The sequence below is a fragment of the Sminthopsis crassicaudata genome, chromosome 3 (assembly GCF_048593235.1).
Source record: "Sminthopsis crassicaudata isolate SCR6 chromosome 3, ASM4859323v1, whole genome shotgun sequence".
Lineage (NCBI taxonomy): Eukaryota > Metazoa > Chordata > Mammalia > Dasyuromorphia > Dasyuridae > Sminthopsis > Sminthopsis crassicaudata.
This window is the reverse complement of record NC_133619.1, coordinates 172,927,699-173,071,877: the sequence shown is the minus strand read 5'-3', so window position 1 is coordinate 173,071,877 and position 144,179 is coordinate 172,927,699. Positions and strand designations below refer to the sequence as shown.

Below are 144,179 nucleotides of genomic sequence, written 5' to 3'. Positions count from 1 at the left end.
GGATACAATGATTACATATAATCAGGCTAGAAATAGCAAGGTATGACATAATTGAATGGCATTAACAATTTCTATTGACTATTGCTCTAATGTCAAAACCAATTACATGAGGAAAAAATGCAAGAACATAAACAAATATTTATCATAACCTTATGTTGACAACAATAAGTAATTTGTCCCAATGAGTTCATATCCAAGTAGATGTAATCAGTTTGTTTTTAAAATACCCAGTGCAAATACAATCATATACAGAATGTCTAATTCCACATAAGAGAATTCAAGAAGTTAGCAGTTAAACTTTTAGAAATAAATCCTACCGAAGTATGGATGGCATTCACAGAAACCCAGGCTAAGTTTGAATATTGCTCTTTTCCCAACCTTTTCAATTCAAAGGGGCTAGCTTCCTACAGCAGGGAAGCCCTGTTAAGATGGGTGGAGATTAGTTCAGTGGAGTTTATTAAGAGGCAGTAACCAGACCAACTCTATAGCTTTCATTCCCTTTAGGCATCCCTAAGAGAGAGAGAGAAATGCAACAACAACAAAAAAAAACTTATTTTGCCAGAGCTGTGCCATGACGTCTCAATGAGCAATGCTTGGCTTGAGCGTAGAGCTCCAGACAGCATCAATCAAGAAATTGAGCTGTCCCACCTTGCTGATAGAGTTTGTGTTACCTCATGAACAGGAAGACTGAAATAGAGGCGAGAGCAATATTGGAGTAGGTTTCTAGAGAGATGACAGTCAGTGGAGACAGCATCTTGATAAGAGATTCCCATAGCTTGGGATGGGAGAGGCATTCTGCTATTCTGAAATATAAGATCTTATCAAGTATTCTGATAAAGAGGCCTGAGGAGGTTTTGTAGAACTAAGAGGCAGGGAAACTGAGGCAGGACTGAGTCAGGATAATTAGGGAAACTGAGCCAGGACAATAATAAACAAACCAGACTAAAACTAGAAAACGCAAGGACTTGTGGCATGGACCAGTTTCTCCCCAATAACCCCAGAATTATTAGTATAGAACAGCACTCCTTATTCAGAGAGAGACACACGCCTCCCTGTTTGGATCTCTGCAGTTGGGGGGCATCTCAGCCAGAGATGGACAGTCTTTAGGTCTGTGGTCATTTGTGCATTTAACTCAGTGTCTGCTGTGTAGCAGTGCTCAGGCAGTCCTGCTGCCCTGAGAAGGCACCCCAAGTCAGGGGCTCTGAGAGAAAGAGACAAAAAATGGAGTTTGAGAGCTTCATTCTCTCTCTCACTCTAGGGAGGACAGATTTCTGAGTAAATTATGCAATTAGAACAAGAGACCATTAGAGTCCTGATATCAAAATGCTGAAATAATAAGGAATTGGGGTAACAGGAGTGGAGAAACAGATTAGAGAGACTGCCAATCCTAGGACAGGTGTCTGATTTTGGTTGTTTATTTAAAGAATAATCCCAAAGACTGAATAAGGGATTTCAAAGTTAAAACATAAGCCAGCCAATCATAGCCTAGTAAATTTAAGCAAAGAGAAAAATAGTTTCCAGTTCGTCCTGAACTAAAATAAGACATCAGTTTTTCCCAATTTCCTGACCAGCTGAAATCTCAGTTTCCTTCCCTCCCTGTTTACAGAAATGTTAAGATTATACCTAACAGACTAGTAAATTTCCTGAAACAGCAATAGTCAAACAGTTTTATGCAGCAATAACTAAACAGGTTTATACAGCAATAGTTAAACAGGTTTATACAGCAATAGTTAAACGTTTTTCTCATACAGAACAATAGTCAAACAGTTTTATGCAAGTCCCCAGTTTTAACGAGTCTTAAAAAAAACAGATCAATTAATTTGAAAGCCGGCTTATCTCACTCAGAACCTTCTCTGTGGAAGAGAAATCCCATGTGACCCCTCCCTACTCTGTTAGAAGAGGCAGAGGGAGGGAAAGGCAGCTAGCTACGAGGTACTTAATGCAGAGAATAGTGAGTCGAAGACCCTATCCTCACCCATCTTCTAGTGATTAGGGTGTGGGGGCATTTGGGGGGATTTAGAAGGTCAGACCTTAATTGGAGATAAGCAACTCCTGAAAGCAAGTTGGGGGTAGGTGATTAGAGAGAGAGAGAATCCAGGTGTTAATGTAGCCATTCTCTAAAAGGCAGCTTGAGGGAGAATCTATTATTCTTATTCTATATCTCTGGCTTCCTGGACTGAAGCCAGAGAAGTTCAGTCAAGAAAAAGACAGTTTAAGGAAACTGAGGCAGTAAAAAAAAGAACTGTTACACACCAGAACAGAGAAAGATTCTAGTGAGGCGCCAAATTGAAAGTAGTTAAGGAACATTTAAATAGTTTCAATTTCTTTTAATTCTCTTCCTGCTGCAGTCAGGATGAGGAAAAAATAAAAGAAACTATTCTCACTCTCCTAACAATTAATTTGCCTAGATTCAGAATTTTTTTTCCCAGACCAAATTACAAAGATGTCCTTTCTGAAGCTCTATCCTGGCCAAGACCAGAACTTAGAAAGTGCATCTTTTAATTGTCAACATATGAGGGGACATAGGGAGCACCCAATAGAGAGAAATAGAGAGTACACTAGGAGCTAAGGCTTGAACAGCTAGTTTAAATTCTGTCTAGGCTTTAGAAAGCATTTAAGTATGCCCTGAGGCTTAGAAAGAAAATGGGCAGTTTTAAAATCCTGCCTACAGAGCATGGTCTAATGCAGGAAACCGAGTCCCATTTTAAAAGGTATGGGACATGGACCCACATTTAACACCACATACTAAGATTAGATCAAAATGGGTCCAAGATTTAGGCATAAAGAACGAAATCATAAATAAATTGGGGGAACATGGGATGGTTTACCTCTCAGACTTGTGGAGGAGGAAGGAGTTTGTATCCAAGGGAGAACTAGAGACCATTATTGATCACAAAATAGAACATTTTGATTACACCAAATTAAAAAGTTTCTGCACAAACAAAACTAATGCAAACAAGATTAGAAGGGAAGTAACAAATTGGGAAAACATTTTTACACTTAAAGGTTCTGATAAAGGCCTCATCTCCAAAATATACAGAGAATTGACTTTAATTTATAAGAAATCAAGCCATTCTCCAATTGATAAATGGTCAAAGGATATGAACAGACAATTTTCAGATGATGAAATTGAAACTATTTCAGCTCATATGAAAGAGTGTTCCAAATCACTATTGATCAGAGAAATGCAAATTAAGACAACTCTGAGATATCATTACACACCTGTCAGATTGGCTAAGATGACAGGAACAAATAACGATGAATGTTGGAGGGGCTGTGGGAAAACTGGGACACTGATGCATTGCTGGTAGAGTTGTGAAAGAATCCAACCATTCTGGAGAGCAATCTGGAATTATGCCCAAAAAGTTATCAAAATGTGCATACCCTTTGACCCAGCCATACTACTACTGGGCTTATATCCCAAGGAAATACTAAAGAAGGGAAAGGGACCTGTATGTGCCAAAATGTTTGTGGCAGCCCTTTTCATAGTGGCTAGAAGCTGGAAGATGAATGGATGTCCATCAATTGGAGAATGGTTGGGTAAATTATGGTATATGAATGTTATGGAATATTATTGTTCTGTAAGAAATGACCAACAGGAGGAATACAGAGAGGCTTGGAGAGACTTACATCAACTGATGCTAAGTGAAACGAGCAGAACCAGAAGATCATTATACACTTCAACAATGATACTGTATGAGGATGTATTCTGATGGAAGTGGATATCTTCAACATAGAGAAGAGCTAATCCAATTCCAATTGATTAATGATGGACAGAATCAGCTACATCCAGAAAAGGAACACTGGGAAATGAGTGTAAACTGTTATTTTTACCTTCTGAATCCAATTCTTCCTGTGCAACAAGAAATTCGGTTCTACACACATATATTGTATCTAGAATATACTGTAATATATTTAACATGTATAAGACTGCCTGCCATCTGGGGGAGGGGGTTGGGGGAGGAAGGGAAAAAATCTGAACAGAAGTAAGTGCAAGGGATAATGTTATAAAAAATTACCCATGCATATGTACTGTCAATTGACTGTCTCCTCGTGGCTACAACCTGACCACTACAGTGGAGTGTGAGAGGGGCTCAAACACAGATATCTCCCCCAGAAGAGATCAAGGAGACTGCTGGTCTGGGACCCAAGAGGGTTGGCCATGTGGTGGGGGGAGGGGTGAAGAAGAGACACTTTCCCGAGTGTCTCCAGCCTGTGAGCAGGCTTTTCTGGCAAGATAAAGGGATTAGAAATGCCTTGGAAAAAGGTCTTTTGTCTCTAGAAGAAGCGGCCTATAGAGACAGAGTGAGACAAAAAGAGTAGTCTCCACGGGAGACTTTGCTCACACCCCAAACCTGGTCTGGGTGCCCTATGTTTTAGAGATAAGAGTGAGACGAGGGTAGAGACACAGATATTCTTCCCAGAAGCTGCTTGAAACTGCTAAGGACGAAAATTGGTTCTAAGAGTCCTGAAAAGGTTAAGGTTAGTTTTTGGGGTAAAAATTTTTGGGGTCCCCATAGGAAAGGGGGAACCCCATTTCTCGGTGCATAGATAATCCCATGAGGCACAGTGTCCCCTGTAAAATGAATTTACAGGCCCGAAAACCTAGATTGATAAATAAAAGGTTTATTGTAGGAATTTGAAAGTAAAGCTCAAGTAGAAAGATGCTAGAGCCAAAGGTGGCCACTGGGCAGGCAGGAACCCCTACATGGCTGGAAGGATACCATGTGTTGGCTGGGAGGGCTCCTACAATGAGGGAGTTCCGGCTCACCTCTCTTATACCCAAAAGATTGTGGACAGTTCCAAGTTTTGGCAGGCTTTTTAGTTAGCTCAGATCAGGTGAGGGCTGGGGGAAGCTGAGCTGATGGGGGCTGGGCCCGGATATTCAAAGGTACCTTTGACCAGGATTTGTGAATCAAGGTCAGCCATGGGTTGGGCAATTAGAAAGGAATCTTAAAGGGACCCCAACCCTCATCATAACCCCTAGAAGGTATATTGCCAAGGTAAGTGAATTAATCCACATTTAAAACTTCTCCATTTGTGATCATGATGGTTGCATGTATGGGTAGTATGGGGCTGTCTGGTGGAGAACCTCTATTTTCTTCGCCCAAATTTCTTAGGCCCAAATTAGCACAAACTGCAGAGAATTGATCAGTCCTTTACTGCATCTCAGCTTCAGAGACTGCACTGAGTGCACATTCATTGTCTGGTACACAATGAGCACTTAAGCACCATTTACTCTTTGAAAAGTGCAGACCAATGTAGTTCTAAAGCAATTTCCTTTAGAATGCTTTTCTTGTGTTGATGGAGTTATTGAAATTTATGTAGCTACTCCTACTGTTCCTAGTCTGGCTAGTCTTCTGTGCTGGTCAACATTGCCTTAATCATCATTCTGTTAGTAGAGGTCCTGCCAGGACTTTCCTATTACCTGCTAGTTTTACCATCCCCATCAAGTCTCATTTTCCTAAGATATGGCAATGAAGGAAGAGCTGAATTGAAAGGCTTATTCCCTTTTGTAAATATGTATCCCCAGGACTGTCTTGCTCTTATTATGACAAATTGGCTTTAAAAGCTATTCAATTCAAATTCCCAATGTTGATCCCAATGATCATCCCACTAACACATTTGTCTTAGTGTTTTAATAAACTCCTTTTAATTTTCTTTTCCTGAATTTTGCCTCTTTCCTTAGGGCAAAGGTCTAAACAAAGAATTTTCTTTAACAGAATATTAAAATTAAAAAAATTTGGAAAGAAAAGTTTTTAGTAACTGTATTCTGTTAAAAGAAAAATGGTGTTTAATGTTTTATTTTTTTTTTCTCTACCACATATAACTTCTTTAGCTTGCTTTGATTTTGATACATTTTTCTAGTGGATATATTTATTATCAAAGCCAAAACTAGGAGAAAATGGTTACCTCACCATAATTCTGAGCTACCACTCCTATGATCTCACAGCTCTCTTGCCTTCCTCTCTGCCTTGCCTTTTGACTAAGATTCACTAATCTTCCCCCACTACAACCATGAACCAATTAGACTGATGCCACATGAAACTCTTCAGATTAGCTCATTATCAGCTGCCACTAGCTTTCCCCACCCCCACCCCAATTTTGCCAGACCCATCCAGGTAAATTTAGTCCTGGCTCTGCATAATTTCTTTTCATCTTATGACTCTTAATTGAAATCTAATTTCCTAAGATACCACCATATTTTGATATCTTTTCTAGGCTTTCAGCCCCTTTCAAAGTTTCTTGCAGTCAAGAAAAATTGATATAATTCTTGCTTTCTTTTGCTGCTTTTGGATCATCCATCTTCCTCTTTCCATCACAACTTCCTTTTTTCCCTTGGAGTTCATTCATTGCATCCTGTTAAAATCTGTGTTGTTGTCACTTATGGACAGCTAGGTCAGTTTTCATCCTTTACAACAAGATTTTCAATCTTCTTTACCCTCTCTGGTTTTCCTGAACACCTTAGCTTCTCATTTTCTCAACTTCCACTATCATGACTTCTGTCTCCAGTATTATTTTAACCATATTTAGAATCATCACAATTTAGCCACCCTGCCCCCATGCCCTCTCCACCTTTCAAGGTCTTTCAATTATTTATGTTGTCAAAATCATTGGTTTACAGTTCTACTTATGATCCATAGTCTGAAAGTTGGACTGATGGTTGATTTGTGCCATGTGCTTTTCTCATCCATTTCAACTTCAGATAATTAAGCATACCTTGAAAGAACAGAAATCCTGAATTAGGAATCAGAATATCTGGATCTTAGTCCTTACCCTCCCATTTATTAGTCTTATGACCTTGCACAAATCACTAGCCCTAATGTGCTTCTTGATCATCAATCTTTCATCTCCAACTGATTCTTGAATATTTTGGACAGTGTGTCCTGTAAACATCTTAAACACTCACTCTGGTTCAAAATCGAGTTCTCATTTTTAGCTCCTTACCCCTCTAGATACAGTCTCTATTGCCAAATCCTGTTGATTATTCTACCTTTCCAACTATAATCCTTTCTCTCCTCTGATACTGTCCTCATCATCTCATACATGGGCAATTGAAATGGCTTTGTGTTTGGCCTTCATTCTTCAAGTCTCTTCACTCTTGGGTAGCTTCCACTCAGCTACTGTGATCTTCCTAAAATCCAGGTCTGTCCATGTCCCTCTTTCCACCTCCCCATTTCCCCCATAAAATATTTTACTTCTAGAATCAAATATAAAACTTCTTTTTGCCTTTAGCTGGCCTTTACAATTTTGTTAGACTTTAGTCCCATTCATGTATTGTCCTATCCAGTGGCTCAGGCCTTCTTATTGTTCCTCAAATAAGTTAGTTACCCAATTCATGATCAATATCATGACCTGAAAAAGGCTTCATTCTTAAATATACAGAGAATTGACTCAAATTTATAACAATTCAAATCATTCTCCAGTTGATAAATGGTCAAAGGATATGAATAGACAATTTTTAGATGAAGAAATTAAAACCATCATATGAAAAAATGCTCTAAATCATTATTGATTCGAGAAATATGAATTAAGATAATTCTGAGGTACTACCACACACCTCTCAGATTGGCTAAGATGACAGGAAAAGATAATGACAAATGTTGGAGGGGATGTGAGAAAACTGGGACACTGATACATTGTTGGTGGAATTGTGAACTGATTCAGAACTGGAAAGCTATTTGGAACTATGTCCAAAGGACTATCAAACTGTGTATTGATCCAGCAGTGTCTATTGGATCTGTATCCCAAAGAGATCATATAAAAGAGAAAAGGAGGGGCAGCTAAGTGATGTAGTGGATAGAGCACCAGCCTTGAAGTCAGGAGGACCTGAGTTCAAATCTATCCTCAGACACTTAACACTTCCTAGCTTTGTGACCCTGAGCAATCACTTAACTCCAATTACCTCAGCAGAGAAAGAGAGAGAGAGAGAGAGAGAGAGAGAGAGAGAGAGAGAGAGAGAGAGAGAGAGAGAGAGAGAGAGAAAAGGACCCACATGTGCAAAAAATGTTTGTTACAGCCCTTTTTGTAGTGGCAAGAAACTGGAAACTGGATGCCCATCAGTTGGAGAATGGGTGAATAAATTATGGTATGTGAAGTTATGGAATATTATTGTTCTATAAGAAACAATCAGTAGGATGATTTCCTTCCCCCTTTCCCTCTTTCCTTCCTTCCCCCCTTTCCTCCTTTCCTCCTTCCCTCTTTCCCTCCTTCTTCCCTTCCCTCTCTCTCTTCTCTCCCCCTTCCCTTTCTTCCTTCCCTCCCTTCCTCTCTCTCTTCCTTCCTTCTTTTTTCTCTTTCTCTTTTATAAATAGTATTTTTTGTTTCCAATTACATGTAAAGATAGTCTTCAGCATTTATTTTTAAATAAAATTTTGAGTTCCAATTTTTTTCCCTCCCTCCCCTGTCCCTTTCTCAAGATGGCAAGACAACTAATATAGATTATAAATGTGCAATAATGTAAAAGCATTTCCACATTATTTATGTTGTGAAAGAAGAAACAAAACAAAAGAGAAAAACCATAAACAAAAAGCAAAAGTGAAAATAGTGTGTTTCGATCTGTATTCAGAATTTATAGTTCTTTCTCTGGATGTGAATAGCATGAGTCCTGCAATTGTCTTGGGTCATTGTATTGTAAAAAGTATTAGGTCTATCGTTTTGGGCATAACACAATGTTTCTATTACAGTGTACAATGTTCTAGTTTTACTCATTTGACTCACGCATCAGTTCATGCAATTTTTTTCTAAAATCTGCCTACTCATCATTTCAGTGCATTTTTAATGGCTGTCTCCTCTGCTTGGAATTCCAAGTTTTTCTTCAAGTTTCAACTTAAATACTATCATCTGAAAGAAACTTTTGCTTATCTCATTTAATGGGGTAGTGCCTTTCTTCTGAGATTATTTCCAATTTTCCTTGTATGTATCTTGTTTTTATATAATTGTTTGCATAGGATCTATTCCTCATTAAATTGTAAACTCTCTGAGAACAGGAACTGTTTTTGCTTTCTTTGTATCCCCATTCCTTAGCATAGGTGCATAAGAATAGGGCTTAAAAAATACTTGTTGATTTGACCTTACTTGACTGAAGACAGATCTATAACTAACACTTTGTACCTTTAAAAAAAAAAATACTGGGGTAAGCTAAGTGGAAAATGTCCTCAAATAATTTTTTAAAGGGTACATTTAGTTGAAATACAAAGGAAGAGACCTTGGGGATACTAGAGTGGAGACCTTAATACAGTTTGTGAGAATGGGAAGCTCACCTAAGGTCAAGAGTTAAATCCATTATAAATTTTTAAATTTAAGTTACATTATTAACATTTCTTTATCAGTTTTTTAAGTCTAAACAATGAACACAGGAATAAATCAAGTTCTGATTTATAATGTTTGCTGATTTCTAAGGTTCCTTTAGGGTACAAATAGCTCTTGGTCACTTATTTTTCTTAATAGCAAATTGTACTTGCAACAGGAAATGTATCACAGTTGAGGACATGGAGGTTGTTTTAGGATTGGATAGTGGGGAAAATAATACCTCTTTCTGATTGCTGACAGGACTTTTAAAGGCTTTAGATTTTATAACAGGAATGAACAGTACCCATGGGAATGAATTTTTAGTAATGACTGTGTACCATCTGTGAAAAAATAAGTAACACAGCTCACTTTCTTTGGAGTATTCTCTTTCCTGAAGGTAAAATACACACATAGACACTCCCCTCAAACAATATAGTATTAGCAAAATCTAGGCTATGTAGAATTTATGGAAAATGTCTAGTTTTCTGGGTAGCTATGAGTTACCTTTTTTAAGTAACAAAAAGTTTTTGTTTGCTTATTTGTTTTAATCTTTGTTGATTGAGATTATCTCTAAAATGTCACACACCTTCCAGTTTTCTTTTAAAACTTTAAAATAAGTTTTTTATTGATGTCATGTTTTTCACAATATCATAGTTTCCCCATTATTCTTCCTTCTTCCTTGACGAAAACTATTCTATGTAACAAATAGTATTTTTTTTTTATTTTTTATTCATTTTTCCAAATTATCCCCTCCCTCCCTCTACTCCCTCCCCAACCCCCCCCCATGGCAGGTAATCCCATACATTTTACATGTGTTACAATATAACCTAGATACAATATATGTGTGTAAATACCATTTTCTTGTTGCACATTAATTATTAGCTTCCGAAGGTATAAGTAACCTGGGTAGATAGACAGTAGTGCTAACAATTTACATTCACTTCCCAGTGTTCCTTCTCTGGGTGTAGTTATTTCTGTCCGTCATTGATCAACTGGAAGTGAGTTGGCTCTTCTTTATGTTGAAGATTTCCACTTCCATCAGAATACATCTTCATACAGTATTGTTGTTGAAGTCTATAGTGATCTTCTGGTTCTGCTCATTTCACTCAGCATCAGTTGATGTAAGTCTCTCCAAGCCTCTCTGTATTCCTCCTGCTGGTCATTTCTTACAGAGCAATAATATTCCATAACCTTCATATACCACAATTTACCCAACCATTCTCCAACTGATGGACATCCATTCAACTTCCAGTTTCTAGCTACAACAAAAAGAGCTGCCACAAACATTTTGGCACATACAGGTCCCTTTCCACTCTTTAGTATTTCTTTGGGATATAATCCCAATAACAGCAATGCTGGGTCAAAGGGTATACACAGTTTGACAACTTTTTGGGCATAGTTCCAAATTGCTCTCCAGAATGGCTGGATTCTTTCACAACTCCCCCAACAATGTATCAGTGTCCGAGTTTTCCCACATCCCCTCCAACATTCATCATTATTTGTTCCTGTCATCTTAGCCAATCTGACAGGTGTGTAGTGGTATCTCAGAGTTGTCTTAATTTGCATTTCTCTGATCAGTAGTGATTTGGAACACTCTTTCATATGAGTGGAAATAGTTTCAATTTCATCATCTGAGAATTGTCTGTTCATATCCCTTGACCATTTATCAATTGGAGAATGGTTTGGTTTCCTATAAATCAGGGTCAGTTCTCTATATATTTTGGAAATGAGACCTTTGTCAGAACCTTTACTTTTAAAAACATTTTCCCAATTTGTTACTTCCCTTCTAATCTTGTTTGCATTAGTATTGTTTGTACAGAAACTTTTTAGTTTGATGTAATCAAACTCTTCTATTTTGTGATCAATAATGATCTCTATTTCTCCTCTGGTCATAAATTCCTTCCTCCTCCACAGGTCTGAGAGGTAGACTATTCTCTGTTCCTCTAATCTATTTATGATCTCATTCTTTATGCCTAAATCATGGACCCATTTTGATCTTATCTTGGTATATGGTGTTAAGTGTGGGTCCATATCTAATTTCTGCCATACTAATTTCCAGTTTTCCCAACAGTTTCTTCCAAATAATGAATTTTTGTCCCTAATGTTGTTATCTTTGGGTTTGTCAAAGATTAGATTGCTATAGATGTACCCTTTTTTGTCCTTTGTACCTAATCTGTTCCACTGATCAACTGGTCTATTTCTTAGCCAGTACCAAATGGTTTTGGTGACTGCTGCTATATAATATAGCTTTAGATCAGGTACACTTAGACCACCTTCCTATGACTTTTTTTTCATTAGTTCCCTTGCAATTCTCGACCTTTTTATTCTTCCATATGAATTTTGTTGTTATTTTTTCTAGGTCATTAAAATAGTTTCTTGGGAGTCTGATTGGTATAGCACTAAATAAATAGATTAGTTTGGGGAGACAAATAGTATTTTTTAACACAAAAAAGGAAAAGAAAAAAAATCAGAACAAGTGATCAAAACATTGAAAAAAGTCTGAAAAACACATGCAATGTACAACACCTATGGATCCCCTACTTTCACAAAGAGATAAATTGGAAGTGTCCACTCTTTCCTTTTCTTTTAAACCCTGCTTGTTTCTTTATAATTTTGTTACACTCCCTGACTTCTGAAAGAGATATTGAGAAACTAGAGTCCAGGGAGGGTCTTGCCCAAAAGCAGAACCATATATGACTCAAGGTCAAATAAAGAGAGTAGCCAAACTGAAAGGAAAAGTAATTACTGATGCTTGCAAAAAGCTTGTAGCTTAGAGCCTCAAGTTGTCCTCAGATGGTATACAGCCTTTGCTGGACTGCTCAGACAATCATCAGCCTTCTTTGGTATGGATTTTGTGGTAGCTAAGTGGTTCTGTGGATACAGAGCTAGACCTAGAGTCAGGAAGATTCATCTTTTCAAAATTTTCTCATCTGTAAAACGAGCTAGAGAAGGAAATAGTAAACCATTCCTGTATCTTTATCAAGAAAACCCCAAATGAGGTCATGAAGAATTGTACATGACTGAAAAAAGACTGAACAATAATAATGTATGTATAGCTTGTCCAGGAAAATTAGTCTCTAGTTGGGTTGCAACTTTAGAGGGTCATGATCAGCTAAAGAGTGCCTTATGAGCACAACAGGGATTGGTGTATTCAAACTAAGCACGATGGAAGCTTTTGAGTCAGGTTTTGTAAATTCAGTCCACTGCAAAATGGGGTTGCTTTGTTCTCTACGGTGTAATGTTCTTTTGATTCGGTTTCCTTGGAATCTCTGGGAGCAGCCTTCGTTTCAGTTCAGTAATCACCAAGAGAACAGCCAGGTGTTAAAGTCCAAATCCTTTATTATCTCTTTCAAAGTCTTGTCTCCTTCACTTGGGACCCAGTTAGCTTTCTTAGAGGCCCATCTCTCTCCTTGGTTCCGAGAGCTTGAGCTCCCGCCTGCTTTCTCTGCTCTCTGAATCTCTCTGAATGAATCCTAAGACTCCCAGCTTATATGCTCTACACTTAGTATGAACCAATCATTATATCACTAGGAAAACATTATTTGTTGTAGGATCAAATCAATCATACTTAACCATGCTAAACTAGATAACCATTGTCTTTATTAATTCCACTGACTTAGCACCTTGTAAGAATCCTTTGTTTCAAGTTCAGAGTTCTGGCCCATAACACTATGGTACCAAATTTATAATTTTTTGATTGCTCACAGTCCATTCATCTCACAGTAAAAAATTTTCATGAGTTGTGGCCAAAAAAAATTCATCAATTGGTGACATGACTTCTGGGGGTGAGATTCTCTGAATTTAGGTTGATCTTGTACTCCAAAATACTTCCAAAGTACTGCTTTGGAAGAACCAGTTAGATCTGCTTTTTCTATTTTTCCTATCTTGTTCCTTGCTTTTCACCGACAGTATATTTGTCTATGGCATCTCACTGGACTCTTATAATTTGCTTGAAAACTTGATAACTAAGCTTGGTAAATAGACTATAATTAAGGGCCTGAGACAATTGACTCCAGTATAGGAAGGTATACAAGCTAAGTTTTGTGGATTTTGCCCCATTTGCTTTGGCTGGGCGGAGACAGAGGCCAGGGGAAAGGTCAGTGATAATATTTGTCCCAAGGTATGTTGGCCCAACTGGTGCTCTGCTTTGTGTATGCTTACAATGGAGATCTTTCTTCTTTTATTACTTTCTGGTTCTTGGTGGTATTCTAGACAGAGGAAATTATTAGTAAGCCTAGTTCTTCATAGAAATCAGTCCATGAGCATTTATTAAGCATTTATTCACCATGTCCTAGCATTAGGGGGTACAAAAAATGAAAAATGAAAACATTCTCTATCTTCAAGGAATAATGAGATAATATATGTATATTTATATATGTAGTACACACACACCACATACATGAAATACATGAAAATCATTGATTAAGGGAATCACTATGAAAGGCTAAAAATCTGGAAATTAATGAATCAGGATTCTGTCTTTACATTTGTAAAGTATAACCATTTATTAGAATAAGTAGGAACCTAATTAAAAAAATTAATAATGGTGAAGCATTTAGTAATAGCTTGTTATGTAATAAGGCACTGTGCTAAACAGGAGAAATACAGATCTAAGCAAGTGAATCCGTGCCCTCAAGGAGCTTACAGTCTAAAAAAAATTTTTTTAATATCTTTATATTTCATTCCCCCCCCCCCCAGGCTGGGGTTAAGTGACTTGCCCAGGGTCACACAGCTAGAAAGTGTTAAGTGTCTGAGACCAGATTTGAACTCAGGTCCTCCTGAATTCAGGGCTGGTGCTTTATCCACTGCGCCACCTAGCTGCCCCAGATTTCATATTTTATAATAAAATTTAAATTTCTACCATATACTTCCCTTCTACCTCCCAAAGAGCTGTCCCTTATCAAATAATTTTTTTTAAAGGAAAAAGAGGAGAAAGAAGGTAATAATCAGCAAAACAAATTAATATATTGAAAAAATCTGACATATATACAATGTTTTACTTTAGCAAAGGTATGGGGAGAGATTTTTTCTTGTCTTTGAAGCCTACCTTGTTCTTTGTAATTTTAAAACATTTATTTTTTATTCTTTATTTTTTTTTTTTTTAAACTTCTGTGAAAAGGAAATGCATCAATTTCAAACCTACCTGGGAAATCCAAATGCACTATTTCAACCCTTGAGTACTTAGTCAATACAAATTAGTAGCCTAGACAGTGAAAGTATAAAAAAGGCTTATTGAATTTGCTCATTGTTCTTCTCTGTTAAATATTGTAAAGCAACAATGAAGTCAGGAGACCTGAGTTCAAATCTTGTCTCAGACACTTAACCCTTCCTAGCTATGTGACCCTGAGCAAGTCACTTAACTCCAATTGCCTCAGGAAAAAAAAAAAAAAAGAAAAAAGAAAGAAAAACAATGGAACTATATTTAAAATATTCTATTTGTTCAAATTTTAAGAATATTTATAGGAAAAGAAGTCTGACCCCTTAAAGATTAAAAGCAATGTCTACTCAGCAGAAAGGCATGTTATAAAAATAAGAGGGAAAATACAACATTTAGCAAAAAAAAATGGTATTCAGTGTTAATTTGACACTGATAGAGAAAAGAAAAGTCCAAAAGCAAGTAGTTGTCTTTGTCGGAGGGGAGGAGGAAAATCGACATGGAGACTATAAACCAAGTATGTAACATTTTAATTCCTTTTAAAGCAAAGTCAGATAATATACAGAATGACAGCAGTATACATTGAAAAAACCAACACCATCAACAACCACTGAAACAGAGTACTATATATAAGAAAAAAAAGGGAGACCTTATGTTTGCAGAGACATGTAGTCAATGTCAGTGCCTTGTGTGGTCCCTTTTCTACCCCCTCTTCTCCAAGAAGAAAGTTGAGGCTGGGGGCTACCACTTTTCTCTTCTCAGAGAGATGGGTTATCAATTTCGAAGTATATCTTTCTTCTCCCTTAAATACTATTTACTGAGGGGAATATGATTGGGTTCCATGTAACTTCTGATTGCTTTGTCATCCAGAAGAAGGGGGACCTTAAGCTCTATATCCAAGTCTTGATCCCTTTACCAACTAATACCTGTTCCATAATGAATACATATTGCAAATAATAAAGTAACTCACTAGAAAAACAGTAATTAGAGAAGTTTTGCAATAAACAGTATATACCAGATAATACAGAATGAAGGAGTTCTCCCAGTGGAAATGAAACAACTTACCTCAACTGAGAGTATTCTGGATCTCACCCAAGGGGAAACTCCCTTAAGTTTCTAAAGTAGCAAGCTGGGAATAGGGATATGATGGATACTCCAGTTCTTCTTGTGTCTTCCCAGTCTTTTTCCTTCACCAGCCTGAAGTAAGATTAGTCTCGTCCATCTTCTTTCTTGAAACTGAAGACCAGAAGAACCCAAAGTAACTTGATTCATAGCTTGATGAGTTTCAAAGGGAATTGGTTCTTGAAGAGTCCCAAAAAGAGACTGGTGAAGGCTGGAGCAACTCAACTCTCAAACTCTCACCAACTAAGCTCCTCCTTTCACATGGGGTAGGGCCTTCATCTCAAAAAGGAAAGAAAATTCCATTGCCAGTCCTTTGGGACAGGTGTTACATATCTCCCCTGAAGAAAATACTTTGCAGTCCCTTGAAAAGATCAGCCAGGGCATGTCTCAAACCTGTAAATATAAAATCCACACACCAGCACTTTAAAACAATTTTCCTGGTGTCCCTGGCAACCAAATGTTGGTTGAAACTGAAATATATGACAAATTTATTTCATCAGTATATGCAGTAAGCATGGCACTATTCAGAGCATTACCTGTAAGGAATCTGCTGCAATAACATGCTTAACTACGTAGAAAGAAGCACAAGCACATTGCAAAAGAACAGGTATATACAGAAATTTATACTTTAACATATTTAACATGTATTGGTCAACCTGCCATGGCGGGGGGGGGGGGGGGGGGGAGGAAGAGGGGAAAAATTAGAACAAAAGGTTTGGCCATTGTCAATGTTGTAAAATTACCCATGCATATATCTGGTAAATAAAAACTATTAAAAAAAAAAAAAAAGAATAAATGAGTGGCTTTTGAGCAAAAAAAACCCAAACAAACAGGTGTACACAGAAATCAATCTAAAGCAATAAACTTGGCTAACAAAGTAGAGCTAACAAGCTGAAACAATAACACTATCAATAGAGATTATATATGTATGTGTGTATAAGTCACACTGTGAATTGTAAGCAGTAGTATATATGCAAAATAATCAGACATTTTTATAGAATAAACATAATATAAAAAATAGGAAAATGAACCTAGCACAACAAGCATGCTCAAACACAATAATAATTTTCATGTGAATAGTCCTGATCCCAGTTAATCTTCTCCCTCATTTCCTCCACCCTGCTATTTGATGAAACAATCTAGTTTGCCTAGTCTCTCAAAGGTATGAGTTATCTTTCCATTGATCAGTTAACTTGTTCTTTAAGAGATGAAAACAGTTTTATCTTTTTCCTCCTTAGAGATAAGAATCTGCTAATAACTACTATTCATATCCAAGATTGAAAATCATTTATTGTCCAGCAGATAATCTAGGACATTTTGCATTGTTTTACTCAAGCTTTTTTGTTCAAAGTTTAATAATGAACACAATCCGTATCTTTTCATCCTTTTTGAGTACCACTACTATGGGTGATACATAAGAGCCAATGGATTTTGTGATGTCATTAACAAATTTTTCTTTAAGAAGGTTTCTGAGGTCTTTCATCATAGATGGAGGAATCCTCCTGGATTTTTCTTTGAATGGTTTGGAATCAGTAAGTTGAATTCTTTGAATTGCCCCTTGACAAAATGCTGAGGAATACCTAATTTGGACATGATCTAGATGAGATTCCAGCAAAGGAGACTGAAAAGGAGCAGTTTGAGAGGAGAACCAGGAGAGAATGGTATCCCAAAAACCTAAAGAGAAGACAGTATCAGGAAGAAGAGGGGGTGATCAACAGTGTCAAAGGTTGAAGAGAATTGACATTTAAGAGATCATTGGTGTCTTTGGAGAGAAGTTTCAGTGGAAGGATGAGATTGGAAAACAGATAGTAGGAGGATAAAAAGAGTGTGAGAAAAAAGTGGAAGTACCTATTATAGATGGCTTTATTGAGGACTTTAGCTACCAAGGCAGAAGAGATAAGGAATGATGGCAGTCAGCAAGCAAGAAGGATCATGAGACTTTGTTTGATGTGGGCATGTTCATACTAAGTAGGGAAGGAGCCAGTAAGCAGAGAAAGATTGAAAACAAGTAATAGAGCGATGTTGACAGCAGATGAAGGCAATTTATTGGAGGTGACGGGATGGAATATGAATTCACTTGTGCAGGTAAAAGATTAGCTTTGGTAAAAAGAAAATAAGGCTACTTCTTAATATGAGTCTGTGGCGACCGCATAGCACCCTGGGTACCTTAGAATCAGCTGGAGTCAGTCTTTATTCTTGGTCTTTAGCAGTAGAAGTGAAGAGAGTGGATGTGGGATCTCTGTTACCTCACCTTGTCATCTCCCTCGAAGAAGTGACCCTGGCTTGTCTCACTGCATCTCCTAGTCCCTCCCACAATTCTCTGTATACACCATACGACTGGGCTAGCATAGGATAGTGGGAAGGGCCATTTTCCAAGCATATTCTTATAGAGTATCATCCAATTGGTAATTAGCCTCAAGTGCTTGTTTGTCTGACCCCAGTGCATTGACTCAAAATTTTCAGCCCTTTACATCTCCCACTTTCTTTTGTTTTACAACACAGGTGGTTATGCCATTCCTGACTTCTCAGGGATGTGAGAACCCCAAAAAGGAGGTGATCATATCCTCCCTGACTTTTCATAAAGGGAGATGAAAAGCACCAAAGGGAAGTGGGGATTGCTAGTGGGTTTCTGGGCTGAAGGATCTTATTAGAAACATGTATGCACAAACCCATCAGCATGGGGGGTGTTACACAAGCACATAGCAATAACGCACAGGCTATTAGTAATGACTCCCCCACAACCAGTGCAGCCTGAATTTGGTGTAACAAACATGAATTGTACATGCAAGTACTGATATAATAAACAATATAAATCACCATGGTCTTGTAAAAGATTTCCAGAAGTCCTAGAAGGGGGATATGTAAACATCAGTCACACATACACCTCCTTCAGCAACCAAGAGATAGACCTAAAGCAATCTATTGTCCGTTGCTTCACATGTTAGGGAACCCAATGATCCCTGCAAGTTTTTGAAGTCCTGCAACAATCTTTTTATGTGTTAGGGAATCGAATGATTCTTGCAGATTTTGAAGTCCTACAACAGTCTTGTCATGTCTCAGAGAATCCAATGATTCCTGAGGATTTAGAAGTCCCACAACAGTCTTATCATGTCTCAGAGAATCCAATGATTCCTGAGGGTTCAGAAGTCCCACAACAGTCTTGTCATGTCTCAGAGAATCCAATGATTCCTGAGGGTTCAGAAGTCCCACAACAGTCTTATCATGTCTCAGAGAATCCAATGATTCCTGAGGGTTCAGAAGTCCCACAACAGTCTTGTCATGTCTCAGAGAATCCAATGATTCCTGAGGGTTCAGAAGTCCCACATCAGTCTTGTCATGTCTCAGAGAATCCAATGATTCCTGAGGGTTTAGAAGTCCCACAACAGTCTTGTCATGTCTCAGAGAATCCAATGATTCCTGAGGGTTCAGAAGTCCCACATCAGTCTTGTCATGTCTCAGAGAATCCAATGATTCCTGAGGGTTTAGAAGTCCCACAACAGTCTTGTCATGTCTCAGAGAATCCAATGATTCCTGAGGGTTTAGAAGTCCCACAACAGTCTTGTCATGTCTCAGAGAATCCAATGATTCCTGAGGGTTTAGAAGTCCCACAACAGTTTTGTCATGTCTCAGAGAATCCAATGATTTCTGAGGGTTTAGAAGTCCTACAACAATTTTTGATGTCCATGAATCAAACGCCATAACTGCCAGGCTCTTTCAGTGGTGGCCACACTCAGCAATGGAACCACCCAATGTTTCTTGGGTCTTCTCCTTTGTTTTAAGGGTCTGCTCCATCTCTCTCCAATGGACAAGGTGAATACAATTCATTGGCATCCATCTGATTCCTTTTCCATCTATGGAGATACAAGCAAATCCTCTCCCCTAAGCAGTTAACCTATCTGGTTCCTTCCATTCACCACTTTCTGGGTCTTTCCACATCACCTGGCAATTATCTAAAGATAATGGAGCTGCTCGCACTGGACACTGCCCTTCCAGTGGGTTATAGAACCTGTCTGCTGGAGCCAATGCATCTTTGTCAAAAATCAAGAAGTTAATAGTATAAAGGGCTAGATTTAGAAGTTCTCTAGGGTTACCTGTGGCTCCCCCTTTCTTTTGTTTTTGGAGGAGTGTCTTAATGTCTCTGTTTCTCCTCTCCATTATTGCCTGTGCTTGAGGATTAAAGGATATGACAGTGGTGTATAAAAACTTATACTGTGCACAAAAGTGTGCAAAATGTTTAGAAGCATATGTAGCTCCATTGTCTGTTTTTATTGCTTGTGGAACACCCATAATTGCAAATGCTTGTATAAGGAATTCAGTGACCACTTGGTCTGTCTCTTTCGCTGCTGGTATTGCAAAGTCAATCCTGAAAAAGTGTCTACCACAACATGGATAAAAGACAGACGACCAAAAGATTTATAATGGGTCACATCCATTTGCCAAATTTCATTAGGTCTCAACCCACAAGGGTTCTTTCCTGGAGGAATGAAAGAGCGTGTAAAGGAAGGCAAGCTGTACAGGCTTTTACTATGCTCCCAACTTCTTTTCTTGTTATTCCAAATTGTAAACGTAAAGCTTGAGCAGCTTGATGATATTTAAAATGAAATTCTTGGGCTTCCTGAAATAAAGGAGTATTGGCCAACATGGTTAGAAGGATATCTGCCTTTGAATTACCATCAAAAATAGGACCTGGAAGTCCACTATGAGAGTGGAATTCAAGCTATAAATCTTACCTGAATGCTTTCTCACTTACTCTTGAAGTTCCTTAAAGAGCTGATATATATTAGAGGCTACAATTTTTATTTGGGCTGTGGCAATTCTTTGTACCACACCTACTGAATAGGCCGAATCAGATATTATATTTATATCTCTTGTATAATAAGTAAGAGCTAGAATGATTGCATACAATTCATTCTGCTGAGTGGACTGAAAAGGAGTTAAGACTACTCTTTTTATAGTTAAGTCACAAGAATATACAGCACAAATATTATGTTTGGATGCATCTGTAAAGATAGTTGGTCCTTTAAGAGGAACTTTAGATACCTTTTCTTCAAGAATCCATTGCCAATTATGTAATTGTCTGGTTATCTTTAATGGAAACCCATGTGTAAAATTTGGAGCCATGGCTAATAAAATTTGCCACTCTGGGATGGTTTCACAGCATATATTAATTTGTACCTTGGTATAAAAGGTCATTATCTTGTCATATAAAAGGTCATATATCTTGTCAGGTCTTATCCCAGATAATTGTACTGCTTGCTTATGGCCTTTAATAAAATTCTAGCCACAAGCACTGGGTAAGGAGTAAAGCTTTGTTCTGGTTGTGCTGAGAGGTTCACCCACTCTATCACACTGTCTCCTTGATGAAGGTGCCTCTTGTGTAGCAAAAACTGATATTTCCAAGGTTTTTGAGTGACTCTTTCAACCACGTTGGGTAAAGCCAGTTCAACTTCTCTCAAAGCCTCTTGAGCTTCTTTTGTAAGCTGGCATGGTGAGGTTAAAGCACTGTCTCTCCTTAAAATGTCATATAGAGGTTGCAATTGATAGGTATTCAAGTCTAACACTGGATGCATCCATTGGATATCTCTTATCAATTTCTGAAAGTCATTTAAGGTGTTTAGCCTCTCTGTTCTTAAGGAAAGTTTTTGTACTGTAAGCACCTTAGGATATACTTCATATCCTAAATATTGAAAAGGAGCATGTCTTTGAATTTTTTCTGGCGCTATGTGCAATTTATAGTTCCTTAGTGTTTCCATGATCTTTTGTAGACATGCTTCTAACATTTGTTCCTCAGGTGCACATCCCAATATATCATCCATGTAATGTAATAACATTACTTTTGGAAATGCTTTTTTTTACTGGAGTAAAAGCAGCAGCAACATACATTTGACACATAGTAGGGCTGTTTTTCATTCCCTGTGGCAAAACTGTCCATTCATAGCATTTATAAGGCTCAGCTAAATTAATGCTGGGCACTGAAAAGGCAAATCTTTTCATATCCTCCTTATCTAGAGGGATAGAATAGAAATATAATATCTATAATCCAAAGAGGCCATTTTCTAGGCAATTGAGTAGGAGATGGAAGTCCAGGTTGAAGAGTTCCCATAGTTTCCATCTGTTCATTTACCTTTCTTAAATCAGTTAATATCCACCATTTTCCAGATTTCTTTCTTACAACAAATACTGGGGAATTCCAAGGACTTAGAGAAGGTTGTAAGTGTCCTTGGTCAAGTTGCTCCTGTACTATGTCTAATAAGACCTGAATTTTATCACTACCTAAGGGCCACTGTGCTATCCACACTGGTGTATCAGTTTTCTATTGGATGGAAATTGGTGAAAGCGTTGGCAGGCCTTCAATAGCAGCCCTGCCTAAAAAATCAAAGTACTCATTTTTAATCCTAATTGTTGTAAAATGTCTCTTCCCCACAGATTGATGGGGATTTTTTCAACTATAAAAGGAGTAAAAACTCCTGTTTCACCTTCAAAAGTCCATCTCAAAGGGGTAGCACTAACTTCAGCTGCTATTGATCCTCCTATGTCAGACATGTAGGTATCTGCCTTAATCTTTGGCCAGTGACTGGGCCAGTTGGCACCTCTAATGACTGTGCGATCTGCACCAGTGTCTACCAATCCTTCCAGTGGTATGTCATTCATATAGATAGTGAGCATAGGTCAGTCAGCTGTCACGGCTGATGTCCAATATATCCCTGGACTTTGTTGCTTAGAGTCAGAATCTGGGTGACTATCACCAGATTGCCTATTAGGAGTCTGTATCATTAAACCTGATGATACTACTTCTCCTGGTTGATAAGTCACACATTGTCTACCTGTATTAGTGACTGGGATATTATCTACACATTCCCCAGTTTCTCACATCAGTGTATGGATGGACACTGTTTTGTAAGTACTCTCAGGAGGTGAAATGGTCAAGCCTACTGTGCCTGGAGGCAAGGGATCCATAGGCTGGAGTATCTCATCCAGGAGAGTATCTCAGTTGTCCCAGCTGAAGTTGAACTCAGTTGTCCCAGCTGCATACAACTCTATCCTCCCTAATTGTAATCCCCTCCTTCAATCAAGTTGCTTCCTGCCTGATTGATTATATAATCTATTTCTCCTATCAGGTTGCTTCCTGGCTGATTGGTCATGCCTGGGTATTGGACTTTTAGGTACTCTCTGGGTGTAGCATCGGCTGCCATCATGCCCCAATTGTTTTTTGCCTTGGGCCCTGGGGCTGGGTTCCTCATCCCATTTCCCTGAATCAGTCTACATTCTGATACCCAATGGAAGCCCCTGTTGCATTTTGGACATGGGGGATTGGGTCTTGTTCTCCCACCCTGTTTTCTCACTCTGTCTCTATGCCAACATTGAGCTTTCAGATGCCCTACTTTACCCCATTGAAAGCATTGACAAGTCTCTCTGGAAATCCCTTGCCAAAAGGGACCCTGTCTTCGGGTCCTGGGAAGTCTGCATCACAGCCTGGCTATAAAAGGTATTTGTGCCCATTGTGGCACAGCGTCTTATGATCTCCTCTAAAGGAGCATACTTGCGTAGTCCTAGTATAATCCTACAAACCTCATTAGCATTTTCTTTAGCAAGTTGCCTTATCATAATGCCTGTTACTGTATTTTCACCATTAGTTCATATGACTGCTGTCTGCAAATGTCCCACAAAATCAGCAAATCATTTGGCCCTTGTGCAATTTTTGTGAAGGTCTCACCCATGTTGTTTTTAACGGGGGTAAAAGCCCATGCTTTGATAGCAGCAGCAGCAATTGGCTCATATGCTGCTATGGGATAATTAATCTGTACTGATATGTCTGTATAAGAACCTACATCTGTTAATTGGTCATAGATGATTTAACTCCACTATGACTATTTTCTTGGGCTTGTATCCTACAGAGCTCACTATATTCAGAAAGCCACAACAAGTTTTGTCCAGATTCCAAGCATGTCCTTGCTATAGATTTCCAGTTCCTAGGGGTTAAGACTTCATAAGCCAAATTCCGTAATAACTTCTTAACATAAGCTGATGTAGCCCCATAAAGGGTGCAAGCTTTTTCAGGTCTTTGAGACTTTCTAGATCAAAAGGAGTGTATCTTCTACTTTCTTGACCTGAAGAGTAAACTGTTAGATCATGGGATACATATTGATTTTCAAATCAGCTAAATCCTGGTCTTTTTCTGTGGCTTTAAGTAGTGCCTTTTGCAATCTAGTCATAGGAGGGAGTGATTGCTGGGGGGGAAGTGTTGGTGATATCACTGTTCCTCCTACTCCTCCTTCTCCCTCCATCCCTGAAGGTGAAGTTGATGGGGGCATGTTAAGAACCAGTTTAGGGGGGTTGAAGCTGCTTGGTCAGAGGGAGAATCACCAAGCCCTACTCCACGCCTTTCATCCTCACTTAATTCCACATGCCCTCTAGTGATATTGCTATTAATCCATTCATTGTCTTCCTCTTTTTCCTCACACTTCCTCATCTGGCTGTTCTGAAAATTTTTCTTTTTTCTATAACTTGAAGGATTCTTTAAGGCCAATTGTATTATGTTGTATATATAGAATGTTTCCTTGGAAATTGAATGAAGATCTTTATCATTGTAGTATTCACATAGTTCATCTCTTACTAGTTTCCAATTATCTGCCTCTATTTCTTCTTCCAATACATTAGGTGGTTTCTAACTTTCAATTGTAATTTATATATCAAATTATTTGTAAAATATCATATTTAGTAGTTATTGAATATTAATTACATGGAGTTTTGTAGTTCAAAGACTTCTACTTGTGTATTGGATAGCTTGTGCTGCACATCTTGTAGACATCTTTTTTTCCCCTTCCATTTATTTTTTTATGCTTCTCTTGAGTCTTGTATCTGAAGATCAAATTTCTGTTCAGCTCTAGTCTTTTCATCGGAAATAATTGAAAATCCTCTATTTCATTGAATGTCCATCTTTTCCCCTAAAAGATAAAGCTTAATTTTGCAGGGTAGTTGATTCTTGATTGTAGTCCAAGCTCCTTTGCATTCAAAAATATCATATTCCAGTCACTCCAAAGGGGATGGAATTTCCAAATGGAAATGTAGAAGCTGGTAGGTCCTGGTAGTCCTCATTGGGCTCCTTGATATTTGAATTCTTTCTGGTAGCTTGCAGTATTTTCTCCTTGATCTGTTAATTCTGGAATTTAACTACAGTATTCCTTGAAGTTTTCATTTTGGGTTCTCTTTTAGATGGTAATCAATGGATTCTTTTGATGACTATTTTGCCTTTTGGTTCTCGGATATTAAGGCAGTTCTCCTTGATGCTATCTCCTTGAAAGATGCTATCCAGGCTCTTTTTTCCCATCATGGCTTACAGGTAATCCAATAATTCTTAAATTGTCTCTCCTGGATCTACTTTCCAGATCAGTTGTTTTTCCAATAGGTATTTTATATTTTCTTCTATTTTTTCATATTCTTGACTTTTTTGATTGATTCTTGATGTCTCATTGAGTCATTCACTTCTATTTGTCCAGTTCTAATTTTTAGTGAATTATTTTCTTCTGTTAGCTTTTTTACCTCCTTTTGCATTTGGCCAATTGTACTTTTAAAGTGGTTATTTTGTTCAGTGGATTTTTTTTTCTATTTCATAAATTCTATTTTTTAAAAGGATTTGTTTTCTTTTTCCTTTTTACTAAATTTATTTTTAAAAATTTTTTCCTCAATTAATTTCTGTGCTTCCTTTTCCAAACTGTTGGCTTCCCCCCAAAAACTTGCATAATTCTCCTGCATAGCTTTCATTTCTTTTACCCATTTTTCTTCTCTCTTTTAAGATCCCTTTTGAACTCTTCCAAGAGAGCCTTTTGAGCTGAAAACCAGCTCTGAGTCCATTTGAAAGCATTTTGCCTTGTCTGTCCTCTTCTGGATTTGTGTTCTGATCTTCCCTGTCTTCATAGTAGCTTTCTATAGTCAGACCTCTTTGCTTTTTTTGCTCATTTTTAGAAGTTGAGTTCTACTTACAGGACATAGGGAGATTGTTCCAAGCTTCTTTTGCAAGGAGACCCCGAGAGGCTGGTGGTGCTGCAGATGATTTTCCACTGTACTGAATTGGCCTGGCCACGTCCCACTTGTAATGGGGAATCATAGACTCGTAATTTGCCTTCTGTAATGGAATGTCACACACCTGGCTGATCTATTAGCCTGAACCAGAGTTCAGAGTAATCAACGCTGCTCTATTTGGGCTGTTTCCTGCTAAATTTCTGCTTCTGGCCTTCACACATTCTGGACCTCATTGGGCCTTGGACATGCTTATTGGGTTGAGTTCCCCTTCACCCAGTTGAGGTAGACCTTTCCTGAAGTCTTTCCATATCTTAAGCTGGAAAATTAATATGTCTACTGTCTGCCATTTTCATCTTGTAAACTTCTTAAACCCAAAATATCTAAAACTAAACTTATTATAACATTAAATATGTTATATTATATTTACTTCCTGCCTAATTTATCCCTTTTCCTAACTTCCTTGTTACTATGGAAAAAATCAGCATTCTTCCAAGCACTTGGGTCCCCAATGAAGTCCCATTTATACTCCTCTCTCTCTCTATCAATTGCGGATCCTGCAATTTCTATCTTTATAATATCCAAGCCATGATTTAAATTATAGATATGGAGTAATAGAAAGCTAGTATATCTAGTTGTGTAATAAAAAGACATGACACTCCAAGTTAGAAAGCATGAGTGCTTTTTTTTTTTTTTTTTTTGAGATTAATAATAGAAAAGACTATGATGCCAATTTGGAATAAGGTTAATTGATCTAAAAGTTAACCTAAATATTTATAAAGTAATGATCTTGTTCAATTTAGCTATAGATCATGTTCAATTAAAATAATTATTTTAAAGCCCTCAGCAGAATGTATAATGAAAAAACCGTATTCCCTACTCATTTTGAGAAACATTTGACTGAAATTAAATTGCAGTAGATAGCTCTTACTGAAAGATGTCCTAAGTGTTTTGCTTCTCCTTCTCTTACCTGTTTCCATCACCTCTACCCATTTGTTCTGGACTAATACCACCACCTAGAGACTGATTTGGGAAATTATTTGAACCTCTTTTTCCTCAAAACGTCACCACTTATAAATAAATTAATTAGCAGTTTCTTACACATATATACATTTTAAAATTCTTTCTTCTTCTTTTAGACACTTACTTAGAAAAATTAATTTCCCTTTCATCATTCCAGGCATGAAACAAAGAAATTATGCATGACAGCTATTTGTTTATTTTGTCATTTCTTATTGCATTTATATATTGTAATTTCTTCAGCCATTTTCTAAATAATGAGCATCCTCTTTAGATAATATTTTTTAAAATTCAATTTTATTTTATTTTCAGGCAGGTTCCTCTTCTCCCCTTAGGTTTTAATTTTTGCTTTTTTTTTTCCTCCCTTTTAAGAATGAAGAAATCAAGAAATTTATTTTTCTTATGCCTATCTCCTCCTGAATATTAACTTCTCTCTCAACCATCTTGACTTGTTTCCATTTTAGATTCTTGCATTTCTTCAATCTTCCTTTGATTTTTCTTCCTTTTCTTTTTAAACAAGACCATTAAAGTGTTAAGTGTTTGAGGTCACTTTTGAAGCCATGTCCTCCTGACTCTAGGCAATGCTCTCTACCTATTTTGCCATCTAACTGCCCCCACAGGGACTGTTTATGATTAGAGGAAAGTTCATCTGATGTATTCTCCCCCCACACCTTTTCTATATTTGAATACTCTTCTTCTCATGCATCCCAGTTATGGGAAATCGCACATTATACTGTCCTCTTCTTTTCAACATGTTTTTCTTTAATTGTCCCTTCTTTTTACCCTCTTAAAATCCTCAGAATAAAATCACTCTGCCTCTCAAGTCTTTTGTTTTCCCTTTTTAACTAACTCAATATTCTTTGTAGATATTAAAGTTCTCAAAGGGACACTTATTTCTTGCCCACCCGTACCCATTAGAATGTTAGCACTACAGAACCATAGAACTGCTTTCAATTGCTCAAATAAATTTATTTTTCTAGGTTTCTCTTGATTCTTAAACTTTCATTTCAAAGTTCCTTTTCAGCTATGGTATTTTTGTCAGAAACATTTGAAAATTCTTTATTAAATTAAAGATTCCCCCCCTCCTTTTTTTTTTTTTTTTTTTTTTTTTTTGCCCTGTAGGATTACATATTCAGCCTTGTCAGAGAAATAATTCTTCCTTAGAAACCTAAGTCTTTTGTCTTTTGGACTAACTATTGTATTCCAAAATATTATCTCATTTATAGTATAAGCTGCAAGAGGTTGCATGATCCTGATCATGGTTCTTTGGTACTTGAATTGTTTATTTTTTGACTGCTTGCTGTATTTTTTCTTTGATGTGATTAATGACATTCCTGGGACTTTCTATTTCAGGGTTCCCTTCATAAAATGAATGGTGGGCACAGTAGGTTCTATCTTCTCTTTCTCCTTGGTAGGTTTATTTATATATATTTTTGAAATATAGAATCCCGGGGGATTTTTTTTTTTTAAACATGGTTTTTAGAGAATCTTATAATTCTTAAATTATTTCTCCCTAACATGTTTTCCAGGTCATTTTATATATTTGATATCTTACATTCTCTCTATTTTTTCAATCTTTTGATTTTGTTCTAATTATTTCTTGTTGTCTCATTGAGTCATTGCTTTGTTTGGTATATTCTAATTTTCATTTTTTGGATAAGGGCTTCCACTTTCTCTGATAAACTAGTTCTTTCCTCCATAGTTTTAATTTTTTTTAATCTGTCTTTTCTTTTAGCTATCCATAAGTCCTCATAGAAAATCCATTTTTTTCCTCCTTGCAGTTGAATTTCTGCTTGCAACTATTATGATTGTTAGCTCTCTCACTTGAGGGATCTATAGATTTTCAACAGTTTTTGTTACTTTGATACTTTTGGTTTACTTATCTTTTTAGCTTAGTTTCTGAACTGGGGATTTGTGCCCATGCCAGGTTTTGCTCCAGCTGCCCTTTTGGATGGGTTGAGGTTTCTCAGAGTCCCCTGGGCTCTTGCAATGACTGCTAACCTCTCAGGGATATATCTGGTTGTATCTCTGAAATTCAGAACACTGTATCTTTAGGGCCCTCTGTGGCATGTCCGGGCAAGACACTTGGCATTTTGGACACTGAGGCCTAGTTGTGACTTGAAACCACCTTGGAGCTTTAAAGCAGAGCTCTTATGCCGGTGCTGCCTCAGGACCAACCTCTGCAGAAGCATCTGGCCTTGCTGGGAAGGTAGGGCCTGTCTGCTTGTGCTTGTACCACTTAACACTGGGAGGCTTTTACAAAGGGATATTTACAAAACAAAAACAAGTGTACACACATTTCTTCCCACACCAGAAGGGAACACTTTCCCTTATATCGCCTCCCACTGGGTTGGTTGTCTCTAAACAGTCCAAGTTCATGACTAGACAGGTATCTGCCTGGGATGCATCACTCCCAAAGACCACTCCTTGTTCCTCAGGGCATAGATGTTGTGCTGGGTATAAAAGCTGGCCTGGATTCTGGTTTATCCTAAATTAGAAATTCCGGGACAGCTAGGTGGTGCAGCGGATAGAGCACCAGCCCTGAATTCAGGAGGACCCGAGTTCAAATCTGGTCTCAGACACTTAACACGTCCTAGCTGTGTGACTCTGGGCAAGTCATTTAACCCCAGCCTCAGGGAAAGAAAAATAAAAAAAGTTTTAGATTCCTTATATCTAGAATTGAGAAGAACAAGTAAATTCCAAGTGTGTGTATAAGGGTGTCAAATGGCTTCTGAAGGAAAAAGAAGGCCCCAGTGCACAGTCTCTCTCTGGACATTGTCACACTATTAACCATAGCTGGTGATGATGAGGTGAAGAAGCAGTCAAGATAGTCACATGTGGACAATTCGACACTCATACTGAACACAGACACAAATTGGAATCCTCCTCCTAACACGCAGCCAGGCAGCTAGAATCAGTTCCAACACGTGCAGGTACGTTCCAGGCCCTCCATCAGCACCATTTTCTCAGAAACAGCTCCCTAGCATTTGGAAGAGAGGCCATCTGAGCAGCCTCAGTGAGCACGGCTCTATCTATCACATGTCCATGATACTAATGAAGCTGTTCTCTTTGTTCTTATCAGGCCGGATTTGCCCAGAAAATTAATATGATCACAACTTAAACTCTAGAGTTAGGTGATAATCCCTAATGGAGGAACTTCCTACCTGAAGGGCCATAAGCAGCAGAAGTTACAATAGTGGTAGTGTAGCTGCAGATGAGCGGAACAAGTCAACCAGTGCAAAATAGTCTGAGAGGCGATATGGGAGGAGAGAGCAGGACTCACCTACAAGAAGACCTGGAGCCTCTGCCACACACACTGGCTTTGTGACTCCGGGCAAGCTGTTCTGGGTATACCCAGCAACTCTCTCAACTGTGGAGAAGATGCATTCCCCTCTGTGGACTCCTTTTACTTAGGAAATCACAGATTAGGTTAAACACACACACTCACAAAACAAAACAAAACAACAGCCACACAACAGAACTGAGAGGTCTGAGGATTATACTACTGTCTTTTTTTTTTTTTTTTTTTAATTAAAGCTTTTTATTTTTCAAAACATATGCATGGATAATTCTGCAACATTAACCTTGCAAAACCTTTTGTTCCAATTTTCCCTCCCTTCCCTCACGCCCCCCCCCCCCCCCCATGGCAAATAGTTCAATATGTTAAACATGGTAGAAATGTATGTTAAATACAATATATACGTATACATTTATACAATTATTTTGCTGCACAAGAAAAATCAAATCAGATCGAAAAAAAATGAGAAAGAAAATAAAATTCAAGCAAATATCAACAAAAAGAGTGAAAATGTTGTGATCCATACTCAGTTCCCACAGACATAATTGTGGGAGCAAATAGCTCTCTTCATCATAAGATCATTGGAACTGGCCTCAGTCACCTCATCATTAAAAAAAACCACGTCCATCAGAATTGATCATTGGATCATATTACTTTCTTAGCCACAAATGGCCAAAAGCTAGTGATGAAAAGGGTTATCTGAGCTCAGTAGATTGATTATAATTTTAAAAAGACATTGTGTGGTAAAATATTTTACTCTTCATTTGCAATGTTGGGCTGAGAGTAGCTTTCAGGTAGAATAAATCATATTTGATGAATAATTGCTCAGAAATGCTTGCTTTCATAGAATCATAAAATTTGAGAGTTGGAAGGGACATATAACATATATATATGTATATATGTATGGAAGGACCATATAACCTAAACCATACAGCAATGAAATCCTCACTATATTATATCCAGCAAGTGCTCATTGAAGACTTCTAAAGAGAGAGAATGCATGACCTCTCAAGGTAAACTGTTAAACTTTTGGACAGTTAAAACTTTTTTCCTGACATTGGGGCTAAATCTGTTCTTTCAACTTCCCCACATTAGTCTTGATTCTGCTTTCTGGGGCCCAAACAAAACAAGACTAACCACTTTTCCACACAGCTGCCCTTCCAGGATTTGGAAACAGTTACAATATTCCCTAAGTATTCTGTTTCCAGGATGAAACTCTCTTTTATTTAAAGCTATATTTAATTACAAAAATTTCTATATGGAATATTCTCCTAATTCTTTGGATTCAAATTCTCTGTAGTATTATATAACTTATTTTTTTTCATTGTATTTCTTTAATTTTTTTAAATTATCATATTTATTTTTATTTTCACTTTCACTTTCCCTCCAATTTAGAAGCAAGAAATTAAAACCTTTTAACCAATATGTATATCAAGCAAAACAACTACATTTCCAAGTCCAGAAATCCATACTTCATTTTGAATCTTGTATACAACTTCATTTATGAAAATTTAAATAAGATATATCTCCTTTCCTGAAACATTCAAACCATTAAACAATCTTAAAAAGGAACATTTTAGAGAAAAAGGGGAACCAAAACCTTTAGATGGTTTTCATATCCTTCGAAGAGAAGAGAATTTCTCAAATAACTTCGAAGACAAGTTTCTAGAGTGTAAAAGTACACATACAACATTATATTATCTCTCAAAGGACACATATAATATAGTCTGGTAATTTAATATTTTAAGAGTTTACTTAAAAGAATTTGAATGAAAGGAATTAAATGCTCTTCTTTCATGGCTGAGGTAAACTGAAGATAGAGGTCATGGGAGTTTGAGTTTGAGGAACTAGAAGAACAGGGTTTCAAGGGAACAGGGGCTGGGCTGACAGGTTCCCGTTTATTATTGATAAAAATCAGGAGAAAAAAAGTGATTGATTGGCTACAGAAGCCCATAAATTTGTAATTCAATATAATTGAAGAGAACAGGTTGATAAGGAAGTGCCAAAGTCCTTAATTTTATGTAGTTCACTAAACAAGACTAGGTAGGACTATATCAAAACTATGCTCAAGAAATATAGTGGGCAAAGCAATTTAAAAGTGAGGCAAAAATGATATCCTAAATTAGGAATTCTCTCTATGAAGTTAGTATTATATATGTTATTGCTAATATGTCATATACTGTTATTATACATGTGCAATTATTTATGTATAAATAATACACATTAGTATTAGTTTGTATGGCAAAGCTAATATTCATTTACTATATCATCCGCTGATATCATCACCTTGTTCAGATGCTTTTTGAAGCCATCTGCTGACTCAAGTCACTCTCCTTCCTCAATGAGTTCAATACTTGGTTAATTGTCATTTCTCAATATTCAAGTAGATAAATCTTTGACTGTCCTGTGGTCCATCTTAATTCCCATGACCTCTGTTTCCACTCAATCTCAGCCATCCATAAGAGTGGTTGCACTTGAAATTTCACCATCTATTTTATTTCTAAAATGTTGTCTAATTACAATCTTCTTCAATCTTTCCCACTTTACCTGCAGTATAACAAAGTGGACTGAAGTGTAAGGGAATTCAGCAAAGAAACAAGCAGGAGATACATTTATCTATCTTTCAGTCATAGAAATGCTATCTCTATAGGTAGGAAGAAATTTGGTTCTCATTGACCAGATTATCAGTCAGCAATGAATTGAGGCCTAGTCTTATTCACTTTAGTCTCAGGAGTTTTATGTGTGGGAGTTTCCTAAGGCAAATTGGGTGGGGGAATTTCCTGATGCAGATTCCAAAGCTAGAAGATTTAGGACTACTGATTTATTGTTAGGACAGAAGTCCCCCAAGTCAGGGAACCACAAAATCACATTATATCATTCCCCCACCCTCAAGTAGTCATCCCCAAATTCATTTGGTACAAAAGCATGGAGGTCTCATCTTCTGGAGCTGCTTCATGCTGATAAAGGGCATGACATAAGGCTCTGCCTAAGGTGGGTCCAGACTGAGGAGGGGAGGCAAGATGGCAGCAGTAGCATACAGGGGTGTCCTGGGTTTCAGAATCAGTTAGCCAGTGGTATTCAGATTGAATGAGTAGTTAGAAGTTCTTAGCTTGGAGCCTGGAAGAGATAAATCTCACAAGTAGGTTGAAAATGCAGGGTCCAAATATGATCAAAAAGGATAATTAAAAGTGGAGCTAGTAGGGACAATCACTGGGAACCCCACCCAGAGGAAGGCTGGGGGGGAGGGTAGAGAGATGAGGCTATCTTGAATGCCTCTCATCCAAACAGCTTTTCCTAGGATAAATACTAAAGAATGTTTTCCCCCAAATCCCAGCTTTTGTCTTCTTGAAGGGGTGAGCATAGGGCTTTATACACAGTGAAAGGAGCATTCAGATAACCTAGGATGCAAGCAACATGATTAAAAAGATGTTAAACATTGAATGTATTTTAGAGAGGAAGACATGTAGAGTGGAAATAATAATTAATCTTAATAGGTTTGATCTCCATTAGCAAAAACCTGAGCTTTCAGCTTACAAGGGAAGCTTTTACCCAATTAGTAAAGGTGACAAGAAAAACCAAAACTAGTTTGAAGCCCTTGATAGGGGGCATATGCGTAAAATCCATCTGCCAGGTCTTCCCTAAGTATGTACCCTTACTCCAAATAGGCTTTAGGATGGGGGCTTAGCAGCCCTTTCACAAACTGGGGATATCTGATAGATCTGTTTAATTATTTCTCTTAGCATGTCACCAGTGAAAACAGGCTTCACAAGGATTGGAGAGCATGGTTTTTCTTTCTTTCTTTTTTTTTATTAATTTTATAATTATAATTTTTTTGACAGTATATATGCATGACTAATTTTTTTTAATAACATTATCCCTTGTATTCATTTTTCCAAATTTTCTCCTCCCTCCCTCTACTCCCTCTCTTAGATGACAGGCAATCCCATACATTTTACATGTGTTACAGTATAATCTAGATACAACATATGTGTGTAAATCCAATTTTCTTGTTGCACATTAAGTATTGGATTCCGAAGGTATAAGTAACCTGGGTAGATAGACAGTAGTGCTAACAATTTACATTCACTTCCCAGTGTTCCTTCTCTGGGTGTAGTTATTTCTGTCCATCATTGATCAACTGGAAGTGAGTTGGATCTTTTTTAAGTTGAAGATATCCACTTCCATCAGAATACATCCTCATACAATATCATTGTTGAAGTGTATAGTGATCTTCTGGTTCTCTCATTTCACTCAGCAACAGTTGATTTAAGTCTCTCCAAGCCTCTCTATATTCCTCCTGCTGGTCATTTCTTACAGAGCAATAATATTCCATAACCTTCATATACCACAATTTACCCAACCATTCTCCAATTGATGGGCATCCATTCAACTTCCAGTTTCTAGCTACAACAAAAAGAGCTGCCACAAACATTTTGGCACATACAGGTCCCTTTCCACTCTTTAGTATTTCTTTGGGATATAAGCCCAGTGGTAACACTGCTGGGTCAAAGGGTATGCACAGTTTGACAACTTTTTGGGCATAGTTCCAAATTGCTCTCCAGAATGGCTGGATTCTTTCACAACTCCACCAACAATGTATCAGTGACCCAGTTTTCCCACATCCCCTCCAACATTCATCATTATTTGTTCCTGTCATCTTAGCCAATCTGACAGGTGTGTAGTGGTATCTCAGAGTTGTCTTAATTTGCATTTCTCTGATCAGTAGTGATTTGGAACACTCTTTCATATGAGTGGAAATAGTTTCAATTTCATCATCTGAGAATTGTCTGTTCATATCCCTTGACCATTTATCAATTGGAGAATGGTTTGGTTTCCTATAAATTAGGGTCAGTTCTCTAGATATTTTAGAAATGAGACCTTTGTCAGGACCTTTACTTTTAAAAATATTTTCCCAATTTGTTACTTCCCTTCTAATCTTGTTTGCATTAGTATTGTTTGTACAGAAACTTTTTAGTTTGATGTAATCAAAATCTTCTATTTTGTGATCAATAATGATCTCTAATTCTCTTCTGGTCATAAATTCCTTCCTCCTCCACAGGTCTGAGAGGTAGACTATCCTCTGTTCCTCTAATCTATTTGTGGTCTCATTCTTTATGCCTAAATCATGGACCCATTTTGATCTTATCTTGGTATATGGTGTTAAGTGTGGATCCATATCTAATTTCTGCCATACTAATTTCCAGTTTTCCCAACAGTTTCTTTCAAATAATGAATTTTTATCCCTAATGTTGGTATCTTTGGGTTTATCAAATACTAGATTGCTATAGTTGTACCCTTTTTTGTCCTTTGTACCTAATCTGTTCCACTGATCAACTGGTCTATTTCTTAGCCAGTACCAAATGGTTTTGGTGACTGCTGCTATATAAAATATAGCTTTAGATCAGGTATACCTAGAACACCTTCATTTGATTTTTTTTTTCATTACTTCCCTTGAAATTCTTGACCTTTCATTCTTCCATATGAACTTTGTTGTTATTTTTTCTAGGTCATTAAAATAGTTTCTTGGGAGTCTGATTGGTATAGCACTAAATAAGTAGATTAGTTTAGGGAGTATTGTCATCTTTATTATATTCGCTCGGCCTATCCAAGAGCACTGGATGTCTTTCCAATTATTTAAATCTGACTTTATTTTTGTGGCAAGTGCCTTGTAATTTGAGAGCATGGTTTTTCAAGTGAGTAACTTGGTGTAGTTCTCAGGTGGTTGATAAAGAAGCTTCAAGGAAAGTGTTTTAGAAGCATTATGAGTGAGTTTGCCAGAATAATTTTGGAATGGGTGTCCCACAATTATGATGTGGGTAAGAGATCCTTTCTGGCAAGAAGACAGGAGAGAGTCAGCTTGAAGTTATTCACCTGAGAGCAAGTAGCTAGTACAAATGGAGTGGCATCCAGGGTGCATTTGGGAATGGGGTCTTTGCAAATAATGCAGCAGGTTGCATATGTGGGCTGCCTTGAGGATGCTGAGGGCACACCCAACAATCCTGAATGCCCAAGACCAAGGAGTTATCTCTCCACTGCCCAGAGTGACACCAGGAGAGCTGAAGGAAAGCTCTCATCCTTGGAGTTTTGTTAAAGGTACGCCTGGAAAAAATGGAAAATAAAATAACAAGAAAGCAAGCTAATCTTTTAAAAAATTAATTAATTAATTAATTTAATTAATTTTTACAAAAATGTTATGCATGGGTAATTTTCCAGCATTGACAATTGCAAAACCTTTTGTTTCAACTTTTTCCCTTCTTCCCCCCGATGGCAGGTTGATTAATACATGTTAAATATATTAAAGTATAAGTTAAATACAATATATGTATACATATCCAAATAGTTATTTTGCTGTACAAAAAGAATTGGACTTTGAAATGGTGTACAATTAGCCTGTGAAGGAAATAAAAAATGCAGGTGGACAAAAATAGAGGGATTGGGAATTCTATGTAGTGGTTCATAATCATCTCCCAGAGTTCTTTTGCTGGGTGTAGGTGGTTCAGTTCATTACTGCTCTATTGGAACTGATTTGGTTCATCTCATTGTTGAAGAGGGCCTCGTCCATCAGAATTGATCATCATATAGTATTGTTGTTGAAGTATATAATGATCTCCTGGTCCTGCTCATTTCACTCAGCATCAGATCAAGTAAGTCTCTCCAGGCTTTTCTGAAATCATCCTTTTGGTCATTTCTTACAGAACAATAATATTCCATAACATTCATATACCACAACTTATTTAGCCATTCTCCATTTGATGGGCATCCACATAGTTTCCAGTTTCTGGCCACTACAAAGAAGGCTGCCGCAAACATTCTTGCACATACAGGTCCCTTGCCCTTCTTCTTCTTTTTTTTTAAATTAATTTTATAATTATAACATTTTTTGACAGTATATATGCATGGGTAATTTTTTACAACATTATCCTTTGTACTCACTTCTGTTCCAAATTTTCCCCTCCTTCCCTCCACCCCCTCCCCTAGATGGCAGGCATTCCCATACATGTTAAATATGTTATAATATATCCTAGGTACAATATATATGTGCAGAACCGAATTTTTTTTTGTTGTTGCACAGGAAAAATTGGATTCAGAAGCTAAAAATAACCTGGGAAGAAAAGCAAAAATGCAAACAGTTTACACTCATTTCCCAGTGTTCCTTCTCTGGGTGTAGCTGTTTATGTCCATCATTGATCAATTAATTGGATATGAGTTAGATCTTCTCTATGTTGAAGATATCCACTTCCATCAGAATATATCCTCATACAGTATTGTTGTTGAAGTGTTTAATGATCTCCTGATTCTGCTCATTTCACTCAGCATCAGTTGATGTAAGTCTCTCCAAGCCTCTCTGTATTCATCCTGTTGGTCCTTTCTTACAGAGCAATAATATTCCATAACATTCATATACCATAATTTACCCAACCATTCTCCAAATGATGAGCATCCATTCATTTTCCAGCTTCTAGCCACTATGAAAAGGGCTGCCACAAACATTTTGGCACACACAGGTCCCTTTCCCCTCTTTAGTATTTTTGGGGGATATAAGCCCAGTAGTAGCACTGCTGGATCAAAGGATATGCACAGTTTGATAATTTTTTGGGCATAATTCCAGATTGCTCTCCAGAATGGTTGGATTCTTTCACAACTCCACCAACAATGCATCAGTGTCCCAGTTTTCCCACATCCCCTCCAACATTCATCATTATTTTTTCCTGTCATCTTAGGTGTGTAGTGGTATCTCAGAGTTGTCTTAATTTGCATTTCTCTGATCAATAGTGATTTGGAACACTCCTTCATATGAGTGGAAATAGTTTTGATCTGAAAATTGTTCATATCCTTTGACCATTTATCAGTTGGAGAATGGCTTGATTTCTTATAAATTAGAGTCAATTCTCTGTATATTTTAGAGATGACGCCTTTATCAGAACCTTTAACTGTAAAACTGTTTTCCCAATTTGTTACTTCCCTTCTAATCTTGTCTGCATTAGTTTTGTTTGTACAAAAGCTTTTTAATTTGATATAATCAAATTTTTCTTTTTTATTAATTTTATAATTATAATTTTTTTACAGCATTATCTCTTGTACTCATTTGTTTTCCGAATTTTCCTTTCCTTTCCTCTATCCCTTCCCTTAGATGACAGGAAATCCCATACATGTTAAATGTGTTATAGCATATCCTAGATACAATATATGTGTGTACAACCAAATTTCTTGTTGCACAGTAAGAATTGGATTCAGAAGGTAAAAGTAACCTAGGTAGAAAGACAGTAGTGCTAACAGTTCCCACTCATTTCCCAGTGTTCCTTCTCTGGGTGTAGCTGATTCTGTCCATCATTGATCAACTGGAACTGAATTAGATCTTCTCTTTGTTGAAGATATCCACTTCCATCAGAATACATCCTCATACAGCAAATTTTTCTATTTTGTGATCAATAATGACCTCTAGTTCTTCTTTGGTTATAAGTTCCTTCCTCTTCCACAGGTCTGAGAGGTAAACTATCCTATGTTCTTCTAATTTATATATAATCTCATTCTTTATGCCTAAATCATGAACCCATTTTGACCTTCTCTTGATGTATGGTGTTAAGTGTGGGTCAATACCTAGTTTTTGCCATATTAATTTCCAGTTTTCCCAGCAATTTTTGTCACAGTGAGTTCTTATCCCAAAAGCTGGGGTGCTTGGGTTTATCAAACACTAGATTATTGAAATTGTTAGCTGTTTTTTCCTTTGAACCTAACATATTGTACTGATCAAATAGTCTATTTCTTAGCCAATACCAAATGGTTTTGGTAACTGATACTTTATAATATATTTTTAGATCTGTTACAGCTAGGCCACCTTCATTTGATTTTTTTTTTTCATTAATTTCCCTTGAAATTCTTGACGTTTTGTTTTTCCATATGAATTTTGTTATTTTTTCTAGGTCATTAAAATAATTTTTTTGGAGTCTGATTGGTATAGCGCTAAATACATAGATTAGTTTAGGTAGTATTGTCATCTTTATTATATTTGCTTGTCCAATCCAAGAGCATTTGATATTTTTCCAACTGGTTAGATCTGACTTTATTTGTGTGGAAAGTGTTTTGTAGTTTTGCTCCTATTGTTTCTGATTTTCCCTTGGCAGATAGATTCCTAAATATTTTATTCTATCGGCAGTTACTTTAAATGGAATTTCTCTTTGTAACTCTTTAACTGTTGGATTTTGTTAGTGATATATAAGAATGTTGATGACTGATGTGGGTTTATTTTGTATCCTGCAACTTAGCTTTTTAGTAGAATCTCTGGGGTTCTCTAAGTATACCATTTTATCATCTGCAAAGAGCTGGGCAGGCCAGAAAGAAGTTCTTACTGACTTGCCTCTGGGATTAGAAGCTGGCCCGAGGGTGTCTGAAACCATCCAGAAGGAGAAAAGATATGTCCCCCTTGTTTTGGAGCCGTGGGCAGAGGCAAATAGGCAGCAATATGGGCAGCTGAATCTGCAAGCCAGTTTCCCTTACATGTTTAATAGAACTTTTTGCTGTCAAAAGTCCCCTTTTGTTTCATATAACAAAATATAAAAAGCATATTTGGGGTCAGTATAGATGTTCATTCTCATTCCTTCTCTAGTTCTAAAATTCTGTAAAGGCAAAAATGTTCTGAACCTGGTAAGGAGTTAGAACCTCCATTGGCTAGCCTAGGTGAGCTTAGAGGCTTAGAAGGGCTGTAGCAGCCACTGCTCTAACGCAGGAGGGTCGCCCCAAAGATACCAAATTTGGCCCCACCTTTCATTAGGTAGGGTTAAAGGCTGAGCAAGAGATTAGTTTAGCTTTCAGGATCTTAACTGATAAGACCTTGTGGATTTAAGAACTTCATAGCCCTGCATGGGGGGAAGGGAGGCTGGAAGTTAAGGGTTTGTATGGTTGCAGTCAGAGAAGCCTCTGGGGTAGAGCTGCAGATCATGATACCACCTAACCCATACTGGCCATGTGCATTGTTGGGGGTTGCATTCCCCTGGATTTGCCCCTTCAAGAGCAAAAAGAAATTGTGAATCTTTATGCAATGGTATGCAAAGGAAAGCATCTGAGTCCCTTGGGATCTGAGTGAGGGTAATGTCAGGATTAGGCCACTAAAGCTGGGGTGGCATGAGGGGCTCGCCCAAGGATTCCTTGGTCCCAGCAGAGGAATCTACTTCCTCCCAGATTTCAAATGGAATATGGGAGGGCTTTGAGAGAGATGCAAAAAGTTCACCTGGAGATCTGAGAAAGGAAAATTGGGGCATCAACTTCACTATTTAATCATGCCCCAGCAAGGGAAGCATTTTAACCATGCCTTTCCATCTTCGTGATAAAATCAGTTTCTTGAACCCAAGCATAAGATTTTACATTATGTTTATCTTATTTAATTCCATTTCATTCGATTCAAGACATTCTAGTCTATTTTTTTATTTTAATCCTATTGTCTAGTATGTTAGCTATCCCTCCCAGCCTTGCATCATTTGCAAATTTTATCGGGATGCCATTTATACCTATACTGATCTACCTTACACAAAATCACTGACCATAAAATATGTTTAAGAAAAAGCACAGGGTAAAGCACAGATTTCTGAGGCATGTAATGGAACCATGATTTTACGCTAAGTTCTGAATCTACCAATTAGACTATCTTCTGAAGCCCAAGCCTTGGCACCCTCTTTAAGTCAAGGCTTCATAATTGTAATTTTCTTACTCCTTTCCAGCCTCGATTGATATAAAAGGTCTTGTCTTTCCAAAAGATCAGGCCTCTGAACCTGAAAAAATAACATGGAGGCTGTGATACATCTTTTGTATCCAGATCTTTCCCACTGATGGCAGTCTGGCTGGGTCCTTCTTCAACTTGCTTGCATGCTCCATGGAATCTCAAAGGAGAATAGGTGATTGGCAAGCTCCAAATTTTCTTTCACATCCCAAGTATTGCTGCATTTACCCCATATACCAGGCTCAATGTTGAGAAACTAATCAAAACGAGAACAGTATCCTTTTCCCTCTTTCAATGTAGAAGTTGATTTTACAGGAATAGTTACATGTTTTTAATTATATGTTATCAATTTTTTTATGATGATTATAATCCTACCTTGCTGCTAAAGCAGACTCAATGAGTTACAAAAACAACAACAAAAAAAAAAACCTAAAAAAAAAAAAAAAAAAAAAAAAAAAAGCAAAAGCTTTTGGAAAGATTTCATATCATAATTTGGAAAACCACTGTTGAGTGAATCAGTAGTTTCAGGGACTCACTTCATGGATCAGATAATTTGAAAAATTTGTAAAACTCTACAAATTCACAGCACTTCCACTAGCCTTGCTTTCCTTAATCAAGAGCAGTAAAAATGACCAGCTTATTGAACTTTAAGATATATGGCAAAACTTATCTGAAATGTTTAGATATCTTACTACTTATCCTTCTGACCATGATACTCATGAGAAGACTGATGAGAATCCTTGTAGCATCCTCACCTTATCCCCCTTTTATGCAAATCTTTATTTGGTTTGTGACAAGTTGAGTTATTGCAGAACATTCACAAAATGTTAAGGGGTACCATTCATAGCTCCTCGATGTACAACCAACGACCTCTGACAAATGGTGCCAACTTCTCATAATCTATATAATCTCATATAAAGACGAGGTCCTTTATATAAAAGTCCTTTAAGGAAAACTTTGGAAACCTGTGGGAGGAATCCTTATCTTGTTTATTAATCACTAACACTGCTATTAAGAGTCAGTTTTTCAATTCTGTACCCACAATTCAACTTGTAAAATGCCTCGATCCCTTTAGAAGTAAACATGGTAATAGAAGGACAGGGTGAAATTCTAGGTACCTTCACCATAGCCTTAAAAAAGAATCTGAATCTTGACAACAAATGGACATGACTTTATACAAGATCTACAACTTCAGGGACAAAAGCCCATGTGGATAGTTCTAAATGATGTTTTAAAATTTTTGGCTAGAATTCTTTTTGCCTGGATTTTGTAGACATCAAATCATTAATGGTAATGTCACTATACTGGAGTCAGAAAGTGACAACTTTGTATTCAAATTTTTAGCTTTGTGACCCATGGCAAATCACTGAATCTCTCAACCTCAGTTTCCTCATTTATAAAATAGGAATTATAAAACCTATTTCATAGGATTACTAGAAGATCAAATGAGTTAATATATATGAAGAGCTCTGCAAAGCACAAAGTGCTATATTGAAGTCATTTTATGTAACCTAAAGGCTACATATTTTTTCTCTTTTTTGGAAGCAATGAGGGTTAACTGATATGTTCAGGGTCACACAGCTAGTGTCTGAGCCAAATTTGAACCCAGGTCTTCCTGACTCCAGGGTCGGTGCTCTATCTACTGCACTACCTGGCTGCCACTTAAGTCCTCTCTTAAAGAGAACTTCATTCCTTTTCCAGTTAACTCAATTCTCCAGACATTACCATGCCTCACTTGCTTTCTCATGGTCTGGTCCTGTAGCCCTTATGATGTATTCCTTCTGGAAACTATTTTGATGAAAGACCCAGTCTAGGTCCACTTCATTCCTTTCTCTTCAGAAATACTATGAATGTTAGTTGGAAACAACTTGGGGCAGTAGGTTAGAAACCAGTTTCATTAATAGAAATGTAGTTGACAGGTTTGGCTAAAATCCAAGTGGGATTATTTTTCTTTCAAATCTAGATTTCCAGAATTTTTGTGAGAAATTATATTTTACTTGTTTTCCTCAGCTCTAATTCAATTATCTCTACAATCATGATTCCCAACACTGTAAATAGCCCAAATCTCTTTTAACCTGCAGTCTCCCATCTGCTTCCTGATTTTTCTAACCAAGTTCCAGATTTAAAACAAAACAAAAAACCCTATAAGAAGCCTTTATCTCCCTTAATGTTAATTCCCATCTTCTGTTAAATTGCAATTTGGTGTTTCATCCACTAGACTGACTCCGTCTTTTGCTTAAACCTGTCCAAAAAAAGTTAAGTCTAGCCCCACTTATTCTTGAAGAAACCAAGTAACCTTTTGTGGGGTTTCCCTTAAGTAGAACATATTAAATGATTAAGAAATAGCTAAAATCTGGCTAAGAATCTGCCTAATATCAATTTCATTAATTTGTATAATCTTCCCCTTTTTTGGCATAAACATTTTTTCAGGTATGTTGGGTCTCTTTTTGGTCCAGATGAATTCTATTTCCTCATTGTTTCCTAGATTTTTCTCATGCAGGCCTAGTGATTTTATTGCAGTCTTAATGAGAAAGTTCCCTTGACCAAAGATAGCCAATAGGCCTTGACTCTGGAATTTATAGTTCTATGCACTCCCTGGGCTACTGATGTGCCCATAGTCATGCAGCCTTGCAAAGTTGGACTGGTGTGAAGGACTTCCCAGTTATGTAATTTACTCTTGTCTACTGTTCACAGCTGTCATTTTTGTTCTGTCCTTTGGGGAAAAAAGCAAAATATAAATCATAGGTTCTGCCTTCTGCAGACAGTTATCAATGATTCCTCTCTCAGAGTAGGGGTCAGATTTTTTCCCCCATCCCAAGGAAATTTACTTCCCAATCTCCAAACTCTCCTGCTGTCTTTAGTTTTCCTGCTCATTGAGATTTGGCACCAACATGGTTTTTATAGGATTATCCTAATTTTTGTGTTCATACTGTTAAGACGCCCCCCATTGAAGCCCCAATTCCATTCTTTTATTTTTGAACACAATAAAGTGTTAAACCAAAATAAGCTGGATTGTGTTGGAACATAATGTCTTTTCTTCCTATTAGCGATATTTTTACCAAGTAATTCACTTGACTTACATCTTCTTTCCCTTATGAACCACCCAGTTCTTGAATCCTTCAAGTCTTTTCTCATTTTTTTTCCTTCCACTTTTCTTCAAGTTATCACATTTAATCTATCAGTTGGTATGTCAAAGAAGCAATGAATGCCAATACAAATTCCCCCAAAACTCCATATTGGTTTAGATTCTCAGCTTTTGTCTTTTCCAAATAACTTGTAGGTGTTACACCATGAAAGAAATTCTTGAAACCTCTACTGCCTTACTGATAATACCCTTTTAATAACTTGAGTTATACTTTCCTTTCCTTTTTCTCATAATGGCACCTGGATTTAACCTGCTTTCCTCTATTATTTTTACCATTTCATTTACTTACCTTTCCTTATGAACTACCTACTCCTCGATGCACTTTTTAAAAGTTATCTTTTTCTCAAGTTGTTCTACATTTTTATCTTCATGAGTCATCCTAACTACCTTCAGCATTTCCTTTAGCTCAAATTTTTCTCTTTTGATTCTATAAGGTACTATTTTCCCCATTTGAATCCCTTGCTAATCTTCAATTCCAGATCATATTCACCAACTGTTTTCTCTGCTCCTAACCCCGTATTATTCAATATTCCTGGAAGTAATCAGAAAACCAGTGTCCATACCAATTGTTGACTGGTCCCTCACCTATACAAAGTAATTTATATATCTGATTATGCATACATTCTCTATTACGACTGTCCCAAACTTCATATCTCTGTAGGTTACACTTTTATTCCACTACTTCACCTCTTTTCCGAAATTCTTCTGAGATTTTAGACCATTTATGCTGAGTTTTCCCATTTTCCAAATCGTTTATCTTCATCTATATTCTCCTTTTAACTTTAATCTCATAGATGTAGTAAGCTTTCTTGGGACTTCATTCTAATAATCATTCCTTTTTTCTCAATCTTCAATTTCTTTCTCTAGACTTGTTTCTTACCCAGTGCCTATGGTACCAGGCAAATAGTGCTTAATAAATGCTTGACAGGTTTCAGATGCTCTTCACCCCCTAAAACCACTCTTCAATACTGCTATCTACTCAGGCTTCTGTTCTATATCCTTTTTCTTTTATGGCTCAAGACTTACAAAAAGTAGCTTATGATTTCTATTTTTGTTGCAAAAGTAAATTTTATTTCTGATCTCACCAGTTCCCTGAAATGGTTCTTAAAGGCCATCAATGACTTTTTAATTAACATGATTGCTTTTTTGAAGCACTAACATGGAACATTTCACTGCACTTTAGATTACTGATAACTTTATGTCTGAATTTCATAAATGCTTGATTGCTCCTTTCTCTTTTGCTGGATTAGCCTCTTCTTGTTCCTTAAGTATAAAGAGTAATAGCTCAAAATTCTATAAATACCTATAAATGTCTTTATACAGATTTCATTTGTCAATATTACCTTGTAAGAAAATGCAGGTATTATCTCCATTTCATAACTGAAGACAGACATCCAAAGTCCTTTCAAGACTATCTCTGTTGATATGAACTCACTATTTGTTTAGTTGTTAGTATAGGAAAAGGATGCTCTCAATTTCTATAGTATTTTCTGAGTGCCACTAATGATAGCATAGAAATGCTAAAGATAATTGTGTTTTGAATGTTAGAAAAATACCTTTAAAAATTACCTGTCTTGTACAACCCAATTATAAATTTATAATGTTCACTGAAATGATTACTGAAAAAGAAAATGACAATTAAAGTTTGAATTATGTGAGAAACCTTTCCCTTCAAAAAAGCAAATATTTATATTTGGTGCTAATCTAATTTTGCTGGTGCTACATCTTGCTAAATGGATTTGATAAAACATGAAATAAAAAAAAAATGATGAAAACAGAAATGGAAGAGAGGAAAAGGATAAAGGATATATAACTTATAGTTGAGATGATGTTTTTTCAGGATTTCTTAGGAAATTAACTACTCCTTGACAAAGTATGTAGCATTTTTAAACACAGCATCTTTAAATATAAAATCCAACCATGTACCAATCACCTCAACATACAACTTTTCTTAACACTGAGGATAGTACATGCACAGTGAAATTTTTTTTTTACTAAAGTGATTCTCATGAGAATCAAACTTTGTGGATTCTACTATTACAATTAGGTTACCTGTTGATTCACCTTATGGGATAGGTAAAAAAGAAAATTGGAGGATAGTACTTTTAAATAATACTGAGAAACAAAGAGAATTCACTGGAATTGGAATTAGTGCTTTCAGCTCAAAGTTAGGATTTTAGCAATCATAATACAAAAGTTATTTTTAACACAGTTGGAATAAAATCTAACTAGCCAAAATAGTAGCTATTAAAAAGTACTGACAGGTACTTGAAGTCATAGGGGAAATAAGGAATTTCAGTAATATTGCCTTCATTTTCTTTCCGTCAAGGTAGTGTATGGTAAGACATGACTGGGAAGAATGGCTTGGTCTTTATAGTCACTAATGCTGTCTGCTCCTTTTTTGGAATTTCTAAATCTACGTGGAGCTATTTAGCTTAGCCAAAATTTTTGTTTGCCTGGTGCTTGCATGAAGCATATAGATATAATGGCTAAAAAGTTATGAGAAATTTGTATTTCACATATCACAAAATTTTATTTTTGTAATCTTTAAGCAAATTAAACTAATTTTATTCAAAATATAAGTCTACATTAAGTTACAATATTAACAATCTCTAAGACATAGTTCTTGAACTTAATATATATGCAGTGAAATCTATTTGGCTTCTATATACTATATCCTGTAGAACCAAGAAAAGAAATAAAAGCAATGGAAATGATGATGCCTGAAGAAAGAATGAGGACTTTAATACGAAAATCCATAAGATGTCACATTTTAAACAATGAATGTTTTAAAAGGGGGATTTTAATTGTGCACAAAATCAAATTACATAAATTTAGTATTTTCTGGAAGTATTGCTTAAACACTTATGTCATGATCAAAACTCCTTTGGTAGCTTTTAATCAAAATGAAACATGCTATTATGCAAATCCTGTAAAATATACAGAGGTACTTGTAAATGTTATCACAAAAAGTATCTTGCTCATAGTTACCATACTATATAGCTACATAACTCTCATTCTTTTAATTCAAACCCACTTATATATATATACAATATGAAACAAGATACCAACAAAATTCTTTTAGCCTCTCTAGACAAAATAACCTCTGCTTTCACAACATCAAGACTTTAAAAAGCCTTTGATAAACTTTTTTTTTTTTTTTTTTTTTTTACAGTGGTGGAGCACATAGTATGATTACTATCCTTGTGCATGACTGTAAAAATAGAACCAAGGTTTACTGTAGTAATACTATAGTTACAGTAAATAAAATCAAATAGCAGTGACCCTAATGCAAAAAACTGGGTCCGCTAGACTCAATCTTAAAATGTCAAACAAAAAAGAACAAACCAAAACACAAATCCCAAACATGAATACCATAGCTAAAATAAAAGCATCTGATGGTTCACTATATTTAAACATAAGCATCCTCTTGGCACTTAAAGAGATCTTACTTAGAAACCTGATTTATAAAAAACCAGTCTCCAAAGTTTAAAACTACCTGAAAATAAATGTAAAAGAAACAGATACTGGTACTCATGGTGCATAATTCAAAAATCAGTGTATTTCAACACTGAATGTTTCTGCCTAAGTGTTCATCAATTAAGGTCTCTTGTTTTCCTAGATACCGAAGTAATCTTTGTAGCTAGAGAATGCAGCATTTAGGGTCTTTTTTTTTTTTTTTTTTAAAATGATGTGCATTCATGATCACACACAAAACCAAACCAAACCAAACTTTAGGTGTTTTGTCACAGAAAAAAAGTCCACAAGAGGAAATGTCTTTTAATTGGTATCTTCCTGTCCAACTTCAAAATTATTTTGTACAGAGCAGTAGAAACAATCTTAATGGTCTAATAGTATAAGAGGAAGATGGGGGGAGGAGGGAGGGAAGAGAAGATGTATGCCATTTAAAAATCACTAAGCCTTGTAAAGGATGATCCAAGAAACATTTCCTTTGCTTTCATCCACAGCAGGGCATGCAGCTGATTGAATCATATGCATCAACCTGAAAATCTGCTGAAAGTAGGTCTGGAAACAGCATCGGTATGTTTCAGTGTCCTGAAGATACATTCTAGTGTTTTATGAAAAACAGTCTGTTGTCGTCTTCATTATGCAACATAGTGGTACTGATTAGGGTTGTCTTTGTCTCTTTCCATATAGTCTCTGTCTATTAGAGATTCAATTCTCTTTTTCAAATCTCCAGGCTATAAGAAAATATTATAATGGTATTAGATTTCCTAATATAGGATATGATTAAAAAGGCAGCAGTGTATTAAAATCCATTTTTGGATTTGCTCTTGGGAGTTGGATAAAACAATTAGTGAATTTATTAATTTTATTATTTATGTATTATTAACTCCAAAGTTCATAAGCTAAATGCTAGCTCAAGTTATATTGTGATCAGCTATTATTATTTCTCTTGACTAGAAGTTTTTCCACATAAAAGTAATGGTTGATAGTTACCCTCCTATGAAACATAAAAATTGCTTAGTAGTTATTAATCAATGCATAAATTCTTAAGCAAATATTTTAAAAAAGGCAAATTCGTTAATTATAAAGTATATCATAGTCAACAAATGTAAATAATATTTCCTTCAATTATTATACTGCATTTAGGATAACAGAAATACCAGATTGTATCAAGGATATCTGTGAATACCAATAAGAAGTCATTTTTTTTGTTAGGGTTATTATTATAATGGTAGGACTGGAAAATGCTATAGTGTGGTGAAAAACTCTACAAAACCCAATTCCAAGTTCTCTCAGTTTTTTTGTGAGTAAGACATATAAACATAGTAAAGTGGATCTGAAAATAACTAGCACCAAGTAATACTGGTGAATGGATCAATGTCAAATGTAGAGAGCTTTCTAGGAGAATGCAACAAGATTCAATTCTGTTCAACATTTTTATCATTTACTTGGATGAAGACACAGATGGTATGCTTATCAAATTTGTAGATCAAATGTAACTAGGAAGAAACACAAATATATACTGGAAAAGGATATAAGGATGCCTAAAGATCAACTGGGAGTATCTCCTCTCATTGTAGACACTATAACTTCCAATAAGTAAAAAAATCTGAAGTAAATGTAGTCCTATTATAAGACAGAGAAAGGGAGAGGGGGGGAGGAAATGGGACTGAAAAATATCACTCAATCTATTCCCTACAGTTTTTTTCATAACATTATTAAGTACAACTCCAATTATCTCCCCTTGGACAAGTCTGGGCTCTGAGAAGAACATTATAGACCTCCCCAATGAGTTTGCCACTATCTTGGGGTGCAGGAGAACTCTACTAGCCAGGACCAAGGCTGAGCATACTGAACTTATGTTCTTGTAGTACAGTTTTCTCCCTATAGCTTGAAGGAAATATATCCCATGTGTCTGTGTGTTCCTTTAGAGGTACGTGTTCTCGAGTAAAGAATCCATGAAGAAGGCCCTAGCTTCCTCTGACTATCCTCCCAACCTTCACTTCCCCACATTCCTCAGGTCTCAGTGTTTTTATCATGCATAAAAAAAATATTCTTAAATATCAAATATTAAAACAGATTCCTGTCTGAAGACAGTCATGGAATTACCATCCCTAGAGATAACAAATAAAGAGGACTGATCAACAATTGGAGTTATTTTTGTTGCTATGATGTGTAATTCAGATTAAAAATTACAAATTCACTATTAGCTTTTTGTCATCTAGTTTCTCAGACAATAGATAAAAATAGCAGAGCTATCATTCAAATAGGGATTCATAAAATTTTTCCATGTTAAAAAGGACTTCAGAGGCTTGGAATCATTAGGAAAGACCAGACAATCCAGTTAAAGGATTCTGATTCTGTAAAACACCTCTTCCAATGGAGCCAAGTGAATTAGAAAGTGAGATATGAAAGAAATGAGAGGAGAAGAAGAGGAACATAGAAAGGTAGGGAAGCAGAGAAGAATAGAGATACTAGAAAAAATAACAAATTTAATAAAAAAATAATTTCAAAGAATGCTATATTTTCTCTACCTTGGTTCCTCACCATAAAGCACATCACTGAAAAATTTTGTCATCAATTATAACTGCTTAAAAGAGGTTAAGACTATTTAAGTTTTTTTTGTTTTGTTTTGTTTTTTCTATCTGGAATGAATTAGATACACCACCATTAGTTCTGAGAGCACTGTCCAAACAGAAATAATCAAAAGCCAGCACCAGAAAAATTCTGGCTAGAATCTTAGAAACAGGATTGAGTAGAAAGAGACTTTTTATTACCATATCAATTTGTCATCCTCATTTTTAATCATTTATATTGTCCTTTGAATTATTTCTCAAAACCTTAAATATTCTAGAAGGTGCCAAATGATGTAATATGAAAACATTTTCAACAATAAATTGTGAAAATCCATTACTTTTGTTAACTTAAAATAACTACATGCTATAACGGTCCGAATTCTCTGAGGCCTCAGGCTATATATATTAAGGAAAAATCCTCACAGAAAACTAAGCAATATCCATCTTTTCCTTGTTTGAAAATATAAGCAGACTCCCTGTTAGAAATTAGGATTTTAACATTATTATTGACCAGGAAAAAATGATAATTAAAAAAATTTGGTCTAAAGATCTTACCATTATGTCCTGGTATGTTTCAATGCTTATTTCAAAAGATGATGTTAGTTCTTATGACATAAGCTTAGTTGTTACGTGTGAAATAAGATTGTGAACCCCTTGACAGCTAAAGGAACAAAATATACCTGACAAACGTTCAGTTAATTAAACATAATTTAGTACTGTATTATAAGTGCAATTCAATTTGAAGATATTATATTTACCTTTACTGGAAATTTCAGTTGATTATACAATTCAGAAACTAGAAGATTATGACCAAGGGTCTTCCTCATCTTCATTATTCGCACAATAGCGGCATCAATCTGATATTGTCTATCCTGAAACACTCTTTCTGTGGTGCTAACTTGTTCTTCAACCTAAAGTTTAATAATAATGAAATATAGGAAACTTTTAAAAATTAGTTCTTTAACATACCTGAATTTAAAAGAAAAAAATTCTATATGACAGGTCAATTTATAAATCAGACATAAGATTATTTTGTTCTGCATTTTAAGATTTTTAGTGAATGTTTAGTGCATTAGGTTTTTCTTATTCCAGGTACTCTCAGTTAATATGCTAAAAATGTGTTGTCTAGCTGTCTCTGTTTGACATCTCTTAAAATAAGTGCAATTAAGTCTTAAAATCTTTTTTATTCATCCTATGAAAAAACATTGAATATAACAGATAAATGTGTATTATGGAAAAGAATGATAAATTTATAGCACACTCACCATTTAGCCAAGCATTTTACACTTATTGTTATTAGAATAAGTATCATTATACATACATACATACACATATATACTTATATCTGAAGTATCATTCCCATTTTGTAGATAAAGACATCAAGGCTCAGGAAGGATAAGTGATATGACCAAAGATCTTCCTGAGACTAAGTCATATAAGTAGATAAGAGCTATCAATCTGAGAGTATCCCAGTTGTTACATAGCCCCTTGGGGAGGGGCTACTGTATTTCTGAAGGAGTATGGTGCAGTGGAAAAGAGTGCAGAATTTGGAGTCACAGCACTTAACACTTATAGTATGGCCATGGATAAATTATTTCCCTTATATGAAAAGGAGGATATTGGGCTAGATGAGGTTGAAGATTCCTTCTAGCTTTTAATCTATAATCCCTATGTTTAAGTATACCACGGATATATAAAATTAACTGTATTGTTTGAGATATGAAAGAACATATTAATTAAGATAAATAAGCCAGTGATCTACATGCACAATTAGTTTTTATTTATTTATGCAAGAATTTTAGAGAATAGCTTATCTTTTTATTTATTTATTTATTTTTTTAAACTTTGTCATTTATAACAACTCTAGGTAGTGTCTTGAATAAGGAGAGCAGTCAACTATTTGAATAATGTAAATTCCAGGTTGAAAAAATAGCCCTATTCTGATCCTTCAAAAGCCCATACATTGAGAGACAAAGTACTTCAACACTATACTTGAGTAAATGACATATTAAATTGACAATTGATTAAAATGACAAATTATATTAAAAACAGACTGGAAATGCCCCAAATAGTTTTATTTTGTTGGCTTTTCTTTGCACTGAACAGAATTTATTTTATCTTATTATTAAGTTTAGATAGAATATTCAATATAAAGTATTTTGTTTTATAATTTTTACAGGTTAATATAGCTTTCTTTTTTCCAGATGAAGAAAAAAAACTTGAAAAGGTTCAAGTGACTTGTTAAATGCATCCAAGCAATAAATCACACAAAGAGTAAGGACTTGGATATAATTACTTGAAATCCAAATTCAGTGCTTTTAATACTGTAATTTTACCATTTAGGATTTCATATATATCTGCTTCTTTGAACAGACACAGTCTACATATTTAAACATACTAAAATATAAAAAGTTTGCTTAGTTCCTACTTTTCATTTTTTCTCCTTATATTTGTATCTATTAAGATAATTATGAGAATGAAGCCTGAGACTGATCCTGGAAACCCACACAAAGTTAAGTGGCTTAGACTTTACTTCCTGAAGAACCTCAGGAATGATGGTTTTTATCAGTTTCTTATTAATTTTGGATAGCAAGCTTTTATTATTCATAATGAATACTAAAATGTATATAAAAAAAATCTAATGCACTCATAACATACTTTTGCCCTGTACTACTAACACAAGGAAATTTGATCATAAAATAAATGAAGTGACTCCTTAATAAATGTCATAAGGATATAAAAATAAATATAAATTTTAATACATACAGTTTCTTTCATCTGGATTTGATTTATCTTTATTCTGAACAATTTGTGCTTGAAATCTCCATTAAAGATGAATTTGTCTCCATCATCTACATCTTTGCCTTTTGGACTTTTAATCAGTACGCGTGCTTTACCACAAGCCAAAGATTGTAAGGTTCTTCGCAATTCACTATCCTCTGTATATAGGAAAAAAGGTAGTTACAACATGACATTAAATGAATAATGCATTTATCATTTTTTAATGTTGCCATTCTGATAATACTAATTATTAAAGAATCACCAGATATTGGTGATATTGATTTCATGATTCCCATGGACCATACAAGGGCTTTCTATCTTTCAGTCTAAAATCATGTTCATTGTTCCCATGACATTATATATCTTTAACAGAATCAGGGTCTTTTCCAATGAGCCATGTCTTCTCATTCATTATGTGACCAAAGTATTTAAGCTTCATCTAGACCTTTCTGTGAACAGCCTGAATTAATTTCTTTAAGTATTGACTGATTTTGATCTCTTTGCTGTCCAAGGGCCTCCTGAAAGCCTTCTTCAGCACATTTGATTTTGAGTGCCTAGCTTTCCTTATAGTTCAAGTTTCATAGCTATGCACTGCTATTAGAAAAGCCAGTTTTGACTCTATAGACCTTTGTTAGCAAGGTGATGTCTCTGCTTTTTAGTATGCTGTCCAGATTTGCCATAGCTTTCCCTCTAAAGATCAAGCATCTTCTAATTGTTCTGGTTTTGCTCAATTCACTTTGTTACTCATTTTTAGAGTAAAAGAGACTTAAAAAAAGAAGTACGTCTGAAGGGAGTAACCAAGTTTAAAGATTACACACAGAGAGAAAGGATGACTGAGGGAACAATCTGCTGGAGAAGACTGAAAGGAACAGAATCGAAGATATATGTGGAAGGTTTAGCTTTGACAAAGAGAAAGGCAAGTTTATTATCAGAAGCAGGGAAAGTATAAAATGGGGGATGATGGCTAGGCTTTGAGATTAAAATAGAGAGCTCATTTCAAAAAATCTTAAATTTTCTCAGTAAAGTAGAAGGCATGATATTCAGTAGAAAGGAGAATGAGATTATAGGAAAGGAGGTTTGAGAAGAGAATTTGGAATAGTTTTTGTTGAAAGTAACAAATGCACTTCAGAGCTCTCTGTTGAAGTCAGATGACAATTTGTCATGTAACTAATCAGCACAGCTGCCTGATCACCTCAAGCTTCATTCTGATGCATTTGAGTAGGAGTAAAGAAAAACAGATGATGGGAACAATCCAAGGCTGGAGTTTTCTTTTGAACAAGACTTAAGCAGCAACAGGATAAGTGATGAGCATATAAGAATAGACAACAGTGTGATGGTAAATTGGTTAACTATAGGATCAAGATCAGAAAAGGACAAAAGAGAAATCTTAGAAGATCAGTACTTAGAGGGTGAAGGGAGAGGAAGTTTCTTTGAGGGATGAGAAATAGGAAAAAGATCCAATATTAAAATTCTCAGACTTTCTGATCAAAGAAGTGAGTAACAGTGAGAGCCAAGGTGTGATTATTCCTGAGTTGCTGACATATAATGTAGTGATACTTGAAACAGAAGAGTTGAGAGTTTAGGGAGTTTGAGATAGTATCACTACGAAAGACCAAGTCCCATAGTATCAAGGCAGGAATCTGGGAGGAGACAAAGACAGTGAAATAGGTACTGAACTCCTTAAGAAAGGAGGGCAGAATGATATAGCATCTACAGTATAATCAGAAGCAAATAAGTACTTTGAAGATGTTAACTGGATATTTTGAAAATATAAAGTTTTCCTTACCTACACCAGTAGCCATTTTAATTTCTTCAAAACTGAATTCATCTCCTTCATTAAACATAAGAAGCACTAATGTCTGAAAGAGTGACACCTGAAACTCCTTCTTTCCCTGAGGGGAAAAAAAAAAAAAAGATAAATAAGTTAATATAATGGGATGAGACTCTTTAAGCCCAGGTTCCCTGTGTAAGTCTGTTGTATACCACCAAATACAAGCTCAGTTAGGTTCCATTTACTGACTTCAACTCTTTTTTTTTCCCCTTCTACTAAAGAAAACAATCTCAAAAGATTAGTCATTTTTTCGGGGGATCATTTTTTACCATATATAGGTGAGATTATCTGAGGTAGTTTTGATTCAGAATTATTAATGCTTATTTGGAATGAAGATTAATTTGTATAAAAACAATGTACCAGAATCATTATTACAAAACAGAAAATAAAGAGATTGGATATATGCCCACAAAAGCATCTCTTTAAAAATTAAGGTATCAGAATTCATACCATTATTTTGATATTTAAAATTTACAACAGATTTTCATTAAGATAAACTAGAAAATAATACAGAATGATAAAGATGGAACAAAATGTAATGAAGGAACATTCTAGTTATTTAATACCTTTGAAACATCACATAAGTTTAAATTTTAATTGCAAGTATTATATTACAGCACTAAGTTTTAATTAGAAATGATCTATTTTTAAAGACAATGTATTTGAATTGTTTCCCTCTTTCTTTAGCAATTTCTTAATTGCTAAAGTTACCCAAGCTAAGGAACATAGTCTACTGTATAGAATTAAGTGTTACTACTGAATGATTTCTTTTTTTCCAATTCCAGAGTAAAACCACCACTTTTTTTTCCCCAAACTGTTATTTCCATGAGAAGGTATGTATGTAGGGAAGAGGGGAAAGAGATAGAGAGGCATGATGCTTATTTGTTATTTAAAATTGAAAAAAAAATCTTGATAAAATGGTTATGCTTAAGAACCAAACAATAAGATACTCAAGTAACATACTTCTTTGAACTCTGCTTTTAAAACAGCATGTCCCAAAGTAGTTTGCCATTGAAGCTTTCGACCACTGTGCTTTCCAAGATAAAATGTCTTAAATACTTCTTGAAGTTTAACCATCTGTCAATGTAAAAGGAAAAAAAAAAATTTTACTTATACTGCTTATACTGTGCTAGATGAGATCTATAAGTTTTCCATAATCTAGATGTAAATGAAAAAAACAAATATTTAAAACTTACTTAAGAAAGAATTGAGAGTAACAATTCTCTTCCCATAGCTTTTACGAAAATTGTTTCTTAATTAGATGAAATAATTTTTTTCCTTTGCTATTTGATGGTGATGGTCTTAGAAGTATTACTAGCTATTTATGTGACCATTTGTCAAGTTAGAAAATCACTGTGAACTATATATTGTAAGTGGAAAATTATACACTATAAAAACAAATAATCAAGGGATGAATTTTAAAAAACTTTTTATACTTACTATGTGGTGAATACTGTACAAAAATAAAGAGGTTCTATTACCATAGCTAGAGCTGAGCAACGCTAATTCCTCTCAGCAATTGTACAAAAAATATTCTGAGTTTATTCAAAGCGAATTGACAATTTTTCAAGGTACTACTACCAGCATAAACAGTCTGATGCCTTAGAATACTTATGATCTCCCAACATTTTCTAGATTTAAATTTAATTTTTTAATAAAAATGATTATTAATTACTTGGAATTGTTCACATCTCATTTCCATCAATATTATTTCTGTTGGTCTTTATAAGAATGTCAGACCTAGAGTTAGGAAGACTCATTTTCCTGAGTTCAAATTTAGCTTTAGACACGTCCTAGCTGTGTGACCTGGGCAAGTCACTTTGCCCAGTTTATTCATAATGTAAAATGAGCGGAGAAGGAAATGGCAAAGCACTCCACTATCCTAATCCCCAAAAGAGGTCACAAAGACTCAAGACACAATTGAAATGACTGAACAACAACAAAACCATTGGTTCAACATCTACTTAGTGTAGGCATAATATTTGTAACTTATAAGTTCTCAGAAATAGCAAGTCATACTTATTTAAGGCGATGTTGTATAGTAACCAGATCTACATGCAGATAATATTTATATAAATTTCAATAACAATAGGTTAGCATTTATGTAATATATTAATATTTGTACTTTCCAAATGCCATTTTATTTTTATCTTCACAACAACTCTGGGAAATAATGCTATTATTATCACCATTTTACAGATGAGGAAATTGAAGCAGAAAGGAAGTCTCAGGTGCCCAGGATCACAAAGGTAATGTCTGAGACTAGGTCTTCTGGACTCCTAGTTCAGCATTCTATTCACTGCATTATCTATAATAATGACAATGTTCAATTCTTATCTTTACAAGTCTTTCAGGTTAAGATAAAGTTCACATAGTAATAAATCATGAAAGAAATAGAAATTGGTGGAAATAGAAAACAATTGTTTTTAAATTGTCCAAGATGACCTTTTGACAATATAACAACTCCTAAGGCAATAGGCAAATTAAAATCATGAATGTATTATGAATACAAGAGTTTCACTGTAACAGTACAGGTCTATACGAAAGATGTTTATGCTAAGATGGTAGCCTTTAGACATACTGGGCTTCTATGAAACTCTTAACACTATAAATAATACTTCTTTTTAAGAGTACTTACTTCTGGAGTTAAATGCACTTCCATAGGTGTGTATGTTGGCCAGTATCCCATAGTAAGTATATTTACTGTTAGGTCTATATTCCCTGGGTCACTTTGATTCTGCATGTACTAAAACCAAAGTTGTTCATTATTAAAAAACAAACAAACAAACAAAACAAACAAACAAACAACAAAAATAAACAAGTTTTTCCATAACTCAAACAGGGATGATGTTTTGAAAATTATTTGCCATCTACTTAGTGCACAAAAAATACCTGTTTAAACTGAATCATAATGTCTTTGGAGAGTTCCATATCCTTAAACATTCCCTCCAACTTGCTGGTGAAAGCAGCACCACATTCTGTTCAAAAGTAAAAAGGTTGTAAGAAAAAAAAAAAAAAATCATTGTGAAGAATCTCCAAGAATAAGGATGGGAAAGAATATCTCATTGTTGCAATTGCTCACCATGTTTTAGTTTCGACAACATAGACTTTTCAGCATCAACAGAAGCACTCTTTCCAACAAGGAGTCTTTTTGCCAAATCTTTTTTATAAAATGCCTCAAAAACATCTTTACCTATTTATGGATCAAAGTAAAAATTAAGGTTATATTTTATGAGTTAAAAGGAGAAATTAACATTCAAAGCTACTTTTTTTCAATCAGAAGCTCCCTGAACAGTATTTATTTAGGAATAAAACCAACTTTTTTATGACATTTAAATGATTGTAATAACATTAATTATATCAGAGTCTCAAAATCAAAGGCTATCTTTACTCCCCCCAATTTCTTACTGAACTTGATATAATTTATACATGGTTCAACTTGTTAACTCAATAAAATAATTTAAGTAAAAACAGTTTAAGTAAAAACAGGTCCAAATACAGAAATTTTAATGCATCCAACACTACTGATATTTCTGAAAGCAAAATTTTGTTCAATGTAAGAAGTTATTTCTTACCATGAATAAATCTGAATATTATCATGATTTTGTCAAGAATTCTTTCTAGTTCTTCATCTGTTGCTTCTTTATTACCAGCTCTTAGCTTGGAATCAACATGTTTTGCTAAGAAATCAAAATAATTGAAAATTATTTTAAAATAAGCATTTAAAATACAGAAATCAAAATCAGAAAACAGAATTAAACCAAGACACATCCTGAAATAGTTCTGTGGCTCAAATCTGTGATTTCATTGGTATAGGGAACTCCCTCTGAGGAATGAATCTTTTGCACTAATGCTGATTTTCTAGTCAACTTTTTCATAATGAATAGTATGAGATTACAGGAATTGAATAGGGTCCCAGAGTATAAAAAGGCGAGATTGAGATTTGAACTATGTTTTCCTGACCCCCAAGATCAGCTCTCTATAAATAGAAACTACCTGATCTGGTACATGTGAAGGCTTTTGAGTTTTTCATTCTCAGCATAATTCATTTTAACTACAGAAAGCAATCATAAATAGAAAGGGACAGTTGGCATAAAACCTGTTGAATCTTTATAGAAAGTGATGATGGCAAATAATTCACATAATTTTCCCAAATGATACATAAATTTAAGAAAATACTTTATGAACTTTTTTAATGTCTCCTAAATAATAAAGCTTCCAGGGAATCTGAATTATTCATTCTGACCATTTTAGAAAGCAGCGATTTTAATATGCTTTTACATTAAATTATTCCTCTTAATTCAACATTATTTATTAAATAATAGATATTGTGCTTTCAAGAGTATGTGCCTTCTTATCCAGTACAAAATGATTCTTTATGATATGTAGAATTGTACCAGTTTTTTAAAAAAGGGAAAAAAATTAGTTCTCCTTCCTCCTGGTGTAACTGTCAAGGATACATTTAATAGCATCTGGTGAATAATCTTGTTAGCTTGAGAAAATTCATCTAATTTAATCACTCTTTGCAGACAATATGATATAAAAATGGTAAAGAAAATGTGCCTATTGTCTAGGACATTGATACATTGGAGTCTCATAGTTGTCACAATTAAAGTGAAGATTATAACATGTAATAAGTCATCTCAATTAAATTGCATAATAATTTCTTGTTCCAATTGATTAACATGGATAATTATATACATTCTGTCTTCATAAACTGAAGTTCTGAAGTTATTACAACTTATATACAAATTAAGAAATACAAATAGGTGTTAAGTGGTACCTGAGAGTGGTTTTAATTTTATTTCTCTAATCAAGTGATTTAGAGCATTTTAAAAATGATTATAGTTTTAATTTTTTCATCTGAAACCTTCTTGTTCATATCCTTTGACCATTTAACTGAGAAATGACCTGTATCTTATAAATTTGATTTCGTTCTCTATATATTTTAGAAATGAGGTCTATAACAGAAACACTGATTATAAAAATTGTTTCCTTGTTTTTAAAATGGGCAACATTCATTCACCATTCTACTGAGTATTTCTGCTTTTGGAAACCAAATTCAAATTTCTTAATGAAATATTTACTCTAATGGGGTGAGTTATTTTACTTCTTCAAAATGACTTTCTTTGCAAATCCAAGTTTTAAAGGTGATAAAGACATGACAAATTTTTTCTCCAGAAAAAGAATTTTATTTCTAGAATTTCATATATATTTTATATTTGTGTTTCAACTAATTTGTCTTTTGCCTTAAAAGATGTTTTATATAAATTTTTTTCTTACCTATTAGTTCTGCTGGTTTATTTGGTCTCTTGTTGATAAATGTTTCAAAGGATTCTTTCATCAAGTTAATGAATTTTTCATTTTTCTGAAAGCATACTTCTATGATGTGGTCCACTTTATCCTTAAAATCTAGTAGTTCTTGTACCATATCTTTGTCCTTTTCAGGATTAACTACTATTGTTGTCCCAAAAGTCTGTAAATGTAAAAACAAATGAATACCAAATCATACATGGCATCAAAAATTATTTTGTGTTCATATCAAAAATGTCACTTAAGATAGAGAAGGGCTTAGAAATAAATTTTTATTTATTTTTTGTTAGACGTTAGATTGAGGGGCAGCTAGGTGGCGCAGTAGATAGAGCACTAACCAGTCTTGAATTCAGGAGGACCCCAGTTCAAATTTGGTCTCAGACACTTAACACTTCCTAGCTGTGTGACCCTGGGCAAATCACTTAACCCCAAATACCTCAGCAAAAAAAAAAAAAAAAAAAAAAAAAAAAAAAAAAAAAAAAAAATTGAGATTTTTTTCCCAGTTCTTTTCTCTGGATATGGTTAATATTTTCCATCATGAGTCTTTTGGAATTGTTTTAGATTATAGCTTTTTGGGAATAATTCCAAATTACTTCCCAGAATGGCTACATGAGTTCACAACTCCACCAATACTGTAACAGTGTTCCAATTTTCCCACATCCTCTCCAATAATTATCATTTTTCTTTTCTCAGTCAATCTGATATGTGTTAAGTGGTACCTGAGAGTTGTTTTAATTTGCATTTCTCTAATGAATAGTGATTTAGAGCATTTTGTATATGATTATAGTTTTAATTTTTTCATCTGAATATTGCCTTTCATATCCTTTGACCATTTAACTGAGAATTGACTTGTATCTTATAAATTTGACTCCGTTCTCTTTATGTTTTAGAAATGAGGTCTATAACAGAAACACTGATCTCTCCCACCTTTTAGAAATGAATTTTTAGTAACACCAATTTATTAAAACCATTTTCCAAATTCAGAACTTAAGTGTCCCAAGTCTAAATGAACTTTAAATTGATGAAAAATTCTGTAGTCTATTATCACTCCTTAAAATAAATTTAAACAAATAAAAAAAAGATATACTTACCAAACAAAACTATTCTTATTTAGTCATGAATATGAGGCCAAGTTCATGGTTCAATATCTTAAGATATCTTTCACACCATAAAAGTTAACTAATTTGACAAATTTTTCAGAACAGGCTTCTTTTGAGATTAAATTTTTAGTGAGTGCAGTAGCACAAACACTGCAATGTTAGCTATGGGAAATTGAGACTAGAAGCTCTTAGCCACAAACAAAACCTGGATATCTAAACCAGTCATAATATGGTGAGCTCCAGGGGAAAGGGATACCATTAGGATCCAAAAGAATATCTTGGCCCAGATTGGAAAAGGACAAAAAACATTCCTTCAAATCACTATCGAGAATGGGTCTATGATGGGCTACTACTAGGACAAAGAAGGGAAGAAAAGAAGAAAAAAACCTAATTCATTGGAATTTTGTATAATATAGGATCTCTTTCAGAGTTTACTACATAGATCTCCTCTTCTCCCTCATATCTAGTCTTTTTTCATATTCTAATTATGTTAAGTGTCATTGTACACTGGTCTATCTGGGGGGAAAAAAAAAAGTAAGCATAAGACACTGTAAGTTTTAAAAGTGGAATTACAAAATGTCTTATGTCTTAAAAAAAAACAAAAAACCCAACAGAATGGAAGCCACAAAGAATAGTCTTTATATATGGCATAAGCACAACCCCTAATTCTTTTTAATTTGCAATGTCATCTTAAGATGTATCACTGTATATAGTACTTAACATCAAACTTGAAGATTAAAACAGAGTAAAAATTAACAATTCTGAAAATTAAGAGAAGCAGCTAAGATAGTGAAGTAGCAGAAAACAGTACAGTGAGCTCCCACTTAAAAAATTTCTGCAAAAATTTTTAAAAACTGTAGACAAAATCTTGATAGGGAAATTCAAGAAAAAGTCAGGTCAGACTAGAGACAGCTAAAGATGTCTGTGAATATTGAGGAACATGTTCTATCCAGAAGTAGGGTGTACATGCAACATTCCAGCTTTAGGCACCAAAAGTAGGTCCCAGACTCAAAAAGCAGACTCAGAATTGTGAACAGGTATTAAACTCACAGCTTTGTTGCCTACACACCATTTCTAAGTCACAAAGTCAGTACAAAGTAAGGTGATGATCTGGCCTTGAGAAAGCCCCTGGGAATTATCTTGAAAGACAAGCAGGGGGCAGCTTGGGGGGGGGGGCAGCAGATAGAGCACCAACCTTGAATTCAGGAGGACCCGAGTTCAAATCTGGTCTCAGACACTTAACACTACACTACCTAGCTGTGTGACCCTGGGCAAGTCACTTAACCCCAGCCTCAGGAAAAAAAAAAAAAGAAAGACAGACAAGCAAATCCAGAAGCAAGCATGCACAGAGCAGGGTCTCACTTGCAGCTTCTTGCTAAGTCTCAAGCCTGCAGAGTTAAAATCAGGGCAGGAATCCCGGACCAAAAAAGTGCCTGAAGTTCTTTCTCTCTGAACTAGCAGAATTTCTAGTTGACTGATCATGGTCAGGAGCTTATAAGGCTCAGATAATGCAAGAAACAATCAGACTTTGCTTGGAACAGACACTCTGAGAGTCAATGTAAGTTTGTAGATCCCTAGTATGAACTGTCCCTGAAATCCTGAATTAAAATAACATTCAATAACTCTTTAAAGCAGCTATGAGATCCATCCAGATCTATATTTTAGCAGTATGTAGAGTCCAGATCTAACACCAAATCCAAATAGGAAGTCAGCTGGATAAATGAACAAACAACAAAAGAATCACACCACATATGTCTTTTAGACATAGTACAGAAATTTGTTGTTCTTGATTACAAATGTTTGTATAAGATTTTTGTTTTTTTCCGTCAACTGGTTAGGGAGAGGTGGTGATGGGGGTGAGGAGAGAAGAGAAAAAAAGAAAAAAAAAGGTAATTGTATATATATATAAATCCAAACCTAAGGCCTGAATTTCATTTTAGAATAATGCCAAGCATTTCTTACAATACTTATCTGAATACCTTGATGTATTCACTCCAGTGCTGCAGGAGTATCTGTTGCCCTCCTTTTACTCGACTGAACAACTGGTACATCTGTGTGAGATCAGGCACTCTGTTTTCATCAAGCAAGTTATCAAGTCCTAAAATGAAATTGAAAAATAAATTTTAAGACATGATTATAGCTGGGTATACAAAGTCATATTTGTAATTCCTGCTGCTAAGGAGGGTAAGGCTTTTCTGTTCAGAAGCTCTATGCTCCAGCAAGTTGAGTCAATCAGGTATCCATACTGAATTCAATTGCAATATGGCAAGCTCCCAGGAGAATGAGCCAGTTTGCCCAAGTGTTTCTCAGATTGGAAACAGAACAGGCCAAAGTTCTGAGATGATCAGCATTGGAATAGAGACTGAGTAGCTATTTTACTTCCAAATTGGGCAAGATGAGACAACATTGTCAACCAAAAAATCAAACACAAAAACATACATTTGCTACACTCAGTAAATCTACACATTAAAAATGTTGGGAATACATACAACATTATGACTAATCCCTATGTTAGTATGTCAATTAATGCTTAGTATTCATGTTTGCTCTGGCTAAAAGATAATTGGTATCCTTGTGATAATAGACAGAATAACATAAGTCACTGGGATATCCTTAACTTCACTGAAACATCAATTAATAAAGGGCATTCCAGAAGCCTGAAAGATTCATAAAATCATACATTTTAGAACTGAAGGACTCCTTTGAAGGTCTTTAATATATTAGACAACCAAGGTGCAGAGATACTGTGACTATCCGAGATCACAGACAACAAAAACCAACAAAAGCTGAGATTTGAACACCTGCATCCTTGTTTTAAAAACCAAATATTGTGTTCAATCAAATGTTCTTTCTGGTCTATTATTACTTACCATTCTTTAGAAAATACAAACATAACTTTTCTTTATTAAAAAAATTATGAAAGGAAAAAGATCAGTAGAATACAAACAGGGTTTAAGGCCTGATAGTATCAATCTGGTGGGTTACCAAAATTTTTTCCATTTTTTTCCCATGGAAGTATGATTAATGTAGTCCATTTTAGTGAGACATTACTGTGCATTTAAAAGTTAAAAATTAGTTATCATTCCATAATGTAAAATAACCAATTAGGAATCTAGGGAAATTTTGTCATCAGTATGGTAATACTTAGTTGAAGACTTGAACACTATTGGCTATAACAAATTCAGTATAAAAAGGTTTCAAGCTGGACCTTATCCAACTGTATTCATTCAAATATCAAACATAATTTTATTCTTCTTTTGGAAAGTTGTGGAACAACTTAAAAAAACAAAACAAAACATAGCTGTCAATTAGTTGTTTCTTTAGTCTATAACTGAATTTTTATCAGAAACCATGTTTACAACTCTAAAAACTGAAATTCAGGGGCAGTTAGGTGGTGCAGTGGTCCTGAAGTCAGGAGAACCTGAGTTCAAATATAGCCTCAGACACTTAATACTTCCTAGCTGTGTGACCCTGGGCAAGTCACTTAATCCCAATTGCCTCAGGGGGAAAAATGATATTCCACAGATCATTTTAAACAGACAAAAAATTATTTCTAAATATCAAGGAGCTTTTCACTTATAATAAACATATCCTCTTCCTCAGCCCCACCAAGACTTTGTACTCTTAGTACTACCCAAAAGCTATTCTCAGGTTCTCTGTTTTTTGTTTTGTTTTGTTTTTTGGTAATTTAAATACTTTAAAATCAGAACTTACAGCTCCTGCCTCAAGTGCTATTAAATCCAACTTTTAAACTCAACTTTTAAAAAGGTGTACATTATTATCTAGATATAAAAACTCACTTGCCCTCCAAAATGAACAAGAACATAATTTCCCTCTCCAATTCCACATTTCTTTCAAACATAAGCAACTAGTAAGAGATTACATTTTTTTTTTTTTTGGCCAATTAATAGTTGTTACATTTTTAAATGTTTACTTTCCTCATATCAAATAAATGAAAACTTTTTTTTAAACATAGAAGTAGTTTTCAGAATAGTCTCTGTATTTTTATCCTATCAAGCAGTCATATAAATCTTTACTAAGAAACCCAAGAATTAAGCACTTCTGTGAGCCAATTTATTCCATATTTCATACCTCAAGTAATATTTAAACTTGTAGTATATGACACATGGATAACAAATCCCAATAATATCTACTTTTTAAACCATTTTATTCTTCAATGACTATTAACTTTTAATTAATTTCTAGTTTTTCTAGGCCATAACTTTGATGTAAGGATTAGATTCTTATTTTTCAATCTTACTTCTCTGAAATAATTAGATCACAGTACCATTAATTGTATTATATCCTTTTAACTTAATCACATTTCAAAGGGGGTAATGAAAGTGTCTTGAGACCTTTTAACACAGAAATCATTTGGTGCAAATTACCAGTAAGCGTTATACCATCTTTCTCTTCAATTTTCTCTCAAGATTTTAATCTGAGATTTTCTTTTTCCTTATGACCCACAATTTTAACCATCTATGACAGGAACCATCACTATATTCTAAGTTTAGTATTTATAAAATGAAAAACATTATGCCTACTTGTGTTAATTACAGTGATCTCTTGGATAAAATCTAAGTTTTCTGAGATCAACCACTACTTTTTTCTTTTGTGTATTTTTGTCTTTGTATCCCAGCACCAATCACAGTACTTGGTACAAAGTAGGAGTTGACCAAATATTCAAGATTGATTCATGGATCACCAGGACAGAAAGAGATCAAAGATTTAGTCCTTCATGTTATAGACAAGAACATCAAGATCCTAACTTTTATAGGAGTAGCAAAACTGAAATCAGAATTAGAATCATGATTTCACAGATCAGAGTTCCATTTCATCAAGCTGTCTCACTCATGAATAAACATGCAGAGCATGAAGGACATAATTTATTATTATATGGAAAATTTTACCTTTCTGTAGAATCGCTGTTAAATGTTCACCTAAAAGTTGTTTCTCCACACAAGCAATTAGTGGTTTCCTATATAAAATAACAACAACAAAAAGAAAGGGATCAAAAATATTACATGGCTTTGATACACTAGGCTAAATTCCATGTGACGAGTAGAATGTTATATCACTGAAGCAAATATAGTAAATGTCCATCAATATAGAACCGAAAAATAAGCAAACTCAAATAATCAGAAAATTTTAAATGTGTAATGATGAAAATTGTTTGCTCATCAAGATTGAAATACTGTTAAGATCAGTCATTTTTTAATCATTAAAAAAAAAAAATCAAAATGCATTCCACAGATTTAAAAAAAATTTTTTTGTTTTAGTTCTTGAAACATAAGCAATCCACAAATGATATACATTAAAAATTATTACTCAACATTCCTCATAATTATAGAAAGAGGAATTAAATATTAATAATAAAGACCATAAAGCTGCAAATAGTAAGGGCAATAGGCAATATACAAACATGTTAAAATATTTAACTAACAAGTTATTAACAAGGAGAGTCTTAACTTATGAAGAAACCACAATAAAAGTATTTTAAAAGAATTGACTGTGATTATATTAAAATTATAATAATTATATAATTGTCAAAAGAACAAAAAATAATGTGGCCCTTTCAACAAATCTTCAGAAAAGAATAAGAGAAACATTTCAACTATAACACCAAAAGGAAGGTTTTTGTTAATTCACAGTAATAAATTATATTTCAGTAACAATAATGCAAAAATCTCTACTTCATTATAAATTGTATTGACATTTATAATTTCTAAGTATCTTAGGAACAGAAAAAAAAAAAAAAGATTTGAGAAACCCATTTCCTGACAGTGAAGAATATGAATTCTAATAAAACTGTCTTCCTGTCAATATCACCAAAATTTTTTCTATTATGGATATAATTCTATGAGTCTATATAGTCAATACCAGAAAAAAGATTTTGAGAAACTTCTCGAGGAAGCAGCCAGCATTCCAACTCAGAAGGATTCTCCTTCTACATCTGTTTTAATTCCAATTTCAATCTTTTAGCCACAACTATGCACAAAAGATTGAAATTGTAGGTTTCTGTCAGTTTTCTGGACAAAAAATAGTTTTTTTGTTGAGATTACAGAATCCTTAAAAAGAGCTCTCTGCCAGAAGCAGTTGTACTCTGTGTGCTACAAAGACATTTTCATGCTCCTTTTTTCACAAGATAGAATTCTAACAGGAGAAAACATTTTCTATCTCTAATTTCAAGGACTCTACCAGATACCTTTGAGACACAATGGATCCTCTGAGTTGTTCCTTCTATTAGATTACTGCTCAATTTTATCATTCCACACAACACCTGGTGTCAGGAAGATCCAAGTTCAAATCCAACCTCATATAATTGCTAATTGTAGGATCTTGGGTAATTCATAACCTCAGCCTTAGTTTCATAAAATGGCAGCATCCACCGTCCCAGGGTTTTGTGAGGATCAAGTGAGATAACATTTGTAAGCCCTTTGCAAACTTTAAAGTGCTATATGTTTCTATAACTATTAATTTTTTTCCAGTAAAGAGAAGGTAAAAGAAATTGTGACCAATCATAATTTTTTTCTGTTTCTCATTTCACATGCCCTACATATTGTTTCTTAAAGTTACAAGGTATTTTACCTACATTATCCTATTTGATCCTCACAACAGCCCAGCAAATTCCTTTTATTTATTTATTTATTTATTTATTCATTCATCCATTCATCTATCTATCTATCTATCTATCTATCTATCTATCTATCTATCTATCTATCTATCTATCTATCTATTGCTGAGGCAATTGGGGTTAAGTGACTTACCCAGGGTCACTCAGCTAGGAATAATTAAGTGTGTGAGGCCAGATTTGAACTCAGCTTCTCCTGGCTTCACAGCTAGTGCTCTATCCACTGTGGTATTTAGCTGCCCCAAGTTATCATTTTAATTAGATAAGTGAATTGTCCCAAGTCACAAAGCTAGTAAACGGCCAATGGCTTTTAATCTGTCATTTTTTCCTTTACAGAATGCTGCTCAGAAATAAGTACCCAATGTATCTGTAATGAGACAAATCAATTCTATAACTAAAGACAGCATTCTTGATTTTTGAAAAAGTGACTGGGAAAAGAAAATGAAAAGAATAACAAATTCATTCATTTCTTTAATTTATTGTTTTTATTTTTAAACAAATTCAACTGTGGAGTTAAACAGTATCAAAGAACAAAATAGATTCAGGGACAAAAGATTTAAGGGAAACTAAAAAACTAGGAGAATTAATAAATGAATTAATAAGTCTCAGACTAAAATTCTGTGTGAGGGACTAACAGTGATGGAGTACAAATGGGAAAAAGGAGACAAATGAGAGAAAAAATAATGCAGGTCTACAAATTCATAGGTGTATGATAATAAAGGGATAATCATTTCTTTGTTCTTTTATGATTGACAGTTATCTAGAGTAAGACAAAAGCAATGAAGGAGAGGGACTGAGATGAAAGGACCTGAAATGGGAGAGTCTCCTGCTCTAGAAGAGAAAAGGATCCAACACTGCTTCTCTTTCAGGGATCAATTTTTCTAAAAGCACAGAAGAAAACATAAAGGAATACTCTACAAAGGTAGTAACATAAAAATGGGATAGATGAGGAAACTTCAGTTTGATTTCTCAGAAGATTTGGAATGTTAGAAGATTTACCCTAATGACATTTACAAAAAGAAGAAATAAAAAATAAGGCCCTATAAAACAGAATTGAAAAAAAAAAAAAAAAGTAAATTAAGTTGAATAACTTGGTGGGAATAGGTAGATTAAACAATGCAATAAAATTAAAGAGGGGTGGTGCATTAGATCAAAAATAGAAAACTAAAGTCCCATGAGAATAAAAGATTTACATCATGACTGCAGGCACTCAGTTAGTTACATTTGTTTTACTCACTGAACTCAAAGACATAGATAGAAGGAGGTTTACATTAATTCTCTCTATCTTCTACCTACCCAGCAAATTATTTTAAGATGAAAACATTAGATTAAAAAGTGGCAAAATCAGGCAGCATGATACTTATCTGGTACTACCTGAGTGATTGGGGCTGGTAGAACTTCTGGACTAGGGAGATCTAAGCTATACTGCATTATGTGGTGGAGATGCCAAATCATGTTCAGTATCAATATGAGAGCAAGGAACCACCAGGTTGCCAGAGGATATGTACTGGTCTAAGTCAGAATAAGGTTTCAATATTGGGCAGTAGTAGAATCAAACTTTTTGAGTAACTTCTTTACTTCCAATCTGAGTGAATTGAGGAGACCAAAATTGTTTTTTTCTTCTAAAAGGAATGGAGGAATTAATGTGAGTAAATATGGAACTGAAGATTCAATATTTGAGGTGCACCTAATTAAACTCTAAAATATTCAATATCTGATAAATTCCAACTGAGTTCCATCAATAATAACTTGATCTCTTTTTGTTTAACACTTTTAAATAGCTCAGCCTGAATTAATTTTCTTGAAAATAGGAAATTCCTATTAGGCAGAGCAGGTAGTTATTCCAAGTGTATAAATTCAAATGGCTCCCTTCATACTAATACCCAACTTGCTGATTCCTTAAAAATAAATTTCACCTCATTAGGACATAACACTGAGTGAAGATTTGCCTTGTGAATGTTTCATAAATGTTAATGTGACTTATACAAGATTGTACCACCACCACCACCACCACTCAAAATCAATACACCAAAAGAAAGTTTTAACTATGGTAAAATTAGACAAAGTAAATAGTACTCACTGTGTGCTGTGATCTAAATATGTTATTACTCTGTCTCCTTCTTCTTCTAAACGTTTGTTTACATGGTTAAGATATTCTGGAACCTTTCAAATGAAAAAAAAAATGCCAAGAGATCAATGACAATACTAAAATCACCATTCTATGACCATTTTTTTCTAAAATATAGTTAAATATAGTTAAAAATATATATATATATATATATAGTTAAAAAAGTATATCATTTTCCTCAAAATGTATTCAGCAATTAGGCTTAGGAACAAAATACCAAGATGCTAGAATTGGAGCAGTAAGAAGCCTAACACAACTTGCTTATTTCCTAGATGAGGTCAAGGAATGGGGCTCAAGAGTCATATCCAAAGTAACATAGATTAAGTCATGATTTGAACACAGGTTTTTTGACTCCAAATTCAATACATTTTCAATTTTATTTTTCAGTTAACAAGATTTATTTTCTCTCACTTTCACACATTCCTCTCAACCCTCCTCCCTTCAAAATTCATTTTTACTGCCAATAGTTTCATTCTTGGCTTAATCATTAAAATCCATTTTGAGGAAAAGTTTTGCTACTTTTTTTTTTTTGCACTGTCCTCCAACAATGGCTGAAATGAATCAGGTAATGGGCAGGATGCTAAAAGTCAAAGTCACTTGGCATTATGATCTATATCCTCTTTTTTAGTGAGGTTCTATGAACTTCTCATATCTGGAAAACTCATTTGTTTATGTGTTGACGAACAATTTATAAATTTAGAAGATATAAGACTTAAATAATATGCTTCGTACCCCATTCAATATTTGATTTGATGCGATGCTAATAAAGAGACTCTGTAAAGTAGCGTGAGACTTCTCTATTCCAAAGCTTCTCACAGGGAAACCACCTTAAATGTTGCTCTTTAAGGGCAACAACTTTATTCCTTGGTAGCTAGAGAGGAGGCAAAGTTCTGTTCTGGAATGTCTTGGTCAAATGAGGAGAAAAAAACCACATAGTCTATGGCAACTACATAAGTGCTATTTTGGAGAAAAGTTCAAAAGACGTGCTTATTAATCAAGCCATATGCAAAGAACTCTATCAGGAAATTAGCAGAGTGTGGAAAACTAACATTGGCTGAAATTCAGAAGACCACATCTCTTGGGCCAGCTCTGCCACTAATTAGCAAGATGACTCTTTCTCATCATATAGAAAAGGGGAGACGCTGAATTAGATAACCTGTAAAGCCCTTTCCAATACAGATGTTCTATTTCTAAAAATATTTTGTGGGAAAATTCCTAATTTTTAGCTTATGTTACAATTGTTGTTGAATTTCAATTCATAAAGTGTATGGAAAGAGCACTGAATCATTGGACCTGGTTTCAAATTCTACCTCTAAATATTTACTTTATTTATAATAAAGGCTAAGTCACATGTAAAGCCTCAGCTAAAGAAGGAATTATGGCTTTGGAGGTCTCATCCAACTCCACATCTTTGATCTAATGACTCTTTCCCTCACATATCTGTAGAAGCATCTATTTCACCCTTAATATTCACCATTTTTTATTGTTGTTGAATTATTTCAATCGGATCCAACTCTTCATGATCCCATTTGGAGTTTACTTTACAAAGGAACAGGAATGGTTTGCCATTTCCTTCTCCAGCTCATTTTACAGATGAGGAAACTGAGGCAAATGAGATTAAGTGATTTGCCCTGCTAGGAAGCATTATCTGAGACAGATTTGAAGTCAGGTCCTCCTGTCTTCAGGGCTGGTACTCTATTCACTGCGCCTCCTAGCTGACCCATCTTATTTTTATTTTTAGCTAAAGACAAAAATCCTATTTTACCTAAATATGGCTTTAAGAAAAGTTACAAAAGTATGTGTCAGCAAATGTACATATACTAAAATTAAAATCATTAATACTGAAATGAAACAAAAATAGTATGGTTATATTTAATGTTTTTACCTCTCTTTCTTGCATAAGTCTTTGGCCTTCTGCAGCATATAAACAATTAGTCTCTTCCAAAAATTTCTGCTCAAATGAATCTTTATAGACCTAAGAAATGAACATTATTGTTTTGTAACAAGAAATTAAAAGTCTTTGTTTCAGTTTTAAATTTGAGGTCATATAAGGCATTTTAACATGTAATTGGTACCAAGATTTAGGGAAAACAAAGAGTAAGTCAAAAGCTAAAAGTGACTAAAAAGTCACCTATTTTCCTTATGTGTGTTCTTTTATGTACCACTATATCCCCACCTCTCACAATTGCAGGTACTACCATGGTGGGCCTTGAAACAATTATTTTAACTATCCATGAGATAGTTACAACTCTCTAGGAATCTGCCAGATTGGATCTCTTGGTGTCATTTAAAACTCCTAGAATCATGTTGGACCAAGAAATATGTAGTAAGTACATTGCTAAATGCTGGTTTTCAAATGTCAAAAATTTTCAGCAAGGCATGTTAAGGCTGAATGTCAAGTTTATATAATCTAACATTATTGTTTCAAATATGATTGTATTTTTGTGGAACTAATGTCAGAAAGAACAGTTCCTCATCAACAATCTACAAAATCTGATACTTGTTTCTGAGTAGCCAAAATTTTAGACAATAACATTCTTAAAAAAACAAACAAACAATATTTTAAGGAACATACCAAGATTATAAAAAGCAGGGCCATGGGATCTTGACAATGTGTTTGGATCAAGATAAATTAGTAAACAAATGAAAATTTTGTTGTATTTTAGAATGAGAGGAAATGCTAAATTTCTTTAGTATTCCTCTAGCCTATAGTTTATATTTTTCTAGAGATGACAATTTCCAGCTGAATTTCAACACTTTTCCAAAGAGTGGACATTCCATTGCTAAGTAAGGAGTAAATCCTCTGTCGAAGAAATGAATAATGGAAAAGTATGGAATTCAAAGACAAGAACTAGGAAGGGAAGGATAAGAAGAAATGAAGTTTAGGCATTCCTCATACTTCCCTTCTTTTCAAAAGAAGGAGAAAAAACTATGAGTTAGTGACGTAGCCTGGGAGAATCTGGGTTCAAAATTAAACACTAAAGATGTGGTTTTTTGTTCTTTTTCCTTTGTTTTCAGAAGCAGATTATCAATGAATTTTTGTTATAAATTCTTTGACATTTCTCTTTAATACTGTTATATTTAGAGAATTATAATTATACTTATTATGAAATAAAAATCTCAAACTTGACTCCACCACTATAACGAAATGCCTAGAAACTGGGTGGAAGATGGGAATGAAAAAAGAATAAATTCTGAATTCAGGGTGAGATTTAGTCATAATATATTAAGATTACTGTAAAATTATTTAGCTAAATAACTTTATACATGGAATATTCTTGTGTTAACATAACATTTAAAAGAGTAGTTTAGATAATTTGATAAAGACTCTGAAGCTCAGGTTACAATTTTCTTCTCTCATCTAGCTTTAAAAAGATTCTAGTTAAACAAATCTCACCAAAAAAGTAATAGTGATTGGTTTAGGAGAAAAACAAACAAATCTATTAAAATTTTTTTTTTTTTTTAAATGTAACATAGTATAGCATATTACTAATTCTGGTTAATTAGGACTTTTAATTAAACCTATTTATGCCTCTAGTTGCAAAAATTATGTCTAGTAGAAAAGTATCATAAATCCATGAGAGAGTTATTACACATAAAACTAAACCTTTTGAGTTTTATAATTAGCAATATTTACTTTCTGAGTATTCAGTGTGGATTCTGTTCCCTCCCAAGAGTTAAAATATGGGAGAAAGGGGATTTTCATTATACCTTTTCTTAAAATCTCAAGACAGAATTTTAAAATATATGTATAGGGCTTTTGTCCCCAAACCACAATCCATTAACTCTACAAGAACTCTGTTTTGCATTGAATAGACCTTCATAGGTATGAACCATATTTAATAAGGTCTTTTCAGAATAATTAATTCAGAGTACGAGAAGTACTTGCATAATCATGTGTATATTACATTATAGTAATTCTCTAAAAATGAACCCCCCCCCCAAAGTAAAAAGCTAAACCAGATGAAATAATGATCAATATAGCCAATAAAATGTAACTTCTTCCAACCCAGAAGTCAGCTAGAAGTCCTTTGGCTAGAGAAAAAGGGATCTCTAGCAAAGTTAATGTCAGTGAAGAGTATATGTGCACACGTTTCCCTCAAGTAGAAAAAGTAAAGAGCTCCTTTTAGCTCAAGGAGGTCAGAAATGTACCTTGTGGACTTTGGAAGTTACTCAGATCTGCAGCAGGGATGAACAATATCCCAGGCACAGGGGTTCCATGACACCTGGCAGCACCCAGCCCTGACACATAGTAGAGAGCCTAGAAGACTTAGTGCTACGAACCATTAAGATTGTTAGGAGACAGAAGTTACCAGAGTTGACCAATCTGTCCAAAACAAACTTATTACTTCAGGATGGGGTGAAGCTTGGCACAGAGCCCCAGGTTCAGAAATTAAGGCTGGGGATTTGCGTAAATTGAAGCCAATGCTTATTGTAATAAACTATTATAGACCTAGACATGCCCCAAAATTGAATTTAAAAGAAAAAGTAACTTTTTAACAATAGAAAGCTGAGACCCAAAAAGGGAAAAAAGGATTTTTCACAATGACTTTATGAAAACCTAGGGGAAATGATACAAGTAATAAAAATATTATAAAGCTCTTGAGAAAAGAATTGGAAGTATAGCTTAGAAGGGAAAGTGGTAAATGTTACTTAAGTAATGGACTCTAAAAATTAGAGTAGGCCAAAAAGAAATCAGTCCTTTTTTTCTGTTCTGTTGTATTTACAAAAATGCTCATTTTTGTGAGATGTTTCAGAATTATAAAGCAAAAGTTTTAATGAGGGAGAGCACAACCAGAATTTGAAAACACTGATTGTAGAAGGTGTTATAAAAAGAGAAAGAAGTTAGGAAGCCAAAAACAAGACTGGTTTACTTTTAAACTTTTGGCTGGTTCTGTTTACCAAAAAAAAAAAAAAAAAAAAAAAAAGTTGATAAAGTACTACAAATTCCTTCCCAACAAATTTAATCCTATCCTTTAAAAACAACTTGTTCCCTAAAGATGCTATTGTCAAAGAAAATCCTGTGCTATACTAACTAGTAAAAGAATTAAAAACAAATTAAGACCACAATGCTGCTAATGAGGTTTAGAATGAAATTAGGTTTAATTGAGATCTAGTGGTAGGTTCGGGGTACAGGGAGTCAAATAGAGCTCCCCTGCAACCCCTTTGGATTGAGCACAAGAATACAAAGTTAAATGAGGACTAGTGGTGGCACAGAAAAGGAATTTACAGATCTGAAAACCTAGATTGATAAAAGAGGTTTATTATGGGGTTTGGAAGTAAAGTTAAAGTCTAGTTAGTAAAAGGTGAAGGTAGAGATAAAAGGGCACTAGAAATGGGATTCCAGTGGACAGAGATCCTTGGCATGCCAGCCGTAAGGCTGCTATGTTAGGAACCTCTGCAAAGAGAGAACTTCAGCTTGGCTCTTTTATAATGAGAGATTTAGCTAAAGGGGCCTGTGAGTAACACCCCAAGTTGGCTCAGATCTGAGTGAGGGTTGTGAGAGCCCAGATCTCCTACTGGAATTTAAAAGGGTGCTTTTGACAGGATTTGTGAATCAGCTAGGAGGGGCTGGGAATCAGAAAGGAACAAATCAATCTGAAAGGATTAGTTTCTTAAAGGGAGCACAAACCACATCACTGCCACTTTTGTTTCCCAAAACTGGCATCTCAAAAAAGTGCTATTTTAAATGAAAAATGTTTTTCTATCCTCCCTTCCCCCTCAAAAAAGAAGAAGATGGGTCTATACCTGTGACCTTGTTAATTTAATAAACTTCCAAAATAGAAATTCATTCTCCTGGTACAGAAAACAGTAACTTGCATTCTAAAAGTTTTACCTAGGCCACTGAGATGTTAAATGACTTGCCTTGTATAGACTTATAGAAATGATATGTCAGAGACTGACACAGAAGCTTTATCTTCCCAACTTCAAAAATGGTCCTTTAATGCCTTTTTTCCCATTAAATAATATATAAAAACCAACCGAATTTATTGTAGAAAATTATGTAACTTTTTACAAAGCCCCTTTTTAAGACTCTAGTATGTCAGATTTATCAACAGCATTGAAAAGATCTTAAGATTATATACTTACTTGAAGATCAGAGAGCATACTCAAAAGACTTCGTAATAAGCTCCTGTCCACAGCTTCACCATTTCTCTCTCGTTCAATTAGCAGAAGAATTCCATCAATAGTCTTACTTTGAACCAGTTTATCACTAATAACGTGGTTTCTAAATAGTTCTAATCCCATGTCCCTGTACAAATAATAAAGAACAAAGTTAGAACAGGGTGGCCAGTAAATATGATTAGTTTTAGTATTATAGAATTAGCAAAAATGTCAATTCTCTAAGTACATCAAAATGTCAAAAATATCTTTTTTACCAGTACACCAAAAGTTTCTTTAAATGGCATATCTTGCCTTTTCAGGATGATTACATATTTTATCCCTTCACCCATTCTATGTTGCAAACATATACGTAATATTCGAATTCCTGCCTCTGAGAGAATGTATGCTATACCTGGATTGTTCTTTCATTTCAGGCTCAATTCACAGGCTACCTCTTAGAAATACTTTCCTGATTAGTAATCATTGGTGTATTCCCTTCCCTCCAAATTTTGTATATGTGTATGTTTCCTCATTTCTTCCTCAACACTTTTAAAAGGTAAACACCTCAAGGACAGGGATAATTTCATTTTTTTTTGGTAAACACCCAATGTTTTTTGTACATAGTTTGAGATTAAATGTTAATCATATTTAACATGTATTGGTCAACCATCTGGCGGAAGGGGTGGGGGGAAGGAGGGGAAAAGTTGAAGCAAAAGGTTTTGCAATTGTCAATTATGGAAAATTACCTATGCATAAAATTTTTGTAAAAATTAAATTAAAAAAAAAAAAGAGAATATTAGTTAATTCCTAGAATAGAAATAAGACTGTACTACTTTAAAGCAACAGGGCAAGCTTATTTTCAAATGTCGTCATAAAGCCCCACTTCTAGTCTAACATGTACAATATACAAATTTTTAACTACACCATATCAAATGTAAACCTGCACCATAAATGCAGCTCACCTAAATTCAAGGCTTCAAACTAATTTTAGTAGGTGACCGACTATGAATTTTATGGGTCTTAGATTCTAGTCTTTTGGTCTTTGGTTTACTACTTCCATCCACTCAACTCACTATATTTCCTTTTCTTCATTAGATTTTTTTTTCTACTTCTGCTTCTCTACAAAATTTTTCTAAATCTCATTTTTTTTCCTGCTATTTTGGCCAAAATTTTATTCCTTATATAACAGATACATACCCATAACTTATTCGGTTTTGTGAAAACATTCTTTAACTGCATATTTATCTATATATGTATACTTACTGTGATAGATCCATGATTTCATCAGTGTGGGTACTCCCTCCACCAATGTAGATTGCAACCCTTCCAATGCCTTCTCATCCTGTGATTCTTATCCATGTCTTTCCATAAATCTTCCACAGAGGACCTACTCAACATGTTGGAGGCCTTTTTTCTTATTCTTTTTAATGGCCCAAAGGTATCAAAACACCCAACTGTTGATCTGAATGTCTTTTATATTGCTTATTACATGCAATTTACCTATAACATACTGAAGCTTAGACGTGGCAGTAGGGTGCAGTGGAGTTGTACCACTGTATTTGAAGTCAGAAGACCCTATTTAAATTCCAGCTCTACTTCTCACTACCTGTGTGATCTTGGGTAAATCACTTAACACCTTTTCCTCATCTTCAAGATGAAGGAGTCGGGCTAGATGACCTCTCAGCTTTTCATAAGATATAAATTCAATTATCTTTGCTCATCATACATTTCCACTGATCTTTTAATGTAATTTTAATTCTTCTATGCATATTGCATTCCATTAGTGATATAGAAATCTGGGAGAACACTTTTTTTTTTTTTTTTTTAATTTTAGCTTTTTGTGGCACTTAATTTGGGACTACAGAAGCACTAGTTTTTCAAATCTAATCCAGTCCAGTTTCCTCCTAAACAATTCTAGCCTCAATTAGTTGTCATTTGTATTGCTTGTTAATAGGGTGCCAAATCAGCAGCATATCATAGTATGGACAATGTTAATTTATTATCAATTTTATCCTCTAAGACAACAGATTTCTTTCCCTAGAGTATTAGCCAGCAGAGCCTCACACAAAACAGATACTTTTACACTCCAGGGCTTGATGTACTTTGTACAATGTCCTATGAACCAGAAAATTTGGAAAATCTTGATATCAACAGGGAGTTTTTTGAGGACATCTTCCAAGACACTTGCAAATATGTCAGGTTGACATATACTTGTTTTACATTTAATTCTGCTTGTTCCTCTATTTTCATAAAAGATAACCTATTATAATTTCACGAAGATTTCCCAAGTAAAGATGTTTTCTCATACATTTTCCATCAATGCAGTCTTGGTGATTCTTTTTTCAGTTATCTTGAAAAATCAGTCTCAGAATACTTATTCTGTATTAGCTCTAAAGAATTACCTCACATGTATCTGGTCAAATACTAGATGTATAATCCAAATACTATGGTTCTACCATTATGGCTGATGAGAATGTATCATTATTAAAAAACTTTTATCTTAGGGTGAAATTTTAATTCTATTTGCTACTCTTTCTGATTTTAAATGCTCTAGGAATGATATAGTCAGATCTAATGCCAAGCTCTTTTTTTTCTACTCAACTGGTTTTTAGTGTTTCATGAAGTGAAACTACTTCTTGCATTTCATCATCTTCTAGTATTAAGATTAGGCAAATTATTTTTTAAGAATAAATAAGTAATACCTTTAGCTGCCACATCTTTCTACTTGTCAAAGAAGTGTTTGTTGACTAAGGTAATTTATAGGCTCTTTTAAACCCTGGAATTGTGATGACTATTTACTAGCTAAATTATCCACCACCACTCATAAAATGGTGAAAGACTTCCATTATCTGGAGTTGACAGTTTACATTAAATGGAGCTTCTATAATCTATGAAATATTTTCTTATTTTAAATCCTCTTCTAAAACGATATTTATTTTGATGAATACTGTTGTTTTGAAGAGGCTGTTTTCATAGCTACTATATTCCTATAAAATGGTTTTCATTTTATATCATTCAAGTACTTATCATCCAGCGCCTTCCAACCTTCTTAAATAAAATGAGAAACACTAATAAGGCATTTGTTTTTTGGGTGCATGATGAGACTAATTCTTTTATTTACTTCCTTGAAGAGAACTTCTAATTTGACCTTCCATTTAGTTGTAATCTTTAATTCTCCTGGTTTCTTTCGTAGCAAATGCCAATAGGAATTTGGTTCAGTTCCTCGGTAGTGTGAAAATTTGATTGTTGGGACAAAAATCACACATTAAGAGTACCAATACTGAATGTTTGTAGATGGTCTTAGATTGTGTGAATTTTAGTGCCCTCTGCTTCACTTTCTAGTCACTATAGAAGTAAAGGGGCACTGAATAGAACACCAAGGGCCATATTGTCTTTCTGTCCATTTCATGGATTGCTATGGCCAAAAAAGCACCACCTGGTAGCCAACCTTCCGGTGATAAGCTTTTGTATACACAGCTAGGCTGGCCCTTAGAAAACAGACACACAGTTTGTTACTAGGTCTGCAAATATAGACACCCACACACATCCTCTCATGCTATTTTGTTTCTGTGTGAAGCCAATTCAAATATTATTTAATGAATCTGACTATCATCATCACCATCACCACCACCACCATAATCTTAATAAGAAAAATAAAGGATTTGGAATCAAGGAAACTTCTATTTGAATCCTAGCATTGACATCTGCTACTTATGTGACTTTGGAAATGTCCTTTATTATATCCCTGAGCCACAACATCCATATCTATAAAATGAGGAGACCGGATAAGATGATCTCTAAGAGCCCATCTAGTTGTAAATCTCATCACCATAAGAAAAGGAATTACTTTTCTTTTAATTTTTAAATATATACTCAAATATTTAATGTACATTTAACATTTATACATTTCTATAATCACAAATTATCATAAAGTCATCCTATATTTTTCTTCAGTTAAAGAGAATATTTTCATGTGAATTAGAAATGCGAAATTGTAAATGGTTTTGCTAAAAATATCTCTTTCAAGATTTCATCATAGTTAAAATTTAGTGGAAAAACCTTGCCATAAACAGTTGCTCACACAGATACTTTCTGAGCTAGGTTTTGATACTTTTTAAGGCAGAAAAAATGTCTTCCATGAATAAAATCATTGTACAATGTCAAGAGTTTCTGAGCCACACAAATATTTTCTCATGCACAGCCAAGAAAGTTTTCATCATTTTAAAACACTTCAGAAGTACAATAATTATTAACTATACTGAAAATTTGTTTAAATTTTATTACTCAAGTCTCAGGCTTCCTTTTTTTTTTTTTTTAAACATTTTTAGTATAAAGATTGTTTTAATCTGTCTTATTTCAGTGAAAATTAATCTTTTAAAAAAGCTTAACCTTTCATTTTGCATTTTATTTTACACTTTAAAAAAGCAAAATCAGGCACATTAAAAGTTTCTTAGATTCCAATAGGCAATACTGGCAGAATGAGATGAAAGTAAACTGATCTTCAAAGGGCTGATTATATTCATAGTTTCTTATTTTTCATTTGGTGATACAAATCAGATTACTTCTACCCACCCCACCCCCAGTCATAGAGAAATGTCTCATTTATCTGTCCAACTTCTGGCAAACTCAACTATCTAGAAGATAGCCATAAATTGGAAAAAAAGGGTAGATATGACTAACATTAAGGAAATGAACTGTCATAACAATACTGACACTGGATAATGAAATCCAGCTTGCTCCTTTCAGAGAAGAGATGGGAGTATAAAAGCAGATAAAATGTGATAGATAGTTCATAAGATCTATTACTACATTTTAAGAAAAGGTTCAATCAGAGGTGGAGAGAACCATTAAAAGTATGACTATTACATTTAAAATGCTGTCATAAAGCTCAGCTCATGTACTCTCTTTAGGCCTAATAATGCTGACTACTCACTCAAGTTTTATGTACACACAATTTATATTATAGGCAAAAGAAAACTGGTCATCTATTTGACTATGGCAACCTATAGTTCTTCAGGGCTATTCTAGATCAAAAGTAATGGAGGGTGGCAGCAGAGGTGGGAAACGGGGAAAATCATTTCTACTGAGAGCAGTGAGCATTGCCAGGTGACCTAGGCAAGAAAAAAAAAAATCTATCATCACCTCCTTTAAAAAAAAAAAAAAAAAAAAAAAACAGTTCTTAATACCTTGAATCAATCAAGGAAAGTTAAATTATATTTAGTGTAATGCTTAACAAAGCAGGAAATATTTTTATAAATATTTTCATGATATAAATGATTAGGATAAAAAAAATTTCCAGTGCTTACAGGATATGGTGACCTATAAATTTTTAAAAATCGTGTATTTTGAATACTTCATTCCCCAGGTAAGGCTAAAAAAACAAAGTATAAAAAAATCAATTCCTTTGAGTTAAAAATAAAGTCTTAGGCAGAAAAACAATAAATTTGTTTCCTCAAGTATTAATACAATATATTAATTTCACGTACAATATCATATTTCTAAAACAATGTTCTTCGTTAGAAATTTATGTAAACCATTTTTTCCAGATAATTTGAAACTGATGTTAATTATTTTAAATTTTAATAAAAATAATGAATTTTAGTTTCTTAAGTCTAGTATGTCCATTAAAATTCTTCAAAATTTTAATTGAAAAAAATTTCTTTTTAAAATAGATTTAGAAGAATTTTTCAAACACCCAGACACTCTTCAAAGTTAACACTATAATTCTGAGACTTTTTTTAGTGAAGACATGTTAGAGACTCTAAAGTGTTCCTAGAAAATAACCATTTTTTTACAGATGATTGTTAGAAAATGCATAATATATCAATCTAAAAGTACCAGCCCAGAAAGGTGAAGTGATTTCCTTGTGATCACATAAGGAATGAGTAACAGAGCCAGGATTCAAACTAAGGTACTCTAGCTCTTAACATTCTGTTAAAGAATAATACTGAATTCCAACCAGATTTAAATTTGGCACCTAATGCTAGATATATATTTTTTAAAACAATACCCCAAAACTACTAATACATCTGAATTTACTGATTTAGGAAAATCAATTTTTTAAACCTTGTTATAAAAGTTGACATAAGGGTAGCATGTATCAAAATTCTATTAAGTTAAAACTGTAGATATCAAGTAAGATTAAAATGACTAAGATGGCTCAATTTTGCTAATGTAGTTCTTATTTTATATGAACTGTACCTCTAAAGTCACTGGTATTGGAAGGCCTCAATGAAGAAAACTTTTATTGGTAAGTTTTCTACTTTTAGGCTTAGAGAGATCCTGGAGCACTGAGAGGTTAAGGGACTTAGGTTACACAGTATATATCAAAAGTGGACTTGAACCAAAATATTTGAGTCTAAGTTCAGCTCACTATCCATTACTTCACATTACCTCTCTACAATCTATATTTTAACAATTTGTTCTACGTGAATGGTTCAAAGAAATGAGGTTTTATTTAACATTTGGTTTTTCTGATGGTAAAGAGAAGCAACACAATTTTCATTACCTCTTAACATAGGCTTATGGACAAAGGATTAGATCTGCACAATGCTGAGGCAGCTTTCTAATGGCTTTATGTGGAGAAAGGCAAGGGAAAGGGATGAAGAAGATAAATCCTTGCTTATGCACTCAAGGGAACTGGAAGCTGGAGAGAATAACCATTCTAACAAAGAGATACTTCGGTAGCTTACTAAATTCTGGTCCAGAATGCCATTCTTTTCTCCTTCTAGATTCTTAAATTTTAGTTTTTTGAAATATTACTCATCCTTTCAGCTCAAATGTGATCTACTCTATGAGATCTTCTCTATTCTCCCTAGTCACGTGTCACACAAACTTGTCTTATACTTTTCTTGTATAACTAAGACACAAAAAGAACAAATGCTTTTTAATGCATCACTTCACCTATGAGGTAAGCTCTATAGAGCAAGGATGAAATCCTGTTTAAAAAATCTAATAAAGCACATAATAGGTAATTGTTGAACTTGGCAAAGAACACAGTAGGAGACTTCAGTGAATGTGGGAGGTGTCTTCGATAAGGAATGCTGATGCCTTAAGATATAGGATCAGGTTACAGGAGACTGCCCAGGGAAATGAGGTCTATTCGGCAAGTTAGAGAACAATGTAGTTGTGCACTACTTAAGATAGTTATGAGTTCTCTTATTTTCTCATATCCTCTTCTCCAATTTTAAATTGTATTCAATTGCATTTGCATCCAGTTACTTAAAATTTAAAATCCCACAGGTGTTATAAAAATAAAGAAGGGTAGGTGCTAGAGTTTAACCACTTCCACAAGAGGTGAGGAAAAAAAAATTAAGATATGGGTCTAGGAATGAAAGTCTGACATATGATCAGGCAGGAAACTGATCAAAATATTTGAACTGCATTGCAGAAAGGTAAAGTACTATTGGAATGCTGATGCCTCATGTCCAGATCTGTTCTACTAATTTGATAGGTCCTGATAAGCCACCACAATATAGAGTATATGTTTGGGGCACATATCTTCATACTTGTTGGCAGCAGTGAAACTTCATAAGGGAAGAATAAAGTTACTTGTAAACACAATGCATAATAACATTATTAATAAGAGAAATTAAAAAATCTCATTTCAAGATGAGGATATATTATAAATATATACATATATATAAAATATACATACATTTATGTAAATACTTCATAAAATATATGTACATATTATAAAACAAAGTCAGGAGGATCCTATGAGCCAAGGTTTTTGGACAGTGTTAAAACGTTAGATGAAACTAGTAGAGGCATACAAGTTATCAAATGGAAGGTGTTATAACCCTTTATAGTAGGGGCTTTGAGAATTTTGTGTGTGTGTGTGTGTGTGTGTGTGTGTGTGTATTTTTAAAAAAGAATTCTGGCTTCATATTAAAAAAAGACCACTACACTGCAAGGCAGGCAACATAAGTTTTAGTATTGACTCTGCCATTTAATAAATGTGACCTATTGCTAAGTCATGTAACTTCTCTTGAGTTCTCATCTATAACATTATTATAGCAATCTTATGCATATAATATTATGCAACAAAACCTACCTCAAAAGGAAGCTGTGTGTGTGTGTAAAGACACACACACACACACACACACACACGTGTTAACTTTTCATTGTTATATAAATGAGCTATCATTGCTACTTGTATTATCAAAGGTTTTCCACATTCTAGTTATGACTAAGGATTTAAAAATTTCTACTTTAAATTTCAAAGTTTACTTTTTTTTCTGTTTTTAAAAGTATAACCTGAAATAATTCTTGAAAATTCATTTATCATATGAGAAACAAATAGTCTGCTTCAACAAGGGGATCAAGGATATTTTACTGCAACTTTATGGAAAAAAAAAACCCAACCAGATACTCTATTAAGTGGGGCATTCTTTATCTGATTTTATACATAGTACTATCATCTTAACTATATGAATGTTAATCTCTGAAAAAATAATTAAAATTATTTTCTACATTCTTTGATATTTTTCTTTTGTGACAAATTATTTTCAGTTTTGATGTTTGCCTTTTTGTACTGATGTGTACATCCGCCTAGTTTTTTCATTAAACTTTTGAATATGAAGCATTTCTATTTCTTTGAAAACACAATATGCTTTATCAGTTCTTTTCCCAATCTTTCACAGGAAATCAACAGGCCCATGTATTCTGACACAAAAGGTGTTACTGTGGTGCTTATGATGCGTTTACCGCACCCCTGGACTACTCACTGTGCTCTGGCCAGTCCTACCTGTATTCTATTCAAGGAGGCCAGAGGCACATGCTACTCAATGTCTACACACCATGGGGTAGATCTGGGTAAGTAGAAGTGGTCACTGGCATAAAGGATTTCTCCCCAAAGCCTGTTGAGGTAAATCCAATCCTGTTCTGGACCTCTGGTTCCTGGAAGAGGATATACATGTTTCCAGAGAAGATAGATAATGGATACATTTAAAATTTTTGAAAAATGACATGAATTAAAAAAAAGAAAAAGAAAAAAAAAAAGTTCTTTATACCTTTAGCCTGAACCTGTGATTTCAATGGTAGAGAGAACTCCTGGTATGGAAACTTCCTCCACCAATGCAGATAGGCAACTCATCTGTCACAAAATGTTGCCTTGGGCAATGAAATATTAAATGACTTGCCCATGGTCACACAATTATTAGTGTCAAGAGGCAGAACTTGAACCCAGGTCTACCTGACTTCAAGGCCAGTCCTCTACTCACTACACTACAATGTCTTATACTTTAGAAGTCAAAAAAAGCTTTGCTTTTCTATCAAGAAACAACCTAAAAACTAGATATACAAGTTACCAAAAATAACTACTTGGGAAAACAAAATTTTAACAAGCTTATACTTTTAGTAGATTTACTTACACCACAGAAATTTAAAAAGATACCTACCATATAGAAGGAAGCATTGAATTCTGAAGTACATAAGTGCGATCCAAAAACAAGAAAATACTTCTAATCATGATCTATAAAGTAAAAACAAACATCAATTTTTATTTTCCTAATACATACATTTAATTTTTATTACTAATAACATTAACCATCTCAAGTTTTATATACATATATATATGCATGTGTGTGTCTATGTATGTACATATGTATGTATATCTTTTTTAATGCTAATGAATAGGGCCCTAAGTAATTCACATCTTTTTAAATTGGCCATTTCTGACAGATATGGTAAATCTTTTCCAGGGAAAATGCTACAAGCTTGTTTCCTTTATGCTCATTTTTTTGTGGTCTAGTTTTTTCCAACAGTTAATACACTGAGGACAGCTAGGTGGCGCAGTGGATAGAGTACCAGCCTTGAAGTCAGGAGGACCTGAGTTCAAATGTGGCCTCAGACACTAAACACTTCCTGGCTGTATGACCCTGGGCAAGTCACTTAATCCCAATTGCCTCAGTAAAAAACAATAAAACAAAAAACACTACAATGAATAGGGCATAACTTATAAACAGTAAGATTTTAACTCCTATAAATGAGTGGAGCAAGAAGATTTATGTGGGCTATGTATAGTTATACATACACACACATATAAATGCAACCCACTCACCTCAATCAAAACAATGCTAACAAAACAAAAAGACAACACTATTTAAGACAAGACTTTCCCTTTCTCTATCACTCCAAAAATAAACACAAACTACAAAATATGTATGTATAGAATACAGTTAATAATGCCCTATTATTTGTACATGGTACTCAGAAATGAACTGGATCTATGTATAGTTTTAAGAGCAAAAAGCCATTATAAACTATTGCCTCAATCTGACTCCCAACTTAATTGATTTGGGAACCAAGTTAACAAAAGCTCAGTACTATTAAAAAATGTTAGTTAATTGTTTGAATTGAATGTTGTTTCATTCTTTAATTTAAAGATTTTACTCAGGAACAACAGAAACGCTGTACCATTTAGGATGAGAATTTTACAGATCAATTTTTCTCAGCTAAAATCCATGCTGAGATTTAATAACCATCATTTCTTGACCTAATGCTGAACTGTTAGGTCTGAGTTATACCTTCTGTAATGATTGAAGTATTTGTGATCTTTAAAAAAGCGTTTCATCTTGACTGGCATTCAGGGGAGGGGATATAATTCCACCCCAATTACTTAAATCTTCTTTGTTTTCTTTTTCATTCCATTTCATCCCCAGTAGGAATGGGGCAAAAGATTTGAATAAGCAGAAATTGAAATCCAAGCAGTTCTATTTCAACAAGCTTTTAATTAAAGTAGAATGTGAAAGTAGACAATATACAATAATTACAGAAAAATATAATAACTTACCATTTGTCTGCAATGATCTTGCCAGCATTTGTTTATCTTCTTTAAAAATAAAACACTATCTAGAGAATCTGTGCAGCACCTGCTAAGGAAATTTCATTTATGCCTTAATTTCAGCGTTTCTTTTCCCAAAATATTATTTTGATAATTATCCAAGTTAAATCCAAGAGCATGTATTTTAAGATTGAAGCTCTTATTCCCCCTTAATCTTTTTCTTCAGTCAGTTCTAATGATACTTTGATCCTTCAATTACTTTCTTTGATATTTTTTGAGTGTCTACTTCCAGATTCCAGTTCAGCTTCTATTCTTCTATTCTCTCATCCATTTTCAGGTGGTTTCTTCATCCAGGGTTTCTCTCTTAGGTCTCCACCAACAGATGACTAAAACCAAGGTACTAATAACTCTATAAGGCTTGACCTAATGATCTTAATTTCTAGAGGCCCTGACACTCTAGGAATAACTAGACTTTGTCATAACAATCAACAGGAACATGGTCTATTTTTAATATGGAAAAGATTAGGGTTATGAATACAGTGGGGAGGGCCTGAAGTTTTTGGCTTTTTTTTTTTTTTAACTGACACAGAAATGTTAAGAACCTCCATCTGAGATGGAATCATGCTTTTAGGTTACTGGAGATTAAAATGAAATACTATAAATTTGTGTCAGTAAAATCAACTGAATAAGGTTAACAAATCAATAGTCAACATTAGTAAAGATAAAGATTCAAGTTCTTAAAAAAAACTGTTTAAAACTACTGATTTTAATCATTGGAAGGTAAATTGACTTAAAAAAGAGAAAAAGAATTTTACCTATTGATCAACTGTCCAGATACTCATCAGAATTAATAAAGAAGTCTAGATAAAAAACCCTGGAGGCTCTCCTTCAGAACCAAGTATGGATTAGGTATGAGATTGCAAACAGGGTGGAGGGTGGCATGTTTTATGATGGGGAGGAACTGGATTCAAAACTTGCCTTACATACATTGGCATTTCTAAAATGAACTGAATTCAATAGAAACTCAAGGGATAAGCAATTAATGTCTACGTTGAAGAAGTCCTTAAAAGTTATACCTCTCAGAAAATTTTGTCAATATCACCTATGTAAAGAAAAGAATTCTTAATGGAGATATACTTGATTATTTTTAGGACTCTTCCCTTGGAAATTAAAGTCATCAAAAGAAACATTTGCTTCTGATAACCAAGACTGTGCTGGGACCAGCACTGAAATTCTCTTCTAGTCTAATTCCCTTTATGAGAATACTAATGCTACAGATATCTTCTCTAAGTTCTAAATGAATGAAGATAAATGAAAAATAAAACATGATTATATCTACAGCTTTTTACATCCTATTACTAATGTGAAATTATTATACAAAAAAGGCATCTGTGGAAACTATTCTCGGATGGCCTGTCTGTGGCAAAACTGAATTGAATGAAGCCTTGACCATCTGGTCAAGCTTAAGTTTTATGAAGCAGATTACCATAATATATCTTAAAAGAAAATAAAAACACATCAGGAACTTAGGAGTGTTTTACATTTTAAAGAAACAGCCCATAACTATAAATCCAATGGGCAAAAGACTGTTGCTTCTACATTCTGGATTGAGAGAATATAGGTAATTTGGAAGAGACAGGGAATAAGAGTAAATATCCCTCTATAATGACATGAAACTTCCTAGTTGTATGAACAGGGAATAAGAGTAAATATCCCTCTATAATGACATGAAACTTCCTAGTTGTATGAATTCTATGTATCATATCATAAAATGCTCTTATGCAGACTAACTTAAGAAATTACTTAAATTTATAATACTACAAAATTGAGATTCCTATTTGGGGATACTTAGGATATGAACATATTGAGAAAGAAATCATTCAAATAATTAATTGAAATATCCTAACAGGTACTTCTAAGGTATAATCTCATCCATGGAAATTCCTATATGTTAATACCAAGATGTGATAAAAATTTTAAGGGAAATAAGAAAAAAAAACTTAAGAATGTGGGGGGAAACTCCAGCATGACTAGACCTCCAGAATAATACAAAGTAGCAATCATTAAAATAATTAGGTACTGTTAAAAATCAACACAACCAAAGAGACAAGTTCTAGAAGTAAATGAATGTAGTATTGTAGATTTCAATAAAACCAGGAACACACATCATTGAGGTGACGACTCCCTATTCCAAAGAACAGTGAGGAAAACCATAAAGCAGTTCAGCAGTTAATAGTTTTAGATCAGCATCTTATTTTATATACCATAATAAACTCCAAATAAATAAGTAATCTAAATCTAAAATGTCACATCACATATAAAGAGAACACAAGTACTTTATAATCCTATGATTAGTGTAAGAATTAAACAGTGAACAATTAAATATGGCAGATCACAAAAATACAAACATGATATGGAAACACAATTTAAGGGGAAAAAAAAAAGTCAAAATTCAAGAGTTCAACCTACAAGACGAATTTTTGCCAACCATTTCTACATCCAGTATGCCCATTTAACAAGAACATATTGGCCTTCAAATGATGAAAACTACTGTCATTGTAAAAAACTGTTACTTAAAAATCACCCTATTGAACAAATTTACAATTATCCTTTTCCACAAGATAAGGAGGATTTTGAAGATATAACTTTATATATAAGAAAAAAAAAAAGGATATTCTCTGAACTGAAGGATTTGTGCTTTGACATGATCTTCACAAACCTGTCGCAGTTGCTTGTAGAGTGTTGGGGACACTTTGTAGGAACAGAGATTTTCAACAGCCTGAAAAAAAAAATAGCTTAAAATGAAAACTATACGTTTATTTATTTATATTTACAACATCATGAAAAAAAAGGAACAATGTACAAATATTACTCTCGCACATAGCAGATGGTTAAATTAATTATTTCTTACATTTAAACTTAGGACAATTATTGTTATCAATTTTGCAATTATGTTGTTATAAATGGATGCAGATAATTTAACACAAAATTAAAAAGTCAACTGTAAACCTGAAGTGCTTACATACCAGAAAAGAGATGGGTTTCCCTAAGACAAACAGCTAGCATCATTCCTGAAGTATCTCAAAATATCCTCCCTCCCCAAACTCAAATTTCTTGACAAAAGCAGGAGGAAACCAAGAATATTATTCTAGTTCTCCTTGTTTTGTGCACATCCTTGAACATGGATGTTAACTAGCTCTGGCTCAATTTTTTTATTGGAATCTGGAGCTGAGCTAGTATAATAAATGCAAGCAGGTGGGTAAATTATGCTTACATGTGATTATTAGTAATTTTATTCTTGGATATACAAAAGCAACCTTAAACAATCCTGTGAGCTGAAAAAACACAATAGTTTCTTTTAAACTATTCTTTTAATCCACATAAAACATCAATATTTAATAAATAGAAAACTGTTTTTAATAGGTAAATGAGCCTTTGGCAAAATAATCCATCTGAATATTCTCCAAGGAAATAACCCCCACCCCCCAAAAAAGTAATTTGTATAAAAGAAAGCATAAACACAATCTCTACAATCATAAAATGTATTGTATTTTCTGCATGAAGAGAAACTGCCAAACTAGTCACCAAAAGAATTTACCAGCTAAGTATTGCCTGGGGGAAAAATGCTTTTCTATTATGAGATTTTCCTAGAAGGAATATCCACATCAATGAGATCATAGATCCAAAGTACAAAGTACAAAGATGTTCACAGCAATAGTTTTTGTAATATCTATCCATGTGTGTACATGTGCATTCCTCATTCCTCCCCCAAAATGCCTCTAAATGGGGGAATGGTTGGCCAATAAATTACACAACTATTAAAAGTGTTGAAAATGAGGGCTATGGGGGCAGCTAGGTGGCGCAGTGGATAGAGCATCAGCCTTGAATTCAGGAGGACCCAAGTTCAAATCTGGTCTCAGGCACTTAACACTTCCTAGCTGTGTGACCCTGGGCAACTCACTTAACCCTAGCCTCAGGAAAAAAAAAAGAAATAAAGAAAGAAATATACCAGAATTATTACATAATGTGTTCCTTACAAAATACATGCAGAGTATTCATTACTGGCATAAACTAAAGGTAGGGACTTAGTCTCTTTGCATTTTCTTTATGAAAAAGCACTGATAAGGGGCACCTAAGTGGCTCAGTGGATAGCCCTTAAGTCAGGAGGACCTGAGTTCAAATATGGGCTCAGACACTTAACATTTCCTAGCTGTGTGACCCTCAGCAAGTCACTTAACCCCAAATGCCTCAGGGGGGGAAAACTGATAAGGAGGTAATATAGATTAGTTAAGAATATACCTTAAGAAAAGACTACCCCATCATTTAAGTTGTAATACAAGTATCTTTTTTAATTCCAAAAGATTTCTAATTCCTCCCCCCAAAGCAAAGTTCTTCACAGTAAATAACTATTTAATTTACACTTAAATTACATTGACTCTATTGTTAGGTTCTTACTAAGTGCTATGTTGGTAGTTAACAATTCTCTAGCTCAGAATTCACACCTTTAAAAGCAGCAAGTTCATTCGTTATAATTCCCACAAGCCCCTGGGAGTACCCACAAGCCCATTCTCTGGGAGGATAAAAAGAGGCAACATTGAGCCTGGAGAGCAGTCTGGATTAGGGAAGGACAAGACTTCCCCAGGGAACTTCAGGGAAGCTAGAGGAGATTCAGAGTTAGGATTCAGGAAGAAGAGGATTCGAGATTCTACCTTTGCTCTGGCTGGAGGCTCCTGAAGCTTCCCAAGAAACCTGCTCACAGAGAAAAGGATTAACAGAAAAGAAACCTCCCAGAGAAGGATTACAATTGAGAGATGACAGGACATTAGACTCTATGAACAATTTGGGGACAATCTTTGTGATAAACGGGGAAAAATATCAACCTGTAATGTTAACATTATTAGACCTGGAAAATAGCTTTTAAGGCTCATGAAACAGGAGAGACATAAATGATTTCTGGAGCGTTCACCCAAGTATTTAGTATGTATTATTAGACAATTATGATTTTAGATTCTATTTCTTATGTATCACTTATTTAGCACTTACTGAATTATTAGTAATCTTTTCATGCATATACTTTAAACTACTTTATACATAGTATCTTGAACATAACATGCACTCAAATACAGATTCATTTGCTCCAATTCTATGTTTAGAAAAAATCTCCCTCATGATGTGGAAAATGGTTAACTATAATGAATTTAGTGGCATATGCTCCTTGGATAAGCAATGGTATTATTTCTAAGCACTTATAAGAATGAAGTCATTCCAATAAAAGTATCAGATAAATTCAGAAATTGGAATGAGGTTGCATACACAAAGAAGTAGCAGAATATAAAAGATAGCATCAGAGATGTATTATTGGAAAAGACATTAGATGTGGAAAGAGACAACTGATGGGCGATCTGATGCTCCACTTATATACAATGTCAAGAGAAGTAAAGGAAGTGTTCTAAATAGGATGTTGGGTGGACTCCCTATGGAGTAGTTATAATACATGTAATTCAGGATGAGAAGACATGAACAAATTAAGTACTATGGGAGGAAGTGTCTATATTATAGAGACCACAGATCCATTAAAAACATGTTATCTGTCTTTATGTTAGTGTAACCCTTCCTAATACTGTTAGCCCTAGTTTGTGACAACTTGGTTTTTCTTGCCTTACAAAACGCTAACATGAATTCTCATTTCCCTTTTATTCCATTCAAATCAATCTCAAAGAAATTCCCTTATCTACTAAGACTAGTATTATCTCTTTGGACTACATTTTGTCACTGGACAAAAAATAACCCTCTCATCCTTCCAAATAAGATATTTAAAGAGGTTTTGGCATCTGAAAAAAAAATAAGGTTAGAGAGCTACACTGCATTCATAAATTAGGGTGCATTAATACCTCAAAATTATGCAAATTATCTATGTGCCAGATAGAGTACTTGAGTCAAAAGACAAAAGAAAGGATCAAGTAGTAACTAAAGAAGAGTAGGAGATTTGGGGTGGAAAGTATGAGAAAAAAAAAAAAGAACTCATTCTCATAGAACTCTGGGTACCCTACTTAAAATCCTAAGTAAAATAAACTTTACAAGATCTTACCTTTCTGGCTTCTATAGTTCCTATGAATTGACTGATACCTTTTTATACTTACAGACTAATATAAGCTCACAATGAAGTAATATGTGGTACTGCATTTCTGTCACCAACCAGGTTTGTATAACCCTGGTAATAACATATAGTAATAACCCTGCGTCTAAGTTATTGTGCACAAAGAAATGAAGAAGTGGTTTCAGAGAAACCTTGGAAGACTTCTAATGAAATAATACAGAATGAAGTAAGCAGTCAAAAAAACAATTTATAACAATTCAGAAACACAAGAACTATGCAGTGCAATACAATGACCAATCATGATTCCAGGGGACCCTTGCTGAAGAACGCTGCCTTTCTTCTGACCAAGAGTTAATTAGAATAATATGTAGACTGAGATAAGGTTCAGGATATGGGAACTAGGGAAAAAAAACAAACAACAAACAAACAAAAAAAAACACAACAGGATTTTGCTGACTATGCTCAACAGGTTTTTGGAGGGACTGGAGAGGAGGGAAGAATATGGGAAGGGGGCAAGTTAAATGATAACTGAAAAAAATTAATTTAAAAAAGTTCAAATCTGATTCTAAGAAATTGATCTTGAGTGATACATATCCCAAAACCTCACAGGTTTTGTGAATGTCACTGATAATTTCTGTAGTTTTTAGTCACTTAAAAAAAAATGATTTTTAGACTGCTTCTTCACTTTTGTCTAAATGGTCTTTAAAACACTAGGTTATTTTTTGTTTTTGTTTTAACTATCAGGATCACAGATTTTCAGCTTTTGGTTCTTAGAAAATCATTTTTCACCTGAAAAAAAGCTATTACCACTAACCTATCATTTTGAAAAAGTTTCCAGTGGATAGATCATCACATTTTTCTTTGTAGAATAAGTTCTTCATATCCTCACAAATATACCAAGAACAATTACTACTCCACCCTCCCCCTCCCCCAACCCACAAAAAAAAAAAAAAAAAAAAAAAAAAAAAAAAAAAAAAAAAAAAGCCTCATATTTCAAATATATCACTCCTGCAAGGGAGTCTATCTTTTTAGTCTATAAGAAGTTTGGTTTGATTTTTCTTTCCTCTTGTTATGTTTGTATTTCAAAGATCTTATTGGAAGGGTGGAATGGAGAAAAGACTGTGTAGGGGAAACCTGCCCAAGGTTAGGGCTGCTTCTTCCCCCTTTCCCCAGGTATGGGCTAATTCCAGGGGGATTGAAATCATGATCAATGCAGAGATTTGTGGCCTTTCTCACTAGACTTCACCAGACAAGCCTAGGCCCCAACCTCAGCCCCTCTATATTCAATCTAAACATAGCAATGGATGAATGCATGACTGCTCTTTACTTCTTTCTCATCCACCAATTTTCTGAGGCACTCACCAACCCAAGACCAAGAATAACATATATCACTACCTGACTCATGCCACCATCTTAGAAATGCAAGCTACGATGGCCTTTGATTCCTTAGACATCCTGAATACCCTGCAACTTGATGGAGAGACCCAGACCCTGTATCAAAAACACTGGAAATATCTATAACGGCCTCCTTCAGCAATTTCATGCACCAAGGATCACTTCACCAAAGAAATTCACGTTTAAGTATGCTATGCCAAAGCCTACTGCAGAAAGCTGCTCTGACCTGACAGGATTGACATGGTCCTTGCTTCCCACAATGATTCTGTGACTGCTGGAATTCATGGGATTCTCTGGAAACAAGAACTATGGACTAGAGGAAACAGTCTCTGTGCATAGTTTATGGGACATGCTCTGTGCTATCTGATGCTCTGTTATCACACCTTCCTCAGCTTCATCCTTAGGATAGGAATGTCAACCCTGAAGAGGTCAAGAAACTCCTCCAGCCTTACCTGAAACATTACTCCAAAACATCATCTTCCTCTCCTTTCCTGGCCAGTTCAAAGCCATTAAAGGTCACACTGACACAACCATCCAGCACTTTAAGTAGTGCTGTGAGGCTTAGAAACGCTGGAAGCAGTTCTAACTATATGCTATTAGAAGCTCATGTGGCGTTTCACCTACAAATGGAAGATGGCCTACTTTTAACACTGTTAAAAGCAAAGAACTTCTGGTCAAAGGCCACTTATAGCTACACGAAAGCTGCCGAACTCAGTGTATCTGGAAACAATGACTACAAGCATTTTGAAGACAACGAAATAGATTATTTCAAGTTGTGCCAGGACTAAAGCTCCAGATTTCTGGCAAGTTGCTGCCTACTGAAGTTTGCCATTTGGAAGTCCTGGCAGTACCTCAGTCTGAACCTCACCTTGCTGTCTGTCCCAGCTCTGGCAACGATATACATTTGGAACAGCCTTGCAGTGATTGGGAAGTAAGAGCAGGTGGAGGAGGATATGTAGGAAATCCTCATCAAAGACAGGAGCTCTTGGAGAAATCACCAGTATACAAGATCTCAGTGGATGATCCATTTGCAGTAAATCTATTCTAGGGCCTGTGTCTGAAGCACCTGAGCTAGGTCAAGGAGGCTGAAGAGAATTTCCAGTTTAAACCATGCCAGTGAGAAGACTATTAAGTATGACCACTACCTGATCCCCAATCTCTCTTGGAGAGCTTACTGCTATGTGTGGAGCAAAGCAGGGCCAAGGAAGCCCCTCAAATTCTGGAAATGGCCAAATAAAACTACAAGAATTATTCCATGGAGTCCAGGATGTACTTCTGGATTCAAGTAGCCAGTTTCAGGCAGGAACAGCCCCTGACAATGGGGCTAGCCCCAAAGTGTTTGTGGAGTGCTCTACCTTTGAGTCTTTGGGCTGACCTGATGACAGGAAGATGGAAAACATTTCAGGAAAATCAGCCCCTATCTCCCATCCTCTTGAACCAACTCTATAGGAAGATGGCTAGTGGTGGATGGCAAAGCAAAGGTAAAATTGAGTTAACTGGATCAAATGGTTCCTCCTTCCCAGAGCCTGCAATCACCTTCAAACAGGTCATCAGTCTCTCTGTGATACTAACACAATGTTTAAAGTTAACAGTTTCCTTAGAAATATGAAGGTGCCAAGGCCGTCCTTCAAGAGGCTCAGTTCACTTGCCTCTGCCTTGAATCCCGATTAGTCAGAAATGTTGCTCCCTTGTACATGAAGCTAGAGAGGGAGACACTTTTCAGGTTTCTAATCTCAATGTTCTATAGCTGGACATGAATGCCTATGGCTGGGCTATCCCCCTGGGGTCTAGGAAGGACCCATCTCCTCATGGACCATCTGTGATCTTTCATCATGACAAACTTCTGGGAAGCAGGGCCCACAGGACTTAAGGAGTTGATGCTATAAGAAATCTTCAGGGGCCTCAAGGCACTCGCCTTCAAAACTTCAGGCTTGACCCCAAACTCCTGGCGTTTCTGCAAGAAGCCTTAACAGAGAGGAAGGCAGAATAGGCAAGGGCTCTAGGAACACTGTCCATAAGCCTGATGAGGACCAATATGTCATCCTGCCACATTCTTGTCTCTGACATGTTGTCAAAATCCCAAACGAATGTGTGAAAGCAGTAGTATTTTTCTGAATTTTTGTTTTAAGATACCCAATTTAATGACAATAATCTTTCTCCGTGACCTGTTCAGTACATTTGTGATTTTTCATGATTGAGTAGATTTCAGGAATAAAATCTTAACCATTTAGGAAATTAAAAGACCTCTTCCCCAATTCATTTCTTGTCTAGAATTATATTCAGCTTTGACAGAGGAAGTTTTTGTAAACCCCTAACTTTTATGTTCTAGAATAACATATTCCAAAACCTGCTCTGGTTTATAACTATGTTTTAGTTATAAAAATGATGAGCTTGAGTGTACTTACAAACCACAGCAGGACTTTTTTTTTCCTTTCTTTTTTGCTTTGAATTATGTCAGTTTTGGATTTTGGCTTTGACATACCTGGTACTTTTTCCTTTGGAGTTTCTTTATGAAGTCACCAGGGTATGCTTTTCTTTTTACTTTTATTTTGCCCTTTTGTTCTTTCAAATAGATAGTGCAGTAGATACAGAGTGCTAAACCAGGACTCAGGAAGAACTGAGTTACACTTAATCACCATTTGCCTTGGTTTCCTCACCTGTAAAATGGGGATAACAATAGGAACCACCTTCCAGGATTGCTATGAGGATCAAATAAATAGTAAATGTAAAGTGCTTATTAGCTTTTAACATGTAGTTGGGACTATATAAATGCTATTATGAAGATTGAAATAATGTAAGCTTAAAAAAATAAATCATGGTTTTCAGGAAGTCCAAGTGACCCTCAAAATTAATACTCTGACCTTTATTTTCCTTGATAATTTCTTTTTTATATTGAAGAAATTTCTTTATTTTTCTTCTAATATTTCTTCCTTTTTCATATAGTCCCTCATTTTTTGGTCTTGTTTAGGCTTCAGGGATATTTTACTCTGTAAATTACTATTTTTTCTTTTAAACTATTTATTCTTCCAATTTTCTTCTAAAGCTTTTATTTTATTTTTATCTTGTTTCATTTCTCCTAGGGATTTATGTCCTAATTGTGATCTTTTTTCTTGGAGGGAGCTATTCTTGCAGCTGTTAAAGAGTTCTTTTTGGGGATTTACTTACGGTAATTATTGATACTAGCAATTTTCTTTGATATACTAATTTTTTCTTTACTTCCTGAATTGTGGTTTTATACTGGAGCCAGCCTCTGCCCTCTGACATGCCTTTGGGTGACATGGTTGCTGTCTCCAGGGTTTCTGTACTGAGCCCTTTTTGTTGAGTTATATATCCCCTTGAATCTTGAAGGTTCAGAACATTATTCTTCAGGTTCCAATCTGAAAGGTACTAAGGAGCCTCCTAGGCCTGGAATACCTTTCTGCCTTCCCTGATGCTTCTCTGGGGAATTCTTTCTTTCACCAAAAACAGTCTTGCAGAGCTTGATAGCTACACTGCTTTGCCAATGATTTTGCTCCTTGGAGCCTCCTTTTTTTTTTTTTATTGGCCTCAGGCTTTTAGCAGATCTGCTGTGCAATTCTGGGGTGAAAAGTCACTTACTGTAGTTTTTCGTTGTTCATTATTTGTTATGGAGAAAACTTCAGGATTTTGTTGGAATAGTCATGTAGTCAGTTACCCTCCTTATTACCTTCAAGGATTATCTCAAAACTGACTTGCTCCACATAGAGTTCCCGTGATTTCTTATAGAGTAATCTTGTTTTCTTTTCAAACATTCCTATAGCATTTTGGCTGACCTTTCCTTTAATCTCTTAATTCTCTATCTTACATATGACCAATTCAGTCTAGTACATCCCTAGAACTGTAGAATATGAGTCTGGGGGCTGAAAACATTTCATTTTTGTCTTTTGATCCCTATCACTCAGCACAATGCCAGGGACATCATGGGCACATAATATCTATTAAATAAATGAATATAATTAAATTACAAACTCAAATCTTTAAGGATGATGTTTCAATTTTTCATCTATCTATATCCAGTCTGGAAGAATAGCATAATTCTCTAATCCTTAAATTCTATCACCAGATTCCATCATTCCCTCAAGCTATGATCATTCTCTACCTCTTTTCTCTTTTCTAGCCAAATTCCTAAAACAACACAACCTTCTACATTTGTTGCCTTCACTTCCTCTCTTCTCAACCATTTGCAACTTAGTTTCTGACAATATCAACTCAGTCAAATATAGTTATCTCCTTTACTGCTAAATCTGAAGGCATTTTCTCCCACCTCAGACTTTCATGACCTCTCTATATGTGACAGCAATGACTCTTCTGGACCTTTTCTTCTCTAACTTTTGTGATACTACTTCTCCAGGTTTTTCTACCTATCCACTCATTTCTCAGTCTTGGGCCATTACCCCTATAGTGCACTTTAACAATGGGTATACCCTAAGGTTCTGTTCCTGATTTATCTCTACATTCTTGCCTAATGATCCCATAAACTTCTAACACAGGTTTAATTATGTGTTTATAATGACATCTCTTTAAATAAACCAACCTATATAATCCATACATCCATAATATCTCATTCTTTCCTATTTTGAGTGAATTCCTATCTTATCACAAGATAGTCATTAATGATCTTGTTTAACAATCCCAACAGTCAAAAAACAAAACAAAACAAAAAAAAAACTTCGCCTTTTGTTATATTTAAAGAAATTTCTATTGTGCATTCAAACATAAAAGTCTAATTTTTAGCTTATTTAGAAGTAGCTTAACATAGTGGTTCAAATATTAGGCTTGGGAATCAGAAGAGCTAGATTTGAACTCTGCCCCAGACACTGTTTAATCAAGTGATTCAATCTCTCAAAGTATTCGCTTCTTCAGTGGAAAGTAGGGATAAAAATACTTTGACTATCTACCTCACAGGGTTGTTTTGGGTCAAGCACTCTGGAAGCTTAAAGTAGTATATCAACATGAGTTATTTTATTATTAGCTTTCTGTTTTAAATTGTGGCAATGTTCTTGTCCTAGTCTTACTAAAATTGAATGTAAGATTTAAATAGTCTTTACAGAACAACACTGGGGTAGGCAAGCAAGTTTCTAAAGAATAGAATATTACCTTATCTTCACATTTCCTTTTATAAAACAAAAAGAAAGAAAACCCCATTAGATCTAGGGACTGGTAATGTAAAAATATTCTTTTCCCAGACTGCTACTTTAATTAAGCATTAAGAAGTCTTGGAAGATTGAAAATAAGATAGTAAAATTTTCAATTTTAGAAACATCAAGAAACTTAACAATTTGGTCTCCTTAAACTACTGCTAACATTTTCTTGAAAGTCTTTCAAATCTCACTGTTTGGGGAAAACTGATCTTAAGTTATTCCTCAATTATTCTTAATCTGTTATTTTACTCAGAAAGTTCCTTGAATGCACTTAGTCAAGGGTATGACAGAGTCTGGAGTCTCAGTACCTATATTTTATTCTAAAATACTGAGTTAAATACCTTAACTGACCTGGTGTTTGTCTTGATTTGGTGATACTTTAATTACAATCACTGTCAATCAATAAACTGGACATTTAATCTTTAAATCTTTGTGAAGCAATAAGATTTTGAAAATGCCTTTCTAGTCTTCAGAGAGAAGATATAGCAACTTATGTGTTAAGTGTGAACATCATATTATTCAAGAGTACAAAAAGAATAACTTTCTCAATAATAGGCATGTATTCTAATACAGTGCAAGCTATTGAGTCAGAAGAGGCATTTCACAGCAAAGAGTAACACATAAAATGATGATTAACTTACTATTAATTTTTATGGAGAATGCAGAAAGAACAAACCTCATTGCTTTATAAACCACAGAATTTGGAACTTCATTAAAAATTTCTTTTTTGACAGCTCTATAATTTGTAATTCATAGAAATAACTATCCTAGAACCCCAATCTCTCTCTCTCTTTTTTTTTTTCCCCCTGAGGCTGGGGTTAAGTGACTTGCTCAGGGTCACACAGCTGGGAAGTGTTAAGTGTCTGAGACCAGATTTGAACTCAGGTCCTCCTGAATTCAAGGCTGGTGCTCTATCCACTGTGCCACCTAGCTGCCCCAGAACCCAAATCTCTTAATATGATTCAGACCTGAATCAATTTTTATTTTAAACATAATAAATAAAATAATATATGCAAATTCTGTTTATAATTTAACATTAAAGTCAAGAAAATTGATTTGTTAGGAATGTGTTTTATGTACAAAAAGTAAAATTTCTATTTAGAATAATCAGAACACCTGGCCATAATTCATGGAGATTTATTCAAGGGGGCTTAAAAATATCTGGAATTCTTTAATGTTAGATAAACTTGAACATTAGATGACTGGTTCACTACCTTTCAAATTATGGCAAGTGAGGCTATCATCTATTTGAAACATGATTTGATATTTTTTTGTCACCAATTTCAAGAGGTTTTTGACATAGACAATCTAGATGGGCATTAAATACCAACTTCTCAATTAAAAGCAACTGTTTTCTTATTGATATGGTGGTGAAGCATATATATATATATATATATATATGTATGTATGTATATATATATATATATACATATATATATGTGTATATATATACATATATATATATATGTATGTATGTATATATGTATATGTAAAATAAAACCCAAGAGGAGATTCCATAGCTATGAGAAGTCATATGGATGATTTTACATGAAACTGAAAATGTAATTATAAACTACTTATTTTAAGTGAGGAAAATCCTGAGAAATAAAGAGATTCACATAGTTCTCAGACAACTTTCTCTTTTTCCCCATGGAATAACATGACCTTCTGTACATTCAAATATTTAACATGATGAGCCACATTTTATTGGAACTTATATCACATATACTTTTTAGTTATTTTTGGATACTAAATAAGATTGGTTAAAAAAAAATTCCCTTTGATCCAACTCACTTCCAGTTGATCAATGATGGACAGAAATAACTATACCCAGAGAAGGAACACTGGGAAGCGAATGTAAATTGTTAGCACTACTGTCTATCTACCCAGGTTACTTATACCTTCGGAAGCTAATAATTAATGTGCAACAAGAAAATGGTATTTACACACATATATTGTATCTAGGTTATATTGTAACACATGTAAAATGTATGGGATTACCTGCCATCGGGGGGAGGGAGGGGATAATTTGGAAAAATGAATAAAAAAAAAAAAATTCCCTTTGGAAAAGATTATGTTGGGAAATATCAGATGGGGAAAAGTATACTATAGATTAAGCAGCCTGAAAAACAGGAAAAAAATAGTATAGCCTTAAAACATAGTTTAAGTAATGAAAACTTATACATGAAGTTAAGTATGTAGTAGATGCTTAATAGCTGCTTATTATTGAGTTTTCAAGCAAAAGTTTATTCTTACTGGAGTACCATATCCCCCCTGACATACAATTGATAATATTGTATTTAAAAAAAAAATCCTCCACTAAAGTCTCAGCTCAAAACATCATTGTAGGTCAGGTAATTCAGGGTTTTCATAAATCAAACAGAATATAGTCACTGTGAGCTCTCTACTAAAATGAAAAGGTTTGGTAAACTGTAACCTGAAGCTGTTTGGAGAGACTAATCATCAAAGACAACTGAAAGATAAAGGGTTTGTTTGTTTGTTTTTTTGGCCAGCAACTTTGGAAACTTATCCACACTTAGGAGAAATTAATGTTGGATAATACCAGGGATCCCTGAAGTAAGTACAGAAGTATACTTGAAATTATTTTCAATATTTCTAAGAGCTAAGTTTTCAGTGGTTTAAACAATTCCTTCTATCTAAATTATTAGATTACTGAAAAAAAAATTGCTTTTCAAGATGAGTTGAAATGTTGAATCAACTGAGACTCCATTGTACTCATTTAATACTCTGAGTTAACAAATATAGAGGAACCCTGATATTTTATGAGATTTCGTTACAATTAAACCTTCAATATTACAAGAGAGGCATTCACAAATTTCCTCTTAAGTGTTTCTGGAGCACCAGCATGATTCTGCATAGATGATGAAGAGATAACTCTCCAGACAAATTAGTCTGCAGAATTTCCATAGGAAATCCAAAGGAAACTTAAAATCAATCAATAAGCAAAGCATTTATTAAACAGACTATGTGCCAGGAACTGTGCTAGGTATCAAAGATAGATAAAAATGAAAACCATAAATTATTGCCCATTGAGACACATTTAGGGTTCATTTTTTGAAACAAGAGTAGTGCTTTCTATCATTACTCCCAATTCTATCTCCTATTGCTTAATTTCTACCAATTCTAAGAAATTTTATTTTCATTGCTATAGAATATTCATAGAATACTATCAAAGGTAAAATCTTCAAATTTAGATTTATAGGCTGCATGCATAGTAAAAAGGGATATCCTATTTATCAGATAAGTTTTATTATCAGAGAAGTTTTATTTTGGGGAGAATGTTATTGTTAAGATCTAGATCTCAATACAGGCTTTCTAAAATGCTACCTGCTGATGACTTCATTTTCATTTCACAAGTTAGATGGAAGTTACAGTTTGCCTACTGACCTAAGACAACCTCTCCTTATGTCTTTTTTTTTTCTTTTTAACAATGTTGCATGTTTAAAAAATATTATTAAGTATTTTAATACTTAAAGTGAAATAAAACACAATCATGCAGCACTATAAAAAGAATTTACCCCCATATAGGCAATCTGCAGGTTCCAAAAGAGCTCTGTATCATTTTTGACATATCACCAGCAAGATTAAGCTAGGTGTCATATTAAGCAGAAAAAGGAGCTTTGGATTAGATCTGAGCATCATAAGCCTGGGGGAAGGGGGGGGCGACACAGTAAAGGAAAGATATTTAAAACAGGTGTCCTTAATCCTCTTGCTTCCAATTTTTAAAATTAAATTTTAAGACATTTTTCCAATATTAAGACAATCTACAAAGGACAAAGTATAGTGAGTAATTTCTTCCCCAAATTAAAATTCTATCCATTGCCAATGTTCAAACTTCCAACAAGAGACTCATATTATTCCTGCACCAAATGCAATGAAAAATTTCAGACTTCTTACATTTGCTCAGAGGGTTTATTTGTAGTAAATCTCTGAAAGAGGAATTAAGATCTTTTCGTGTCATGATAAAATTTGCCTTTTAATATTACACTTTGAGAAAGAAAATGGGAATGTGAAGTTTTTGCTCACTCCCTCAGCTATCAGAATAATGAAGCTTTCAAAAATTGGCATTAAAAATAAACACCCTCTGGTTAGAGCACCAGCTCTGAAGTCAGGAGGACCTGAGTTCAAATGTGACCTCAGACACTTAACACTTCCTAGCTGAGTGACTGTGGGCAAGTCACTTAACCCTAATTGCCTCAGGGAAAAAACCAAAACTCTCTCCAATCAAGTTTAGCATTCTGCAAGTAGAATAACTGACATTTTCAATTCAACAAGTATCAACATTTTACCAAAACTCTACCCCACTGACAACATTTGAGCACCACTTACCTGGTAGAGTTCTTCAAGGTTATATTTAATGGAGGTGCTACTTTGTATGGCTCTTACTGCTTCATGAAGTTTCTGCCATGTATCCTGGGTGTAATTATCTGGCAATTTCGGTCTGTCTGTAAAAGCATTTACAAAATAAATGGAAAACAATTTGCTTACAGCCAATCATTTTAAAAAGCTTACCAAATTGTGCATCCAAAACACTGGTCTTGTTAGGTTAACACAGAAATTAACTTCTAAATTAGGAACTATTTTCTATGTCATATCTAGCAATAATGACTCTTAGGTTAAGGTAAATGTACAAGCAAAATGCAGGCTTGTAGTTTGTTTTATTTTATTTAAAAACATTTCATTAATAAAAGATTGGGTTCCAAATAATGATCTGTTAAAATTTAAGTACTTGTTTTAAGTGTTCAATAATGGATAAATTACTTTGGCTCAATTACTAGTATATATTGCATATTAAAGATGCCCATTTGCTTAACACTATGGTTAGCTTGTATAAGGTGGTAGAAAAAGGAATCACTACATCACTACATACAATGACCATTACAGAAAGCAGTAGCTTTGGTCTCCTAGGGTAATAACTTATAACTTAACAATACTGGATGATACTTTTTTGGGAGGGATGGGGAATAATCTGGGCTTATAATTTCCTTATAGTAGGGAACTCCTGATGTGCAAATTTCCTTCCCAGGTACACTCCTTAAAGATTTTAAGAGTTTTTAGGACACTAAGAATGGGTGATTTGCCCATGGTCACATTACTAATATATGTCAGACACTGGACTTGAACTAACTCCAAGGTCAACTATCCACTGAACCTTTGCCTCATATATTTAACAGGCCCTCATAGACATCAAATCTATGGTGTTTAAAACTCACTTACCAATTCTATAAGAAAAATGAGGAAAACCGCTAAAGATATTGATAAAAACAAAATTAACTAAGATACACAACCAAAGTACTTGTTTTACTCAGAAGCTCAGACTAGCCAACAGAGTTTTAAAGTCAAAATATTCTCTAAAGGGAGTAATGAGTAATTATTGTCCAGATCTTAAAAAAAAAAAAAAAAAAAAAAAAAAAAGAGAGCCTTAGGTTTCTACTTGGACTCTAATGAACCTTAAAGACGCCTGCTCATATTTCATTTGATTCTTCTAGTTTTTAAAATCACGAAGCTAAAAACAACCATTTTTATTTCTCCCCACACTAGGTTTTCTACAATCACTGTTGGGACTTTAAAACCCTTAGCACCTGTGAAGGTTTACTGACATTTCTGTATGGTCCTGGAAATAGAATCGATTGCAGGATACATGCAATATTACACATTGGGAAATAATTTAAGGCATAACGACAAACCAAAGTAAGGGATATTAAAGGTGCATTTACAGTACCCGTTATCAAACTCTTTCTTTTCTGATATATTATTCTCTCTCTACGTACGAACCTAACAAGATAACTGGAGGGACTAAGTCCAGACCCCTAGGAGAAGCGACTTAGGGGGCAGGGGCTGGGGTTATTTCTGACAATAAGAAAGGAAGAGGAGGATTATCTCTCTGCCAACAAACTGGAGTGGGAGGGCCCTGGCCGACAGTGAGGTCACCAAAGGTCACTGCAGCGCGTGCAGGCGGCGGCCCTCCTCGGAGCCCCTTCCCCATTGGCTGCCGCTGAAGTCATGCTGCTCGGGGATTCCTCAAGCAGCGCGGAGCCAACCTAGCGGGCCGCCGCCGCTCGGCGGAGGACGCAGGAAACCTACTCCCTCCCTTCTCTTTCCTACTCCCGTGAAAAAACACGCTAATATCGTCGCGGATCTCCGCCTCCACGGCGCGCGCGACGTCGCGGGAGTAGGGGAGATGGGACGGTCAGTCGGAGAGAAACAAACTCCCCTCCCCCTCTCCCTCGGGACCCTGGGGGTGGGGAGAAAGGGGAACAACCCCGACGCGACAGGGCCCGATCCGTCCAGACTAAGCCTCCCCGCCCGCCTCCCTCCGCGCCCTCACCTCGTTTGCACACACTTACCTACCTCTGAAATTTTTAATCACTAATTTCTTTGAGGAGCCGCCACTGCCCCCGCCCCCCCCGGGTTTCGTGGCGACGGCGGCCGCCGCCAGGGAAGCGGGTTTCGTGAGGCCATTGGTGTGTCCAACGAGAGCCGAAAAGTTCCCCTTCTTGGGGGTCTCGTCTGCCATGTCTACTGCTGAGAAAACAAACCCGCGGCGGCCGCTCCGCCCCCCCACCGGGCCCCGTTCCCTCCTCCTCCGGCCGCGGCCCCGGTTTCGCTTCCTCCTCCTCCTTCCCCCAATGCCCCGGTCTCCCCGCCTACTTCTCCTCCCCCCGCCCGGTGCCCCGATCCCTCCTCCGGAGGTGAGAACTAGGCCCCGGAGGGGGACAGCTCAGGGAGTTCCAACCAATCTCCTCCGGGAGACCACTGGGGGGAGGGGAGTTAGAGGGGATGGGGGAGGGGGCGGTTCTCTACTGGTCCTTTTCCCCTCCCGCTTCTCCCTCGCAAGTGAACGGTGCTACTAACGCCCTGCTACGAGGCTGAGGACCTGACTGGTACACAGCTCGCCCCGTGTCTTCCCTGCCCGACCCAGGGTTCCTCGTCTCCTCCCACCGCCCTCCCCCTTCCTCCTCCTACTTCTCCCGGAGGTTCAAACCTCCCAGGCGCCTCCCTGCTTCCACCAGCTGCCTCTACTTTTAGCTGGGCCCGGCCCTTCTCACAAGGTGGCACCTCCTTCTTCTCAGAAGAGCAGGAGAAATGGGGCCGATAGAGGAGGCCTCAGAGCGTCGAGTTGGGAGAAACAGCCGATGGGTAGTTAGCCCGCGACTTCCAACCGACCCCCAAGAGGCCACCCTCCTCGGCTTCCTCCCCCTCCCCAACACACACGATCCCCACCCCCACCCCCCACCAGCCCGGGTGACTTCCGCGCGACGCCCCACGAGCCAGCCTCCCACGTGCCCTACCCAACTGTCAGTCTCCTCCTACACGCGCTTACACACAACACTCTCTCTTCCTATTGTTCACCTGGTCCGCCTCCCCACCCCCTTCCCCTCCTTCTTCCCTTCCCTTCCTTTAGGTGCGACGGGTGCGGACGCCTTATTCTTCGCAGCGACCATTGTATGTTCCCATCTCAGCCTTTAGGGCAGGAATAGTGTGTTTACACGCGGGAACACGAGCCTTCTAGATTTTGCCGCTGGTGAGAGTGGCCTTTTGGTGGTGGGAAGGCCAAAGATGGTTAAGGAGTCCCCCTCTTAACGATCCGCCTGAGTAGCCGTTCTGCCGGGCACGCCCAAAAGCCGGACCGCCCCTCAGGCAGCCGCCATTCCGGTGACGTAATGGTGGGGCTACCACAGGGAAGAGGTGAATGGGGGGGGTGAGATGGGGGAGGAAGAGAGACAGCCTATATAAGGCGGCGGGCTTTGTCACAAAAGCATTACACAATGTCATTTAAAAAAATTTAATTCGCCATAAGTCGAACTTATAAGCAGCTTCGGATAATACCTTAGCCTTAATATGGACCCAACCCTAAAGTCTCGGTCGCTGAGCATTTCCAGAGAAGCTCGAGAAACTTTAGGTCCCTCTTCCTACCCGCCTCCGCAGCCGCGATCTGTGGTTCCCAACCCAGTCCTCAGAGAAACATGCAGAGACCCCTCCCTCCTGCTTCCTCCCCACCTAAGTGGTGGCCACTTAGTGCATCCTTAACCCAGCACTCCGAGCTTCCCACCCCGCCTCCCGTCCCGGCCCATAGGTTCAGACAGACGCCTGAGCTTCCGAGGCAGGTTGAGAAACATGCGCGCGCACACGCGTCCAGCAGGTCTCCAGAAGAGAGGCAAAAGGGGCGGAGCTCCCAGAAGGCGCCTGGTCAAAGGAAGTGACGACCATTCCACGCGTAACCTTTGACCCTGACCTCTTGGAACTAAATCCGTGCCACTAACCTGTGGTTTGGTCCTTCGCGATTGCTAAATTTCCTTTCTCCCTCCTCCCAACATTTTTTAATTGGGCCGAGAAACTTTCCCTTCTTCAGCGAGCCATACGCTCCATGGCGCACATCACTATCAACCAGTATTTACAACAGGTAAATTCCCAGCTTCAGGAATCCCAACTGGGCCGGGCCGGGCCGGGGGAAGGGGAGAAAGGGGCGCGGTCGCTGCCGAAGATACCCCTCGGCTCTCTTCCCTTTTTTCAAGGGCTGGTGCACGAGCTCTTTTGAGGGGTTTGTAACCCCTTTCCTGGATGACCCTGCACGAACCCCTTCTCCTCAGGTTTCCTTGCTCTAGGAAGTAAACTCATTTTTTAACAAATGAGAAAGGGGAACGGTGGGTGAAGAGAGAACCTCGATTTTCAGGTAGTTCTTGATCTTTTCCTTAATTTATTTTGGGCGTTTTGTGCTTCCAGTTGTCCTTTAGGATCTATGCTTGATGTAATTCATTCAAATCCAGCTGCCGTGTGTTTTCCTTTACATCTTAATAAGCGTCCTCTGTAGTGTTCTGGTTCTGTTTTCTTGGTTCTGTCTGAATGCATACAAGTCTTAACAGCCTTTTTTTATTCTGAATTCGCTGTTGCTTTTATTTTTTAAGGGCACTACGTTCAGCTCTTCACCAATTAATGGGTACGACCTTTTGTTTACACTTTTAATTCCTAGAAGAACCGTCAAGAATGTTTTGGTACCTAATGGGATTTTTCCGGTTTTTACCTCTTTGGGGTATATGAGCAGTTAAGGCTGAGTCAAAGAGTTTGTGTTTTTTTTTTTTTAAACCTATTTCAGATTATCTTCCAGAACATTTTGGACTAATCTGTGGCTCTCCCAACAGGATGTTAATAACTGTCTTCCCACACAGCCTCTATAACATTGGCTACTTTTTTTTTTTAATCATAGAAGCAATATTTTCACATCATAAAGAAGGGAGTTATTAACCTGAAATCCGTGTACTTTAAAAAAAATAGTTGATAATTATATTTTAACTGGTTTCATTTGCAATTCTCTGAATTGTATGCATTTGAAAGTATCCCAAAAAGAGGTTAGTAGTCTTCCTTAGACTACTGGAGGGACACACACACACACACACACACACACACACACGCACATGCACGCACGCGCTTTCTTTTTGGGGGGCGTCATAGATGGTTGGTGCCTTTCCAAGCCTATTATGGTGCATTACTTTTCTTCACGTATTTAGCGCTCATCAAACTAACCTACTTGCTTGCCCTCACACATAGCATTATTTTTTACCTCTTTTTCTCTTCAAAGCCCAGTATGTACATTTTCTTCATCTCCACATCTTAGTATTCTTATTCTGTTTTCTTCAGAATTCAGTTCAAGTTTCTGCACTAGGTCTTTCCTGATCTTATATTTATTTTGTATGTGTTTATTTCTATCTGTTTTGTCTTTCCATATGGTTCTTTCTCATAGAATACATGCTCCTAAAAATCAGGGACTGTTTTGTGTCTGTCTCTCCAGCACTTAGTCCATGCCTGGCATATAGTAAGTGCTTAAATGTTTGTTAATAAGATTGATTTTAGGGTCTGGGCTGCTTGTGATCATTTCAACATTAAAAGAACAAAAAAGAGGATTATTTAAGAAACTAAACTTGTTACATGGTTTAAATATATATATACATCTGTAACACATAAACATAAATATGTAAATTTGATAATAAAACTACCTGTTTGTATCTTCTTTTGTTCTAGGATAATAGGATCATAGATTTAGGATTATAAGAGAATTTAGAGGCAGAAAGTACAACCTTATTTTTTACAGATGAGGAAATTGAAGGAATAAAGGATAAGAGCAATACATAGCTACTATTGACCTGAGGTAATCTTTGAACCCAGATCTTCCTGACTCTAAAGGCTTTGGCCCTATCCATTTCACTATGTGGACTAATTTTCTACAGTCTTCTGTGTATTAACCCGATACTTTTTTTTTTCTTTTTTTAAAAATTTAATCTGATACTTTTTTTGGCATCTCTCATTATCTGCCCTTTCCCTCGGACTTCCTCTCCCACTTAACCTTCCCTTAAAGTGAGTGTAGTCTCACAAAATGTATACATTATCAATATCTGAACTCAGATATTTAATTTATATTCCCCCCAATTTAGGTTTTTAACTTCTGAGTGTACTGATTTTTATGCAAAAGCATTTACATTTTTAAAATAATCATTATTGTATATTTTATCTTTTATTAATCCTTATCCTGTTTAGTCAAGAATTCTTTCCCATCCATAATTGTGAAAGAAGTAGGTATTGTTAAGCCTTTATCCATATAGTCAGATTGCACTGGAATAAAAAACTTCAAGTAATAATCAGATTTAATTCTTGTTTTTGAACTTCACTGGATTTATGATCTTACTCATGGGGAGAGTCAGCTCACCTGTATAGTACACCTACACCTGTACTCACTCAGCCACACCTTCTTGTCTTGTATGTTGAAGACCTTCCTTTATTTCTTTTAAAATGTAAATTACAAAAATCTGCCTTCTCTCCCTTTCACCTTTAGCCCCCTCCCGAAATGAGAAGTAAAGAAAAATATAGAACACATATATGTGTAAGTGTAATCAAGCTAAACAAATTTCCACATTTGTCATAGCTTAAAAAAAATTTTTTTTTCCACCTATTAGGAGTATATTTCATCATTAGATGTCTGGAGTTGTTGTTATGATCAGAATTGATATTTTAGATTTTTTATTTTTTTAACCATATGTTGTATAAATTGTTTTCCTTGTTTTGTTAACTTCACTTGTCTCAGTTCATATAAATTTTCCAGAGTTTCTTTAAAACTATCCTTTTCATTATTTGTTACAGCTTGATAGCATTCCATTATATTTATATACTAGTTCAGTCATTCCCTAATTAATGGATACCACCTCATGATTTCCATTCTTTGCCTTAAAAAGAGATAAATATTTCTATATATCTTTAAAGTTTGTTCTTTGTAGAACTGAACCCTCCCTTAATCTACCTTCCTTCTAATTTTCCCTTCTTATTTCTCTGCTTTCTTATTTCCCTGTTGAGCAAACTGTTTCTTTTCTTGGATCTTAAGTGTATTTATTTGTATTTTCTTCCTTTAACTAGTTCAGATGAAATTGAGAGTGTACTGTCAGCCAAATTATGTACCCTGATTATATAAGGTAATTTCCCCTTACTTTGTTTTCTTTTCTCAGGGCATTTTTCTCTTTCCAATCTTCTCTTTATTGTTGTCAGGGTATAACAGAGTCATTTTCATGCTTTTTCTAAGTGATAGTGAGGACTTTTCCTTATATTTGAACATAAATAGTTTATTCTTTAGTGTCTTATGATAGGTTTACATGTTACAACTTTTAATACTTTGTTTCACTTTTGTAAAACTTTGTAGTTTTTACATAGCTTTAGTGTTTTCCTAAGGAATATTTAGGTGATGCAAAATACATACGTATATCTTTAAATCTTTAGGTATAGCTCTATATCTGTCTATTTGTATATTTGGTTGTAAGCCTATATCCTTTACCTTCTGAAATGCTGAAATGTTGTGTTCCAAGCTCTATTTCTTTATTATAATAGTTGCTGCTAAATTATGTGTGATTCTATTTATGGATCCATAGTACTTGAATTTTTTCTTTTTGGCTACTTGGGATATTTTTTTTTCTTTAACCTGGAAGCTCTGGATTTTGGTTCCTGGGTTTTGTCTTTTTTTTTTTTTTTTCTTTCTGATAAATGATGGGTAGTTTCGATTTCTACTTTGTCCTTTGGTTCTAAGAGATCAGGGCAGTTTTATTTTAAAATTTCCTGAAATATGATTTTTATGCTCTTTTTAGGGGGTCTTGGCATTCAGGTAGTCCAATAATTGCACTTTTTTCTCTTGATCTGAAGAATTTTATTTTTGCTGTGAAAGACCCTATTTTTATTTTGATTTTGGTTTTCAGTCTTTTGACTTGACTTAAATATTACTGACTTATGAAGTAATGGGCTTCTACATGATCCATTCTAATTTTCAGAGAATTTGTTGCTTGAGCAAGGCTTTGTAAATCTTGTGACTTAATCTAGCTATGTCTTAATGAGTTCTCAGTATCTTCCCAAATTTTTCCTGTAGTATTCATTCATAAAAACATTTTAAACTTAAATTAAAAAAAAAAACATACAACTTAGAACTCTCTCCCCCCCTCCCCAAGAATTCTAATTAAATTTATGCCTAAACTATGTTTTTCATTGAGGCTTTGCTGGTAGATATTTTAGAATTGTGTCTTGATCTTGATCATCATTACAGCTTTTTATCATAGTATTCTTTTTTTTTCTTAGGCTAGAAAGCCTATTTTTTTACTTCAGACCTGATGTTAGGGCTGGAGTATTTGTAGAAGAAATATCTAGCATAGTATTGTAGTTTCTTGGGGTATTGTGTGCTGGGTTAATTCCAGAATCTCAGAGACAACTTAGTGCTTCCAAAGTGGTTTGATCCAGGACAAAATTTGATTTGAAGTCTGCAAATTCCTGACCTGGATTTGGATCTTAGCAACAGCAAACTACTAGACTTGGTTATCAATAATAGACTACTAGACTTGGCTATTATCAGTCAATCTGAAAGCTGGTTCAGGAGAATAAAGAAGGCTCCCCTTTGGTCTGGCATTTTTGCCCTAGTTATTTCCTTACAAGATTCAGACTGGGCTAGAAGCTAGAATTGATAAACCTGATATGCTTCTGTGGTCTGAGCAATGCAACTGCAACTTATTTCTAAACTTGGCTCTTCTCTTTGTGTACACAGTCAAACCTACAACCTCTCTCTACCAAAGAATGCTACATTAGATGCAGGTCACCTCTTCAGTCTGCCCTGGATCTGTGATTTGGAAGTATGTAATGGGTGACAAATCTATCAAATGACACCCATTTGGGACCTCCTCTTGAACTTGTGCACACCCTCTTTTTTGGTGTAGAAGGGCTCCATGATGAAATGCTCCTGGCCAGACCCTCAATAGTGTCTGTCTTCCTTAGTTGAATTGGGCTGGAAGAATGACTTCTTGTGACTTTTTCTTGGATTTCACTACCATGATTTGGTCTGTCATGGTTTGTAGATCTGTTTAGAAGACTCTTTGTTTTTGTTTTTGTTTTCCTTAGGAGAGGTACTTAGCTGTACTACTTCCTGCTAGTCATCATCTCAGTCAAGCTCCCTTGAGCTTGACTTTCCAAGTTGGGACTTTCCAAGTTGCTTAACTTCTCTCTGAGATTTTCTGCAGTTTACCCTGTCTATATCTTGTTTGTACAGGGTTATTTTCATTGTGAGCTCCACAGAGAGCAGAATTTTTTAGGTTTTTTTTTTTTTTTTTTTGGGAGGAGGGGAGAGGTGCATCTTCAGCACTTAGCACACTGCCTGACACATAGCAGTCACTTAAAATGCTTGTTATCTGACTATCATAGTGACCTTATCCCTAAATAATTGAGTGCTCTTTGTAGTTGGAATAATCCCTAGGTCAGTAAATATCTCTACCACCACAAGGACTTAATTGAGAATGTATTTATTTATTTATTTTTTAATTTAGTATTTTTCCAGTTAAAAAAAATCAATTTTCTCCCCACTTGAAAAAAGAAAGAAAAACAAAACATTATACAAAAATAGTTAAGTAGTAGAAATTCCCATATCGGTCATAACGTGTGTGTGTGTGTGTGTGTGAGACACACACACACACACACACACACACAGATTGATTAAATCATTTGTCTTGAGTCCTCTATTGTACTAGTCAGAATGAAGTCCTTTTTTAAAATAGTTTTTTTTTCTAAATTCATGCAAAGATAGTTTTCAGCATTCACCTTTGCAAAACCTTGTGTTCCAATTTTTCCCCTCCCCTAGACTGTAGGCAGTTCAATATAGGTTAAACATGTGCAGTTCTTCTAAACATATTTCCATATTCATCATGCTGCATAAGAAAACTCAGATCAAAAGGGAAAAAAAAAAACTCGGAGGAAGAAAAAGCAAGTAAACAGCAAAAAGGTGAAAAGACTATGCTTTGATCTACACATTCAGTCTCCATAGTTCTCTCTGGATGTGAATGGCACTTTCCATTACAAGTCTTTTGGAATTGTCTTGGATCACCTCACTGTTGAAAAGAGCCAAGTCCTTCACAGTTGATCATCACGTCTTATTACCATGTACAATATTTTCTTGGTTTTACTCACTTCACTTTTCTGAAATCAGCCTGCTCATCATTTTTTATAGAACAATAATAATCTATTACATTCATATACCATAACTTATTCAACCTTTTCCCCATTTGATGGGCATCCACTCAGTTTCCAGTTTCTTGCTACTTTTTTATTTTTTAAACAAAAAAGGGCTATGCAAGGATCAATATTGAAAATTATCTGTGCATATGTTTTGGGAAAAAAAAACTTTAATAATTTTTTAAAAGGTGAAAGGAAAAAAGGTACAATAATAATGACTTATATGCCCCACATCACCACAGACTGAAGAAATTTGTCATATTAAATAAAGGGGATACATTTAAAAAAAAAAAGTTGTTTTATGTTCTTAGGTAACTTGTTCTGGCTCTGCTCACTTTTCATTAGTTTAAAACAAATCTTCCTAGGATTTTCTGAAACTTCTGCAGTCATCATTTTCTTATGATGGAGTCATCCACATCCAGAAAGAGAACTATGGAGACTGAATGTGGACCAATGCATAGTATTTTCACCTTTTTGTTGTTTGTTTGCTTTTTTCTTCATATGTTTTCTTTTTTCCTTTTGATTGAATTTTCTTGTGCAGCATGATAAATATGGAAATATGTTTAGAAGATCATCATTTAAACAGTAATATTCCATTACAAGAATGAGTATCTTTAAAACAGATTGAATTGACATTCAAATCCATCCTATCTTTTCAGCCTTATTTTATATAGTTTTTTCCCATTCTTTCTAAGCTTCATTAAAACTGTTTTATTCCTTTTAAATATTCCCTTAGATCTCCTGACTTTGTTTTTTTTCTGTTTCCTGTGTTTGGACTCTTCTCCCTCTTTCTCATTGTCCTAGAATTCCTATTCATCCTATAAAATGCAATTGGAAACCAGTATCTCTCATGAACCTTCTCTCCCACCCCATCTATTCAATTTGAACCTTATACAGTACTTTGTTTTCTTGAATGTATTTATTTTCTCAATTCTGATACACTTCTTGTATAATGTTTTCTATGATTACAATTATTCCTATATGTGCTTTATTCAACTGCTAGTGTTTCAGTTCTATGAGGGAAAGTAAAATGTCTTATCTCTCCTAGATTTGTTGTATATAGTAACTGCCTAGTAAAACTTAGTTTTACTAAATAAATAATGAGTTTTAAAATAATTCTTGGCTAAGAAAATTAATTGAATAGTATTTAATTGGGGATGAATGTCTAATATAAAAGTTAATAATTTGTAGAAGTATAATACTAATTTGTATTGGTGTAGAATATGATTCTTCTTTCATTTGTGTTTTTTTCTTTAACTTTTGTAGGTATATGAAGCAATTGACACCAGAGATGGATTGTCTTGTTCAGAGTTGGTATCTTTTAAACATCCTCATGTTGCAAATCCCCGGCTTCAGGTAGGTGAAGTGTACTTAGAGGAAGAAAAATAAGGAATAGCCATTACCTTAAGGGAAATCCAGAGTTTGAATAAAAGCATAAGTATTACTATTAAAACTTCTTTGACTATATAATTTCAGAGTCCTTGTTTCATAGGATCATATTTAGAGCTTGAAAGTATCACAGTGATCATTTAGTCCCATGTGTTAATTTTATAGGTGAAAGAGGCTATTTTTCATCTTTACTTTTATCACCAATAAATACCTTAACTGGTATATTCAAAACCTTGTTTCTTAACACTAAATTCAGTGCTCTTTCCATATACTGTATTGGGCTGTCTCTGGCTTCTCAACTCCAAATTTCTTTAAATTTACAGAATAAATATGTGAATACAACTTTAATTTTTTACAGATCCTTATTCCTCAGTTATTTCAGTGGAACAAATATAAAATTTGAGTAAAATTCAGTTCAGTTTTTCAAAAATAAACTGTAAATAAACAAAAATAAACTATATTCCTGATTCTTTAAATTTGTAGCCTTAGAGGAAAAGGAGGGGTAGCAGTGGGTAGAAATTTCCAAATTACTCAACTAAAAATTTCATTTGGAAGGGATTGAGATAATGTGGACTTAAATGAGATATCTGATGTGAAGTCAGAAGACCTCAATTGAATTCTTGTTTGCTTCTAACTTGCTTCTTGACTGATTTTAGTAAGATATTTTGCCTTAGTGCCTCAATTGTCCTGTTTAGAAATGGAAATACTTGATATGTACTCTTGAGGTACATGTTTTGTAAATATAATTATGTAAAAAATATAAAGCATAATATGCAGGTCAGTAATTATCAGTGGAAATAATCCTAATGGAATTTCAATCTTCATCTTGTAGTTTGCTTTGTAAGAGTTTTTAGTACTCTGAAGTACTTTTTACATTTGGGATCTCCCCATGTCCTTTTTACACTCTATTTTTTCACCATCAGAATAGCTTTCATAGCTTTGTAGAAGCACCCAGAAGTTTGCCTCAACAGTCAACTCCTTCCCCCCCCCCCCCCCCTCTATTCCTGGATTTTGCAGCATATAGAACCCTGTTCCAAAAATGACATTTGCCTGTAGGTTTTACCATCTAATACAGTCAATACTGAACAGTGTGTTAGATGGAGTTTACAAATTAAAATTAGTACAATATTTTGGTGGTTGGGGATGCTGTTAAGGGTGTCAGATTTCTTTAATGGGGGGGGGGGAAGCTTTCCTGAAACATTAGAATAAGATGTTGAGAAGAATTTTAATCCTGTAAGGTATTTGGGGGAAAAAAGCACTTAAAGGTTCAGTTTAAGGTTTTTCCTCCCCCTCTCCCCTCACTCCCACCTATCCCACTCCCACTCCCCTCTCGTTCATGACAACATATATTGGTTAGTGGAGAATGGTTTAGTTGGTTTTGTGAAATTTATACTCAATTAATGTTTTCCAGAAAGTAAATTAGAAATTATCTCTCCTGAATATTCTGATTGAGGCTTGACTTCATCTTGTACTTACAAGTGACTAAACAATTTTTTATCAGGGTCAACACTTGCTTTTTTCCTGAGTCGGTGCCATTTCTTTTCTCTCTGACTTTTTTTCTTAAATATGTGATGGAGATTTATGATTTTTTTTTTTTTTAAAGAAAAATCCACATTATAAACTCTTCTAACAGCATGATGCTGTGCTGAATTGCTAGTTCTCTAGGAGTTCTTTTAATATATTGAGGAATTATCTTCTCTTTCTTTACTGTAGTATACGATATTGCTCTTTTTACCTTTTTTATATGATTTCTTGTTACTTGGAGAATCAGCTCTATTCCACTATCCATATCACCCTACTGTATGAGAATATTCTGTGCCTAAGTATTATTTTTATTTTTTAATTAATTATTTTTGGCCATTTTACAACTGAACTGAGACACAAAGAAATTCACTGTTTTGTTCTCACCACATAACTAGGAAATGGAAAGAGAGTTTTTGATCTCAGTTGTCCAAAGATCAAGATCAGCTTTTTCATTTACCAACCCTGCTTCCTTGAGGTTCTACTTTAATATCTTTATGAGTCTGCTAGAAATGAGTTTGTTCCCTGACTTTAAAGAAAATTAAATCAAATATGAATCTGTTAATTCAAAATTCTTGACCTAGTTGCTCTGGAATTTGACTATTATTGTATAATCAGTCTTGAGTTTGTGGGTTATGCTACTAAGTTTTACAATTTTTTTTTTTTAATGTAAATGTGGTTTATTTTCAGGATTTCAAAAATTTGATTAAATCGAATTACATTTAGTCATTTTTAAAAATATGATTCAGTTACTTTTTGTTATTGTTTGTGTCATCTTTGTGCCAGATTTCTTTGTTTGGAGGCTGAGAATTTTTGCATTTTATTTCTAGCCTGTTCAACAATTTCTTATATTAATTCTAGGTATTACTTAACTGATCTTTCTGCCTGTACATTCATTTGAAAGTGATTTAGCCTTAAAAGTAGACCTTCAGACCAAAGTTTGAAGTTATTTGAAAGAAATTTATTGAAAGTTCTTGGCCTACATTTTGAAAAGTGGGAGTTAGTAATCCAACCATTCTGGAGAACATTTTGAATTATAAGGGCTATAAAATTGCATCCCTTGATCCAGCAGTGCCACTATTGGGCCTCTATCCTAAAGAGATCATAAAAGAGGGGAAAGGACTCAGATGCACAAAAAAGTTTGTAGCAGCCCTATTTATAATGACAAATAATGGAAAATGAGTGGAAATCATCTGGGGAATGGCTGAATAAGTTATTGTGTGTGAAAGTAATGAAATATTATTTTTCTATAAGAAATGATGAACAGGTTGGTTTCAGAAAAGCCTGGAAAGACTTAAATGCACTGATGCTGAGTCAAGTGAGAAGAACTAAGAAAACATTGTACACAGCAACAGCAATATTGTTGATAATCAACTTTGATAGATAGCTCTTTTCAGCAATTCAGTAATCAAAGGCAATTCTAACAAATTTTGGACATTCAAAGAAAACTGTGAATACTAAATGCGAATGGAAGCATACTTTTATCACCTTTTTTTTCTTTTTTTCCTTTCTCTTGGTTTTCCCTTTTGTTCTGATTTTTCTCTCCCAACATAACTTATGGAAATATGTAAAAAGTGAATGTACTATTATATTCTTTAAAAAAAAAAAAAAACCCACAACAATCTTTTGTTCAAAAAAAAAAAAAAAAGAAAAAGTAGGAGTTAGGCAGAAGAACAGGGAAGATAAGATATTTTAGATTGAGAGCGTTATATGAAAAAAGCTGGAGAGCTAGTAATTATTAGCATGTTAGATTCAGAGAACATTGACTATATCAGAAAGTTCATACTGAAAAATAGAAAATGAAGGTTGATGTAGCTAGAAATTCTTGGAAATAATGTAGATACATGTACATTAATTTGATATAGTTGGCAGTAGAGAGCCATTGTTGTTTTTTGAGCAAAGGAAAAAATACTGCAAATTGTTTTGTATGTTTGCAATAGAAAGTGACTAAAATAAAGCCATTTTTAAAATGTTTATTTAAAATATAAATACAAAATAAAAAACAGAAAAAATTGTCATGTGCTCAGCAGAAGAGAGGATTCAAAATTATGTGCCAATCGATTTCCCTTTCAAAAAAACACATATAATAGTAGAAAACATTGTATTCATGTGTCCATCTTTTCTTTGCTTCCTTGTTTTTTTTTTCTTTTTTTCCTCAGAAGTGTACTTTTTATTCCATTTTTTCCTCTTCATCCCCCTTACCTCTTCAAAGCAAGCTATAATTAAACATGGATATATTTAGGTATTCATATGCATGAACGTGCACTCACACACAAAAATCTATCTTTACACTCTTATACACACACCTACACCTATGTGCATATATACACCTACACTTACAAATACAGAACTTGTTAGTATGTTGGGAGATGTGATTGATTACTTTTATTGCAGCACATTGGCTACAGCCCCAGCTCTCAGGTCAAGACCCTCTGGGAAATAGGGAAGCTCCCACAAATTTAAATAGTATAATCACTATATATATATATATATATATATATATAATATGAAAATCATAAATCCCAATTCTAGGAGTTTGCTGTGGCTGAGATCATCTAAAGGATTAGCACAGAGGATTGTTGTTAGGCCAGGGTCAGGGCATAGCTTGGATGTCTCCTAATATCTTGACAAGATTCAGGAGAAAAATAAAACTTAAAGAGGACATCAAATAGTCCAACCAGAGATACTGAGATGACAGTTGGGGACATTGAGAAGTTTTAAATGAGAAGATTGTTCTCTCATAGAATAGCATTGTTATCTCTATGTGTTTGGATTTCTCATGATTATTGATATTCTATGTAGTATATTTTTGTATACCTAAATTAAATAAGTTATTGTGGTAAAGTTTAAAGTTTTTCTATTATGACTTTTTGTTGTAAAAGGTTTAAGTTTATTTAAGTCTGTACATTTTTTCTACAAATCAGCTTCCCTCTCCAGAAGAGAAGTGTCAACAAGTTTTGGAACCTCCGTATGATGAAATGTTTGCAGCTCATTTAAGGTGATTAGAGTAAATTGGTGGTGGGTGGAAAGTAGGCATTTAAATATTCTTGAATTTACTAGGTGATTTCATCTTGAATTTTTAAAAATTGAAACTATTGATAAAATTTATCTTGATCATATAACCTATTAAAATTTATAATGTTAATGTTTATAAATGCTTTGAGAAAAAAAATTTTCCCTACTTAAAAAAACTATATCTAGTATAAATACGATGCTTAAATCTTTCTGAAGGCGCTTTAGTGTTTTCATTTGAGTATGGGGAAGATGCATTCATGGTTCTATTTTTAGCTTCACTGTTAACTTGTTCTGTAGAAATGTTTTCTTGCCTTACTGCTGAGGAAACAGGAATGGAAGCGAAGTAAATATTATTTTGAATATAACTTCTAGCTGTAGTTGTTAACTTTAAAATATCCATTGGGACAAACTATTCTGAAGCTAGGATGTGTTTAATTGAGCAGCCTAAATGTAGTTACTGAATAAGTGAGAGAGAAGGGCCTAATAAGCTATTGGAAGATTCAACCTGGAAGTGTAATAATCAGTACTTCCTACTGGTTTCCAACACACTGCTTGAGTTTGGTGGAGTTGCATGCTTTCAGATAGCATGATGAAATTTGATAGGGCTTGCTCGTCCCAGACTGTAATCTATTTAAAACTCTTTAACCCTATTAACATAGCTGGGGGCTACTCATCACACCAGAGAAGTCATCAGGAAGAACTGACTACTTTCACAAAGTAGCTCCAAGAAACCTCTGTGAGGGGCTGGACCATATCCCAACACCTTTATCTCAAGACAATCATTTCTCTCATTTCCAACCATTCTTTAAGTTAGCACTTATCATTCAGAAACTAGTATAAAAGTAGGGTATTTTGTGGTAAAAGTGGGGAAATATGTTTAGTTTTTTCCAAGAATAAATTTTCTAAGAATTTTTTTTTTAGGTGTACCTATGCTGTGGGAAACCATGATTTCATTGAAGCATACAAATGCCAGACTGTGATTGTTCAATATCTTTTTTTTTTTTTCTTTTCAATTTTTTTCATAAATTAATTATGTAATAACTAATTATAAGTGCTTAATTACTGAAGAATGTGTAGCTTGGGAGTTTTTTTTAATCTTTAATTGGAAAGGAGGTAATGTTAGGAGGTAAATTTTATTTCAGCTTTTCAATTCAACATTTATTAAGTTAACAATATAGTCCAAGGCATTGGACCAGCTATTGAAGAATCTAAAAATGAAAATTATGTAATTCTTCCTCATAGGTAACTTATATTACTTCATTAATTTATTCAGCAGCTATTGTATGCCTACTATATTTATGACATAGGAAAAATAAGATGTAATCACTTCAAGATTTAAGTGCCCAAGAAAAGAATTTAAGGATTTAAATTCATGTAAAATTTATATGATATGGATAACATCAAATAGGATGGAACATTTTTCACCCTGTCTTGTTCAAGGATTTTGTTTATGATTCCATGGTAAAGGATAGTTATTTATTTGATTTAAAACTTTATTCCTTAATTATATCATTTGGTTAAATCTGAATCATGGAATCATGAATTTAAAACACATTAATTTTTCATGGCTACAAATAACCTTAAGGCAAATTTAGTTTTTCTAACCTTCATTTTTATGACACTCACCCATATTTTTGTAACAAAAAAATGAGAAAGAGAAAACTAAAGCAGTTCATTAAAATTAAATAACCAGCATATTAATTCCTTACAGAATGCAGTCTTGTCCAGTACTTATATTTCTTTACTTCTTGCAAAGAGAGTACTTCTACTCATCTCTTTTTTTTTTTTGTGGACATGTTTGATTATAATTTTGATTTTAGACTTTATGTAGATTAAAAAAGGTTGAAAAGATTTGCTTTTAAAGATGGAGCGTGTGGCAAATAATTCAATAAAATTTCTGCTTTGGTTAAAGCATTGTGCTGGGCATTGGAAAAGATGCAAAGTTTAGATAATTTATTATCCCTGCCTCTCTTAGAGTCATAATCTAGTAGGGGAATGAAACACAAACTCACAAAAATGAAATATTAAATTAGTGTCATAAGCAGTTGTAGTATATCAAATGAGATTTGAATTGTTGCTATCATAAATACATTAATATTATTGAGGCTAGGGAAAATTAAATAAAAAATTTGAAATTATATTACATGCTTTGTAGTATTGTTTTAGTAGCATATTCCTGAACTCTTGTGCAGTAACTGGGAAGAAAAATTTTAGATTATTTATACCTGCTTAAATGCAACTTGAGATTTGGTTTATGAAAATAAATTCGGAATATATTAGTAACAATGGAAAATAGCAAAGATGAATGACTTTTTCTTATATTTCTATAGTCTTAATTTATCTGTTAACGTGATACATTTTGAGTTTTAGTCTATATCATATCTTCCTTAATATAATACATCTTTCCTGAGAGCATTTCAAGCCCACAAAGAAGAAAACTGGTAAGTACTCTGCTAAAACAGTTAAAAACTTTTAAGTGGCAAATATTTTTTGGATCCTAAGTTTCTTTTTAAGCTGTAAATGTCTATTGGTGGATTTCTGAGATTTGAGTAAAAACAGTTTAATTTCATTATTCCATGTAGTTTCATTGGCATGTCATGAAGACTATATTATGTAAAATTTTGAGCTTACATTATTTGTAAGTAGCCTTTATTTCAGCCCCCCAACCACTTTATTTTTTCCACCCTTTAAATCCTTGAACTGTTTTTGAATTTTGACAACAGTTAAATTTTTTTTTGTGATCTCTTTTGTTTTACCTACCTTCTATAATGCCCCTCAACCATATTTTTGTAACAAAAAAACGAGAAAGAAAAGGCAGTTCATTAAAATTAATGAGCATATTCACTCTTGACAGAATGCAATGTTGTTCACCATGTCTTTTCTCACCTCTTTACAGAAGAGAGTGCATTCATTACTCATCCCTCCTCCCTTTTTTTAAAACATGTTTGACTCCTAATTATGATTTTAGACTTTATGTAGATAAAACAGGTTAAAAAGATTTACTTTTAGAAATGGAGTCTGTAACAGGTCATTTAATAAAACATCTCCTTTGGTCAAAGCATTGTGCTGGGCACTGGAGAAGAGTCAGAAATGAGATAACCTTCTGATCCCTGCCTCCCAGAGACATAGTCTGCTATGGGGTTGAAACACACACACATGCAAATGAAATGTTAAGTATCTTAAGCAGATGCAGTATATCAAATGAGATCATGTAAGTAAAGCTTTTCATAAACTTTTAAGGCAATAGATTAATTATGATGATGAGAAGGGGGTAGATCATTACAGACACTCACACATGAGGTAGTATTTGAGTTGACCTTAAAGGATAGATAGGAATTGAACAGATGAAGAAAGAAAGGGGAAGATATTTTAGGCATAAGAAATGTAGTAAACAAAAGGTCTCAATCAGGGTTTCTTAACCTAAGGTTATGAATTTAAAAAAAAAAATTTTTTTGGTAGTGTATTTCAATATTGATTTCCTTTGTAATTCTGTATATTTTATGTATTTAAAAATATTTTCAGAAGGGGGTCCATACATTTCATCAGACTATCAGTGGGATTCATTCATAACAAAAAAGTCAAGAATTCCTGTTCTGGAAGGTACAGGAAATATTGGGAAATAGAGATTACATTCAATTTGACTAAAACATTAAATAAAAGAGAGGAATATTATTAGTAATGTAGGGTGGTATCAATTTGTGGAGGACCCTGATTGCCAGTAGTTTAAACTTTTCTTGGTGGACAACTGTAGAAAATTTTTGAGCCAAAGAGTAATGCCTAAATCATATATACTTAGGGAACTTTAGGCTGATAGTTTGGAGTGCAGATAAACTTATTGGGAAGTCTTAGAGAAAATTATTTAACAGATAGTTATATTCTTAAAAGTCTTTTATTGTTATTTCTCTAGGGCTTTGCCTATTATGTATGCTGTAGCTCTTGATCTTCGAATTTTTGCTAATAATGTAAGTAAGCAATAAGATGTAGAACTGCGACCGCAATACTAAAAACGTATTATTAGCTCCTGCATAGTTTTATTCTCTTTTTCCCCAAAATTTCAAGAATTGGGATTATTTGGCATGAAGAAGAAAACTTTGGGAAGTTACTTGATTGATTCTATGCTTTATAAAGACCAGTTTTGTATAAACAAGTGCTGGGATTCTGAGAGGATATTTGTGTGGATAAGTTGAGTATAGTTAATCACAAATGTCTGATTTTTGGCCAAAGGGACTTCATTCCTTTTCAAGTGATTATTTTGTCAGTGATTCTTTAGAAGGTACTCTTCTTTTTCTTTCAGTACAAGAGATTATTCTCCCCATGATACAGTTATTTAGAGGACTTTAGTGACAGCTAAAGCATTCTCTAGTATGGGAAAAGCCAGGCATTAACTAATGCTAGGTTACCCACATAGGTTTTCCCTGCTAGCGGGGCATGTGATAGAATAATCAGAGTATATGAAAAGAAAGAAGCAAAAACCTTTTCCTTTTACTTCCCACTTAATGCCTTTAAGCAAAAAAAAAAAAAAAAAAAAAAAAAAAGTTATTCTCATAGTAGTAACTGATCATTCTTTTTCTTTATTGAGGACTTAACCATAAATGTAACACATGCATTAGTTTTGCTGTTACTGTTGTTTTTAGCATTCCCATTTGTTCACTGACTGATATGATAAATAATAACTCCTTAGTTAAATTTTGAATAACTTATTTTTCTATTTAGATATGTGATTTCATCAAGGTGGAGAACTTTCTGGTGTGGAAATTTCTTAGGTGAATGTAGGTCATCTGCTTATCTGTAGCTGATTGCCTCAGATTCATTATGAGGGGTTATAAATCTGACTTGTCTGTGCTTTAATTTGATCTGAAGTCTTGCTGGCTTCAAGGCTGGATCTCTATCTTCTGCATTATGTTCCCTCTCAAATTATTTATTATGATGGTAAAACTAGTTGAATTGCAATATGTTACTTGGGATGCTATTGAGTCTTACGTAGAGATTTTTTTGTAATGATAATTATGTATTTTTAAATGTTTTAAATTTCGATTAGTATATAATTTTAGTATGGATTACCTAACTTCTCAGATTTTATTCTACAATTACAAATTTACATTTTACTTTTAAGGCCAAGTATTTTGTACTTCAAAAGTATTCTGAAGATTTATTGAATTTATAAAATAATCAGAACAAAAAAATCCAAAACACTTTGTCTTTTGTTAGGCTGACCAACAGTTGGTGAAGAAAGGGAGAAGTAAAGTTGGGGATATGTTGGAAAAGGCAGCTGAATTGCTGATGAGCTGTTTTCGAGTGTGTGCCAGTGATACGTAAGTAAAATTCAAGTTCATATTTAATTCAATTCACTCTGTTGAATGCCTACCATATGCAAAATACTATGCTAGGGCTTAAGGAGTATATAAGATGAGTAGGACAAAATACCCTTAGGAGTTTATTGTTTAGTACAATCCTAATCACTAAGGATTCTTTGTCATAGTTATCATTTGTGAATTGTTTAATCATATTACTGTGTGTTATTGAAAAATACTGGGTTACTAATATTGCATTTTTTTTTCATTTATTTTAATCTAGACAATTGCTGTGCAAATTCCCAGTTCTCAAAAAAAAAAAATGTAGATTTTAAAAAATATTCTACTTTTGAAGCATTAGAATCTCTAGAAACACTAGAACCCCAGTTGTAACACATCTCACTTTTTAAAGATCTTTTCATAGCCAACTTTGCACACCCAAGGAAGCAAAGCAACATCTGTGTTAAAGGTTAAAAAAATCTTATAACTTATTTATACTGATTTTGTATAAGATACAAATAATTTGTTAGGAATTTTGTTTCACTATTCTGAATCTTAACACCCAGAAAATGAGCATTTCTAAAAGTAAAGTAGACTACAAAGAATTGCCCATTAAACTGTGACTATTAAGGCCAACTTGCTTTTTCTTTTAAGTATATAATAAATATAACATTTAATTTTCAAAAGTTGTTCTGCTAGTTTTGTTTTCTTTTGACCTTTTTTTCTCTTTGTATTTATTCATTCATTTACTTATTCATTTATTTTGCTGAGGCAATTGGGGTTAAGTGACTTTGCCCAGGGTCACACAGCTAGGAAGTGTTAAGTGTCTGAGGCCAGATTTGAACTCAAGGTCCTCTTGACTTCAAGGTTCTCTTTGCATTTTAGAAAAATGCTTCATTAGCCTTCTCCTTTCTCTCCTCTCTCTTCTCCCATCACTTCTTTTCCTTTTCCATCAGTATACTTTCCCTTCTGTTGCCCTTTCCGCAATTTAGGGGGAAACATTTTTAATTTTTTTACTAAAAGAATTCCCATCTTGGTTATATATAAAATATATGTCTCATTCTACACCTTATCCGTTGCCTCTCTTTTAGGAAGGTGGATAGGATAGCATGCTTCATCATTAGCATTCTGGAATTTGGGTTGATCACTGTACACAATGTTACAAATTTCCATGGCAGTAAACTGAAGTTTATGAAGGCAGGATGATTTTCCTAGAGCCAAACAAAGTATGTGCCTTTGTGTCTAGGAAGCATAAAGAGTCCTGGTTATTTTTTGGTCAAGGTCATGTTTGTATTTTGAGCTCCCAAGACTTTCCCCATTTTAGAATATGCTGGTCATAATATGAAATAATATAAAATAAACTTCTATTACTTACAGAAATCACTGTTAATACTCTTATGTTAACTCCCTCATAACTTTCTTATCTCCAAGATTATTAATGTTCCAGTCTTTGACAACTGCAACCAGTTATATAATTTATTATATTATATAATAGTACAGTAGATAGAGTGCATCTTCCAGAGTTCAAAAATCTGGCCTCAGACATGGAGGAAGGAAATGGCTAACCAGTCCAGTATTTTTGCCAAGAAAACACCCAATGGGATTTTAAAGAGTTGATATGACTAAATAAGAATTTTGAAGATGAACATTCACCTAAGTTGTGATCTCAGCCAGAAGGGTTTATATTGTTTTCAGATTCCCTAATATCCCTAGCACAGGACATACATTAGGTTACTTTTAATCATTTTTATTTTCTATATAATAGCAGAACCATTGAGCTATAGAAGTTAACTCCATTATCATTGGAGTTAAGTCCTTATTTACCCAAAGTAAGAAGTTTGTCTTCCATGTAAAAAGAGACTTATCTTTTGAAAGACAAATTCTATAAGAAATTTTAAAAAATTTGTTGTGAATGGCAAAGAAGTGGATATAACTTCACAGTTTTGCCCACATTGGAAATTGGGAAGATTGTAGTGCCAATAACAGGAATGGCAAATTTTGTGCTTGTCTTATTCCTACAGAATAACTTAACATCTAAGAGAAGCTAATGAGTAGTAGCCAGGTGATTTGGTAAATAGAGCACCAGGTGTGGAGTCAGTAAGACCTGACTTCAAATCTGGCCTTATTGACTTTATTAGCTATTTGTCCCTGGGGAAGTCACTTAAATCTGCCTCAGTTTACTCATCTGTAAAATGAATTGGAAAAGGAAATGGCAAACCACTCCAGTAAACTTTGTGAAGAAATTCCAAATGGGGTCATGAAAAGTGGAACACAACTGAAGTGATTGAACAAGAGAAACAATCTGAATGTCTTCCAAAAAGTCTCCCTTACCAGCTATGCTTCCTAAATTCAAGGGAGATTTTCCTTCAGTTGAAATTTTGGTAGATATCTAGCCTGTGCCTACCCAAGATGGATATGCATGTTACTTTTCTGTAAATTAATTTGTGTTCTTTAAAATATCAGACAAAGATTTATTAGGGAGAAATATACAGATCTTGTTTGAATTTCCATGTCTTTTATTTTGTATTGGCTTACTTTCCTACTCTAAAACAGTGTTTTTTCGGATATTTAACATTTGGGGCACAAGCATATATATCTTTTTTGATAATTTGTACAAAATAAATATAAGTTTTTATCAGTTTACATGGAGTGTGTAATTTCCTTTTCAAAACTTATTAAAATATTGGAAGGAAAAGAATCGGGTTTGATACAAGAAGTAATAACGTCCCAAGAATTGAGAAACCTGAGTCCTTTTTAGGGTACTGCCAGCCATACATTAGATAAAAGTGCTGGGCCCATAGAGACCCATATTCAAATCCAGCCTCCAATTCTTTCTGATTGAGTTAATTTTTACCTACCACAGTTTCTTCAACTATAAAATGGATGTAATAATAAGATCTGCCTCACAGGGTTGTTGTGAGGATCAAATAAGATAATATTTATGAGGTGTTTAGAACATAGTAGATACTTCACTTGTTCTTTCCTTTCCTTTTTCTCTTATGATTTTAGCAAAGTCAACTGATTTCCTGCAACAGAATTTCCTTATCTATAAAATGAGGGAGGTTTATTATGGTCCCTGCTAGGTCTTAGTGATTCAAGAAGGCTTCTATGTAGGTACATACTTATTTTCTAAAGACATTTTTTTTAATTTAAAAAATTTAAATTTAAAACACATTTTTCCATTGTGAAAAATACAGGATAAAGACAATCATAAATATGCTGATTTTCTACTCTAATATAGTTTATTTAGAGAAATTTCATTAATTTTTTAAAAGTTTTTGATGGTTTTTATTATTGGCTTTGTTTGTAAATTCTGACTAGGTTAATGAAGAGAAGGAATGGGCTGAAGGGAATTGTGTACTTCTCCATATGAATTTACAGTACAATATAAGAAAAAATATTTAAGTACTTCTTTCATGCAGAACACTTTACATGATCTGTTAGAAGTTAGAATTTCCATTTTACATTTAGAATTTTCCATATTACAAGAGGTAGCTTGGGGTAATTTGATCAGGTTTATACTGTTAAAAATTTATTCTGGTAATGGTATAAAGGAGAAATCATGGAGATTAAATAGTAAACCAATGAAATCTGTGAAGTGGTGATTGTTGTTGACCAGATAGGTGGTAATTAGGACCTGTAGTAGGGTGATAGAAGAAAAAAAAAAGAGATTCAAGAGATGTTATGCTACAGAGGCTCATTATATTGGGATTGGATTCAGTGTGGGCACTTAATCAACTTGAGTTGTACTGTAGTTCACAATTCCCAAACTCAAGCTCTCAGCCTTCCCCAGTAGTAGGGGTCATTGTCATGTATCACTACACTTGACCAATTCAAAATAATTTGAAAAGAATAGTGCAAAGATGAAAATTTTCAGGTCAGAAATGGAGAAAAGATCAAGGAAAGAGCAGTAACTTGTGAAATATTAATGTTGTTGGCCAGGAAGATTCCCTCTGGGAAGTTTTTGACTCTAAAGAACCACAGTGGGAGAAAATATACATCAAAAGATTTTTCAAGGGCATTATGAGTAATAAAGGTAGGAAATTGTAGTAAGAAAAATTTTAAAAATCCTAGTTCTTGGAGATGATTCATTTTAGAGAAATGATGTCTGTGATTGAAGCCGGGTAGGGAGGGTTGCTGGAGTTAAAGAGCCTGAGGTCTGGCTAATGAATGAGTTTATAGTATAACAGTGAAATCCCTGGATACAATAATAAGGAATGAAGAAGTAGAGAAGGGAACACCTTGAGCTAAATATGAAAGTCACCAGGAAAAAAAAAAAGGAAGAATAATCTGGTGATTGGGAGATAACTACAAAAATGTGGGGAAGGGATAATACAAATGGCTTACATGGAACTCGAAAAAGAGAGCTCATTAAGAGATAATGGTAGAAAAAAAGTCTGGAATTGTCTGTGGAGAAACAAATCGTATGTCCATTAATTCTCATACCTCCGTAAGTCAAAGAGTAAGTTCCAGTGGAGACAGTCTCAAGGGACATGAGATCCACAAATAAAAAAAAAATTTGTTTAGAGAAGAGATGGATGTTGAATGGGATGAAGATGGAAGAGAAATTTGTTGATAATAAGAGTTAAAAGGATATAAAAAGCACAGTGAAGTGGGTAACTTAGTTTTAATTGAAATTTAAAATGTTCAATCTTAAACTTACATGTTCAGATAGAACATGTATCTTAACTTTTTCTATTTTTCCAAAGTACTTTTCACCTAAATTAGGCAAATTTGCATGACATTGCTATAAACTGTTTATAGTACATATTAGACAACTCAGGATTACAATTACCGATTCTCAGTTTTTTAGTTTAATAAATTAGATAAGACTTTTTTTTTTTCCTACTTTTCATTTTAATAATGTGAAAGGCTCTTGGCTCTTTCTAAAAGCTTATTTGATTAGTTATTGTTTTTCTTGTTTTCACTAGTCACAGAAATTTTACTTCTTTTTCTTAATTTCTCGCAACAGTCGTGCTGGTATAGATGACTCTAAGAAGTGGGGAATGCTATTTCTGGTCAATCAACTATTTAAAATTTACTTTAAGGTAGGCTTCTAGTTTAATACTTGATAATAATGTGTATTTATAAAGTATATTTTTTCCTAGGAAAATTACCTCGTGAGTGCTACATTTATCTTAATCCTGGCTGATAAAGTAGCAAGTTCTAATTTCCATTTTTACAGAATGGTTTTAATATTGTTACTGAGATAGCATAGTATTATTTTATCTAACATATTTATTTTATTTTTGTATATTATGTGCTAATGTGAATCTCCTCTTTACAGATCAACAAACTTCATCTTTGTAAGCCCTTAATTAGAGCAATTGATAGCTCAAATCTGAAAGATGACTACAGCACAGCACAGAGAGTTACATACAAGTACTATGTTGGTCGCAAGGCGATGTTTGACAGTGATTTTAAGCAAGGTATCCTAATAGAATAAGTTATTAATATTGGTAGAGGGATTGCAAACAACATGATTCATAGATTAAAAAAAATTCATCTCATTATGCAGCTACTATATTTCAATTCCAGTTAGGACAATAGGTAATAGGTGTTGGATTATATTCTTTGTTGGACCCAAAATTGCTTAAAAATCAATGAAAATGAAATATCTGAGAATTCACTGTTCCTGCTGTGAGAAGATTCTATTCTCTTCCAGCAGAGAGAATTGTTCTTTTCTTTTCTTTCTTTCTTTCTTTTTTTTGGATGTGTAAATGAACCAATCTCAAAATATATGTATTTTAAAGTTCTTATTCAATTCCCCTAGTATCCAGTAAGTAATAACTTTGTGGAATACACTCTGTGGATACAAAGATGAAACACCTCCATCTGTTCTTATATTTTTGGTGGGAGAATAAGACAGCTACGCAAACAGCTCTAATACCATTTATAAATACCATAAAAAAAGAGCAGAGAAGAAAGTTCTCACTTTTTTAGAATACCTTACCAAAGTCTGGGAGAAGGTGGTAATATCTAAGCTGAACATAGCAGAAAGGAAGGTTTCCATCAAGTGGAGATGGGCTGAGTCTGTTTCAGGGTTGGGAGACTGCAAAGGCAAAGAGGCTCAAAAGGTAAAGTGATTTTCTAAACCTTTCTCCCAAGCTGACTCCAGGCTAAGGAGTTTGTATCTTATTAATTTTTTTATTTACAAGCCATTTAGGCTTTTGTGTAGGGAGTGATGTGATCTGTTTATCAAAAAGATGATCATAACATCAATATAAAGAATAATTTGAACAAGAGAGTGACTAGAGATAGGCCTGTGAGGAAACTTGTATAATAATACAGATAAGAGGCTGGTAGCAGTAGGGAGGGAAGGGGGAAGGGAAGGAAAGCACAGATGCAAGAGAAATTTCACAAGTAGAATTTGTGAAATCTGGCCATTGATTTTGATTGGATATATTGTGGGAGTAAGGTAAAGGAAAGTGTAAAGATGATTGTAAAATTGTGATCCTGCATGACATCAATAGAAATAAAGAAGGGTGGGGTTGGAATAAGAGCAGTACATGTTTGTACTTCTTGAATTTGATGTGATGAGCCATCCAATTTGAGGTATCCAGGTAGATGGGTAAAAATTCACTAAGGGGTTAAGTGGAAAGAAGTCAGAACTGGAAATAGAGACTTGAGAATTATCTGTATATGAGTAATTCAGTTCAGGCCAGCATCATGATAGTTCAGTGTCATGGGTGTGCCATATTGGCACCAATATCAGAAGACTTTAGTTCAATGGCTTAAATTCCACCTTTGGCACTTAGTAACTACGATACCTTGGGCAAATCATTTAAGCTTTTGGAGCCTCAGTTTCATCAACTGGAAAAGAAGGTTGGACTGGATGGGCTCTGTGGTCTTTACATCTTTAGATCTATGATTCTGGAAGTCATGGAATTGTGGTTGTTAGGGGATAGTGTAGAAAGAGAAGAGAAAGGATAAATGCTGGTCTACATTTGGCAGGGGGGGAGGGTGGAGAGAAAAGAGAAGGCATTTAAAAAGACAAAAGGAATTTCCAGAAAAGGAGGAAATTGGGTCCAGTGTTACAGAATCCATGGGAGGCAGGGCAAAAGGAAGAGAGAAGAATGGTCATTAGTGTTGGATTCAACAGGGAAATTTAATAGACTCAGAACTGAAAACAGCCATTGGATTGTGGTGGAAGGAATGTTGGATTTGGAATTAATATAGCCAGATTAGGAGCTTCCTTTTCTTGTTATTTTAACTTGTGTAAAAGTCATTTCACCTCCTGTGGCATTACTGTCCTCCTTTATTTCTAAAATTGGTAGGTTGTACTAGGTGATTAAGAGACAAGATGATTCTGTGGTTTCCTCTTCTCTTAATTACTATTAATGACTAATGTAGATGCAGAATTTTCTACTGGGTTTTTTTTTCCCCCTGAGGCTGGGGTTAAGTGACTTGCTCAGGGTCACACAGCTAGGAAGTGTTAAGTGTCTGAAACCAGATTTGAACTCTGGTCCTCCTGAATTCAGGGCTGGTACTCTATTCCACTTCGCCACCTAGCTGCCCCTTCTACTGTTTTTAATTTCAAAGACACCATTAAATCAATATTGAGAAAATTGCTATGTAAATTCAGAGCGTTTAAAAAAAAAAAGAAAAAGCATATTTTAAGTTTTTTCTATTAACATTTAGCGTACTAATATTTTACCTTTGAACATTGCTTAGCTTTAAGAAAGATATCTAATTTGGCATAAGTGATTTATTAATATTATCTCAATATTTGTGGTTTCTGTTGAATCTGAATATTTACATGTGATTTAAATTAAACAGATAATGTTAAAATTTGCAAGTAAATTTTACATAGTAAAATATACATTCCCAAAGTGTAAAACCAATTTTTGTCAAGGAAGCAAAATTTTTCATTGGGTTAGAATTTTGTACCAAGGGGAAAAGAATTGGTTTCAAAGCAAATATATTGCTTGCTTCAGTTCTTAGAGATCAGTAGAAAAGCTCATATTTAGTAGATATAGAGAAAATATTTGTTACATGCAAGAGCATGGAGTTTAAGAATAAGTATCAACTCGGGTGTTTGCTATAATACTACCCAGTTTCCATTCTTTAGATTTCCTCAACATCTTGGAGAAAGTGGAAGGATATATGATTTGTCATTGAAGTCAGGCGCATTAGAGAGTTCACCTAATCCTGATATTATTTCCAGTAGCTTAGTAATTTGAAGAATGTAGAGATATTTAGATAATCACAAAATGACTATTTAATTTCATTTAAATTTTAAAATAGACCTTTGCATTTAGCAGGACTTATTTCTAATTTTAATTTGTAAATGATATTAAATCATATAATAGAATTATTTTTTTTTAATATTGATATCCAAGAAGGGAATGAAGATATTAGTGGAAATCACATTCATTATATTAGACTCTGTTAGTTATGTTGAGTTCATTTGTATGTGATTGGTTATTTGCAAATATGTAATAATAAGAATGCTTATAAATCATCCTGTGGTTGAAAGAAAATAATATGATTCAATAAATTTTGTAATCATATCACATGGTAATAAGTGCTACTCTATTCTATTTTTATCCTGCATGACTATTTCAGAAGCTTCTGAAAATACATATTTTTAACATGCTCATTTTTTCCCACATATGTGTATTATTACCTTTTGTGTAAAGTAATTATGATGTTGCTACAGCCTTGCAAATAGCCTTAGCCAATTCTCTCTTTCTCTTTTTTTTTCCTGAGGTAATTGGGGTTAAATGACTTGCCCAGGGTCACACACCTAGGTAGTATTGTGTTTGAGGCCAGATTTGAACTCAGGTCTTCCTGGTGTTTTATCCACTGTGCCACCTAGCTGCCCCACTCATCTTGTTTTCTTTTCTTTCTTTCTTTTTCTTTTTTTTTTTTTTTTTTCTTTTTTGCTGAGGCAGTTGGGGGTTAAGTGACTTGTCCAGGGTCACACTGCCAGGATGTGTTTAAGTGTCTGAGGTTTGATTTGAACTCAGGTCCTCTTGACTTCAAGGCGGGTACTCTGTCCACTGTGCCACCTAGCTACTCCCTTAGCCAATTCTCATCAATGTTAGTGACACATAATTTCCCTGCCTTTATTTCTCATTCGTAGAAAACAGACCATCTTATGCATTCTATATTGAATCTTGATGAGGATTACCATTAAAAAATAACATCAATTACAGAAATTTAATTAGGCTGAATATTTATATGAGGAAGAAAAGACACTTTTTGTCTTAGATATTGGAGGGATAAATTATAATATATGTTATTCTAATGTTGAAGAGGCTCTGAAAAATGTTTAGTATGACCTTTAAATATTCTTGGGGGGGGATATTTGCTTACAGCTGAAGAATATCTATCATTTGCCTTTGAACATTGTCACCGTTCAAGTCAGAAAAATAAAAGAATGATTCTGATATATCTGCTGCCAGTAAAAATGCTGTTGGTGAGTGATTGGGCTTCTTTATTTTTCTAGATTTATTGAGTTTGAAGTGAAAGAAATGTCTTGATTGTTGTTTATATTCTTAGTTTATCAATATCTCACCTGCATTGTGTCCTTGGAGTAATAGGAAAAAGAGATTTGGAGGGTGGGTAGAACTAATTTATATGATGAATATTTTGAGGACATATTTTGCTTCTATTACTTTCCTTTTAAAAATGTGACCCCCTTTATCACAATCATTTTCACAAAACATTTGTTAGTTGATCTTATCTGAGAAAAACTGAGTTATAAAGTGAGGAAAATATAACACCTCTTATTTCATCTTAGCTGGATTTAATTTCTGCCCACTAAAGTTTTGGTATTTAAAAAGAAGTGTATTTGTTAGGTTTAATTAAGTTACTTTTTATTTATTAAAAAACATCCTTATATGTCTGTCAGACTCTGCTTATTTTGATTCAGCAATGTTTCTACTGGGCTTGTATCCCTAAAGATCATAAAGGAGGGAAAGGGACCCACATGTGCAAAAATCTTTGTGGCAGTCCTCTTTGTAGTGGCAAGAAACTGGAAACTGAGTTCTCCATCAGTTGGAGAATGGTTGAACAAGTTATTGTATATGAATATTATGGAATATTATTGTTCCGTAAGAAACGAGCAACAGGATGATTTCAGAGTGGCCTGGAGGGATTTACATGAACTGATGCTAAGCAAAACCAGGAGATCATTATACATAGCAACAATAAGATTATACGATTAATTCTGATGGACCTGGCTCTCTTCAACGAGATGATTCAGGCCAATTCCAATAGTCTTGTGATGAAGAGAGCCAAAGAGAAGACAGTGGAACTGAACGTTGATCACAGTATAGTATTTTCACTTTTTGTTGTTGTTTGATTGCATTTTGTTTTTTCTCATTTTTTTCCCTTTTTGATCTGATTTTTCTCGTGCAGCATGATATTTGTGGAAATTTGTATAGAAGAATTGCACATGTTCAACATATATTGACTTACTTGGTGTCTTAGGGGAGAGTGTAGGGGGAAGGGAGGGAAAAAATTTGGAACATAAGGTATTGTAGGAGTGAATGTTGAAAATTATCCATGCATCTGTTTTGAAAATAAAAAGCCTTGATTAAAAAAAAAAAATTCAAATTGGGAAGAAAAAAAAAAACATCCTCATACAACTATCTCTAGAGGTAATTCTAAGACAGCAATAATAACTTTTTTTGTTTTAATTTAATATTTCTTGGATAGGGGTTTTTTTAGAGATTTGTTCAGTTATTTGTAAATACAAAATTTTTATTTCGCAAAATATAAACATTTTTCATAGGGTCATATGCCAACAGTTGAGCTTTTGAAAAAGTATCATCTTATGCAATTTGCAGAAGTAACCAAAGCTGTGAGGTACAGTATGTTCTCTTATTTATTAATTTTTAAAATACCGTAAAGTTATTGGACTAATTTTTTAGTTTAGTGCATTTGCCATATGTAAAAAAATCTTTCTTTAGTAATTCTTAAAGAGATACTAAATTATACTTGTCTATCTTTTCTATTAATCATTATAGTGAAGGAAATCTTCTACTCTTGAATGAAGCTTTAGCAAAACATGAAACTTTCTTTATTCGCTGTGGTATTTTTCTTATTCTTGAGAAGCTGAAGATCATCACCTATAGAAATCTTTTTAAGAAAGTGTAAGCATTTTCCTCTTTCTGGTTAAATAACAAAGAATAAACATTTGCATGGGGGTGGGGAAGGGAGACATTTAGTAGGAGCAAGGCAATATGTTGTGGGGACATATCACTTCACATTTTAAATGTAAACATGGTATTTTGTTGGATTATTCTGGGGAAATAACTGCTTATATATATATATATATATATATATATATATATATATATATATATATATGATGTATTATATAGTATACAAACAAATTATATTATGCACATAAGTTATAAAAAAGAGAGGGTGTACACTTTCTTGAGACATGGAAAAATTATCTTGTTCTCTGATTATATAGCCCCACAATTTTTTGCTTGGCCCTGGCTAAAGAAATGAAGCTGGCCAAAGTTTTCCCCAGTTATTTCTTAATCCAAAGGATTACCTTGTCCCATAGTGGGCTTATCCCATAGCTCATCAGTGACTTCTTGTTGTTTTGATAATGACTTTTTAAAAAAAGATTTAACTCTTCTATATAATTTGGAAATTTTTACATGTATATATTTACAAATAAAGTAAAACTAAAATTTTGCCAGTATGAATAAACATATATTGATAATCTTTCAATTATCAAACTTTTGGTTAGAATGGTAAATCTCTGGATGTCATATCAGATTTATTAAGTTAATTAATCCTGAAGGAATAAAAACCTTAACTTTAGGAGATAACTGTAAATTAAATTATTATCCTTTTTAAAAAAAAGGAGGAAATTGATTTCATAGAATTTTTTTTTCCCATTATAACTTTTAGTTTTTTTGAAAACCAATTCATACTAATGTAGTATGCTGAAATAAATATTTTTGGTTTTAATCCATCAATATAATCAATTTAAAAAATCAATTGGTGTGCTGTATACTTAAATATATTTTCTCAATTTCAGATATTTATTACTCAAAACACATCAGCTTTCTCTTGATGCTTTTCTAGTTGCCTTAAAATTCATGCAAGTTGAAGATGTTGATATTGATGAAGTTCAGTGCATTTTAGCTAATCTCATATACATGGTATGTATTTAGTTTGATTTAATTTCATTGGTGATAATAGAATTTGAATTTTTTTATTCAAGTAAACATTAACTACTTAGATCTCTTCTTTTTTTGTTGAACTGTTTCTCTAAGTTTTTCTTAATAAATCTAGTTTGCTTTGATATATTCTATAAAGTGCAGCTGTTATCTATAATATTTTAATTTTGATTCCTGTACCAAGTTGCAGTGAAGTAACTTGCGTGATCATTGCGAATTTGGAATCATATGAAAGACTATATTCTATACTTTGTATCTTTAATGTGACTTTAAGAAGTATGAAGTTAATCCTAAATAATCCCTTTTTGTTTTTTTCTCTTCTTTCAGGGTCATATTAAAGGATACATATCTCATCAGCATCAAAAGCTAGTGGTTAGCAAGCAAAATCCTTTTCCTCCACTTTCAACTGTGTGTTGAATCTTCAACACTCTGCAGATTGTTCAACATTAAGACTAAACAATTTTTGCAGAAATTTAAACTTGCAAAACTTTTTTCAAAAATAAGTCATGCAGTTGAAACTCAAAAGTAATTCTGTTACATTCGGGACTGGAATGTTGGAAACTTCTCGTGGCTTCTTTCCCAGGGACACAGACTATGAACTTGGCAGAGTTACCTAGGGGACATGAATTGCTCCTTTATAAAATACAGCTTCTATTAACTTCGGTATGATCTGAAGTTTCTCTTAAAAAAAAAAAAACAACAAAAAAAACATTCCTAGTCTACCATGAAGCTTTTACAAAACTTCTGTAAAGATGGTGTTTTGAAAATTAAGGCAGCTAAACATTTTACTTTTCATAGTGCTAATGACCTTTGTACTTTTTCATAACTGTTTTGGGAGAAAAAAAACATTCAGTATGTATGGAAATAGTAAGTTCTCTATCTTCCAGAATATCAAGATTTCAGTATTCCATTTGAAAATTGTTTTGTCCATAACAGGTTGGAAACTTTAGATTACTTTAAGAAGGAAACTACATTTGATTTTGAATGCTTCTTTTCCTTGTATTTACTCACTACAACTTACATTTCCAGATTTTGCAGGATAAGCACATTTTTTTTTTTTTTTTTTTCCTGACTATGACAAATGCTTTGGAAAATCCAATACTCACCTCAGATCCTTGCAGTCTTCTAAGTTTGTTGAATAGAAATTTTCTATAAACATCTCTCCACTTTATCCCAGGAAAAGAACTCTTCAAATTTCTCCTATTCTGCTAGGAATACAAAGGTAGAACCATAATCCATTTTCTTTCTCATTTTCAAGTTTATCTGAACGCTGACAAAACTGTCTTCCCCACGTCCTCAATATCGGGAATGCTGTGAGAATGATTAGACTACCTCTTTGCTTTTCCACATCATATTCCTCCAGTTGTCTTGGAATTCCTAGTAGCATTCTGGTTTCAGACCTGCATGAATCACTCTCTCCATTTCTCAAGATGGTAGAACTCCCCCCAGAAGCATTCAGAAGCTACTAAAAATATATATATATATATATATATATATATATATATATATATATATATATATAATCTCACTGCAACAAGTCTTCCCTTGCTGTATTTTGATAATGAAATTTTTGCTGTATCAAAATAAATTTTCCAGTACCTACTAGTACCCTCATTTGGAAGGGTTTGGTTTTAATATATGTGTTAAATATAAACCACTATACAAATGTAAGGTATTTTTAAAAAAATAAAATGTTATTGATATTTTTCATTTTTATATCATCTAAATTTCTCCCCGCATCTCTGTTCCTTCTCCCAAAGAGCCATCCCATGTAACAACAACAAAAATTACAATGAGGAAGAAGAGAAAATTAATCAGCAAACCTATCAGTATGTAACCCCCCCCCCAAAAAAAAAAATTGTAATGTTCCACATTTCTAAAAACCTCCAGTTATGGAGTAGGGGACAGTTTTCCTTTTTGGATACATGCTTCTTATTTATAGCTTTTTGTTTTTTTGTAGTTCTTTCAATTTGTATTGTAGTCATTGTTGGAAATCTTCCACTTTTTTTCATTTTCTAGCCTTTCATTTAAGTTTGTGTTTTTCTATATTCATTATATCCATCACTTTTTATAGCATAGCAGTATTCCATTATATTGTTTTATAATTTGTTTAGTTTCCTTCAATGGATGAACTTTTGCTTTTTTTCCCAGTTCTTCGATATGAAGTATTATTTTTGCATAATAATATATAATAGTTAAATAAGTACTGGAATCTAAGGACTTGAATTGGAATCACTGCCTTAATGACCATTTGCTAGTTCTTTGACTATAGGAAGATCCTTATCCTCTCCAAGGCCGTTTCTCCAACTAAATTATGTGCATAAGTATGAGAGAACCAAAGAAATGAATTTTTTCCTAGGTGTTTTTCTCATTGTCCGCTTTTTTTTTTTAATCAGTAAATTTCACATTTGAAGCAATGCTAATTAGCAGTGCTAATGTAAATTAGCATTGAACATATAGGGAATGAACATTTTCTTTAGAATTAACAGAAGGTATTTAAATAGTTGAAAAGTTGAGTATAACATTTCATACATTCAAAAGTAATATTGAAATAACATTCTAGGGCCCATGCTCAAAATGCTTTTAGCAAGGAGACTCTTCCAGAGCTTTCCCTTCGTTTTCAAGAATCCAAGGTTAGCTCCATGTCACAATTGAGAACTTTTCATTGCTCATCATGACTGTTTCAGACATCTTTATTTCAGCTTAAATGCTGACAAATGTTGCAAGGGATGATATAGTGGAGATATTCTATAAAGAACTTGAAAAAAATACTTTGATATTTTGAGAGTTTGTGAGCACAAGGGAACAGTATCATTTGAGATTAAAAAAGCTAAGAAAGTAATAGCTTCTACATATTTCAGAACCTCCCAACTCATATTGTCTACTCTGCTTATTTTTAAAATCTATTTTAACTAGCTAAATGACTAAGGACATGTCATTTAATCTATCTCAGCACAATTTTCTCATTTGAAAAATGTGGATGTTTTAATATGTAAGTTTTAAATATCTTCTGTCAGAATCCCTGAGAAAAATGTGATTCACATTTGTCACTTTTAGGATGTGGAGGAATTCTCAAGGAACTATTATTTTCCTTTGTCCTCCTAGTCACTGCCACTTTATAGGGTCTGTGCTTCAACATATAATTTAAAACCATGTATGTAAAAGTGGTCAGTTTAAACATGAACATATTTCTTCATAATATATTATCTATGCAGCATATATTAGGGAAAAAAGATATATATTGATGATCAGAGAAATAGGATACTTTATCCTAGATTGGAAGGGGCCAGTCCTTTTAATTTACCTCTTTACAAGTGAGCAATTCAAACAGATGGATAAAGGCACAACTAAGACAGAATTGACTCTTAAACGCAACATTCTCTCTGTATACTACCCTTAGCACTAAACCATTTTGCTTGCTGAGTTAGGACTTCACAGAATAGTCTTATTTTTTTTAATGACTAGATCAAAATATCAAATTTTAATGTCATCCATTCTAAGTGGAAAAATACTTCAAAATGAAATGGTTTTTATTATGAGTAATTCTCTCATTGATCCCAGTGGGGTTAATATCTTTACCATATGGCCTTATCACTTCATCCCTGGAGTCTCTAGATTTCATTTTCTGACTTCCTAGACTCCAATCTCTGCTTTTCTATTTTAGTAATACTTTCCATGTGTTATCATTGGCCAGTATCTCCAACAGGTGAAATGAGGCTTACTTTATCAGATTACGCACTTCAACTATACTTCGGCCATAGTGTTTACCTATTGAGGATGAGCTCCCCTGTTCCCATTTGACCATTCATTTTATCAACCCTGAGTTCCAAATTGGGCTTTACTTTTTTGGGCCTGACATTTTTTCCCTTATACCATTTACTCCCAATTTGTTTCTGTTCTGTATACTTGTATTACAGGGTCCAGTCTGCAAGATATGGTTTTGTGAAAGATCCATTCTCTTCAGTCTTAAGCATTAGTATGTCTAATGATTTCTTTTGTATCTTTTGGATTAGAACCTCTCTATCCTTTGGCTAATTTTAGACTCTTCATGAGTTCTCAACCCTTTTTGGAACTGTGAAAGCTTGATCCTTGAAACTTAAAAATAAGAAACAAATACTTATATTGATTGCAGTTTTTAAAATGGTAAACAGGCTAATGTTCTTTACTATTCTTATCCTAAAGTGTTCTTTAATGTACTAATTTAATACCTCTTGCATTTTATAGCAAAAACTTCTGCTTAGTCAACATTTTCATATGCCAATAGGCCTACAGCTAACAGGCACCTTATCATACAGGATTTCATTAGATAACAAGTTTTATTTTCTCTCCTAGAATGTTAGCTCCTTGAGAGTAGGGAGTGTTTTTGCCTTTGTGTTAAATATTACTTGTTATCTTTGAAAAGAGGTAGAAATAGAATCTTGCTTTACATAAGTGTCAGTGAAGGCCCATTTACATGTACTGTTTACATTAACTGAAAGACCTGTAATCCTTTGTTAGAAATAATCAGAATAAAAATAAATAAAAAAATTTTTTTTAAATTTAAGAAAATTAATCAGAATAAATTGATAATTTGTTGCTTTTTAAAGTTATTTAAGCCAAGTTCTTAAAATTTGAGTGGCTTCTTAAAAATGGGTTTCAATGTTTAAAGTGAAGGTAATTAGAAAGTTGCATTTTTAATATTTATTGATGCTACACTTACTTTTGAATGGGCCTTAATATTTCTTAAACATTTATAAGATTGCATGACAAAATCAATAAAGAACTGGTCCAGAATCAGGAAGATTTGGGTTTGGGCCTTATTGTTTACACATTCACCATGTGACCATGGACAAATCATTTAGTCTTTAAAGGTTCTAAGCAGCTTGGTGCAGTGGATAAAATGTTGAATTTGAAATCTGGAAGACAGACCTGGATTTAAATCCTGTTTCAGAAACTTAGTATCTGGTTTATTCTGACAAATCATTTAATCTCTGCCTCAATTTTCTCATCTGTAAAATGGAGCCAAATATATCTCCTACTTCCTAATTACTGTGAGGACCAAGTGAGATCACTTAAGAAAAACATTTTATAAACTTTCAAGCTATAATGAAATATAAATATTAGCTGCTATTGGTACTAAAATAATCCTACTAGTCATTAGTTGCTGATCCATGAGTAGGGGATTTAGGTTTTTCAATGGAAGTTCCCTATACTTGGGAAATCATAAGTCTAACTAACCTCTTCCCCCTTACAAACAAAAACTCCACCAACACAATGGCCCACAATTTTGGTTAAGCTGGCCCCTAAATATATCATGTATATGGGTTGTAACTATGCTAGGGTTGGGATTGAAAAACAAAAGTAAAACAAAACTGCTCTTAAGGAGCTTAACATCCTTTTTTTTTTTTTTTAAATTTAATTTTCTTTTAGATAAACATTTATTTGCTCCTCACCACCTCATATTATTCATAATTATGCAAAGCAACTTTGGCCATGTTAAAAAAAAAAAATGCCTCATTTTGTTACCAGAAGTGAATATCATCATGCATCCTTTGCTATCAAGGCGGGTCATTGAGATGAATAGTTGTCTGTATGAGTCTTAAGAATATGTTAAGTTTCTGGGCTTGGGAGTGGTTTTGTTAAGTTTTAGTGATGTTAAAAGAAAGGCTGTGGCAAAATGAATACATGGGAGTGGAAGGGGGGGGAGTAGAGGAAGCCTGCGGAACTTAAGTGCCACATCTGGATGTGGCACTATATTAACACTATACTATGTGGGAAAGAAGGGGCCCTGTAGATCATGTAAACAAAGATGAGCTCCAGAGGGGTAAAGTATTTAAAACTTAATGGGTGACAAGTTAGAGGAGCAAGGAAGACACTTTGGAAGTTGATGGGAGATTACAAGATTAAATGGACTTAATTGAAAAATTTTTGCACAAAATTACATCTAAATTACAAGGAACAGTTACTTGTAGAAAATATTTGTGGCAAGCTTATCTGGTAAAGGTCCACAATTTGGGCCAAAATATAAAGAACTGATTAAAATTTGTAAGAACAGAAGCCATTCGCCAGTTGATGGAATAGTATAAAGATATGACCAGACAGTTCTAAAGGAAAAACCCAAATTATCAACAAATAAAAATCAAGACATGCATCAGGCTGGCAAAGTTGACAAAATGACAAATGTAGTGTGAGAAAATTCCATTAGTTTTGGAGCTGTAAACTAGTTCAACCATTTTGAAAGGCACTTTGGCTTCATGATAGCATTATTCACTTTATACCTCAAGATCAAGGAGGAAAAGGATCCACAGATGCAAACTTGGAGCCATTCTTTTATATTAGCAAAGGAATGGATACTAGGGGTGTTCATTTGAAAAGTGGCTTTTTAGGGCAGTATAAGATGATAAAATAGGCTTTCAGATGGATTTATAGAATGACCCCTCATCAATGTAGTGTCCAAATATCCCACAGCACTGGTCTATTGACGTTAAAGTGATGATTCAAAATTCCCAATGGTAGTGATTATTTTTACATGGTCACTTGGGGAATTTGTTTTATACATATATGTTGCTGGAGCCTCTACACTGGTTTCCCTTTACCCCACTCCAGAGATGAAGGCTTGAAAGATACAAGAGGAAAGAATATAGCAAAAATAAAGAAAATGGAGTTGTATTTTTAAAAAAAATGCAGAGAACCAAAGGCCAGGTAGAAGCACAAACAAGCAGTACACCTTTGAAAGCTTGTTTAAATTTATTACATTTAAAAGGAAAAGTAAGCTATATATAAAATTTGCAGTTTCCATATACAAACTTTTGCCATACTATGTTCATAGAAGCCTATTTTATTTGGTGTTTAAATCTATTGCTAATTCACAAAACATTTTCTCCCAATTATACATTGCTCTGGTGTGTATATATTTAAGGGATATATATATATATGTATATATATATATATATATAGGTGTTCTGGGAAAAGAAATATCTTTAGTATGAGGGCAACCAAGGCCTGTGCAGGCCTGCTTGCCACTTTTGGTTTACACCTGCCATTCAACTCATCTGTGGTTACAAGAAAATTAGCACATGCAGTTAAGCACAGCCCGCCAAACTTTTGGTAAATAGACTGAACCAAGTTAAAGATAACAGGATATTGAAGCTTTTCAATGATTTTT

General features: G+C 34.6%; 2 protein-coding genes, 1 long non-coding RNA gene and 1 pseudogene across 7 annotated transcripts; 2 read left to right on the top strand and 2 right to left on the bottom strand.

The window, feature by feature from the left end:
- Nucleotides 1–10,077: 10,077 nt before the first annotated feature.
- LOC141560822 (uncharacterized) lies at nt 10,078–17,832 on the bottom strand. Its single transcript, XR_012487825.1, has 3 exons — nt 17,735–17,832; nt 15,512–15,961; nt 10,078–13,499 (listed from the first exon to the last, which is right to left on the bottom strand). It is a non-coding gene; the product is annotated as an uncharacterized LOC141560822 (long non-coding RNA).
- Nucleotides 17,833–46,479: 28,647 nt separating this feature from the next.
- On the bottom strand, nt 46,480–105,783 carry CUL4A (cullin 4A). 2 transcript variants are annotated; one of them, XM_074299568.1, is made up of 20 exons: nt 105,502–105,783; nt 103,480–103,595; nt 89,154–89,257; nt 86,488–86,557; nt 85,094–85,167; nt 75,678–75,840; nt 71,473–71,562; nt 69,540–69,622; nt 65,739–65,806; nt 62,808–62,926; nt 59,699–59,891; nt 57,991–58,095; nt 57,498–57,608; nt 57,308–57,393; nt 57,054–57,161; nt 55,379–55,492; nt 54,371–54,476; nt 52,570–52,742; nt 50,562–50,714; nt 46,480–47,961 (listed from the first exon to the last, which is right to left on the bottom strand). In XM_074299568.1, the coding sequence occupies exons 1-20, from the start codon at nt 105,665–105,667 to the stop codon at nt 47,866–47,868; spliced, it is 2,298 nt and encodes a 765-aa protein (XP_074155669.1). In that variant the 5' UTR covers nt 105,668–105,783; the 3' UTR covers nt 46,480–47,865. The 2 variants fall into 2 exon arrangements, 1 of the variants encoding a protein (XP_074155669.1); XR_012487824.1 differs by lacking the exons at nt 46,480–47,961; nt 50,562–50,714; nt 52,570–52,742; ... (9 more) ...; nt 69,540–69,622; nt 71,473–71,562 and adding an exon at nt 84,442–84,593 and having other exon boundaries at nt 75,725–75,840.
- On the top strand, nt 94,050–95,344 carry LOC141559593 (tetratricopeptide repeat protein 39A pseudogene; annotated as a pseudogene).
- A 695-nt stretch (nt 105,784–106,478) lies between the features above and the next one.
- Nucleotides 106,479–137,690, top strand: PCID2 (PCI domain containing 2). 4 transcript variants are annotated; one of them, XM_074299571.1, is made up of 15 exons: nt 106,479–106,675; nt 107,228–107,554; nt 114,931–115,020; nt 119,499–119,572; nt 120,511–120,576; nt 121,989–122,030; nt 123,497–123,551; nt 124,798–124,901; nt 129,853–129,928; nt 130,168–130,309; nt 134,204–134,304; nt 135,625–135,698; nt 135,860–135,985; nt 136,894–137,017; nt 137,363–137,690. In XM_074299571.1, the coding sequence occupies exons 2-15, from the start codon at nt 107,519–107,521 to the stop codon at nt 137,450–137,452; spliced, it is 1,200 nt and encodes a 399-aa protein (XP_074155672.1). In that variant the 5' UTR covers nt 106,479–106,675; nt 107,228–107,518; the 3' UTR covers nt 137,453–137,690. The 4 variants fall into 4 exon arrangements, with proteins under 4 accessions (XP_074155672.1, XP_074155675.1, XP_074155673.1 ...); XM_074299574.1 differs by lacking the exons at nt 106,479–106,675; nt 107,228–107,554 and adding an exon at nt 107,709–107,824 and having other exon boundaries at nt 120,511–120,578; nt 121,991–122,030; XM_074299572.1 differs by lacking the exons at nt 106,479–106,675; nt 107,228–107,554 and adding an exon at nt 109,973–110,023.
- Nucleotides 137,691–144,179: the final 6,489 nt, after the last annotated feature.

Excerpts from the sequence above, each read along its gene's own strand:
- CUL4A (XM_074299568.1), bottom strand. The coding sequence starts at position 105,667 with ATGGCAGACGAGACCCCCAAGAAGGGGAACTTTTCGGCTCTCGTTGGA. Across the intron at positions 89,258-103,479 it reads ACCTTGAAGAACTCTACCAG|GCTGTTGAAAATCTCTGTTC; the intron begins GTAAGTGGTGCT and ends TTTTTTTTTCAG. Across the intron at positions 71,563-75,677 it reads GTATGCTCTCTGATCTTCAA|GTCTATAAAGATTCATTTGA; the intron begins GTAAGTATATAA and ends TTCATTTCTTAG.
- PCID2 (XM_074299571.1), top strand. The coding sequence starts at position 107,519 with ATGGCGCACATCACTATCAACCAGTATTTACAACAG. Across the intron at positions 129,929-130,167 it reads TATTTAAAATTTACTTTAAG|ATCAACAAACTTCATCTTTG; the intron begins GTAGGCTTCTAG and ends TCCTCTTTACAG. Across the intron at positions 130,310-134,203 it reads TGACAGTGATTTTAAGCAAG|CTGAAGAATATCTATCATTT; the intron begins GTATCCTAATAG and ends ATTTGCTTACAG.